General features: G+C 46.4%; 18 non-coding genes and 1 pseudogene across 18 annotated transcripts; 1 reads left to right on the top strand and 18 right to left on the bottom strand.

The window, feature by feature from the left end:
- Nucleotides 1-14,950: 14,950 nt before the first annotated feature.
- trnastop-uca (transfer RNA opal suppressor (anticodon UCA)) lies at nt 14,951-15,037 on the bottom strand. The gene has a single exon. It is a non-coding gene; the product is annotated as a tRNA-Sec (tRNA).
- Nucleotides 15,038-28,832: 13,795 nt separating this feature from the next.
- LOC139230705 (U2 spliceosomal RNA) lies at nt 28,833-29,063 on the top strand (annotated as a pseudogene).
- Nucleotides 29,064-30,003: 940 nt separating this feature from the next.
- On the bottom strand, nt 30,004-30,090 carry trnastop-uca (transfer RNA opal suppressor (anticodon UCA)). The gene has a single exon. It is a non-coding gene; the product is annotated as a tRNA-Sec (tRNA).
- Nucleotides 30,091-35,404: 5,314 nt separating this feature from the next.
- Nucleotides 35,405-35,491, bottom strand: trnastop-uca (transfer RNA opal suppressor (anticodon UCA)). Its single transcript has one exon. It is a non-coding gene; the product is annotated as a tRNA-Sec (tRNA).
- Nucleotides 35,492-45,681: 10,190 nt separating this feature from the next.
- On the bottom strand, nt 45,682-45,768 carry trnastop-uca (transfer RNA opal suppressor (anticodon UCA)). Its single transcript has one exon. It is a non-coding gene; the product is annotated as a tRNA-Sec (tRNA).
- Nucleotides 45,769-53,911: 8,143 nt separating this feature from the next.
- trnastop-uca (transfer RNA opal suppressor (anticodon UCA)) lies at nt 53,912-53,998 on the bottom strand. Its single transcript has one exon. It is a non-coding gene; the product is annotated as a tRNA-Sec (tRNA).
- A 9,951-nt stretch (nt 53,999-63,949) lies between these two features.
- Nucleotides 63,950-64,036, bottom strand: trnastop-uca (transfer RNA opal suppressor (anticodon UCA)). The gene has a single exon. It is a non-coding gene; the product is annotated as a tRNA-Sec (tRNA).
- A 2,918-nt stretch (nt 64,037-66,954) lies between these two features.
- trnastop-uca (transfer RNA opal suppressor (anticodon UCA)) lies at nt 66,955-67,041 on the bottom strand. The gene has a single exon. It is a non-coding gene; the product is annotated as a tRNA-Sec (tRNA).
- Nucleotides 67,042-77,070: 10,029 nt separating this feature from the next.
- trnastop-uca (transfer RNA opal suppressor (anticodon UCA)) lies at nt 77,071-77,157 on the bottom strand. The gene has a single exon. It is a non-coding gene; the product is annotated as a tRNA-Sec (tRNA).
- A 5,724-nt stretch (nt 77,158-82,881) lies between these two features.
- On the bottom strand, nt 82,882-82,968 carry trnastop-uca (transfer RNA opal suppressor (anticodon UCA)). The gene has a single exon. It is a non-coding gene; the product is annotated as a tRNA-Sec (tRNA).
- A 2,696-nt stretch (nt 82,969-85,664) lies between these two features.
- Nucleotides 85,665-85,751, bottom strand: trnastop-uca (transfer RNA opal suppressor (anticodon UCA)). The gene has a single exon. It is a non-coding gene; the product is annotated as a tRNA-Sec (tRNA).
- A 9,915-nt stretch (nt 85,752-95,666) lies between these two features.
- Nucleotides 95,667-95,753, bottom strand: trnastop-uca (transfer RNA opal suppressor (anticodon UCA)). Its single transcript has one exon. It is a non-coding gene; the product is annotated as a tRNA-Sec (tRNA).
- A 5,178-nt stretch (nt 95,754-100,931) lies between these two features.
- trnastop-uca (transfer RNA opal suppressor (anticodon UCA)) lies at nt 100,932-101,018 on the bottom strand. The gene has a single exon. It is a non-coding gene; the product is annotated as a tRNA-Sec (tRNA).
- Nucleotides 101,019-106,196: 5,178 nt separating this feature from the next.
- On the bottom strand, nt 106,197-106,283 carry trnastop-uca (transfer RNA opal suppressor (anticodon UCA)). The gene has a single exon. It is a non-coding gene; the product is annotated as a tRNA-Sec (tRNA).
- Nucleotides 106,284-111,461: 5,178 nt separating this feature from the next.
- Nucleotides 111,462-111,548, bottom strand: trnastop-uca (transfer RNA opal suppressor (anticodon UCA)). Its single transcript has one exon. It is a non-coding gene; the product is annotated as a tRNA-Sec (tRNA).
- A 5,122-nt stretch (nt 111,549-116,670) lies between these two features.
- On the bottom strand, nt 116,671-116,757 carry trnastop-uca (transfer RNA opal suppressor (anticodon UCA)). The gene has a single exon. It is a non-coding gene; the product is annotated as a tRNA-Sec (tRNA).
- A 13,296-nt stretch (nt 116,758-130,053) lies between these two features.
- On the bottom strand, nt 130,054-130,140 carry trnastop-uca (transfer RNA opal suppressor (anticodon UCA)). Its single transcript has one exon. It is a non-coding gene; the product is annotated as a tRNA-Sec (tRNA).
- A 3,592-nt stretch (nt 130,141-133,732) lies between these two features.
- Nucleotides 133,733-133,819, bottom strand: trnastop-uca (transfer RNA opal suppressor (anticodon UCA)). The gene has a single exon. It is a non-coding gene; the product is annotated as a tRNA-Sec (tRNA).
- Nucleotides 133,820-139,033: 5,214 nt separating this feature from the next.
- Nucleotides 139,034-139,120, bottom strand: trnastop-uca (transfer RNA opal suppressor (anticodon UCA)). Its single transcript has one exon. It is a non-coding gene; the product is annotated as a tRNA-Sec (tRNA).
- Between the last annotated feature and the right edge of the window lie 5,059 nt (nt 139,121-144,179).

Raw genomic sequence — 144,179 nt, 5'->3', positions numbered from 1 at the left:
GGCACCTTTTCTCCTGCCAGCTTGCCAATTAACCAGATTAAGCTCCTCATCACTGCACAGTCCACCAGCTGGGGCCTGGGGTGATGTGACCTCTTTGCCATTGCATATACTCTCTTGGCAAGGAGGTCTGGGCATACTACCACCATTGGATAATTTGAACCGCAAACGTCTCTACAATGGGATCGCGATCCATTACAGTGGATCCCAACCCCATTTTACCAATGGTTAGATTTTCGAAGTCACATCCGCCAGACTTGATAATGATGAGCGGAGGTCATACTTCCATCATTACCACATCAATAAAATGGGACATGACTCACGTCCGCATGAAACAGGTGCCCTGAGTTGCTAGTTGCTCACGGCAGAAGGTAACGTCCTGCCATTTAACTGAGTGGTAGGATAAACAAAAGTCATAGACTGCAGCTCTGTGACCGCACGCGCTCCCTTTATCAATACCATCACTACATCAACAGGATAGGAATCAACTCACTCAATGCCCACTTCATTTGTAACCAGTCTCAGGATTAGGGGTCGGCCATCTTGGACTGAGAGCCCGGAGAAATGTCTTCACTCAGAGAGTAGTGGGTCCACGAGGGCAGAGAGGGCAGAGAGTGGGAGTGGTCAGCTGAATTAAAATGGCAGGCGACCAGAAGCTCGGGGTCACATTTGTGGTCTGAATGGTGGTGTTCCGCGATCTGTGTTTGGTCTCCGCAATGTAAAGGAGACCGCATCGTGAGCAGCGAATGGAGGATACTAAGGGTCCGGAGTTGGTGAAGGGCAAGGGTCGCCCAAGTGCCGTACAAAGGACTGCCGATGGGCGCCGAGAGACCTGATGGTACTCTGGGCGGGAGTTTCGGCCAAAAGATCCTTGAACGGGCGGCAGACGGCAAAAGAGGGACCTGCGCTGTCAATCTGGGCGACACGGGCGAGAGCTCCCAATCTCGGCGGCAAAGGTAACTGCCGCCCAAGTGTCAGCGAGGATGGAGTCAGGCCTACGGAAGGTCGGAGACCTGCAAATAAAAAATCCTCAAAACAAAGATCGGAAGGCCTTCAGAGGACCCCATCAAGGTAAGTCACTGTAATGAAAAACATTTAAAAATGTTTATTAACTTTATTTTTCAGCTCTTCAAACTCAGGGTCAGACCAGCCTCCTCGCAGCGGTCCTTCCCAGTCCTGCCGCTGACTCCCGCCCGCATCAATCTGGCATCTTGGCGGACAGGAGTCCACTTACGCCACTCAGCCGGCGGGCAGCACGCCCCTCCCGCCCGCTCCCGGCTACTCCGAAACTGGCACTGGGCACAACTCGAGGATAATGTCGGTGGCAGTGGGTGATAAGTTTGGCCCCCAAATTAAAAATGAATGGCTGCTTCCTGTGGAGATGGAAAGGGAAGTGGGTGCTGGAGTAGTACATCAATGTGCTGTGGAGGGAACAATCCTTCTGGAATACTGAAAGGGGAGGGTATTGAAAGGTGGAATTGAACCACTCTGTCACTAGACAGCTACAGGTTTGAAGCCTGCATCCCAGACCACTGAGACTCATCCAGACAATAAACTAACACCGGGACAGGCTTATATAAAACACAGAAAGATGTAACACATTAAATTCAGGGTGAGTAGATTATCAGTGTCGCTCAACTACTTCCCAGTTTTAGATTCAGATTTACATCACACCGTATCCATACATTCACAACATGGCAAAAATAATGGCATCTATTTTTATTCATGACCTTATAAGATTGACTATGCAGATTAGTTTTCATATTATTAACGCTCTTCGGCCTTTCATTGATTGCTTCAGGACACAGCCCTTGGAGAGCCCAGCATCCTCCGGCATACAGAAATCCTCACTCAGACTGAGCTTCCTGCAATCTGCTGATAATTGGACCCTGAAACTGTCGCATGATCCCATGCCGCCAAGCCGACGATTCTACAGACCGATTGGGCCGAATGGCCTGTTTCTGTGCTGTAAAATGATGGGTCATTGATAGGGTTAACTTCAAACCACCACTCGGAGTCTGTTAGCCTTAAAGTAAATGCAATTTTTATTAATAAAAGATACGAGCTTTTATCAGGGGAGCTATGCTTGAAGGAATGCTCAAAGAAACTGCCAAAGCCATCTTATTTTAAATAGTTTCAGATTATAGCATTATGTAATTACAATTAATACGCGCTGATTGATTAATACATGATTGATTAGTAGGGAGTTTCCTCCAATCTGGCTTCTATATGCCTTAATTGGTAATTCTGGATACATGTTGTTATGATTCTTTTTATTTAACTCTTATCTTGTTATACAATTCAAATTCTATCTTATCTGTGTCTGTGCCCGGATCCCAAGGCCTTTGGTCTATGAATTGGAACATCTGCTCCTCTGTGGAAGGCATCCCAAACAGGCTGTGGAATCCATTTTAAAAACTTGTTAACTCCATTTTAAAGCATCCCAATTATTATTATTAATTATTAATTGTAATTATGATTTGTAATCTGCCCTTTCAGTCCCTCCTGTTGGTCCCTGATTATTTCTAAATAATCAGCTGACCACATATATGTTCGAGCCATCTGCTGGAAATGGTGATATCGAGTCCATATCCTTGGGATCGCTCATAGTTTCATCTTTTGCAGAGTCTGACCATTTCCCTGGAATATTGGCACGCCACTTATATTTGTTTTTGTACATACAGAGCATAAGCTCGGGTGTCTTAGTTGTTTCCCTAACGCGTTACAAAGTCATTCGCCTCCCTATCATGCCTACATTACATAGTTAACAAGGCTGTTTGCTGTTCGGCTAGAACCACGCGGTTGTATATCCCCATGATCTTACACATCAGATATAATTGGATCACGATACATATCCCTACCACTACCATTATTACTACAATTGGATGCCACATCAATTTGAGGACCGCGTAGGCTTTAGGTGACCAGCCCTTAAAAATGTCCCACATGAACAACAATTTTCCTTTCCCTGTCTTTTCCTGTCTTGATTCGTGTGTCTCCCACCTCAATTTCGTTGATCATGCGATAGGATTGGGACGCACATGACTCATATCAGGTATTCATGCCGTCTTTGTGTTTGATTACCCTTTTTTGGATCTAGCAAAGGTTTTATGCGTTCTTGGTTACGGGCCTTGGTCAACTTCTTCGCTCTGCATCTCTTGTATCTGCCTGCACAGTCTCCCAGGAGCATCACCTGTCTTTGCACTTGTTACATAACATCACCAACCAACTCAAGGCTATTCCTATCTGTACTGCCACGAGGGGATGTGAAAGGATCCTTATCCACGGATGTATAATCTCAAGTACCAAGGCGGGTTTTTCAGGTTATCCTTTATTTCACTGTCCAGTTCTTTTAGCTCAAAATATCTTTTAATGTTATTTCTTAATGTCCTTTGAGCTCAGTTAAATCTTCAAGTAACAGGGGAATTGGTGGTGCTTGCTCTTCCATGTAATCATCAATATTTTGCTTAATCTCATCGCTTATATTTCATGTCATTGTCTTCCTGGCGTGTAAATACATCATGCTCACTCTTCCCACTGCCACCGACACTCTGGGAGTAAAGCAAAAGTTAGGCATTGTAATGTTACAAATCAAGCCTCCGTAATCGTAAGTTCCCAGGCTAGTTACCATACAATAGTCTCCTCGCCCTTGAGAGGCGTAATGTGTGGGTTCGGTTCGGGCAGGGCTTATTCCAATGACACATCTTTCCGTAGTATTGTCAAACCCGCAGCTATCCTTGCTCCCGTCTCCCACTGGGTGAGGGCATATAGTTAGGCTTCCTTCTCTCCGGCACCCAGATAAAGATATTCCCCTTATATTTCCATTCTTTTTGATCTCATATTCGTCCATCGCGGATGTACTCTTCCCCTCGTATTATGATTGTTTCCCCTCACATCCTCCTGTCATACACCCTCGTCATTCCTTTCAGGGTGCAGGCATCTAATGGCCCAGTGTGCTGTGCCATTTCTTTCAACTGGGTGCTATTTATTCAATCTGGAACTCGCCCGATTTGTATCTGATCTATAATGTGTCTTACCTGACCGATCATCCATCTCCCATAGGCATGACATGTGTCTCTTTTCCTGTCCTTGGCATCGTCCTCTCATTCCTGCTTATTTAGCTCGTTAATTGTTCGTGCATGGCTTTCCAATACGGATATACCCTCTAGCAGTTTTTTTAGATGTTTTAGATCCTAACTCTGAAGATTCTATCCCTATCCTGGCCTGTTTCCTCATTAGTACCTCCATCGTTCACCTCAAACTATCTACACCTGCCTGGATCGCCTGTGTAAAGTCCTGTCCCCTCAGTACAGATTCACACGAGGCATTTAGTGAAGTCAAGGTCACACTGGACCTGCACCTTTATTTCACAGCTCTGGAATGCTGCACTTGCCTGAGACCTGTCCTTATATACTTGTCTCTTGCAAGTGCACCCCTGGTGGTAAGGTATGCTGGTGGTTACAGGTCATATCTTATTACAGTCATGTATAGCATGTTAAGATGCAGTTATATATAATAATGTAAGATACATGACAGCCTGTATATCTAATGCATCTATTAGAGAGGTCCTTGTACTTACTCCAGTTAATCCGTCATTCCCTATATTTCTCCTCTGTCTTCCTCCTTTGTCTCAGCTGCTTGTGTTACTCCCTTGCTCCTGATGTGTCACTAGCTATTCTCAGGATTGTGTCTAGCAATCGTGTGTACAACGCTTTAGTCTTGGGGCTAAACTTTCCTGGCAGGTATAGGGCTGATAAATTTATGCTCACAGGTAACATTTCATGCTGTACGTTGTCAAATAACAACATTACTTCTGTTCCAGGTTTAATTACCACACGCTTTCCCAAGGTTAATTCCCCTGGTTTACAATATTCAGGTAACATGTTGTTACCCATTTATCTTGAGGCTTCAAGATAAACGCCCCTGACACTCAGATGCCGCCCTCTAGGGGCTGCTTTACGTAGTTGTTGTACCCTCCGGTGTGGGTAAATGTTTCTGGGCCCCCTACGGGCAGCGGTGGTGATCACGTTTATATTCTGTTGATAAAACACATCCTGGATATTCCAGGTTTTTAGTTAGAGTCGTACCATTTCCATTTCAACCGGATTGCTTGCACCATTTCACTGGGCATGTGCCCTTTTCCAGATCCATTTTATTCCAGCTACAACCCCTAATATTGCAAATATCCATCCTAATCCTCTAAAAAGTCCATTTGTCGTACCTTTATATTCTTTCAGCTGGAACCAGTGCTTCCACCGGCCCCTATCTTTCATATTCAAGCAAGCACACGTTTCTCCACTAATTAATACCTCATGTGGTCTGCTCCACCTAGGTGCGAACCCTGGTTTCTCTGCCACCTCCTTAACCACTACCACCACCTCGGGGATTATAGCCGAGGCGGTTATCACACCTCCTTCATCCTCCTCCTTCTGCCTTGCCCAGACCTCCTGTCGCATACCTCTCAACTGCTCACTCAATTCCCTCACATACTTTCTGATACTGTCTCACAGGGGGCCTAAGTTGGCTCCTCCTGTCACTATTCCTTCTGGTAAGCTCACTGCCTCACTCAAGGCAGTTTTAAGGGTCCGATTCATTCTCTCTACCATCCCTGAACTCTAGGGGTGATATAGGATGTGAAACTTCTGCTAATGCCGAATATTCTACAAGTTTCTTTCATCACTTGACCTGTGAAATGAGTCCCTTGATCTGAGTCAGTTAAGGCTTTCGACAAGGTCCCACACAAGAGATTAATGTGCAAAGTTAAAGCACATGGGATTGGGGGTAGTGTGCTGACGTGGATTGAGAACTGGTTGTCAGACAGGAAGCAAAGAGTAGGAGTAAATGGGTACTTTTCAGAATGGCAAGCAGTGACTAGTGGGGTACAGCAAGGTTCTGTGCTGGGGCCCCAGCTGTTTACATTGTACATTAATGATTTAGACGAGGGGATTAAATGTAGTATCTCCAAATTTGTGGATGACACTAAGTTGGGTGGCAGTGTGAGCTGCGAGGAAGATGCTATGAGGCTGCAGAGTGACTTGGATAGGTTAGGTGAGTGGGCAAATGCATGGCAGATGAAGTATAATGTGGATAAATGTGAGGTTATCCACTTTGGTGGTAAAAACAGAGAGACAGACTATTATCTGAATGGTGACAGATTAGGAAAAGGGAAGATGCAACGAGACCTGGGTGTCATGGTACATCAGTCATTGAAGGTTGGCATGCAGGTACAGCAGGCGGTTAAGAAAGCAAATGGCATGTTGGCCTTCATAGCGAGGGGATTTGAGTACAGGGGCAGGGAGGTGTTGCTACAGTTGTACAGGGCCTTGGTGAGGCCACACCTGGAGTATTGTGTACAGTTTTGGTCTCCTAACTTGAGGAAGGACATTCTTGCTATTGAGGGAGTGCAGCGAAGATTCACCAGACTGATTCCCGGGATGGTGGGACTGACCTATCAAGAAAGACTGGATCAACTGGGCTTGTATTCACTGGAGTTCAGAAGAATGAGAGCGGACCTCATAGAAACGTTTATTTTTGGGATATTTCGTGTCCCAGGTACTGTACCACAGCTTATCCGATTTGTGCCTTTTTGGGATTTTCTTTAAATCCTGCTTTCCATTATCTCAAATGTCTTTTTCATAACTAGAACATAGTTTAGCACGTAGGCTTTGAAAGCTGCTTTCCGTTATCTCAAATGTTCCAGTTTCAAAGCCATTACATCTCACTTTCTGTGGTTCTTCAACCACCGTATCTGAAGTCACAAGTTCAACTTATATTGTCCTTTGTTCTAAACTGCTAAAGCCTGCTGTTTTAACATTTTAATTTTTCCAAAGTCCCTTCTACAGTTTCGCAGATAGCTCCCCACTTGCCCGGGTGTTTGACCTGATCCCTGAAGGTATTTCTAGATTGTTTCCAAACCTTTTAGTTTTATTTTTTTAAGAGATCAGATTTAACTTTTTATTTTAAATGTATCTCATTTTGTTGTGCCTTTTCTTAACCAGTGGTACTTGAAACCTTCACAACAAAATTACCTCGTCACTGTTCCCATCCTAATTTCTGCTCCCCTTTTGTAGTATTTGTATTTATTGCTGGATTACAAAATGTCAAATATGGTAATACTGTTTTTTTTTATCGGACTTCTCATTTATGCTTATAGTGATTCACAGATCACAGAATGCAAATACTTGTTTTATAATTGTGTGCACAACTTCTGTTTTAGAAGCTGAACATCAAAAACTCTAATCTTTTGCTCTGTAACTTCAATTTTATGATACAGTATCTCATAAATTACATCTTTTTAAGTTTCAGCTTCTGACGCAGTATGTGTACTTTTATTAAAAGGCTTCTAAACCCAAGATTTTCCAATACAACCAAAATGTTTTATCAAGGAGAATTACCTGAAATATCTCAAAATCCCAATTCAAATATTGTACTGCCAATCTTTTATTTAAAACTCTTTTTACTGAGCCAGAAGCTTTCCCATCAAGGTTTTACACAAAGGAAAATGGGGCCGTACTTCCCCAGCTCGCAGCCTCGAGAGACCCACGCAGGCTTTTTTTTAAGGCATTACAATTTCCCTTCTCCGTTCTTTATCTCATTCCCAGACTAAATTTATTGTCTTTCAACCCAATGTAATCAATGATTACATGTTTTCTTTTGACAAGTGAGCGTGTCGAAATGTTTTAAAAAACTAACGGGACCACGCATTTTTTATCTTTTGTTCAACAAACCTATCCTTTGTGCATTTCCTAGCTCCGTAACTTATCATCCGAATAAATCCACACCTGCGTTTCTAACTTAAAATATAATTCAATTCGAGGTTCACACTTTCTTAAAACTTCCCACATACAGGATAACACTGCAAAGGGTTAAAAAAAACTTTCACTCTGTCTGAAAAAGTGGGTGATGCCAAAACAAACAGACAGCTCCACCACTTTCTCAAACAGGCTTTCAGCCACATGAAAAATTCATTAATTCCCACCTCAAATATTCTGCAGTCAAAAATCACACAAGCACTTTCATTCAAAAACAGACATTCACAAAAGTCTCCCTTCATTCAACACAGTTTATTGTTTAGCCGGCTCTATTTTTGGATCCATACTTCACTTAAGATAGTCACTAACAGGTTTTTTTATGGTCGTCCGAAAAATATCTACTAAGCGAGCCATCTGGCCCCCAATCCAGTGTATCTTTACACGCCATACTCAATTTGATACGTCTATCCTTATATTGGTTTCATTGTATTCTCAGATACTGACCGTCTTCCCACTTGTATCACTTAATCCCAGTGTCTACAGTCCCACCAACTTCTTATTGATTTAAACTGTATCTCTAGATACTGATTATCCCTCGAAAGGGTTTCCCCTACCCCTAGAGCCTGCAATCCCATCGACACTCTTATCAATTTATGGTTCCTCTACCCGGTTCCCCTTTCTTTGTAACCACCAGTTGAGTTTCCAGGGTATCTTTTTTCCTTCATCATATCCTGCCTTTACCATTTTCTTCTTAACCTTTTCAAAGTTATCTCTCAGAAATTCTTCTGGTAGTTTATACTTCACCACTCCAAGGGCCTTGGCAGTTTCCTTTGCCATTTCTTACACCGGAGCTTTTTCCCCAGTTCCCGTTTTCCCACCTTTACTTATGCGGAACTTTTTACACCGGGGCTTTGTCCCCAGTACTGTTTTGTCGTCTTTACTTATGCGGAACCTTTCTTACAGCACGACTTTTTCCCCAATATCCCGTATACGTACTTATTCTCCCGACACACGTATTTATTTACAGTGTCCTCACGCGCACCTCAACTGGATTTACCGGCTGCACGGACTCTGCTTCAGATTCGTTGGATTTCTGGCCGGGACTTTGGGAGGAGAATTTCTCAAGGTAATTCTCTAATCACTCGGTTTTAGGTTGGTTTGGCTTTTTGAGTCGAATCTGCCCGTCCAGTAGATCCTGCCCGACGACGCCAAGTTGTGAGGGTTAACTTCAAATCACCACTCGGAGTCCGTTAGCCTTAAAGTAAATGCAGTTCTTATTAATAAAAGATACAAGCCTGCAGGGGAGCTATCCTTGAAGGAATGCTCAAAGAAACTAACAGAGACATCTTATTTTATACAGTTTCAGATTATAGCATTACGTAATTACGTAATTACAATTAATACGTGCTGATTGATTAATACATAGAAACATAGAAACATAGAAAATAGGTGCAGGAGTAGGCCATTCGGCCCTTCGAACCTGCACTGCCATTCAATGAGTTCATGGTTGAACATGCATCTTCAGTGCCCCATTCCTGCTTTCTCTCCATACCCCTTGATCCCCCTAGTAGTAAGGACTACATCTAACTCCTTTTTGAATATATTTAGTGAATTGGCCTCAACAACTTTCCGTGGTAGAGAATTCCACAGGTTCACCACTCTCTGGGTGAAGAAGTTTCTCCTCATCTCGGTCCTAAATGGCTTACCCCTTATCCTTAGACTGTGACCCCTGGTTCTGGTCTTCCCCAACATTGGGAACATTCTTCCTGCATCTAACCTGTCTAAACCCATCAGAATTTTAAACGTTTCTATGAGATCCCCTCTCATTCTTCTGAACTCCAGTGAATACAAGCCCAGTTGATCCAGTCTTTCTTGATATGTCAGTCCCACCATCCCTCACATTTATCCACATTATACTTCATCTGCCATTATTTGCCCACTCACCTAACCTATCCAAGTCACTCTGCAGCCTCATAGCATCCTCCTCGCAGCTCACACTGCCACACAACTTAGTGCCATCCGCAAATTTGGAGATACTACATTTAATCCCCTCGTCTAAATACATGATTGATTAGTCGGGAGTTTCCTCCAATCTGGCATCTATATGCCTTAATTGGTCATTCTGGATATATGTTGTTATGATTCTTTTTATTTAACTCTTATCTTGTTATACAATTCAAATTCTATCTTATCTGTGTCTGTGCCCGGATCCCAAGGCCTTTGATCTATGAATTGGAACATCTGCTCCTCTGTGGAAGGCATCCCACACATGCTTCCCACAGTCTGAAAAACATGCTGTGGGATCCATTTTAAAAACCTGTTAGCTCTATTTTAAAACATCCCAATTATTATTATTAATTATTAATTGTAATTACGATTTGTAATCTGCCCTTTCATCATTCTATGTCTACTAGGTTGGGTCATAGGTTACCCCTGAACCTTTGGTTGCACCATGAGGCCATGTTGTGTGCCAAGTGTAAATGCCTGTAACAGGTTGCGATGACAACCTTCATATCTCGCCTCTGTCTGATGTGTGGGTGAGACACTGACTGTGGTGCCTGTTGTGATATCTCACCTACTGCTCACGGGTGAAAGTCATTGAATGCAGTCCTTGAAACAGGAACCTTGGATAAACTTTCCACTGGGTGTGCATCGAGGAATGTTGGAGGAAGGGTGGAGATGGGGCAGTAGCTTGCAAGGACAGAAGGGCCGAGGGTTGATTATTTGAGGAAGTGATGATGGTGGTGGTTTTAAAAGGGAGGGGGACAGTACCTGAGGAGAGGTTACAATGTCAGCTAGCATGGTGTCCAGGAAGGGAAGTTGGGTGGTCCACAGTTTAGCGGAAATGAGGTCAGGGGAGCAGGATGTGGGCTGCATGGACAAGATGAACTCAGAGAGAGCCTGAGGGGAGATACGCGGGAAGCTAGAGAATGAAGCAGGTTCAGGGTTAGCGCAGACCCTGAGAGGAATTACTGCTTGGTGGGCAAGGGAAGGGGGGTACAGCAGGTGCAGCTGAATGGATGGTCTCAATCTTAGTGACAAAGAAGTCCACAAGCCCCTCGTACTTGTTATTGGAGGTGATGTTGTATCTTTCAATGTCATATTCTGCCGTTGCAGAAAATGTCTGTCTCTCCGGCTTAGAGTGAGGGGGAGACTTTCATCAAATTATGTTTCAGAACTTTGGCCGGAGTAGTGCGCGATATTCCATCCCAGAACATGCAGAGCCTTCAACTGAACGCTGAACGTCTCCTCAGTGATTGTATCGGTGACCGACTCAGTCGCACACAGTGCGGGCAGGATGTTAATTTATAATGGGCTTTAAAGCCCAGTCACATTCCGTGGTCCTCACTCTTTCAGAATGATAGAACAGGCCAGACAGGGATACCAGGGAGATCCGACTGTACCACAGGCAGATTGCCCACATCCCTCATTACCCACATAAACCTCTTGCAGATCATTGCGAACACTGGTAACTGAACTGCAGATGTTCGCACTGTAAGTGAAAGAGATATTATAACCTTTGTGACTTATTTCTGCAGCCACTATTAGTAACAGCAGTGGGCCATTCAGCCCCTCGGGCCTGTACCACCATCCCATTCGATCATGGCTGCTCTGTACCTCAACTCCATTAACCCACCTTTGGTCCATATCCCTTTGTAACGTTATCTAAATCTAGCAATCTCATACTTGCACAGCACTCTGGAGTTTGGAATAAAGGACCAAGGTCACTGCAGTTCAAATACAACACATTGCTTTGTGGAGTCATTCCTAAGTACACTGTAGACATAACAACTGATGATGAGAATAAGGACTTTCACACGATCATGGCTACCTTTGATACACTAAAAGACTTTGCAGAGGGCGATGATTGGAATGCCTTCATGGAAAGGCTCGAGCAATATTTCATGGCAAGTGACCTGGCAGGGGAGACGGACACATTGGCGGAGAAGCGCAAGGCCATACTGCTGACCAGTTGTGTGCCCGAGGTCTACCGCCCCGTCAGGGACTTGCTGGCACCCACGAAGGCCAAGGATAAGAAATACGATGAGCTGACTGGACTAATTCACGACCAACTTAAATCAAAGGAGAGCAGCCTCACGACCAGGCACAGATTCTACACGCACCGCAGAGCTGAGGGCCAGGAAATTTCAAAATATGCTGCCGACCACAGGAGACTTGCGGCACCGTGTGATTTTGGCCCGCACCTCAACGAAGCATTGCGAGACATCTTTGTTATAGGAATTGTCCACGAGGGCCTCCTTCACAAGCTGCCGACACCAGTCAACCTGCAGAAACCCATCGACATCAGTTAGGCGTTCATGACCTCGACCTGCAACACCAAGCAAATCATTCAGCCTGTGGACTCAAACCCGGCAAGTACTGTACACAGAATGCTGCCTTTCACAAGCAAGACTGTAGAACGTGGCTCTGCCCAGGGCAGAGAGCACAGACCTCAGGGTTCCAGAACACAGAGTCCGCTGAGGGGTGCTAATCGAGTAGCACCATGCTGGCTTTGTGGAGGAAACCATAGAGCCCACCAGTGTCAGTTTGCTGAGTACGTATGCAAAGCCTGTAGCACGAAGGGCCACCTCCAGCGTATGTGTGAAAGAAATACGACTCACCGTCTTTGAATCCAGTGGGGAGTATGATGATTTGGCCAGAGGGGCAGCTCAGCCCCAAGAAGAAGTGTATGGAGTGTATACCTGCACCACCGATTGTCCTCCAGTGAAGATGGAAGTTGAGATAAACGGCGTTCCAGTCTTCATGGAAGTGGACATGGGAGCGAGCCAGTCAGTGATGAGCCAGGATGCCTTCGAGAGGCTGTGGAATGAAAAACGACCCGAGCTGGTTCCAGTGCAGGAAAAGTTGCGCACCTACACCACGGAGCTGATCCCAGTCCTTGGTATTGCGGATGTAAGTGTAATCCATAATGGCGTGGTGCACAAGTTACCTCTGTGGATTGTTGCAGGTGATGGCCCAACGCTATTCGGAAGAAGGTGGATGGGGAAGATCCAGTGGAAATGGAAAGACCTCTTCACTCCAGCAATTGATGTCCCCCGTGCTCAGAGGCAGAGCAAAACCTCACCTTCGCTTGGGCCAGGCACCACAGAACAGACCAGCACAGCACCTGAGGCACAGACCGTCCATCACGACTGCGTGGCAATGATCCGACCAGAACGATCTAAAAATACCTTCCCAGCTCCAGTGGCAGGACTCCTGGGGAGGAAGATCGAATTCACAGGTACCCTTCCAGCACTTGTGGCAGAATCGCAGGAGAGAAGGATCAAGGCAGTCGACCTCGAGGACTGAGGCAAGATGGCGTTCCTGCTGCAGCGAGGAGCAGCGTGGCTGGAAAAAAAGATGGCCACAGCAGCATCACGAGGTGCAACGCTGAGGGACCAACACGTGGGGTCCAACAAAGGATCTGATTGGGGTAAAGCCAGCAGGGTTCTCTTAAAGGAGACCTGCAACCAACTAAACTTAAAGAGACATTGTATGCATGGCAATCAATGTAACGAACCGATTAAGATTGTGAACAGAATGTTGTTGCGAGACGTTGGCACTGTAAAGAACAGAATGCTGTTGCGAGATGTCGGGAATAGACTGTCCACTGGAGCAGCAAGCGAGCGAATTCGAGAGGGTAAAGGCACGGAGCCTGATACCCTGCTCCAGGTCTATCCCACGCTGCAGGCACCCGATGGCACCATTCGCCACGGCCCTGGAAACGGAATCACCGCCAATACGCACAGTCGGCCGCCGTTGCCCACCACCCGGGTGGAGACGGTGCAGCCCCCAGACCCAGGCGCTACCTCGGCCATGTCCGGGAGCGAAAGGTCAGAACCAACGAGTTCCCCAAACGGTACCAACACCGTGATAGAGCAGGCAGAAAACTCTGCAGCCCTCAAAGCAGGACAGGGAGGCCACACACATCTGTGGCTCTGCCCACGACTAGGCAATGGCAAAGGCCCTGCGTCCTGGCTCGGTGAGTGAACCAGCGGGGAGTGCAGCGCCACCATCAGACGACTAGGACCCCATTCAGTTGCTCTGGAACTAGCGTTCACGCATACCTGTACTGCTACCTCACTACTGACCATAACTAAACCATGAATGCAATCTACCCAATCCTGGTGCACGACCGTAAAACGTAACGAATGTAAGTCACAGAACTTAGGTGCCACGATACAAACTGACATTTTTTTTTTTCTTCCTTCCTTTGTACTTGCACTGTGTCTGATCCTGTATGTTAATGTAACGGGCCAGCTGCGTGATCTTGCTGGAGGTGGGGGGGGGGGGGCAGGAAATGGATGTATGTAGTCATGGACACACACATAGATCACACCCAGAACCCACTGCAACCTCCACCGCATCAACGAACCATCCAATCTGATAACCACTACCCAACGTTGTGGCAAAGAGGACAGAAGGGTTAACAAGGAGAGGGCCAAGCCAAAGCACAGCCAAGGTGAAAGGGTTATTGCCACTTAAGTCTGGGGAGAGCTAAGCCAGAGCACATAGTGCAAAGGTAATTGGCACAAAAGACTTGGGGGAGAATGATGTTGTATATGCTGACTATGGATGTACTCTCTGTGTACTCACTGTGAGATTGTATAAGATGGAGACTTATTTACCTGATGTACCATCAATAAGGTTCACACCTTATACATACATGCTGGCACCACTAGAGGGTGCAACTGGTGGAGACCAGAGGTTTTCTGCCCTGTGGCAGGGTCCTGTATAAAAGGCTGCACAGCATGCTTGCGGAGCGATCGGGAGTTTGGAATAAAGGACCAAGGTCACTACCAGTTCAAGTACAACACATTGCCTTGTGGAGTGATTCATAAGTACACTATAGACATAACACATTCGATCATGGCTGATCTGTACCTCAACTCCATTAAACCACCTTTGCTCCATATCCCTTTGTAACTTTACCTAAATCTGTCGATCTCAGTCTTCAAAGCTCCAACTGGCCCAACATTCACAGCCGTTTGGCAGGTGGAGGGGTGTGAATTACAGATTTCCACAAACCATTGTGTTTGATAAATCACTTCCTGATGTCACTCCTGAATAGCCTGGGTCAAATTTTACGATTATGCCCAATGTTATGGAATATTACACCAATACAAATTACTTCACTTCAGTTCGGCAAGTGGATTCTTCAATTTTTTCAAAAAAATTAACCTAAAGATCCATTAATCATCCACCTGAAAGGTGGAATTGAACCACTCTGTCGCTAGATAGCTACAAGTTTGAAGCCTGCATCCCAGACCACTGAGACTCATCCAGATGATAAACTAACACTGGGCCAGGCTTATATAAAACACAGAAAGATGTAACACATTTATTCAGGGTGAGTAGATTATCGGTGTCGCTCAACTACTTCCCAGTTTTAGATTCAGATTTACATCACACCGTATCCATATATTCACAACATGGCAAAAATAACACCAGTATTTTTAATTAAAGCCTGACAAGATTGACTATGCAGATTAGTTTGCATGTTATTAACGATCTTTGACTTTCATTGATTGCTTTAGGACGCAGCCCTTGGAGAGCCCAGCATCTTCCGGGATACAGAAATCCTCACTCAGATTGAGCTTCCTGCAATCTGCTGATAATTGCACCCTGAGGTTAGGACCGAAACTGTCGCATGATCCCATGCTGCCAAACCGACGAATCTATCGACCGATTGGGCCAAATGACCTGTTTCTGTGCTGTAAAATGATGTGTCATTCTATGTCTACTAGGTTGGATCATAGGTTACCCCTGAACCTTTGGTTGGACCATGAGGCCATGTTGTGTGCCAAATGTAAATGCCTGTAACAGGTTGCGATGGTGACCTTCGTATCTTGCCATTGTCTGATGTGTGGGTGAGATACTGACTGTGTGGCAGTTTGATATCTCACCTACTGCTCACGGGTGAACACCATTGAATGCTGTCCTTGAAACATGAACCTTGGATGAACTTTCCACTGGGTGTGCATCGAGGAATGTTGGAGGATGAGTAGAGATGGAGCTTGCAAGGACAGAAGGGCCGAGGGTTGGTTATTTGAGGAGGTGATGATGGTGGTGGTTTTGAAAGGGAGGGGGACAGTACCTGAGGAGAGGGTACAATGTCAGCTAGCATGGTGTCCAGGAAGGGAAGTTGGGTGGTCCGCAGGTTAGCGGGAATGAGGTCAGGGGAGCAAGGGGTGGGTTTCATGGAGAAGCTGAACTCAGAGAGAGCCTGAGGGGAGATACACGGGAAGCTCGAGAATGAAGCAGATTCAGGGTTAGCGCAGAGCCTGAGAGGAATTACTGCTTGGTGGGCAAGGGAAGGGGGGATACAGCAGGGACAGCTGAACGAATGGTCTCAATCTTAGTGACAAAGAAGTCCGCGAACCCCTCGTACTTGTTATTGGAGGTGCTGTTGTATCTTTCCATGTCATTCACTGCCGTTGCAGAAAAAATTATGTCCCTCCGGCTTAGAGTGAGAGGGAGCCTTTCATCAGATCATGTTACAGAACTTTAGGCAAGAGCAGTGCGCAATATTCCATCCCAGAACGTGCAGAGCCTTCAACTGAACGCTGAACGTCTCCTCAGTAATTGTATCCATGACCGACTCAGTTGCACACAGTGTGGGCAGGATGTTAATTTATAATGGCCTTTAAAGGCCAGTCACATTCCGTGGTCCTCACTCTTTCAGAATGATAGAACAGGCCAGACAGGGATACCAGGGAGATCTGACTGTACCACAGGTAGATTGCCCACATCCCCCATTACCCACATAAACCTCTTGCAGATCACTGCGAACACTGGTAACTGAACTGCAGATGTTCACACTGTAAGTGAAACAACAATAACATATTTTATTTATATAGCGCTGTTAACGTTGTAAATATCCCACGGCACTTCACAGCAGGTTTAGAAGACAAAACAGTTAAATTTGACACCAAACCACATAAAAAGAAATTATGGCAGATGACCAAAAGCTTGGTTAAGGAGGGAGTTTTATGGAGCGTCTTATACAAGATAAGAGAGGTAGAGAGGTGGAGAGGTTTAGGGAGGGAGTTCCAGAATGTGGGGCATCGGCAGCAGAATGCATAGCCACCAATGGTTGAGCGATTATAATCAGGGATGCTTAAGAGGCAGAATTTGAGGAGCGCAGATATCTCATGAGGTTGTGAGCCTGAGAGAGGCTACAGAGATAATGAGGGGAGAGGCCGTGGAGGGATTTCTAAACAAGCATGAACATTTTCAAATCGAGCGTTGTTTAACCGGGAGCCAATGTAGGTCAGCGAACACAGGGCTGATGGGTGAGCTGGACTTGGTGCGAATTAGGACACGGCTGCCGAATTTTTGATGACCTGAAGTTTACATATTGTAGAATTTGGGCGGCCAGCCAGGAGTGCATTGGAGTTGTCAAGTCCAGCGTTAATAAAGGCACGGATGAGAGATTCAGCAGCAGAGGAGCTGAGGCTCGGGCAGAGATGGGCGATGTTACGGAGGTGGAAATAGGAAGTAGAAAGAGATATTATAACCTTTGTGGCTTATTTCTGCAACCACAATTAGTAACAGCAGTGGGCCATTCAGCCACTCGAGCCTGTACCACCATTCCATTCGATCATGGCTGACCTGTACCTCAACTCCATTAACTCACTTTTTGCTCCATATCCCTTTGTAACTTTACCTAAATCTATCGATCTCAGTCTTCAAAACTCCAACTGGCCCAACATTCACAGCCATTTGGCAGGTGGAGGGGTGTGAATTCCAAATTTCCACAAACCATTTACTGATGTCACTCCTGAATGGCCTGGGTCAAATTTTAAGATTAGGCCTGATATGTCCTTACTAGACAGTATAAATGCACACGAGGCCCATACTTGAGAGAAGGTCACACACTCAATCCATTTGAATAGGCGTCTACTACAACCAAAAACATTTTTCCCATGAAAGGACCTGCGTAGTCCACATGGATGCGTGACCATGGCTTGGCAGGCCAGGATCAGGGGCTAAGGGGGGCTTCCCTGGTTGTATTGCCCAGCTGAGCACACGTGTTGCACCTGCCAACACAAAGTTCCTGGTCTGAATCTATCCCTGGCCACCAAACGTGTGACCTGGCAATTGCCTTCATCATGACAATGCCCGGGTGCTCATTGTGAAGTTCTCTAATAAACACCTCTCTGCCCATCTGGGGCATGACTACTCGGTTTCCCCAGTAGGCAATCGGCCTGAATCGAGAGTTAATCCTTGTGCCGATGAAACGGTTTAAACTCCTCAGGTCATGTCCCGTACGTGGCTGCCCAGTCCCCATTCAGGACACATTTCTTAACTAAAGACAGTAGCAGGTCTTTATTTGTCCAGATTTTAATCTGACGGGCTGTCACAGGTGAGCCTTTGCTTTCGAAAGCTTCAACAGCCATGACCATCTCAGCATCATGCTTAGTTGCCCGTTCAGAGGTAGCTAGTGGGAGCCTGCTGAGTGCATCGGCGCAGTTTTCAGTGCCCGGTCTGTGCCGAATTGTGTAGTCATAGGCGGCTAATGTAAGTGCCCTCTGTAGGAGGGCTGATTAATTCGCATTTATGGCCTTGTTGTTGGCCAAAAGGGACGTTAGGGGTTTGTGATCTGTCTCCAGCTCAAATATCCTGCCAAACAGGTACTGGCGCATTTATTTTACAGCATATACACATGTTAGCACTTCCTTTTCTACCATCCCGTAGCCGCTTTCTGCTTGGGACAGACTCCTGGAGGCATAAGCTACCGGCTGTAACTGACCATTGGCATTGACATGCTGCAACACACACCCGACACCATAGGGTCATATAATGTTAACAGTTTGTTGGAGCATAACAAATTACGTGCTCTATCAAAAGCCCTTTCCTGGCTGTCCCCCCAGACCCAATCGCGGCCTTTGCGGAGAAGCACGTGTAGCTGCTCTAACAGCGTGCTCAAATTGGGAAGAAATTTAGTTCCAAAATAGTTCAGGAGTCCCAGGAACGAACGCAGCTCCGTCGTGTTACGGGGTCTGAGTGCTCTCTGGATCGCTTCCGTTTTGGACGCAGTCGGTCTGATCCTGTCTGCTCCTACCCTCCTCCCCAGTAATTCTACTCCTGGAGCTAAGAAGACGCACTTCATCTTTTTCAGTCGCAGCCCTACCCGGTCTAGTCTGCGGAGCACCTCCTCCAGGTTGTGGAGTAGTTCTTCAGTATCACGACCCGTGATGAGGATGTCGTCCTGAAAAACCACCATCCCTAGAATCGACTTGAGGAGGCTTTCCATATTTCGCTGAAAGATCGCAGCGGCCGAACGAATCCCGAACGGACATCTATTATACTCAAACAACACCTTGTGTGTCGTGATGGTGGTCAGCTTCTTCGATTCACTCCTGGGTCATGTAAGCTGAGGTCAGGTCCAATTTTGAAAAAGGTTTGCCACCGGATGGCGTTGCAAAGAGGTCCTCCGCTCTCGGTAGTGGGTACTGGTCTTGGAGTGACACTCGATTGATGGTGGCCTTGTAATCGCCACATATCCTGACCGACCCATCCGCCTTGAGCACCGGCACGATCGGGCTCGCCCAGTCACTGAATTCAACTGGCGAGATGATGCCTTCCCTCAGCAGGTGGTCTAATTCACATTCCATCTTTTCCCGCATCACATACGGCACTGCTCTGGCCTTGTGGTGTACTAGCCTGGCTTCCGGGTTTATGTGAATCACTACCTTGGTCCCCACGAAAGTGCCGATGCCGGGTTGAAATAATGAGTCAAATTTGTCCAGGACCTGTGAGCATGATACTCGCTCCACAGAAGCAATTGCATTAACATCGCCCCATTTCCAGTTCATGACAGCAAACCAACTCCTCCCCAGTAGTGCGGGACCGTCCCCTGGGACAATCCAGAGTGGCAATCTTTGTGGGTCACGACTACCGTGGTGCTGCCTAGCACTGGAATGATCTCCTTTGTACATGTCCGTAGCAGTGCGTCATCGGCAATAATTTTGGCCTCCTGACCATGGTCACCCAAAACCTTTCCAACTGTTTGATACTCATCAGGGACTAGCTGGCCCCCGTGTCCAGCTCCATTAATACTGGGATGCCATTGAGGAGCACTTTCATCATTATCGGTGGCGTCCTGGTATATGAACTGTATATCTGCTCCACATGAACTCGCTGAACTTCAGCTTCCAGCGATTTCCCCCAGTGTTCATTTGCCCTTGTAGGGCTTACATCGGGCCTGCCCTCCTCGTACATCAACCTGGCTGCAGGCTTCCTGCCCATATGCGCCAAGTGACCGCTGACGTTGCAGTTTCTGCAGGTATATTGCTGATACCTGCAAGTTCTGGCTGGGTGTTTGCCTCCACACCTGCAGCATGAGCTGGAGGCTCCATTGTTGGAAACAAAAGGTCCATTACCAGTCAATTATCTTTGACTGTCTCTGTAACTGTCCTTAAGCACACGATTAACAGGTGTTGATGGCCCCATTACTGGCCGCATTGTCTATTGCGATGGCATGAATCACCGTTCAGCGAGCCATTGTCTCTGTTGAATTCCCCCTTTGGGTTCGACTACATGCTGGGACATGTCCGATTGCCCTTGTCTGCCTAGAGAACTGTGTGCCGCGTTAACAATGTTGACTCCCTGGTCGTTTGTCGCATTTGAGCCAAGATTTTTGTCATACATCATTCTGGTCTCTTCCTCCCCTGAGATAAATGTCTGGGCTATCAGAGCCGCCGCTTCCAAGGTCAAGTCTTTGGTCTCAATCAGTTTCCTGAAAACCCCAGCGTGCCCGATGCCCTCAATAAAAAAGTGTCGCAGCATCTCCAGTCTGCGTGCATCTGGGAACTTACATAGGCTCGCCAGTCACCGGAGATCTGCCATGAAGTCTGGAACGCTTTGCCCTTCTCGCCGCCGGTGCGTGTAAAACCGGTGTCTCGCCATGTGCATGCTGCTCACCAGTTTCAGGCGTTCCCTGATCAACTTACTGAGCTTGTCCAACGTCTTGTCCGCCGGCTTTTCTGGCACGAGATGGTCCTTCATCAGGGAGTACGTTCTGGATCCACAAACTGTCAGGAGATGAGCCCTGTGTTTGTCGGCTGAATCCTGTCCCAACCATTCATTAGTGACAAAACTTTTCTGTAGTCTCTCAATTAAGTCGTCCCAATCATCACCAACACAGTACCTCTCTTCTGTGCTGCGAGTGGCCATGCTCGCGTGGCTTAAATCCCAGTTTCTCGTCGCCAATGATATGTCCTTACTATACAGTATAAATGCACACGAGGCCCATACTTGAGAGAATGTCACTCTGTGACCAGTTACCTTTATAACCAAGGCCTCAAGAGACGGACAGTGGGTGGGGCATCCCCTTTGATATGGGAAAGTCCAGGTTAGGAGTGCCTCCCACAAGTTCGCCCCCTGTAGTCAGTGTTCTCAAGGTGTAAAACTTAGGTCAGCTTATACATGGGTTACAATGACAGTTGAATACATGACAATGCCCCCATGTTATGGATTATTACACCAATAGAAATTACTTCACGTTATCTAGGCAAGTGGATACTCCAACTATTTAAAAAAAACTGCCAACAGATCCATTAATCAACACTCACACTCTGCCTGAAAGGTGGAATCAAACCACTCTGTCACTCGACAGCTACAAGTTTTTTTATTTCAAAATATACTTTATTCGTATAAAAATTTGTACAGTACATTCAAAAGCAGTTCAGTACATTTAACTGCGGTCAGCAATCCCATACACTACATTTGGGTGCTGACTGCAGTTCTGTTCGATACATTTCCTTGCTTTTCAGTTCAAGTACAATTCAGTACAATACGGGATACATTGAAGTACATTCAACAAATGACATTACATGTGTCACTATACAGTACACGGAATGGGTGACGGTACATTTACATTTTTCTATTCAACGTGCATTACGAAACAGACCTTGCATTGTACATGGCACTACATAGGTATTTACAGATCATGGTGCTCCATGTGCACAAAAAAGAAGTTACAAGTACAGCCCAACAGCTACAAGTTTGAAACCTGCATCCCAGACCACTGAGGCACATTGGGCCGAATGGCCTGTTTCTGAGCTGTAAAATGATGTGTCATTCTATGTCTACTAGGTTGGGTCATAGGTTACCCCTGAACCTTTGGTTGCACCATGAGGCCATGTTGTGTGCCAAATGTAAATGTCTGTAACAGGTTGCCATTGAGATCTTCATATCTTGCCTTTGTCTGATGTGTGGGTGAGACACTGACTGTGGTGCCAATTGTGATATCTCACCTACTGCTCATGGGTATTGAATGCAGTCCTTGAAACAGGAACCTTGGATAAACTTTCCACTCGGTGTGCATCAAGAGGAATGTTGGAGGAAAGGGAGAGATGGGGCAGTAGCTTGCAAGGACAGAAGGGCCGAGGGTTGGTTATTTGAGGAGGTGATGATGGTGGTGGTTTTGAAAGGGAAGGGGACAGTACCTGAGGAGAGGGTACAATGTCAGCTAGCATGGTGTCCAGGAAGGGAAGTTGGGTGGTCCACAGTTTACCGGGAATGAGGTCAGGGGAGTAGGGTGTGGGTTTCATGGACAAGATGAACTCAGCGAGAGCCTGAGAGGAGATACGCGGGAAGCTAGAGAATGAAGCAGGTTCAGGGTTAGCGCAGAGCCTGAGAGGAATTACTGCTTGGTGGACAAGAGAATGGGGGATACAGCAGGGGCAGCTGAATGGGTGGTCTCTGTTATATATGTAAACCTGTAAATACCTTGTTTAAGCACCAGAGGGCTAATCCCCTGGAGTCCCAAGGGATCCCACAATCACTTGGGAGCACCTGTACTTAAGGAGGCCTCACAGGCTGTAGAGGCGCTCTGGGAACCTGCAATAAAAGACTAAGGTCACACTTTACTTTGAGCTCACAGTATCTGGTCAGACTCTTTATGCATACACGAGAACTGGCGATAAGATACAGATGACGAAACCCACCGCAATGATGCAGAGAACAGTGGGCATCCTGGAGAAATCTTCGGAGGGAGATGGGAAACCTTCGTGGAGTGACTCGACCAATACGTCATGGCCAACGAGCTGTAAGGAGAAACGAACGCTGCCAAACGAAGGGCGATTCTCTTCACCGTTTGCGGGGCACCAAAGTATGGCCTCATGAAAAATCTGCTGGCTCCAGCGAAACCCACAGAGAAATCATATGATGATTTGCGCACACTGGTCCAGGAGCATCTTAACCTGAAGGAAAGCGTTCTGATGGCGAGATACCAGTTGTACACATGCAAGAGATCTGAAGGCTAGGAAGTTGTGAGCTATGTCGCCGAGCTAAGACACCTTGCAGGATATTGCGAATTTGAAGGACATTTGGAGCACATGGTCAGGGACTTCTTTGTACTTGGCATTGGCCATGAAGTAATACTTTGCAAATTTTGACTGTAGAGACCCCAACCTTGAGTAAAGCCACAGCGATAGCCCAGGCGTTCACCAGTGACAATACCAAGCAAATCTCTCAGCACACGAGTGCTGCTACAAGTACTGTGAACAAAGTAATGTTGTTTTTGAATCATAACGTACCGGGCAGGCCTCACATGCCTGCAGCTGCACGTCCGCAGATGTCTCAGAGTCCACCATCAAGGGTGATGAATGCTAGGCCATTAATACCTTGTTGGCGCTATAGGGCCGATCATCATTTCCATTCATGCCGCTTCAAAGGATATGTTTACAAGGGCTATGGAATAATGGGACATCGCCAACGTATGTGCAGGCATGCTGCAAACACTGCTAATCCTACAAATCACCATGTTGCAGAGGAGGACAGATCCACGGCGGATCACGACGAACCAGAGCCTCAGACCGAGGAGGCAGAGATATATGGAGTGCACACATTTACCACAAAGTGTCCACCGATAATGCTGAAGGTTGAATTAAATGGACTCCCGTTGTCAATGGAGCTGGACATGGGCGCGAGCCGGTCCATTATGAGCAAAATAACTTTTAATAAATTGTGGTACAGTAAGGCCCCAAGGCCAGTCCTGACTCCCATTCGCACTAAACTGAGAACTTACACCAAGGAATTGATTCCTGTAATCGACAATGCTACTATAAAGGTCTCCTATGATGGAGCGGTGCACAAGTTACCACTCTGAGTGGTACCGGGCGATGGCCCCACGCTGCTCAGCAGGAGCTGGCTGGGGATGATACGCTGGAACTGGGACGACATCCGAGCACTCTCGCCTGTCGACAACACTTCGTGTGCCCAGGTCCTAAACAAGTTCCCCTCACTGTTCGAACCAGGCATCGGGAAGTTCCAAGGAGCAAAAGTGCAGATCCAACTGATTCCAGGGACGCGACCCATCCATCACAAGGTGAGAGCAGTAAGATACATGATGAGAGAGAGGGTGCATAATATAAGAACATAAGAACATAAGAATTAGGACCAGGAGTAGACTATCTAGCCCCTCGAGCCTGTTCCGCCATTCAACAAGATCATGGCTGATCTGGCCGTGGACTCAGCTCCACTTACCCGCCCGCTCCCCGTACCCCATAATTCCCTTATTGATAAAAAATCTATCTATCTGTGATTTGAATACATTCAATGAGCTAGCCTCAACTGCTTCCTTGGGCAGAGAATTCAACAGATTTACAACCCTCTGGGAGAAGAAATTCCTTCTCAACTCGGTTTTAAATAGGTTCCCCTGTATTTTGAGGCTTTGCCCCCTAGTTCTAGTCTCCCCGGCCAGTGGAAACAATCTCTCTGCCTCTACCTTGTCTATCCCTTTCATTATTTTAAATGTTTCTATAAGATCACCCCTCATCCTTCTGAACTCCAACGAGTAACTCGTTGGAGTCTACTCAATCTATCATCATAAGGTAACCCCCTCATCTCCGGAATCAGCCGAGTGAATCGTCTCTGTACCCCCTCCAAAGCTAGTATATCCTTTCTTAAGTAAGGTGACCAAAACTGCATGCAGTACTCCGGGTGCAGCCTCACCAATACCCTGTACAGTTGCAGCAGGACCTCCCTGCTTTTGTACTCCATCCCTCTCACAATGAAGGCCAACATTCCATTCGCCTTCCTGATTACCTGCTGCACCTGCAAACTAACTTTTTGGGATTCATGCACAAGGACCCCCAGGTCCCTCTGCATCGCAGCATGTTGTAATTTCTCCCCATTCAAATAATATTCCCTTTTAGTTTTTTTTTCCAAGGTGGATGACTTCACATTTTTCGACATTGTATTCCATCTGCCAAACCTTAGCCCATTCAATTAACCTATCTAAATCTCTTTGCAGCCTCTATGTGTCCCCTGCACAACCCGCGTTCCCACTAATCTTTGTGTCATCTGCAAATTTTGTTACACGACACTCTGTCCCCTCTTCCAGGTCATCTATGTATATTGTAAACAGTTGTGGTCCCAGCACCGATCCCTGTGGCACACCACTAACCACCGATTTCCAACCCAAAAAGGACCCATTTATCCCGACTCTCTGCTTTCTGTTAGCCAGCCAATTCTCTATCCACGCTAATACATTTCCTCTGACTCCGCGTACCTTTATCTTCTGCAGTAACCTTTTGTGTGGCACTTTATCAAATGCCCTTTGGAAATCTAAATACACCACATCCATCGGTACACCTCTATCCACCATGCTCGTTATATCCTCAAAGATTTGCAGTAAATTAGTTAAACATGATTTCCCCTTCATGAATCCATGCTGCGTCTGCTTGATTGCACTATTCCTATCTAGATGTCCCGCTATTTCTTCCTTAATGATAGCTTCAAGTATTTTCCCCACTACAGATGTAAAACTAACTGGCCTATAGTTACCTGTCTTTTGTCTGCCCCCCTTTTTTAAACAGAGGCGTTACATTAGCTGCTTTCCAATTCGCTGGTACCTCCCCAGAGTCCAGAGAATTTTGGTAGATTATAACGAATGCATCTGCTATAACTTCCGCCATCTCTTTTAATATCTTGGGATGCATTTCATCAGGACCAGGGGACTTGTCTACCTTGAGTCCCATTAGCCTGTCCAGCACTACCCGCCTAGTGATAGTGATTGTCTCAAGGTCTTCCCTTCCAACATTCCTGTGACCAGCAATTTTTGCATGGTTTTTGTGTCTTCCACTGTGAAGAGGGTGGAGATCGAGCTGGACCGGCTGCAACGAGAGGGCATCATTTCGCCGATCGAATTGAATGAGTGGGCAGTCCAATTGTCCCAGTTCTCAAGGGAGATGGCATTGTCAGAATCTGTGGTGATTACAATCGTTTCTCCCTGCAGGATCAATAATCAGTACCAAAGGCAGACGACCTTTTTGCGACGCTGGCAGGAGGAAAGGCGTTCATGATGCTGGACTTGACCTCAGCCTACATGACGCAGGAGCTGGAGGAATCATCGAAAGGCCTCACCTGCATCTGCATGCACAAAGTTCTCTTCATTTACAACAGATGCCCGTTTGGGATTCGATCAGCCGTGGCGATATTCCAGAGAAACATGGAAAGCTGACTGAAGTTGGTCCCATGTACCGTGGTCTTCCAGGACGACATCTTGGTTACAGTTTGGGACACAGTCGAACATCTGCAGAACCTGGAGGAGGTTCTTAGTCGGCATAATCACGTGGGATTCAGGTTAAAACGCTTAAAGTGCATTTTCCTGGCGCCTGATGTGGAGTTCCTGGGGAGAAGAATCGCGGCGGACGGCATCAGGCCCACCGATTCGAAGACGGAGGCAATCGCGAACACACCAAGGCCACAGAACATGACGGATCTGCGGTCATTTCTAGGACTTCTGAACTACTTGGGTAACTTCTTACCAAGTCTCAGCACACTGTTAGAACCACTGCACGCTTTACTGCGTAAAGGAGATGAATGGGTACGGGGTAGAAGCCAATAAAATGCCTTTGTAAAAGCTAGAAAACTGCTATGCTCAAACAAATTTCTTGTGTTGTATGGTCCATGTAAGCATTTGGTACTAGCATGTGATGCGTCATTATACGGTGTCAGGTGTGTATTGCAACAAGCTAATGAATCTGGGCAATTGCAACTGGTTGCTTATACATCCAGGTGTCTGTCTAAGGCTGAGAGAGCCTACAGCATGATTGAAAAAGAAGCGTTAGCGTGTCTTTATGGGGTAAAGAAAATGCATCAATATCTGTTTGGGCTCAAATTTGAATTGGAAACTGAGCATAAGCCACTGATATCCCGCTTTTCTGAAAGTAAGGGGATAAATATGAATGCATCGGCCCACATCCAGAGATGGGCGCTCACATTGTCCGCATACAACTATGCCATCCGCCACAGGCCAGGCACAGAAAACTGTGCCGATGCTCTCAGTCGGGTGGAAATGGCACAGCCCGCAGATTTAGTTATGGTAATGAAAGCATTCGAGAGAGAGCAATCACCTGTTACCGCCCGACAGATTAGAACCTGGACGAGCCAGGAACGCTTACTGTCCTTAGTAAAAAAATTATGCTTCACGGGAGCTGGTCCAGTGCCCCATTTGAAATGCAGGAAAAAATAAAGCCATACCAGCGGCGCAAAGATGAAATGTCGATACCGGCAGACTGCCTTCTGTGGGGTAATCGTGTAGTGGTACCAAAAATGGCAGGGACACTTTCATTAGTGATCTCCACAGTACCCACTCAGGCATTGTAATGATGAAAGTGATAGCCAGATCCCACGTGTGGTGGCCCGGTATCGAAGCGGACTTAGAGTCCTGCGTGCACAAATGTAACACATGTTCACAGTTAAACAATGCACCCAGGGAGGCGCCACTAAGTTTATGGTCTTGGCTCTCCAAACCGTGGTCTAGGATCCATGTCGACTATGCAGGCCCATTCTTGGGAAAAATGTTCGTAGTGGTTGTGATGCATACTCCAAATGGATTGAATGTGAGATAATGTCGGCAAGCACATCCGCTGCCACCACTGAAAGCCTGCGGGCCATATTTGCAATGCACAGCCTCCCTGATGTCCTTGTGAGTGACAACGGGCCGTGTTTCACCAGTGCTGAGTTCAAAGAGTTTGTGGCCGCAATGGGATCAAACATGTCACATCTGCCCCGTTCAAACCAGCATCTAATGGTCAGGCAGAGAGAGCAGTGTAAATAATGAAGCAGAGCTTGAAGAGGGTAACTGAAGACTCACTGCAGACTTGCCTATCCCGAGTCCTGCTTAGTTACCGCACGAGACCCCACTCGCTCACTGGGGTCCCTCCCACTGAACAGCTCATGAAAATGGCACTTAAGACAAGGTGCTCTTAAGTCCACCCTGATCTGCACGAACAGGTAGCGAGCAGGCGGCTTCAACAAAGTACATATCATGATAGCGCAAAAGCGTCACACGAAATTGAGATTAATGATCCTGTATTTATGTTGAACTATGGACAAGGTTCCAAGTGGCTTCCCGGCACTGTCGTGGCCAAAGAGGGGAGTAGGGTGTTTCGGGTCAAACTTTCAAATGGACTCATCTACAGGAAACACTTGGACCAAACCAAACTCAGATTCACGGACTACCCTGAGCAACCCAAATTAGACCCGACCTTTTTTGACCCACCCAACTTACACACCAGTGGCAACCGACACAGCGGTTGACCACGAAGCAGAACACATCACCCACAGCAGCCCAGCAGGACACACCACACCAGGCAGCCCAGCAAGGCCAGCTGCACAGCAGCACAGCAAGGGCCCAACAAATGACTCACCAAAACTAGCATTTGCATCGAGACGATCAACCAGGGAAAGAAAGGCCCCAGATCGACTCACCTTGTAAATAGTTACATTATTGACTTTGCGGGGGAGTGTTGTTATATATGTAAACCTGTAAATACTTTGTTTAACCACCAGAGGGCTAATCCCCTGGAGTCCAAAGGGATCCCACAATCCCTTGGGAGCACCTGTACTTAAGGAGACCACACAGGATGGAGAGGCACTCTGGAGACCTGCAATAAAAGACTATGGTCACACTTCACTTTGACCTTACAGTATCTGGTCAGACTGTTTATTTATACACTACAGTCACCATCTTAGTGACAAAGAAGACCATGAGACCCTCGTACTTGTTATTGGAGGCGCTGTTGTGTCTTTCCAGGTCATATTCTGCCTTTGCAGAAAATATCTGTCGCTTCTCGGCCTTTTGGCTAAGATCTGCATAACTAACCTGACCAGCCACCATGACTTCCGGGTGGTTTCTCCCTGGTCAGGAAGGTATATGCTTACATTTTTGTAAATAGGAGGTGGGTGGGATGGCTTGACCCATCCACCTCTACGGAGGTGTGTGGGGGACCTGACCCATCCACCTCCATGGCACGAACCTGGTATTGCAGTACTTCCAGGAACGGTGCAGTGGCTCTAGGCCTTTTGGCTAAGAGCATTGGTGCAGAGTGATCCTTGACTGGTGCAGGGTGACCTCTGGCGTTTGTGACTTGACAAAGAATTGGAAACGATTGGCTACGAATTTATAAAAAAAAAAAAAAAAAATCTGTCCCTCAGGCTTAGAGTGAGAGGGAGCCATTCATCAAATCATGTTTCAGAACTTTGTGGGGAGCAGTGCGCGATATTCCATCCCAGAACATGCAGAGCCTTCAACTGAACACCGAACCTCTCCTCAGTGATTGTATCGGTGACCGACTCAGTCGCACACAGTGCGGGCAGGATGTTAATTTATAATGGGCTTTAAAGGCCAGTCACATTCCGTGGTCCTCACTCTTTCAGAATGATAGAACAGGCCAGACAGGGATACCAGGGGGATCTGACTGTACCACAGGCAGATTGCCCACATCCCTCATAAACCTCTGCAGATCATTGCGAACACTGGTAACTGAAATGCAGATGTTCGCACTGCAAGTGAAAGAGATATTACAACCTTTGTGACGACTTGCTGCAGCCACAATTAGTAACAGCAGTGGGCCATTCAGCCCCTCGAGCCTGTACCGCCATTCGATTCGATCATGGCTGATCTGTATCTCAACTCCATTAACCCACCTTTGTTCCATATCCCTTTGTAACTTTACCGAAATCTATCGATCTCAGTCTTCAAAGCTCCAAATGGCCCAACATTCACAGCCGTTTGGAAGGTGGAGGGGTGTGAATTCCAGATTTCCACAAACCATTGTGTTTGATAAATCACTTCCTGATGTCAATCCTAAATAGCCTGGGTCAAATTTTAAGATTATGCCCCATGTTATGGATTATTACACCAACAGAAATTACTTCACTTTGTCGAGGCGAGTGGATACTCCAACTATTTAAAAATAACAACCTACAGATCCATTAATCATCACTCACACTGCGCCTGAAAGGTGGAATTGAACCACTCTGTCGCCAGACAGCTACAAGTTTGAAGCCTGCATCCCAGACCACTGAGACTCATCCAGACAACAAACTAATAACGGGACAGGCTTATATAAAACACAGAAAGATGGAACATGTTATATTCAGGCTGAGTAGATTATCAGTGTCATTCAACTACTTCCCAGTTTTATATTCAGATTAACATCACACCGTATCCATACATTGACAACATGGCAAAAATAACCCCATTATTTTTAATCAAAGCCTGACAGGATTGACTATGCAGATTAGTTTGCATATTATTAACGATCTTCGGCCTTTCATTGATTGCTTTAGGACACCGGCCTTGAAGAGCCCAGCATCCTCCAGGATACAGAAATCCTCACTCAGACTGAGCTTCCTGGAATCTGCTGATAATTGGACCCTGAGGTTAGGACCGAAACTGTCGCATGATCCCATGCCGCCAAGCCGACGATTCTACAGACTGATTGGGCCGAATGGCCTGTTTCTGAGCTGTAAAATGATGTGTCATTCTATGTCTACTAGGTTGGGTCATAGGTTACCCCTGAACCTTTGGTTGGACTATGAGGCCATGTTGTGTGCCAAGTGTAAATGCCTGTAACAGGCTGCGATGGCGACCTTCATAGAAACATAGCAAATAGATGCAGGAGTAGGCCATTCGGCCCTTCGAGCCTGGACCACCATTCAATAAGATCATGGCTGATCATTCACCTCAGTACCCCTTTCATGCTTTCTCTCCATACCCCTTGATCCCTTTAGCCGTAAGGGCCATATCTAACTCCCTCTTGAATATATCCAATGAACTGGCATCAACAACTCTCTGCGCTAGAGAATTCCACAGGTTAACAACTCTCTGAGTGAAGAAGTTTCTCCTCATCTCGGTCCTAAATGGCTTACCCCTAATCCTTATCCTTAGAATGTGTTCCCTGGTTCTAGACTTCCCCAACTTCGGTATCATTCTTCTTGCATTTAACAAGTCCAGTCCCGTAGGAATTTTATATGTTTCTAAGAGATCCCCTTTCATCCTTGTAAACTCCAGTGAATACAGGCCCAGTCGCTCAAGTCTCTCCTCATATATCAGTCCTGCCATCCTGGGAATTAGTCTGGAGAACCTTTGCTGCACTCCCCTCAATAGCTAGAATGTCCTTCCTCAGATTAGGAGACCAAAACTGAACACAATATTCCAGTTGAGGCCTCACCAAGGCCCTGTACACCCGCAGTAAGACCTCCCTGCTATTATACTAAAATCCCCTAGCTATGAAAGCCAACATACCATTTGCCTTCTTCACCGCCTGCTGTACCTGCATGCCAACTTTCAATGACTGATGTAGCATGACACACAGGTTTCGTTGCACCTCACCTTTTCCAAATCTGACGCCATTCAGATAATATTCTGCCTTCGTGTTTTTGCCACCAAAGTGGATAATCTCATATTTATCCACATTATACTGCATCTGCCATGCATTTGCCCACTCATCTAATCTGTCCAAGTCACTCTGCAGCCTTTTAGCGTCCTCCTCACAGCTCACACCACCACCTAAATTGGTGTCATCTGTAAACTTGGAGATATTACACTCAATTCCTTCATCTAAATCATTAATATTTATTGAAAATAGCTGGGGTCCCAGCATTGAGCCCTGCGGCACCCCACTAGTTACTGCCTGCCATTCTGAAAAGGACCCGTTTTTCCCAACTCTCTGTTTCCTGACTGCCAACCAGTTCTCTATCCATGTCAGTACATTACCCCCAATTCCATGGGCTTTAATTTTGCACACTAATCTCTTGTGTGGGACCTTGTTAAAAGCCTTTTGAAAGTCCAAATACACCACATCCACTGGTTCGCCCTTGTCCACTCTACTAGGTACATCCTCAAAAAATTCTAGAAGATTTGTCAAGCATGATTTCCCTTTCATAAATCCATGCTGACTTGGACTGATCCTGTCACTGCTTTCCAAATGCGCTGCTATTTTATCTTTACTAATTGATTCCAACATTTTCCCCACTACTGATGTCAGGCTAACTGGTCTATAATTACCCGATTTTTCTCTCCTTGCTTTTTTAAAAAGTGGTTTTACATTAGCTACCCTCCAGTCCATAGGAACTGATCCAAAATCTATAGAATACTGGAAAATGATCACCAATGCATCCACTATTTCCAGGGCCACTTCCTTAAGTACTCTGGGATGCAGACTATCAGGACCCGGAGATTTATCGGCCTTCAATCCCATCAATTTCCCTAACACAATTTCCTGCCTAATAAGGATTTCCTTCAGTTCCTCTGTCTCACTAGACCCTCAGTCCGCTAGTATTTCCGGAAGGTTATTTGTGCCTTCCTTCGTGAAGATAGAACCAAAGTATTTATTCAATTGGTCTGCCATTTCTTTGTTCCCCATTATAAATTCACCTGATTCTGACTGCAAGGGATCTACGTTTGTCTTCACTCATCTTTTTCTCTTCACATATCTATAGAAGCTTATGCAGTCATATTTATGATCCCTGCAACCTTCCTCTCGTACTCGATTTTCGCCCTCCTAATTAAACCCTTTGTCCTCCTCCACTGAATTCTAAATTTCTCCCAGTCCTCAGGTTTGCTGCTTTTTCTGGCCAATTTAAATGCCTCTTCCTTGGATTTAACACTATCCTTAATTTCCCATGTTAGCCACGGTTGAGCCACCTTCCCCGTTTTACTTTTACTCTAGACAGGGATGTACAATTGTTGAAGTTCATCCATGTGATCTTTAAATGTCTGCCATTGCCTATCCACTGTCAATCCTTTAAATATTATTCGCGAGTCTTTTCTAGCCAATTCCCGTCTCATACCATTGAAGTTACCTTTCCTCAAGTTCAGGACCCTAGTCTCTGAATTAACTTTGTCACTCTTCATCTTAATAAAGAATTCTACCATATTATGGTCACTCTTCCCCAAGTGGCCTCGCACAACAAGATTGCTGATTAGTCCTTTCCCATTACACATCACCCAGTCTAGGATGGCGAGCCCTCTAGTTGGTTCCTCAACATATTGGTCGAGAAAATCATCCCTTATTGACTCCAGGAAATCCTCCTCCACTGTATTGCTAACAGTTTGGTTAGCCCAATCTATATGTACATTAAAGTCACCCATGATAACTGCTGTACCTTTATTGCACGCATCCTTAATTTCTTGTTTGATGCTGTCCGCAACCTCACCACGACTGTTTGGTGGGCTGTACACAACTCCGATGGTATTCTTTGGTATTCCGCAGCTCCAACCATACAGATTCCATATCATCCAAGCTAATGTCCTTCGTACTATTGCGCCTCTGTCTGATGTGTGGGTGAGACACTGACTATGTTGCAGTTGTGAAATCTCACCTCCTGCTCACGGGTGAATGTCATTGAATGCAGTCCTTAAAACATGAATCTTGGATAAACATTCCACTGGGTGTGCGTCAAGAGGAATGTTGGAGGAAGGGGGAGATGGGGCAGTAGCTTGCAAGGACAGAAGGGCCGAGGGTTGGTTATTTGAGGAGGTGATGATGGTGGTGGTTTTGAAAGGGAGGGGGACAGTACCCGAGGAGAGGGTACAATGTCAGCTAGCATGGTGTCCAGGAAGGGAAGTTGGGTGGTCCGCAGTTTAGCGGGAATGAGGTCAGGGGAGCAGAATGTGGGCTGCATGGAGAAGATGAACTCAGAGAGAGCCTGAGGGAAGATACGCGGGAAGCTAGAGAATGAAGCAGGTTCAGGGTTAGCGCAGAGCCTGAGAGGAATTACTGCTTGGTGGGCAAGGGAAGGGGGGATACAGCAGGGGCAGCTGAACGGATGGTCTCAATCTTAGTGACAAAGAAGTCCACGAGCCCCTCGGACTTGTTATTGGAAGTGATGTTGTATCTTTCCATGTCATATTCTTCTGTTGCAAAAAAAATTATGTCCCTTCGGCTTAGAGTGAGAGGGAGCCTTTCATCAAATCATGTTTCAGAACTTTGGCCAGAGCAGTGCACGATATTCCATCCCAGAACGTGCAGAGCCTTCAACTGAACGCTGAACATCTCCTCAGTGATTGTATCCGTGACCGACTCAGTCGCACACAGTGCGGGCAGGATGTTAATTTAGAATGGGCTTTAAAGGCCAGTCACATTCCATGGTCCTCACTCTTTCAGAATGATAGAACAGGCCAGACAGGGATACCAGGGAGATCTGACTGCACCACAGGCAGATTGCCCACATCCCTCATTACCCACATAAACCTCTTGCAGATCATTGCGAACACTGGTAACTGAACTGCAGATGTTCACACTGTAAGTGAAGCAACCAAAAATCTTTTATTTAAATAGCGCCGTTAACGTAGTAAAACGTCCCATGTCACTTCACAGCAGGGTTAGAAGACAAAACAGGTGAATTTGATACCAATCCACAAATGAAGAAATTACGGCAGATGACCAAAAGCTTGGTTAAGGAGGTAGTTTTTATTTTAACGTGCGTCTTGAAGAAGGTAAGAGAGGTAGAGAGGCGTAGAGTTTTGGGGAGGCAATTACAGAATTTTGGGCCTCGGCCACCAATGGTTGAGCGATTGTAATCAAGGATGCTCACAAGGGAAGAATTTGAGGAGCGCAGACATCTTGTGGGGTTGTGAGCTTGAGAGAGACGACAGAGATAGCAACAGGCGAGGCCATGGAGGGATTTATAAACAAGGATGAACATTTTGAAATCGAGGTGTTGTTTAACTGGCAGTCAATGAAGGTCAGTGAGCACAGGGCTGATGGGTGAGTGGGACTTGGTGCGAATTAGGGTACGGGCTGCCAAGTTTTGGATGACCTCAAGTTGACATATTGTAGAATGTGGGAGGCCAGCCAGGAGTTGTCAGTCTAGAGGAACAAAGGCATGGATGAGGGTTTCAGCAGCAGAAGAGCTGAGGCAGAGACGGAGGCGGGCAATGTTACGGAGGTGGAAATAGGAGATGGAAACAGGTATTATAACTGTTGTGACTTATTTCTGCAGCCACAATTAGTAACAGCAGTGGGCCATTCAGCCCCTCGAGACTGTACCATTATTCCATTCGATCATGGCTGATCTGTATCTCAACTCCATTAACCCACCTTTATTCCATATCCCTTTGTAACTTTACTAAATCTATTAATCTCAGTCTTCAAAGCTCCAACTGGCCCAACATTCACAGATGTTTGTCAGGTGAAGGGGTGTGAATTCCAGATTTTCACAAACATTGTGTTTGATAAATCACTTTCTGATCTCACTCCTATATTGCCTGCGTGAAATTTTAAGATCATGCCCCCATGTTATGGATTATTACACCAATAGAAATGACTTCACTTTATCGAGGTGAGTGGATACTCCAACTATTTAAAAATAAGTACCTACAGATCCATTAATCATCACTCACACTGCGTCTGAAAGGTGGAATTGAACCACTCTGTCGCTAGACAGCTACAGGTTTGAAGCCTGCATCCCAGACCACTGAGACTCATCCAGACAATAAATTAACACCAGGCCAAGCTTATATAAAACACAGAAAGATGTAACACTTTCTATTCAGGGTGAGTAGATTATCAGTGTCGCTCAATTACTTCCCAGTTTTAGATTCAAATTTACATCACACCGTATCCATACATTTACAACATGGCAAAAATAACACCATTAATTTTAATCAAAGCCTGACACGATTGACTATGCAGATTAGTTTGCATATTATTAACTTTCTTCGGCCTTTCATTGATTGCTTTCGGACACAGCCCTTGGAGAGCCCAGCATCCTCCGGGATACAGAAATCCTCACTCAGACTGAGCTTCCTGCAATCTGCTGATAATTGCACCCTGAGGTTAGGACCGAAACTGTCGCATGATCCCATGCCGTCAAACAGACGATTCTATTGACCCTTTGGGCCGAATGGCGTCTTTCTGTGCTGCAACATGATGTGTCATTCTATGTCTACTCGGTTGGGTCATAGGTTACCCCTGAACCTTTGGTTGGACCATGAGGCCATGTTGTGTGCCAAGTGTAAATGCGTGTAACAGGTTGCGATGGCGACATTCATATCTCGCCTCTGCATGATGTGTGGGTGAGACACTGACTGTGGTGCCAGTTGTGATATCTCACCTACTGCTCACGGGTGAAAGTCATTGAATGCACTCCTTGAAACAGGAACCTTGGATAAACTTTCCACTGGGAGTGCATCAAGGGCAATGTTGGAGGAAAGGGAGAGATGGAGCAGTAGCTTGCAAGGACAGAAGGGCCGAGGGTTAGTTATTTGAGGAGGTGATGATGGTGGTGGTTTTGAAAGAGAAGGGGACAGTACCTGAGGAGAGGGTACAATGTCAGCTAGCATGGTGTCCAGGAAGGGAAGTTGGCTGGTCCGCAGTTTAGCGGGAAAGAGGTCAGGGGAGCAAGGGGGTGGGTTTCATGGACAAGATGAACTCAGAGAGAGCCTGCGGGGAGATACGCGGGAAGCTAGAGAATGAAGCAGGTTCAGGGTTAGCGCAGAGCCTGAGAGGAATTACAGCTTGGTGGGCAAGGGAAGGGGGGAAACAGCAGGGGCAGCTGAACGGGTGGTCTCAATCTCAGTGACAAAGAAATCCACGAGTCTCTTGTACTTGTTACTGGACGTGCTGTTGTATCTTTCCATGTCATATTCTGCCGTTGCAGAAAATATTAAGTCCCTCTGGCTTAGAGTGAGGGGGAGCCTTTCATCAAATCATGTTTCAGAACTTTGGCCAGAGCAGTGCACGATATTCCATCCCAGAACATGCAGAGACTTCAACTGAACGCTGAACGTCTTCTCAGTGATTGTATCGGTGACAGACTCAGTCGCACACAGTACGGGCAGGATGTTAATTTATAATGGGCTTTAAAGGCCAGTCACATTCCGTGGTCCTCACTCTTTCAGAATGATAGAACAGGCCAGACAGGGATACCAGGGGGATCCGACTGTACCACAGGCAGATTGCCCACATCCCCCATTACCCACATAAACCTCTTGCAGATCATTGTGAACACTGGTAACTGAACTGCAGATGTTCACACTGTAAGTGAAACAGATATTATAACCTTTGTGACTAATTTCTGCAGCCATAATTAGTAACAGCAGTGGGCCATTCAGCCCCTCGAGACTGTACCACTATTCCATTCGATCATGGCTGATATGTACCTCAACTCCATTAACCCACCTTTACTCCGTATCCCTTTGTAACTTTGCCTAAACCTATCGATCTCAGTCTTCAAAGCTCCAACTGGCCCAACATTCACAGATGTTTGTCAGGTGAAGGGGTGTGAATTCCAGATTTTCACAAACATTGTGTTTGATAAATCACTTTCTGATGTCACTCCTAAATAGCCTGCGTGAAATTTTAAGATTATGCCCCCATGTTATGGATTATTACACCAATAGAAATGACTTCACTTCTCGGCGAGTGGATACACCAACTATTTTAAAATAACTGCCTACAGATCCATTAATCAGCACTCACACTGCGCCTGAAAGGTGGAATTGAACCACTCTGTCGCTAAGACAGCTACAGGTTTTTTTAAATTTCCAAATATACTTTATTCATATAAAAATTTGCACAGTACATTCAAAAGCAGTTCAGTATATTTAGCTGCAGTCAGCAATCCCATACACCACATTTGGGTGCTGACGGCAGTTCCGTTCGATACATTGCCTTGCTTTTCAGTTCAAGTACAATTCGGTACAATACGAGATACATTGTAGTACATTCAACAAATGACATTACATGCGTCACTATACAGTACATGGAATGGATGACGGTACATTTACATTTTTCTTTTCAATGTGCATTACGAAACAGACCTTGCATTGTACATGGCACTACAAAGGTGTTTACTGATCATGGTGCTCCATGTACACAAAAAAGAAGTTACAAGTACGGCCCGAGGGGAGTTTTGTACTGATTCCTGCCCCCGGGTTTACCATGGCAGAAGGGCTTTAAACTGTGGCCCTTCCCCACCGTGCCTTTGCAGTGACTGCACCAATTTTAAGTTCGTCCCTCAGCACGTAATCCTTGATCTTGGATTGCGCCAGTCTGCAACACGCAGGCGTGGACATCTCAGTATCTGGTCAGACTATTTATTCATACACTACAGTCTTCATCTTAGTGACAAAGAAGTCCACGAGACCCTCGTACTTGTTATTGGAGGTGCTGTTGTGTCTTTCCAGGTCATATTCTGCCTTTGCAGAAAATATCTGTCCCTCAGGCTTAGAGTGAGAGGGAGCCTTTCATCAAATCATGTTTCAGAACTTTGGCCAAAGCAGTGCGCGATATTCCATCCCAGAACGTGCAGAGCCTTCAACTGAGCGCTGAACGTCTCCTCAGTGATTGTATCGGTGACCGACTCAGTCGCACACAGTGCGGGCAGGATGTTAATTTATAATGGGCTTTAAAGGCCAGTCACATTCCGTGGTCCTCACTCTTTCAGAATTTTAGAATAGGCCAGACAGGGATACCAGGGAGATCCGACTATACCACAGGCAGATTGCCCACATCCCCCATTACCCACATAAACTTCTTGCAGATCACTGCGAACACTGGTAACTGAACTCAGCCCCTTTATGTCCTCCTCACACATTACCATTCCTCCCATCATTGTATCATCAGAAAACTCAGGCTGATTAGGCCGAATGGCCTGTTTCTGTGCTGTAAAATGATGTGTCATTCTACGTCTACTAGGTTCGGTCATAGGTTATCCCTGAACCTTTCGTTGGACTATGAGGCCATATTGTGTATCAAGTGTAAATGCCTGTAACAGGTTGCGATGGAGATCTTAACATCTCGCCTCTGTCTGATGTTTGGGTGAGACACTGACTGTGTGGTAGTTGTGATAACTCACCTGCTGCTCACGGGTGAAAGTCATTGAATGCACTCCTTGAAACAGGAACCTTGGATAAACTTTCCACTGGGAGTGCATCAAGGGCAATGTTGGAGGAAAGGGAGAGATGGAGCAGTAGCTTGCAAGGACAGAAGGGCCGAGGGTTGGTTATTTGAGGAGGTGATGATGGTGGTGGTTTTGAAAGAGAAGGGGACAGTACCTGAGGAGAGGGTACAATGTCAGCTAGCATGGTGTCCAGGAAGGGAAGTTGGCTGGTCCGCAGTTTAGCGGGAAAGAGGTCAGGGGAGCAAGGGGGTGGGTTTCATGGACAAGATGAACTCAGAGAGAGCCTGAGGGGAGATACGCGGGAAGCTAGAGAATGAAGCAGGTTCAGGGTTAGCGCAGAGCCTGAGAGGAATTACAGCTTGGTGGGCAAGGGAAGGGGGGATATAGCAGGGGCAGCTGAACGGGTGGTCTCAATCTTAGTGACAAAGAAATCCACGAGTCTCTTGTACTTGTTATTGGAGGTGCTGTTGTATCTTTCCATGTCATATTCTGCCGTTGCAGAAAATATTAAGTCCCTCTGGCTTAGAGTGAGGGGGAGCCTTTCATCAAATCATGTTTCAGAACTTTGGCCAGAGCAGTGCACGATATTCCATCCCAGAACATGCAGAGCCTTCAACTGAACGCTGAACGTCTCCTCAGTGATTGTATCGGTGACAGACTCAGTCGCACACAGTACGGGCAGGATGTTAATTTATAATGGGCTTTAAAGGCCAGTCACATTCCGTGGTCCTCACTCTTTCAGAATGATAGAACAGGCCAGACAGGGATACCAGGGGGATCCGACTGTACCACAGGCAGATTGCCCACATCCCCCATTACCCACATAAACCTCTTGCAGATCATTGTGAACACTGGTAACTGAACTGCAGGTTTTCACACTGTAAGTGAAACAGATATTATAACCTTTGTGACTAATTTCTGCAGCCATAATTAGTAACAACAGTGGGCCATTCAGCCCCTCGAGACTGTACCACCATTCCATTCGATCATGGCTGATATGTACCTCAACTCCATTAACCCACCTTTACTCCGTATCCCTTTGTAACTTTGCCTAAATCTATCGATCTCAGTCTTCAAAGCTCCAACTGGCTCAACATTCACAGATGTTTGTCAGGTGAAGGGGTGTGAATTCCAGATTTTCACAAACATTGTGTTTGATAAATCACTTTCTGATGTCACTCCTAAATAGCCTGTGTGAAATTTTAAGATTATGCCCCCATGTTATGGATTATTACACCAATAGAAATGACTTCACTTCTCGGCGAGTGGATACACCAACTATTTAAAAATAACTGCCTACAGATCCATTAATCAGCACTCACACTGCGCCTGAAAGGTGGAATTGAACCACTCTGTCGCTAAGACAGCTGCAGGTTTTTTTTAATTTCCAAATATACTTTATTCATATAAAAATTTGCACAGTACATTCAAAAGCAGTTCAGTACATTTAGCTGCAGTCAGCAATCCCATACACCACATTTGGGTGCTGACGGCAGTTCCGTTCGATACATTGCCTTGCTTTTCAGTTCAAGTACAATTCGGTACAATACGGGATACATTGTAGTACATTCAACAAATGACATTACATGTGTCACTATACAGTACATGGAATGGATGACGGTACATTTACATTTTTCTTTTCAATGTGCATTACGAAACAGACCTTGCATTGTACATGGCACTACATAGGTATTTACAGATCATGGTGCTCCATGTACACAAAAAAGAAGTTACAAGTACGGCCCGAGGGGAGTTTTGTACTGATTCCTGCCCCCGGGTTTACCATGGCAGAAGGGCTTTAAACTGTGGCCCTTCCCCACCGTGCCTTTGCAGCGACTGCACCAATTTTAAGTTCGTCCCTCAGCACGTAATTCTTGATCTTGGATTGCGCCAGTCTGCAACACGCAGGCGTGGACATCTCAGTATCTGGTCAGACTATTTATTCATACACTACAGTCTCCATCTTAGTGACAAAGAATGCCACGAGACCCTCGTACTTGTTATTGGAGGTGCTGTTGTGTCTTTCCAGGTCATATTCTGCCTTTGCAGAAAATATCTGTCCCTCAGGCTTAGAGTGAGAGGGAGCCTTTCATCAATCATGTTTCAGAACTTTGGCCAAAGCAGTGCGCGATATTCCATCCCAGAACGTGCAGAGCCTTCAACTGAGCGCTGAACGTCTCCTCAGTGATTGTATCGGTGACCGACTCAGTCGCACACAGTGCGGGCAGGATGTTAATTTATAATGGGCTTTAAAGGCCAGTCACATTCCGTGATCCTCACTCTTTCAGAATTTTAGAATAGGCCAGACAGGGATACCAGGGAGATCCGACTATACCACAGGCAGATTGCCCACATCCCCCATTACCCACATAAACTTCTTGCAGATCACTGCGAACACTGGTAACTGAACTCAGCCCCTTTATGTCCTCCTCACACATTACCATTCCTCCCATCATTGTATCATCAGCAAACTCAGGCTGATTAGGCCGAATGGCCTGTTTCTGTGCTGTAAAATGATGTGTCATTCTACGTCTACTAGGTTCGGTCATAGGTTATCCCTGAACCTTTCGTTGGACTATGAGGCCATAATGTGTATCAAGTGTAAATGCCTGTAACAGGTTGCGATGGAGATCTTAACATCTCGCCTCTGTCTGATGTTTGGGTGAGACACTGACTGTGTGGTAGTTGTGATAACTCCCCTGCTGCTCACGGGTGAAAGTCATTGAATGCAGTCCTTGAAACATGAAACTTCGATAAACTTTCCATTGGGAGTGCATCAAGAGGAATGTTGGAGGAAGGGTGGAGATGGGGCAGTAGCTTGCAAGGACAGAAGGGCCAAGAGTTGGTTAGTTGAGGAGGTGATGATGGTGGTGGTTTTGAAAGGGAGAGTGACAGTACCTGAGGAGAGGGTACAATGTCAGCTAGCATGGTGTCCAGGAAGGGAAGTTGGGTGGTCCGCAGTTTAGCGGGAATGAGGTCAGGGGAGCAGGGGGTGGGTTCCATGGAGAAGATGAACTCAGAGAGAGCCTGAGGGGAGATACGCGGGAAGCTAGAGAATGAAGCAGGTTCAGGGTTAGCGCAGAGCCTGAGAGGAATTACTGCTTGGTGGGCAAGGGAAGGGGGGATACAGCAGGGGCAGCTGAACGGGTGGTCTCAATCTCAGTGACAAAGAAGTTCACGAGTCTCTCGTACTTGTTATTGGAGGTGCTGTTGTATCTTTCCAGGTCATATTCTGCCGTTGCAGAAAAAATTAAGTCCCTCCGGCTTAGAGTGAGAGGGAGCCTTTCATTAAATCATGTTTCAGAACTTTGGCCAGAGCAGTGCGCGATATTCCATCCCAGAACGTGCAGAGCCTTCAACTGAACGCTGAACGTCTCCTCAGTGATTGTATCGGTGACAGACTCAGTCGCACACAGTACGGGCAGGATGTTAATTTATAATGGGCTTTAAAGGCCAGTCACATTCCGTGGTCCTCATTCTTTCAGAATGATAGAACAGGCCAGACAGGGATACCAGGGGGATCCGACTGTACCACAGGCAGATTGCCCACATCCCCCATTACCCACATAAACCTCTTGCAGATCATTGCAAACACTGGTAACTGAACTGCAGATGTTCGCACTGTAAGTGAAACAGATATTATAACCTTTGTGACTAATTTCTGCAGCCAAAATTAGTAACAGCAGTGGGCCATTCAGCCCCTCGAGACTGTACCACCATTCCATTCGATCATGGCTGATCTGTATCTCAACTCCATTAACCTACCTTTACTCCGTATCCCTTTGTCACTTTGCCTAAATCTATCGATTTCAGTCTTCAAAGCTCCAACTGGCCCAACATTCAGATGTTTGTCAGGTGAAGGGGTGTGAATTCCAGATTTTCACAAACATTGTGTTTGATAAATCACTTCCTGATGTCACTCCTAAATAGCCTGTGTGAAATTTTAAGATTATGCCCCCATGTTATGAATTATTACACCAATAGAAATTACTTCACTTCTCGGCGAGTGGATACACCAACTATTTAAAAATAACTGCCTGCAGATCCATTAATCAGCACTCACACTGCGCCTGAAAGGTGGAATTGAACTACTCTGTCGCTAAGACAGCTACAGGTTTTTTTTAATTTCAAAATATACTTTATTCATGTAAAAATTTGCACAGTACATTCAAAAGCAGTTCAGTACATTTAGTTGCAGTCAGCAATCCCATACATCACATTTGGGTGCTGACAGCAGTTCCGTTCGATACATTGCCTTGCTTTTCAGTTCAAGTACAATTCGGTACAATACGGGATACATTGTAGTACATTCAACAAATGACATTACATGTGTCACTATACAGTACATGGAATGGATGACGGTACATTTACATTTTTCTTTTCAATGTGCATTACGAAACAGACCTTGCATTGTACATGGCACTGCATAGGTATTTACAGATCATGGTGCTCCATGTACACAAAAAAGAAGTTACAAGTACGGCCCGAGGGGAGTTTTGTACTGATTCCTGCCCCCGGGTTTACCATGGCAGAAGGGCTTTAAACTGTGGCCCTTCCCCACCGTGCCTTTGCAGCGACTGCACCAATTTTAAGTTCGTCCCTCAACACGTAATCCTTGATCTTGGATTGCGCCAGTCTGCAACACGCAGGCGTGGACATCTCAGTATCTGGTCAGACTATTTATTCATACACTACAGTCTCCATCTTAGTGACAAAGAAGTCCACGAGACCCTCGTACTTGTTATTGGAGGTGCTGTTGTGTCTTTCCAGGTCATATTCTGCCTTTGCAGAAAATATCTGTCCCTCAGGCTTAGAGTGAGAGGGAGCCTTTCATCAATCATGTTTCAGAACTTTGGCCAAAGCAGTGCGCGATATTCCATCCCAGAACGTGCAGAGCCTTCAACTGAGCGCTGAACGTCTCCTCAGTGATTGTATCCGTGACCGACTCAGTCGCACACAGTGCGGGCAGGATGTTAATTTATAATGGGCTTTAAAGGCCAGTCACATTCCGTGATCCTCACTCTTTCAGAATTTTAGAATAGGCCAGACAGGGATACCAGGGAGATCCGACTGTACCACAGGCAGATTGCCCACATCCCCCATTACCCACATAAACCTCTTGCAGATCACTGCGAACACTGGTAACTGAACTCAGCCCCTTTATGTCCTCCTCACACATTACCATTCATCCCATCATTGTATCATCAGCAAACTCAGGCTGATTGGGCCGAAAGGCCTCTTTCTGTGCTGTAAAATGATGTGTCATTCTACGTCTACTAGGTTCGGTCATAGGTTATCCCTGAACCTTTCGTTGGACTATGAGGCCATATTGTGTATCAAGTGTAACAGGTTGCGAGGGAGATCTTAACATCTCGCCTCTGTCTGATGTGTGGGTGAGACACTGACTGTGTGGTAGTTGTGATAACTCACCTGCTGCTCACGGGTGAAAGTCATTGAATGCAGTCCTTGAAACATGAAACTTCGATAAACTTTCCATTGGGAGTGCATCAAGAGGAATGTTGGAGGAAGGGTGGAGATGGGGCAGTAGCTTGCAAGGACAGAAGGGCCGAGGGTTGGTTATTTGAGGAGGTGATGATGGTGGTGGTTTTGAAAGGGAGGGGGACAGTACCTGAGGAGAGGGTACAATGTCAGCTAGCATGGTGTCCAGGAAGGGAAGTTGGGTGGTCCACAGTTCAGACAAAATGAGGTCAGGGGAGCAGGGGGTGGGTTCCATGAAGAAGATGAACTCAGACAGAGCCTGAGGGGAGATACACGGGAAGCCAGAGAATGAAGCAGGTTCAGGGTTAGCGTAGAGCCTGAGAGGAATTACTGCTTGGTGGGCAAGGGAAGGGGGGATACAGCAGGGGCAGCTGAACGGGTGGTCTCAATCTTAGTGACAAAGAAATCCACGAGCCCCTCGTACTTGTTATTGGACGTGCTGTTGTTTCTTTCCATGTCATATTCTGCCATTGCAGAAAAAATGAAGTCACTGAAGCTTAGAGTGAGAGGGAGCCTTTCATCAAATCATGTTTCAGAACTTTGGCCAGAGCAGTGCGCGATATTCCATCCCAGAACGTGCAGAGCCTTCAACTGAACGCTGAACGTCTCCTTAGTGATTGTATCGGTGACAGACTCAGTCGCACACAGTGTGGGCAGGATGTTAATTTATAATGGGCTTTAAAGGCCAGTCACATTCCGTGGTCCTCACTCTTTCAGAATGATAGAACAGGCCAGACAGGGATACCAGGGGGATCCGACAACACCACAGGCCGATTGCCCACATCCCCCATTACCCACATGAACCTCTTGCAGATCATTGCGAACACTGGTAACTGAACTGCAGATGTTCGCACTGTCAGTGAAACAGATATTATAACCTTTGTGACTTATTTCTGCAGCCACAATTAGTAACAGCAGTGGGCCATTCAGCCCCTCGAGTCTGTACCGCGATTCCATTCGATCATGGCTGATCTGTACCTCAATTCCATTAACCCACCTTTGGTCCATGTGCCTTTGTAACTTTACCAAAATCTATCGATCTCAGTCTTTAAAGCTCCAATTGGGCCAACATTCACAGCCTTTGGCAGGTGGAAGGGTGTGAATTCCAGATTTCCACAATCCCTTGCGTTTGATAAATCACTTCCTGATGTCATTCCTAAATAGCGTGGGACAAATTTTAAGCTTGTGCCCCAACTTTACTTCACTTTATCGAGGTGAGTGGATACTCGAACTATTTTAAAATAACTACCTGCAGAACCATTAATCATCACACACACTCCGCCTGAAAGGTGGAATTGAATCACTCTGTCGCTAGACAACTCCAAGTTTGAAGCCTGCATCCCAGACCACTGAGACTCATCCAGACAATAAACTATCACCGGGACAGGCTTATATAAAACACAGCAAGATGTAACACATTAGATTCAGGGTGAGTAGATTATCAGTGTCGCTCAACTACTTCCCAGTTTTAGATTCAGATTTACATCACACCGTATCCAGACATTGAGAACATAGCAAAAATAAAACCATCTATTTTTTATCAAAGCCTGACAGGAGTGACTATGCAGATTAGTTTGCATATTATTAACGTTCGTCGGCCTTTCATTGATTGATTGAGGACGCAGCCCTTGGAGAGCCCAGCATCCTCCGGGATACAGAAATCCTCATCAGACTGAACTTCCTGCAATCTGCTGATAATTGCACCCTGAGGTTAGGACCGAAACTGTCGCATGATCCCATACCGCCAGGCCGACGATTCTACAGGCCGATTGGGCCGAATGGACTGTTTCTGTGCTTAAAATGATGTGTCATTCTATGTCTACTCGGTTGGGTCATAGGTTTCCCCCGAACCTTTGGTTGGACCATGAGGCCATGTTCTGTGCCAAGTGTAAATGCCTGTAACAGATTGCGATGGCGACATTCATAGAAACTGTCATGTTTGTAACCTTCACATAACTGTAACCTTTATGTAACAACACTGTACACTGTATACACCTGAGAAATACACACCTTGACCACAGGGGGTGAACTTGTAGGAGACACTCCTCACCTGGTCATCCAGGTATATAAAGGGAGGTCCCACGCAGGGTCAGCACTTCTTGGTCCTGGGAATAAAGGTTCAGGTCATGTAGTGACCTTTTCTGCAATACTTGCCTCGTGTGATTCTATAGTAAGGTGTGAGGACACTATATTTCGCGACGAGAAACGGGAATCAACGACTCATGAAGATGGCCACCGGTAGCACAGAGGAACTGTACTGTGTTGGTGAGGACTGGGACGATTTTGTTGAGAGGCTCCAGCAGAGCTTTGTCACGAAGGACTGGCTGGGAGAGGAAGCGACTGACAAGCGGAGGGCGCATCTACTGGCCAGCTGTGGATCCAAGATGTATGCGCTGATGAAAGACCTGCTCGCACCCGAGAAGCCGCCGGGCAAGTCCTTTGAAGAGCTCAGCACACTGATCGGTGAGCACCTCAAACCAGCGAGCAGTATACACATGGCCCGGCACCGGTTCTATACACAATGGCGTCGGGATGGACAAAGCATATCGGACTTCGTTGCAGACCTTTGGCGTTTGGCCAGACTCTGTAAGTTCACAGAAGCCTGCAGCGGGGGAATGTTAAGGGATTTCTTCATTTAAGTCATTGGTTATGCCGGGATAGCAAGCTTATCGAGACCAAGGACTTGACTTTGGATAGGACAGCGTTGATAACTCAGACCTTCATGGCAGGGGAAGAGGAGACCAAGATAATTTACATGCACAGCCCTGGTTCCAACGTGGCGATGGAACAGGGAGTTAACATTGTAAACCTGACTCAGAACCCCACAGGCAGGCAAGGGCAATTCGACACCGCCCAGGTAGGAACAGACTCTAGGGTGGGCCAGCAACAGAGATAATGGCAGGGGGATCGGCAATTCACGCCATCAAAAGGGACAATGTCTCCCAGGATGGGACCATTGATACTCCCCAACAGAGTGCTCAGGAGTAATCAAAGAAACGATCAGAGAGGAATACCTGGTAACAGTTCCTTTGTTCAAAACAATCTCAGCTCATGCTGCAGGTGCGGTGGCAGACATGCTGCGAAAACTTGTAGGTTTCAACAATTTATCTGTAGAAACTGTAACTTCAGTGGACATTTGGCCAGAATGTGCAGAAAGCCAGTAGCAAGGCTAGTTTATGAGGCAGAGGAACCAGACGAGGGATCTGCAAGGCAGGTTGATGCTTGGGGCAAAGCTATGGACGCTGAAGTCCAGCGGGTTCATGTGGTAGACATCCACAACACGTAACCAAAACATCACCTATGATAATGAAAATCCGATTAAATGACATCCCGGTATGCATGGAGCTGGACACAGGAGCCAGCCAGTCACTTATGAGTGCCCAACAATTTGAAAAACTATGGCCACTCAAAGCTAACAGGCCCAAACTGAAACGCATTGACACGCAGTTACGGACGTACACCAGAGAGATCATCCAAGTGCGAGGCAGTACAAACTTGGTGATCACACACAATGGATCGGAGAACCGGCTGCCACTCTGGATTGTCCCGGGGAATGGTCCTGCGCTCTTGGGGAGGAGCTGGTTGCCCGATATGAACTGGAAATGGGGGGATGTGCATGCCATTTCATCTGTGGAGCGAAGTTCATGCTCACAGGTCCTACAGAAATTCGAGTCACTTTTTCAACCAGGTGTCGGGACTTTTAAGGACACCAAAGTAGTGATACGCATCATCCCGAACGCCAGACCAGTGCACCACAAAGCCAGAGACATGCCGTATGTGATGCGTGAGAGAATTGGACAGGCTGCTAAGAGAGGGCATAATGTCGCCTGTTGAATTCAGTGATTGGGCAAGCCCCATCGTTCCTGTCCTTAAAGCGGATGGCTCGGTCAGGATTTGTGGTGACGACAAGGCCACCATCAACCGAGTGTCACTACAGGACCAATACCCGCTTCCAGGAGCGGACGATCTTTTTGTCACACTGGCAGGTGGCAAGCTGTTCACTAAGTTGGATCTCACTTCAGCCGACATGACTCAGGAACTGGCTGAAGAATCCAAGCTTCTGACCACCATCACTATGCACAAGGGGCTATTTGTTACAACAGGTGTCCATTTGGCATTCATTCAGCGGCCGCTATCTTCCAGAGGAACATAGAAAGCTTGCTCAAATCCATTCCTGGAACAATTGTACTCCAAGATGACACCCTAATCACAGGTCGAGACATCGAGGAACACCTCCACAACCTGGAGGAGGTGCTTCGCCAACTGGACCGGGTAGGCTTGCGACTAAAGAAGTCCAAGTGTGTGTTTTTGGCCCAAGCGGTCTAGTTTTTGGGCAGGAGCGTTGCCGCAGACGGGATCCGGCCGACCGAATCCAAAACGGAGGCGATCCGTCGTGCGCCCAGGCCTGGCAACACATCGGAGTTGCGGTCATTCCTGGGACTCTTGAACTACTTCGGGAACTTTCTGCCGAACTTAAGCACATTGTTGGAGCTGCTACACGTGCTCCTGCGTAAGGGTTATGAATGGTTTTGGGGGGACGGTCAAGAACGGGCTTTCAATCGGGCGCGGAACCTGCTTTGTTCTAACAAGCTGTTGACCTTGTACAACCCCTGTAAGAAACTGGTTTTATGTGTGATGCATCATCCTATGGGGTTGGGTGCGTGTTGCAGCAGAGTAATGATGAGGGCCAACTCCAACCTGTTGCTCTCCCAGGCAGAACGGGGATACGGGATGGTTGAAAAGGAAGCACTCACATGTGTCTATGGGGTGAAAAAGATGCACCAGTACCTTTTCGGCAGAAGGTTCGAGTTAGAAACGGACCACAAGCCGTTAACATCCCTGTTTTCGACAACAAGGCTGTCAATGCCAATGCGTCAGCTCGCATACAGCGGTGGGCTCTCACGCTGGCTGCGTATGACTACACCATACGGCACCGGCCAGGCACCGAAAATTGCGCTGACGCGCTCAGCAGGCTCCCACTGGTGACCACTGAGGGGGAGTCAGAGCAAAGCGCGCCGATGGTCATGGCTGTTGATGCTTTCGACACCACAGGTTCCCCCATCACAGCCCGTCAGATCAAAATCTGGACCAACAGAGATCCCCTCCTATCCCTGATAAAGAAATGTGTCCTGACTGGGGATTGGGCGCCCGCACACGGAGCGTGCCCCGATGAGGTCAGACCGTTTCAGAGACGGATAGACGAGCTCTCCATCCAAGCCGACTGCCTGCTATGGGGCAGCCGGGTAGTTATGCCCCAGAAAGGAAGGGAAGTATTCATCAGGGAACTCCACAGCGAGCACCCAGGCATCGTGCTAATGAAGGCCATTGCCCGGTCACATGTATGGTGGCCGGGAATTGACTCAGACCTGGAACACTGGGTTTGCAGGGGCACGACGTGTGCTCAGCTGGGAAATGCCCCCAGGGAGGCCCCACTCAGCCCGTGGCCCTGGCCCACCAGGCCATGGTCACGTATTCACGTAGACGACGCGGGCCGTTCATGGGAAAAATGTTCCTGATTGTTGTCGATGCATGCTCGAAATGGATCGAGTGCATCATATTGAATTCGTGCACGACATCCACCACTGTGGAGAGTCTGCATACGGTCTTTGCAACTCACGGATTGCCGAACATCCTGGTTAGCGACAATGGCCCGTGTTTCACAAGCTATGAATTCCAGGAGTTTATGTTGGGTAATGGTATCAAACACGTCAGGACAGCACCGTTCAAGCCGGCTTCCAATAGCCAGGCGGAACATGCGGTTCAAATCATAAAACAGGGCATGCTCCGGATTCAAGGACCCTCCCTTCAGTACCACCTATCGCGCCTCCTGCTGGCCTATAGGTCCCGTCCGCATTCGCTCACGGGATTGCCGCCCGCGGAACTATTCATGAAATGCACACTTAAAACCCGGCTGTCCCTCATTCATCCTGTCCTGTCAGATATTGTTGAGGGCAAGCGCCAGTCCCAAATCGAGTGCCATGATTGCAACTCAGTGGGGAGATACATAGAAATCATGCTGTATTCGTTCTCAATCATGCTTTGGGACCCAAGTGGCTTGAGGGTACTGTAATTGACAAAGAGGGGAATAGAGTCATAGTGGTTAGACTTAACAATGGGCAGATATGCCGCAAACATCTGGACCAAGTAAAGAAAAGGTTCAGCATGGACACTGAGGAACCTGAGGAAGATCATGAGGTGTTACCCACACCACTGCCAGTGAACAAGCAACAAGGACATTCACCAGCATGCACAGTCCCTGCGGCCAGCCCGGACAGGCCGGAATTACCTCAGGAAAAAGAGACACATGCCAAGGCTTAACCACCAGAGCCCCAACTGCGGCGCTCTACAAGAGAATGTTGACCGCCTGAAAGACTCAATCTTTGACCCAAAGACGTTGGGGAGAGGTGATGTCATGTTTGTAGCCTTCACATAACTGTAACCTTTATGTAACAACACTGTACACTGTATGCACCTGAGAAATGCACACTTGACCATAGGGGGTGAACTTGTGGGAGGCACTCCTCACCTGGTCATCCAGGTATAAAAGGGAGGTCCCACGCAGGGTCAGTACTTCTGGGAATAAAGGATCAGGCCACGTAGTGACCTTGTCTGCAGTACATGCCAAATGTGATTCTATAGTAAGGTGTAAGGACACTACAGAAACATAGAAAATAGGTGCAGGATTAGGCCATTCGGCCCTTCGAACCTGCACCACCATTCAATAAGATCATGGCTGATCATTCACCTCAGTACCACTTTCCTGCTTTCTCTCCATACCCCTTGATCCCTTTAGCCGTAAGAGTCATATCTAATTCCCTCTTGAATATATCCAATGAACTGGCATCAACAACTCACTGCGGTAGAAAATTCCACAGGTTAACAACTCTCTGAGTGAAGAAGTTTCTCCTCAGCTCAGTCCTAAATGGCTTACCCCTTATCCTTAGACTGTGTTCCCTGGTTCTGGACTTCCCAACATCGGTAACATTCTTCCTGTATCTGACGTGTCCAGTCCCGTCAGGATGTTATATGTTTCTATGAGATCCCCTCTCATCCTTCTAAACTCCAGTGAATACAGGCCCAGACAAAGAAGTCCACGAGCCCCTCGTACTTGTTATTGGAGCTGATGTTGTATCTTTCCATGTCATATTCTTCTGTTGCAAAAAAAATTATGTCCCTTCGGCTTAGAGTGAGAGGGAGCCTTTCATCAAATCATGTTTCAGAACTTTGGCCAGAGCAGTGCGCGATATTCCATCCCAGAACGTGCAGAGCCTTCAACTGAACGATGAACGTCTCCTCAGTGATTGTATCGGTGACAGACTCAGTCGCACACAGTACGGGCAGGATGTTAATTTATAATGGGCTTTAAAGGCCAGTCACATTCCGTGGTCCTCATTCTTTCAGAATGATAGAACAGGCCAGACAGGGATACCAGTGGGATCCGACTGTATCACAGGCAGATTGCCCACATCCCCCATTACCCACATAAACCTCTTGCAGATCATTGCAAACACTGGTAACTGAACTGCAGATGTTCGCACTGTCAGTGAAACAGATATTATAACCTTTGTGACTAATTTCTGCAGCCACAATTAGTAACAGCAGTGGGCCATTCAGCCCCTCGAGACTGTACCACCATTCCATTCGATCATGGCTGATCTGTATCTCAACTCCATTAATCTACCTTTATTCCGTATCCCTTTGTCACTTTGCCTAAATCTATCGATTTCAGTCTTCAAAGCTCCAACTGGCCCAACATTCAGATGTTTGTCAGGTGAAGGGGTGTGAATTCCAGATTTTCACAAACATTGTGTTTGATAAATCACTTCCTGATGTCACTCCTAAATAGCCTGTGTGAAATTTTAAGATTATGCCCCCATGTTATGAATTATTACACCAATAGAAATGACTTCACTTCTCGGCGAGTGGATACACCAACTATTTAAAAATAACTGCCTGCAGATCCATTAATCAGCACTCACACTGCGCCTGAAAGGTGGAATTGAACCACTCTGTCGCTAAGACAGCTACAGGTTTTTTTTAATTTCAAAATATACTTTATTCATGTAAAAATTTGCACAGTACATTCAAAAGCAGTTCAGTACATTTAGCTGCGGTCAGCAATCCCATACATCACATTTGGGTGCTGACAGCAGTTCCGTTCGATACATTGCCTTGCTTTTCAGTTCAAGTACAATTCGGTACAATACGGGATACATTGTAGTACATTCTACAAATGACATTACATGTGTCACTATACAGTACACGGAATGGATGACGGTACATTTACATTTTTCTTTTCAATGTGCATTACGAAACAGACCTTGCATTGTACATGGCACTACATAGGTATTTACAGATCATGGTGCTCCATGTACACAAAAAAGAAGTTACAAGTACGGCCCGAGGGGAGTTTTGTACTGATTCCTGCCCCCGGGTTTACCATGGCAGAAGGGCTTTAAACTGTGGCCCTTCCCCACCGTGCCTTTGCAGTGACTGCACCAATTTTAAGTTCGTCCCTCAGCACGTAATCCTTGATCTTGGATTGCGCCAGTCTGCAACACGCAGGCGTGGACATCTCAGTATCTGGTCAGACTATTTATTCATACATTACAGTCTCCATCTTAGTGACAAAGAAATCCACGAGCCCCTCGTACTTGTTATTGGAGGTGATGTTGTTTCTATCCATGTCATATTCTGCCATTGCAGAAAAAATGAAGTCCCTGAAGCTTAGAGTGAGAGGGAGCCTTTCATCAAATCATGTTTCAGAACTTTGGCCAGAGCAGTGCGCGATATTCCATCCCAGAACGTGCAGAGCCTTCAACTGAACGCTGAACGTCTCCTCAGTGATTGTATCGGTGACAGACTCAGTCGCACACAGTGTGGGCAGGATGTTAATTTATAATGGGCTTTAAAGGCCAGTCACATTCCATGGTCCTCACTCTTTCAGAATGATAGAACAGGCCAGACAGGGATACCAGGGGGATCCGACTGTACCACAGGCAGATTGCCCACATCCCCCATTACCCACATAAACCTCTTGCAGATCATTGCGAACACTGGTAACTGAACTGCAGATGTTCGCACTGTCAGTGAAACAGATATTATAACCTTTGTGACTTATTTCTGCAGCCACAATTAGTAACAGCAGTGGGCCATTCAGCCCCTCGAGCCTGTACCGCGATTCCGTTCGATCATGGCTGATCTGTACCTCAATTCCATTAACCCACCTTTGGTCCATGTGCCTTTGTAACTTTACCAAAATCTATCGATCTCAGTCTTTAAAGCTCCAATTGGCCCAACATTCACAGCCTTTGGCAGGTGGAAGGGTGTGAATTCCAGATTTCCACAAACACTTGCGTTTGATAAATCACTTCCTGATGTCATTCCTAAATAGCGTGGGACAAATTTTAAGATTGTGCCCCAACTTTACTTCACTTTATCGAGGTGAGTGGATACTCAAACTATTTTAAAATAACTACCTGCAGAACCATTAATCATCACACACACTCCGCCTGAAAGGTGGAATTGAACCACTCTGTCGCGAGACAGCTCCAAGTTTGAAGCCTGCATCCCAGACCACTGAGACTCATCCAGACAATAAACTATCACCGGGGCAGGCTTATATAAAACACAGAAAGATGTAACACATTAGATTCAGGGTGAGTAGATTATCAGTGTCGCTCAACTACTTCCCAGTTTTAGATTCAGATTTACATCACACCGTATCCATACATGGAGAACATAGCAAAAATAAAACCATCTATTTTTTATCAAAGCCTGACAGGAGTGACTATGCAGATTAGTTTGCATATTATTAACGTTCTTCGGCCTTTCATTGATTGATTGAGGACGCAGCCCTTGAAGAGCCCAGCATCCTCCGGGATACAGAAATCCTCACTCAGACTGAGCTTCCTGCAATCTGCTGATAATTGCACCCTGAGGTTAGGACCGAAACTGTCACATGATCCCATACCGCCAGGCCGACGATTCTACAGGCCGATTGGGCCGAATGGACTGTTTCTGTGCTGTAAAATGATGTGTCATTCTATGTCTACTCGGCTGGGTCATAGGTTTCCCCCGAACCTTTGGTTGGACCATGAGGCCATGTTCTGTGCCAAGTGTAAATGCCTGTAACATTCATAGAAACTATGATGTTTGTAACCTTCACATAACTGTAACCTTTATGTAACAACACTGTACACTGTATACACCTGAGAAATGCACACCTTGACCACAGGGGGTGAACTTGTAGGAGACACTCCTCACCTGGTCATCCAGGTATATAAAGGGAGGTCCCACGCAGGGTCAGCACTTCTTGGTCCTGCGAATAAAGGTTCAGGTCATGTAGTGACCTTGTCTGCAATACTTGCCTCGTGTGATTCTATAGTAAGGTGTGAGGACACTACATTTCGCGACGAGAAACGGGAATCAACGACTCATGAAGATGGCCACCGGTAGCACGGAGGAACTGTACTGTGTTGGTGAGGACTGGGACGATTTTGTTGAGAGGCTCCAGCAGAGCTTTGTCACGAAGGACTGGCTGGGAGAGGAAGCGACTGACAAGCGGAGGGCGCATCTACTGGCCAGCTGTGGAGCCAAGACGTATACGCTAATGAAAGACCTGCTCGCACCCGAGAAGCCGGCGGGCAAGTCCTTTGAAGAGCTCAGCACACTGATTGGTGAGCACTTCAAACCAGCGAGCAGTATACACATGGCCTGGCACCGGTTCTATACGCAATGGCGTCGGGATGGACAAAGCATATCGGACTTCATTGCGAACCTTTGGCGTTTGGCCAGACTCTGTAAGTTCACAGAAGCCTGCAGCGGGGGGATGTTAAGGGATTTCTTCATTTAAGTCATTGGTTATGCCGGGATAGCAAGCTTATCGAGACCAAGGACTTGACTTTGGATAGGGCAGCGTTGATAGCTCAGACCTTCATGGCAGGGGAAGAGGAGACCAAGATAATTTACATGCACAGCCCTGGTTCCAACGTGGTGATGGACAAGGGAGTTAACATTGTAAACCTGACTCAGAACCCCACAGGCAGGCAAGGGCAATTCGACACCGCCCAGGTAGCAGCAGACTCTAGGGTGGGCCAGCAACAGAGACAATGGCAGGGGGATCGGCAATTCACGCCATCACAAGGGACAATGCGTCCCGGGATGGGACCATTGACACTCACCAACAGAGTGCTCAGGAGTAATCAAAGAAATAATCAGAGAGGAATACCTGGTAACAGTTCCTTTGTTCAAAACAATCTCAGCTCATGCTGCAGGTGCGGTGGCAGACATGCTGCGAAAACCTGTAGGTTTCAACAATTTATCTGTAGAAACTGTAACTTCAGTGGACATTTGGCCAGAATGTGCAGAAAGCCAGTAGCAAGGCTAGTTTATGAGGCAGAGGAACAAGACGAGGGATCTGCAAGGCAGGTTGATGCTTGGGGCAAAGCTATGGACGCTGAAGTCCAGCGGGTTCATGTGGTAGACATCCACAACACGTAACCAAAACATCACCTATGATAATGAAAATCCGATTAAATGACATCCCGGTATGCATGGAGCTGGACACAATTTGAAAATCTATGGCCACTCAAAGCTAACAGGCCCAAACTGAAACGCATTGACACGCAGTTACGGACGTACACCAGAGAGATCATCCCAGTGCTAGGCAGTGCAAACTTGGTGATCACACACAATGGATCGGAGAACTGGCTGCCACTCTGGATTGTCCCGGGGAATGGTCCTGCGCTCTTGGGGAGGAGCTGGCTACCCGAAATGAACTGGAAATGGGGGGATGTGCATGCCATTTCATCTGTGGAGCGAAGTTCATGCTCACAGGTCCTACAGAAATTCAAGTCACTTTTCAACCAGGTGTCGGGACTTTTAAGGACACCAAAGTAGTGATACGCATCACCCCGAACGCCAGACCAGTGCACCACAAAGCCAGAGACGTGCCGTATGTGATGCGTGAGAGAATTGGACAGGCTGCTAAGAGAGGGCATAATGTCGCCTGTTGAATTCAGTGATTGGGCAAGCCCCATCGTTCCTGTCCTGAAAGCGGATGGCTCGGTCAGGAATTGTGGTGACTACAAGGCCACCATCAACCGAGTGTCACTACAACACCAATACCCGCTTCCAGGAGCGGAGGATCTTTTTGTCACGCTGGCAGGTGGCAAGCTGTTCACTAAGTTGGACCTCACTTCAGCCGACATGACTCAGGAACTGGCTGAAGAATCCAAGCTTCTGACCACCATCACTACGCACAAGGGGCTATTTGTTTACAACAGGTGTCCATTTGGCATTCATTCAGCGGCCGCTATCTTCCAGAGGAACATAGAAAGCTTGCTCAAATCCATTCCTGGAACAATTGTACTCCAAGATGACACCCTAATCACAGGTCGAGACACCGAGGAACACCTCCACAACCTGGAGGAGGTGCTTCGCCGACTGGACCGGGTAGGCTTGCGACTAAAGAAGTCCAAGTGTGTGTTTTTGGCCCAAGCGGTCTAGTTTTTGGGCAGGAGGGTTGCCGCAGACGGGATCCGGCCGACCGAATCCAAAACGGAGGCGATCCGTCGTGCGCCCAGGCCTGGCAACACATCGGAGTTGCGGTCATTCCTGGGACTCTTGAACTACTTCGGGAACTTTCTGTCGAACTTAAGCACATTGTTGGAGCTGCTACACGTGCTCCTGCGTAAGGGTTATGAATGGTTTTGGGGGGATTGTCAAGAACAGGCTTTCAATCGGGCGCAGAACCTGCTTTGTTCTAACAAGCTGTTGACCTTGTACAACCCCTGTAAGAAACTGGTTTTACGTGTGATGCATCATCCTATGGGGTTGGGTGCGTGTTGCAGCAGATTAATGATGAGGGCCAACTCCAACCTGTGGCTTATGCCTCCAGGTCGCTCTCCCAGGCAGAACGGGGATACGGGATGGTTGAAAAGGAAGCACTTGCATGTGTCTATGGGGTGAAAAAGATGCACCAGTACCTTTTCGGCAGAAGGTTCGAGTTAGAAATGGACCACAAGCCGTTAACATCCCTGTTTTCGACAACAAGGCTGTCAATGCCAATGCGTCAGCTCGCATACAGCGGTGGGCTCGCACGCTGGCTGCGTATGACTACACCATACGGCACCGGCCAGGCACCGAGAATTGCGCTGATGCGCTCAGCAGGCTCCCACTGGTGACCACTGACGGGGAGTCAGAGCAAAGCGCGCCGATGGTCATGGCCGTGGAGGCTTTCGACACCACAGGTTCCCCCATCACAGCCCGTCATATCAAAATCTGGACCAACAGAGATCCCCTCCTATCCCTGATAAAGAAATGTGTCCTGACTGGGGATTGGGCGCCCGCACACGGAGCGTGACCCGAGGAGGTCAGACCGTTTCAGAGACGGATAGACGAGCTCTCCATCCAAGCCGACTGCCTGCTATTGGGCAGCCGGGTAGTTATGCCCCAGAAAGGAAGGGAAGTATTCATCAGGGAACTCCACAGCGAGCACCCAGGCATCGTGCTAATGAAGGCCATTGCCCGGTCACATGTATGGTGGCCGGGAATTGACTCAGACCTGGAACACTGGGTTCGCAGGGGCACGACGTGTGCTCAGCTGGGAAGTGCCCCCAGGGAGGCCCCACTCAGCCCGTGGCCCTGGCCCACCAGGCCATGGTCACGTATTCACGTAGACGACGTGGGCCGTTCATGGGAAAAATGTTCCTGATTGTTGTCGATGCATACTCGAAATGGATCGAATGCATCATATTGAATTCGTGCACGACATTCACCACTGTGGAGAGTCTGCATACGGTCTTTGCGACCCACGGATTGCCGGACATCCTGGTTAGCGACAATGGCCCGTGTTTCACAAGCTATGAATTCCAGGAGTTTATGTTGGGTAATGGTATCAAACACGTCAGGACAGCACCGTTCAAGCCGGCTTCCAATAGCCAGGCGGCACATGCAGTTCAAATCATAAAACAGGGCATGCTCCGGATTCAAGGACCCTCCCTTCAGTACCACCTATCGCGCCTCCTGCTGGCCTATAGGTCCCGTCCGCATACGCTCACGGGATTCCCGCCCGCGGAACTATTCATGAAATGCACGCTTAAAACCCGGCTATCCCTCATTCATCCTGTCCTGTCAGATATTGTTGAGGGCAAGCGCCAGTCACAAATCGAGTGCCATGATTGCAACTCAGTGGGGAGATACATAGAAATCAATGACCCTGTATTCGTTCTCAATCATGCTTTGGGACCCAAGTGGCTTGAGGGTACTGTAATTGACAAAGAGGGGAATAGTGTCATAGTGGTTGGACTTAACAATGGGCAGATATGCCGCAAACATCTGGACCAAGTCAAGAAAAGGTTCAGCATGGACACTGAGGAACCTGAGGAAGATCATGAGGTGTTACCCACACCACTGCCAGTGAACAAGCAACAAGGACATTCACCAGCATGCACAGTCCCTGCGGCCAGCCCGGACAGGCCGGAATTACCTCAGGAAAAAGAGACACATGCCAAGGCTTAACCACCAGAGCCCCAACTGCGGTGCTCTACAAGAGAATGTTGACCGCCTGAAAGACTCAATCTTTGACCCAAAGAGGTTGGGGAGAGGTGATGTCATGTTTGTAGCCTTCACATAACTGTAACCTTTATGTAACAACACTGTACACTGTATGCACCTGAGAAATGCACACTTGACCATAGGGGGTGAACTTGTGGGAGGCACTCCTCACCTGGTCATCCAGGTATAAAAGGGAGGTCCCACGCAGGGTCAGTACTTCTGGGAATAAAGGATCAGGCCACGTAGTGACCTTGTCTGCAGTACATGCCAAATGTGATTCTATAGTAAGGTGTAAGGACACTACAGAAACATAGAAAATAGGTGCAGGATTAGGCCATTCGGCCCTTCGAACCTGCACCACCATTCAATAAGATCATGGCTGATCATTCACCTCAGTACCACTTTCCTGCTTTCTCTCCATACCCCTTGATCCCTTTAGCCGTAAGAGTCATATCTAATTCCCTCTTGAATATATCCAATGAACTGGCATCAACAACTCACTGCGGTAGAAAATTCCACAGGTTAACAACTCTCTGAGTGAAGAAGTTTCTCCTCAGCTCAGTCCTAAATGGCTTACCCCTTATCCTTAGACTGTGTTCCCTGGTTCTGGACTTCCCAACATCGGTAACATTCTTCCTGTATCTGACGTGTCCAGTCCCGTCAGGATGTTATATGTTTCTATGAGATCCCCTCTCATCCTTCTAAACTCCAGTGAATACAGGCCCAGTCGATCCAGTACCACCTCATATGTCAATCTTGACATCCCGGGAATTAGTCTGGAGAACCTTCGCTGCACTCGCTTAATAGCAACAACGTCCTTCCTCAGATTAGGTAACCAAACCTGAACACAATATTCCAGGTGTGGCCTCACCAAGGTCCTGTACAACTGCAGTAAGACCTCCCTGCTCCTACACTCAAATCCCATAGCTATGAAGGCCAACATTCCATTTGCCTTCTTCAACACCTGCTGTACCTGCATGCCAACTTTCAATGACTGATGTACCATGACACCCAGGTCTCGCTGCACCTCCCCTTTTCCGAATTTGCCGCCATTCAGATAATATTCTGCCTTCTTGTTTTTACCATCAAAGTGGATGACCTCACATTTATCCACATTATACTGCATCTGCCATGCATTTGCCCACTCACCTAACCTCTACAAGTGAGCCTGCAGCCGCTTAGTGTCCCCCTCACAGCTCAAACCGCCACCCAGCTTATTGTCATCTGCAAACTTGGAGATATTACACTCAATTCCTTCATCTAAATCATTAATGTATGTTGTAAATAGCTGGGGTCCAGCACTGAGCCCTGCGGTACCCCACTAGTCACTGCCTGCCATTCTGAAAAGGACCCGTTTATCCTGACTCTCTGCTTCCTGTCTGCCAACCAGTTCTCTATCCACGTCAGTACATTACCCCCAATACTATGTGCTTTAATTTTGCACACTAATCTCTTGTGTGGGACCTTGTCAAAAGCCTTTTGAAAGTCCAAATACACCACATCCATTGGTTCTATCTTGTCCACTCTACGAGTTACATCCCCACAAAATTCCAGAAGATTTGTCAAGCATAATTTCCCTTTCGTAAATCCATGCTGACTTGGACCGATCCTGTCACTGCTTTACAAATGCGCTGTTATTTCATCTTTCATAATTGATTACAACATTTTCCCCACGACTCATGTCAGGCTAAACGGTCTATAATTTCACGTTTTCTCTTTCCCTCCTTTTTTAAAAAGTAGTGTTACATTGGCTACCCTTCAGTCCATAGGAACTGATCCAGAGTCGATAGACTGTTAGAAAATGATCACCAATGCATCCAATATTTCGAGGGCCACTTCCTTAAGTACTCTGGGATGCAGACTATCAGGCCCTGGGGATTTATCGACCTTCAATCCCATCAATTTCCCTGACACAATTTCCCGCCCAATAAGGATTTCCTTCAGTTCATCCTTCTTACTAGACCCTCGGTCCCCTAATATTTCCCGAAGGTTATTTGTGCCTTCCTTCATGAAGACAGAACCAAAGTATTTGTTCAACTGGTCTGCCATTTCTTTGTTCCCCATTATAAATTCACCTGAATCTGACTGCAAGGGACCTACATTTGCCTTCATTAACCTTTTTCTCTTCACATATCTATAGAAGCTTTTGCAGTCAGTTTTTATGTTCCCAGCAAGCTTCCTCTCATACTCTATTTTCCCCCTCCTAATTGAACCCTTTGTCCCCCTCTGCTGAATTCTAAATTTTTCCCAGTCCTCAGGTTTGCTGCTTTTTCTGGACAATTTATCTGCCTCTTCCTTGGATTTAACACTGTCCTTAATTTCCCTTGTTAACCACGGTTGGGCCACCTTCACCATTTTATTTTTACTCCAGACAAGGATGTACAATTGTTGAAGTTCATCCATGTGATCTTTAAATGTCTGCCATTGCCTATCCACTGTCAACCCTTTAAGTATTATTCGCCAGTCTATTCTAGCCAATTCCCGTCTCATACCATCAAATTCTACCATATTATGGTCACTCTTCCCCAAGCAGCCTCGCACAACAAGATTGCTGATTAGTCCTTTCCCATTACACATCATCCAGTCTAGGATGGCGAGCCCTCTAGTTCGTTCATCAACATTTTGGTCTAGAAAACCATCCCTAATACACTCCAGGAAATCCTCCTCCACCGTATTACTACACGTTTGGTTAGCCCAATCTATATGTACATTAAAGTCACCCATGATAACTGCTGTACCTTTATTGCACGCATCCCTAATTTCTTGTTTGATGCTGTCCGCAACCTCACCACGACTGTTTGGTGGGCTGTACACAACTCCTGTGGTATTCTTTGTTATTCCGCAACTCCAACCATACAGATTCCATATCATCCAAGCTAATGTCCTTCCGTACTATTGCGCCTCTGTCTGATGTGTGGGTGAGACACTGACTGTGTTGCAGTTGTGAAATCTCACCTCCTGCTCACGGGTGAATGTCATTGAATGCAGTCCTTAAAACATGAATCTTGGATAAACATTCCACTGGGTGTGCGTCAAAAGGAATGTTGGAGGAAGGGGGAGATGGGGCAGTAGCTTGCAAGGACAGAAGGGCCGAGGGTTGGTTATTTGAAGAGGTGATGACGGTGTTGGTTTTGAAAGGGAGGGGGGCAGTACCTGAGGAGAGGGTACAATGTCAGCTAGCATGGTGTCCAGTAAGGGAAGTTGGGTGGTCTGCAGTTTAGCGGGAATGAGGTCGGGGAGCAGAATGTGGGCTGCATGGAGAAGATGAACTCAGAGAGAGCCTGAGGGAAGATACGCAGGAAGCTAGAGAATGAAGCAGGTTCAGGGTTAGCGCAGAGCCTGAGAGGAATGACTGCTTGGTGGGCAAGGGAAGGGGGGATACAGCAGGGGCAGCTGAACGGATGGTCTCAATCTTAGTGACAAAGAAGTCCACGAGCCCCTCGGACTTGTTATTGGAAGTGATGTTGTATCTTTCCATGTCATATTCTTCTGTTGCAAAAAAACTTATGTCCCTTCGGCTTAGAGTGAGAGGGAGCCTTTCATCAAATCATGTTTCAGAACTTTGGCAAGAGCAGTGCGCGATATTCCATCCCAGAACGTGCAGAGCCTTCAACTGAACGCTGAACATCTCCTCATTGATTGTATCCGTGACCGACTCAGTCGCACACAGTGCGGGCAGGATGTTAATTTATAATACTTTAAAGGCCAGTCACATTCCGTGCTCCTCACTCTTTCAGAATGATAGAACAGGCCAGACAGGGATACCAGGGAGATCTGACTGCACCACAGGCAGACTGCCCACATCCCCCATTACCCACATAAACCTCTTGCAGATCACTGCGAACACTGGTAACTGAACTGTAGATGTTCGCACTTTAAGTGAAGCAACCAAAAATCTTTTATTTAAATGGCGCCGTTAACGTAGTAAAACGTCCCATGTCACTTCACAGCAGGGTTAGAAGACAAAACAGGTGAATTTGATACCAAGCCAAATAAGAAGAAATTACGCCAGATGACCAAAAGCTTGGTTCAGGAGGTAGTTTTTATTTTAAAGTGCGTCTTGAAGAAGGTAAGAGAGGTAGAGAGGCGTAGAGCTTTGGGGAGGCAATTACAGAATTTTGGGCCTCGGCAACAGAAGGCACGGCCACCAATGGTTGAGCGATTGTAATCAAGGATGCTCACGAGGGAAGAATTTGAGGAGCGCATGGGGTTGTGAGCTTGAGAGAGACGACAGAGATAGCAACAGGAGAGGGCATGGAGGGATTTATAAACAAGGATGAACATTTTGAAATCGAGGTGTTGTTTAACCAGGAGTCAATGAAGGTCAGCGAGCACAGGGCTGATGGGTGAGTGGGACTTGGTGCGAAATAGGGCACAGGCTGCCAATTTTTGGATGACCTCAAGTTGACAAATTGTAGAATGTGGGAGGCCATCCAGGAGTTGTAAGTCTAGAGGTAACAAAGGCATGGATGAGGGTTTCAGCAGCAGAAGAGCTGAGGCAGAGACGGAGGCTGGCAATGTTACGGAGGTGGAAATAGGAGATGGAAACAGATATTATAACTGTTGTGACTTATTTCTGCAGCCACAATTAGTAACAGCAGTGGGCCATTCAGCCCCTCGAGTCTGTACCGCCATTCCATTCGATCATGGCTGATCTGTACCTCAACTCCATTAACCCACCTTTATTCCATATTCCTTTGTAGCTTTACCTGAATCTATCGATCTCAGTCTTCAAAGCTCCAACTGGCCCAACATTCACAGCCATTTGGCAGGTGGAGGGGTGTGAAATCCAGATTTCCACAAACCATTGTATTTGATAAATCACTTCCTGATGTCACTCCTATATAGCCTGCGTGAAATTTTAAGATCATGCCCCCATGTTATGGATTATTACACCAATAGAAATAACTTCACTTTATCGAGGCGAGTGGATACTCCAACTATTTAAAAATAACTACCTACAGATCCATTAATCATCACTCACACTGCGTCTGAAAGGTGGAATTGAACCACTCTGTCGCTAGACAGCTACAGGTTTGAAGCCTGCATCCCAGACCACTGAGACTGATCCAGACAATAAACTAAGAGTGAAACAGGCTTATATAAAACACAGAAAGATGTAACACGTTATATTCAGGGTGAGTAGATTATCAGTGTCGCTCAACTACTTCCCAGTTTTAGATTCAGATTTACATCACACCGTATCCATACATTCACAACATGGCAAAAATAACACCATTATTTTTCATCAAAGCCTGACAAGATTGACTATGCAGATTATTTGCATATTATTAACCTTCTTCAGCCTTTCATTAATTGTTTTAGGACGCAGCCCTTGGAGAGCTCAGCATCCTCCGGGATACAGAAATCCTCACTCAGACTGAGCTTCCTGCAATCTGCTGATAATTGGACCCTGAGGTTAGGACCGAAACTGTCGCATGATCCCATGCCACCAAGCCGACGATCGATAAGAACATAAGAACAGAAGAAATAGAAGCAGGAGTCGGCCATAAGGCCCCTCGACTCTGCTCCGCCATTCACTAAGATCATGGCTGAACTGATCATGGACTCAGCTCCACTTCCCCGCCCGCTCCCCATAACTTCTTAAGTCCCTTATCGTTTAAGAAACTGTCTATTTCTGTCTTAAATTTATTTCATGTCCCAGTTTCCACAGCTCTCTGAGGCAGTGAATTCCACAGATTTACAATCCTCGAAGAGAAGAAATTTCTCCTCATCTCAGTTTTAAATGGGCGGCCCCTTATTCTAAGATCGTGCCCTCTAGTTCTAGTCTCCCCATCAGTGGAAACATCCTCTCTGCATCCACCTTGTAAAGCCCCCTCCTAATCTTATACATTTCTTTCAGATCACTTCTCATTCTTCTGAATTCCAATGAATAGGGGCCCAACCTAATTCTTCAATTAGACTTATGACTTTTCTTCATAAGTCAAATCCCTCATCCCCGGGATCAACCGAGTGAACCTTCTCCGAACTGCCTCCACAGCAAGTATATCCTTTCGTAAATATGGAAACCAAAACTGCATGCAGTACTCCAGGTGTGGCCTCACCAATACCCTATACAGCTGTAACAAGACTTCCCTGCTTTTATACTCCATCCCCTTTGCAATAAAGGCCAATGTTCCTTTGCCCTTCCTGATCACTTGCTGTACCTGCATGCTATCCTTTTGTGTTTCATGCACAAGTACCCCAGGTCCCATTGTACTGCAGCACTTTGCAATCTATCTCCATTTAAATAGTAACTTGCTTTTTGATTTTTTCTGCCAAAGTGCATAACCTCACACTTTCCAACATTATACTCCATCTGCCAAATTTTTGCCCATTCACTGTCTATGTCCTCCTGCAGCCCCTTTATGTCCTCCTCACACATTACCCTTCCTCCCATCATTGTATCGTCAGCAAACTCAGGCTGATTGGGCCGAATGGCCTGTTTCTGTGCTGTAAAATGATGTGTCATTCTACGTCTACTAGGTTCGGTCATAGGTTATCCCTGAACCTTTCGTTGGACTATGAGGCCATATTGTGTGCCAAGTGTAAATGCCTATAACAGGTTGCGATGGAGATCTTAACATCTCGCCTCTGTCTGATGTGTGGGTGAGACACTGACTGTGTGGTAGTTGTGATAACTCACCTGCTGCTCACGGGTGAAAGTCATTGAATGCAGTCCTTGAAACATGAAACTTTGATAAACTTTCCATTGGGAGTGCATCAAGAGGAATGTTGGAGGAAGGGTGGAGATGGGGCAGTAGCTTGCAAGGGCAGAAGGGCCGAGGGTTGGTTAGTTGAGGAGGTGATGATGTTGCTGGTTTTGAAAGGGAGAGGGACAGTACCTGAGGAGAGGGTACAATGTTAGCTAGCATGGTGTCCAGGAAGGGAAGTTGGGTGGTCCACAGTTCAACCAAAATGAGGTCAGGGGAGCAGGGGGTGAGTTCCATGGAGAAGATGAACTCAGACAGGGCCTGAGGGGAGATACACGGGAAGCCAGAGAATGAAGCAGGTTCAGGGTTAGCACAGAGCCTGAGAGGAATTACTGCTTGGTGGGCAAGGGAAGGGGGGATACAGCAGGGGCAGCTGAACGGGTGGTCTCAATCTTAGTGACAAAGAAATCCACGAGCCCCTCGTACTTGTTATTGGAGGTGATGTTGTATCTTTCCATGTCATATTCTGCCATTGCAGAAAAAATGAAGTCCCTCCGGCTTAGAGTGAGAGGGAGCCTTTCATCAAATTATGTTTCAGAACTTTGGCAAGAGCAGTGCGCGATATTCCATCCCAGAACGTGCAGAGCCTTCAACTGAACGCTGAACGTCTCCTCAGTATTTGTATCGGTGACAGACTCAGTCGCACACAGTGTGGGCAGGATGTTAATTTATAATGGGCTTTAAAGGCCAGTCACATTCCGTGGTCCTCACTCTTTCAGAATGATAGAACAGGCTAGACAGGGATACCAGGGGGCTCCGACTACACCACAGGCCGATTGCCCACATCCCCCATTACCCAATAAACCTCTTGCAGATCATTGCGAACACTGGTAACTGAACTGCAGATGTTCGCACTGTAAGTGAAAGAGATATTATAACCTTTGTGACTTATTTCTGCAGCCACAATTAGTAACAGCAGTGGACCATTCAGCCCCTCGAGCCTGTACCACCATTCCATTCGATGATGGATGATCTGTACCTCAACTCCATTAACCCACCTTTGGTCCATGTGCCTTTGTAACTTTACCTCAATATATCGATCTCAGTCTTTAAAACTCCAACTGGCCCAACATTCACAGCCTTTGGCAGGTGGAAGGGTGTGAATTACAGATTTCCACAAACCATTGTGTTTGATAAATCACTTTCAGATGTCATTCCGAAATAGCTTGGGACAAATTTTAAGATTGTGCCCCCACATTACTTGACTTTATCGAGGTGAGTGGATATTAGGACTATTTTAAAATAACTACCTACAGATCCATTAATCATCACACACACTCCGCCTGAAATGTGGAATTAAACCACTCGGTCACTAGACAGCTACAGGTTTGAAGCCTGCATCCTAGACCACTGAGACTCATCCAGACAATCAACTATCACCGGGACAGGCTTATATAAAACACAGAAAGATGTAACACATTAGATTCAGGGTGAGTAGATTATCAGTGTCGCTCAACTACTTCCCAGTTTTAGATTCAGATTTACATCACAGCGTATCCATACAGTGAGAACATAGCAAAAATAAAACCATCTATTTTTTATCAAAGCCTGACAGGAGTGACTATGCAGATTAGGTTGCATATTATTAATGTTCTTCGGTCTTTCATTGATTGATTGAGGACGCAGCCCTTGGAGAGCCCAGCATCCTCCGGGATACAGAAATCCTCACTCAGACTGAGCTTCCTGCAATCTGCTGATAATTGCACCCTGAGGTTAGGACCGAAACTGTCGCATGATCCCATACCGCCAAGCCGACGATTCTATAGACCGATTGGGCCGAATGGCCTGTTTCTGTGCTGTAAAATGATGTGTCATTCTATGTCTACTCGGTTGGGTCATAGGTTACCCCCGAACCTTTGGTTGGACCATGAGGCCATGTTGTGTGCCAAGTGTAAATGCCTGTAACAGATTGCGATGGCGACATTCATAGAAACTGTCATGTTTGTAACCTTCACATAACTGTAACCTTTATGTAACAACACTGTACACTGTATACACCTGAGAAATGCACACCTTGACCACAGGGGGTGAACTTGTAGGAGACACTCCTCACCTGGTCATCCAGGTATATAAAGGGAGGTCCCACGCAGGGTCAGCACTTCTTGGTCCTGGGAATAAAGGTTCAGGTCACGTAGTGAACTTGTCTGCAATACATGCCTTGTGTGATTCTATAGTAAGGTGTGAGGACACTATATTTCGCGACGAGAAACGGGAATCAACGACTCATGAAGATGGCCACCGGTAGCACAGAGGAACTGTACTGTGTTGGTGAGGACTGGGACGATTTCGTTGAGAGGTTCCAGCAGAGCTTTGTCACGAAGGACTGGCTGGGAGAGGAAGCGACTGACAAGCAGAGGGCGCATCTACTGGCCAGCTGTGGAGCCAAGACATATGCACTAATGAAAGACCTGCTCGCACCCAAGAAGCCGGCGGGCAAGTCCTTTGAAGAGCTCAGCACACTGATCGGTGAGCACCTCAAACCAGCGAGCAGTATACACATGGCACGGCACCGGTTCTATACACAATGGCGTCGGGATGGACAAAGCATATCGGACTTCGTTGCAGACCTTTGGCGTTTGGCCAGACTCTGTAAGTTCACAGAAGCCTGCAGCGGGGAGACATTAGGGATTTCTTCATTGAGGGCATTGGTCATGCCGGGATAGCAAGCTTATCGAGACCAAGGACTTGACTTTGGATAGGGCAGCGTTGATAGCTCAGACCTTCATAGCAGGGGAAGAGGAGACCAAGATAATTTACATGCACAGCCGTGGTTCCAACGCGGCGATGGAACAGGGAGTTAACATTGTAAACGTGACTCAGAACCCCACAGGCAGGCAAGGGCAATTTGACACCGCCCAGGTAGCAGCAGACTCTCGGGTGGGCCAGCAACAGAGATAATGGCAGGGGGATCGGCAATTCACGCCATCACAAGGGACAATGCCTCCCGGGATGGGACCATTGATACTCCCCAACATATTGCTCAGGAGTAATCAAAGAAACGATCAGAGAGGAATACCTGGTAACAGTTCCTTTGTTCAAAACAATCTCAGCTCATGCTGCAGGTGCGGTGGCAGACATGCTGCGAAAACCTGTAGGTTTCAACAATTTATCTGTAGAAACTGTAACTTCAGTGGACATTTGGCCAGAATGTGCAGAAATCCAGTAGCAAGGCTAGTTTATGAGGCAGAGGAACCAGACGAGGGATCAGCAAGGCAGGTTGATGCTTGGGGCAAAGCTATGGACGCTGAAGTCCAGCGGGTTCATGTGGTAGACATCCACAACACGTATACCAAAACGCCACCTATGATAATGAAAGTCCTATTAAATGACATCCCGGTACGCATGGAGCTGGACACAGGAGCCAGCCAGTCACTTATGAGTGTCCAACAATTTGAAAAACTATGGCCACTCAAAGCTAACAGGCCCAAACTGGAACGCATTGACACGCAGTTACGGATGTACACCAGAGAGATCATCCCAGTGCTAGGCAGTGCAAACTTGGTGATCACACACAATGGATCGGAGAACCGGCTGCCACTCTGGATTGTCCCGGGGAATGGTCCTGCGCTCTTGGGGAGGAGCTGGTTAGCCGAGATGAACTGGAAATGGGGGGATGTGCATGCCATTTCATCTGTGGAGCGAAGTTCATGCTCACAGGTCCTACAGAAATTCGAGTCACTTTTTCAACCAGGTGTCGGGACTTTTAAGGACACCAAAGTAGTGATACGCATCACCCCAAACGCCAGACCAGTGCACCACAAAGCCAGAGACATGCCGTATGTGATGAGTGAGAGAATTGGACAGGCTGCTAAGAGAGGGCATAATGTCGCCTGTTGAATTCAGTGATTGGGCAAGCCCCATCGTTCCTGTCCTTAAATCGGATGGCTCGGTCAGGAATTGTGGTGACTACAAGGCCACCATCAACCGAGTGTCACTACAGGACCAATACCCGCTTCCAAGAGCGGAGGATCTTTTTGTCACACTGGCAGGTGGCAAGCTGTTCACTAAGTTGGACCTCACTTCAGCCGACATGACTCAGGAACTGGCTGAAGAATCCAAGCTTCTGACCACCATCACTACGCACAAGGGGCTATTTGTTTACAACAGGTGTCCATTTGGCATTCATTCAGCGGCCGCTATCTTCCAGAGGAACATAGAAAGCTTGCTCAAATCCATTCCTGGAACAATTGTACTCCAAGATGACACCCTAATCACAGGTCGAGACATCGAGGAACACCTCCACAACCTGGAGGAGGTGCTTCGCCAACTGGACCGGGTAGGCTTGCGACTAAAGAAGTCCAAGTGTGTGTTTTTGGCCCAAGCGGTCGAGTTTTTGGGCAGGAGGGTTGCCGCAGACGGGATCCGGCCGACCGAATCCAAAACGGAGGCGATCCGTCGTGCGCCCAGGCCTGGCAACACATCGGAGTTGCGGTCATTCCTGGGACTCTTGAACGACTTCGGGAACTTTCTGCCGAACTTAAGCACATTGTTGGAGCTGCTACACGTGCTCCTGCGTAAGGGTTATGAATGGTTTTGGGGGGACGGTCAAGAACGGGCTTTCAATTGGGCGCGGAACCTGCTTTGTTCTAACAAGCTGTTGACCTTGTACAACCCCTGTAAGAAACTGGTTTTATGTGTAATGCATCATCCTATGGGGTTGGGTGCGTGTTGCAGCAGAGTAATGATGAGGGCCAATTCCAACCTGTGGCTTATGCCTCCAGGTCGCTCTCCCAGGCAGAACGGGGATACGGGATGGTTGAAAAGGAAGCACTTGCATGTGTCTATGGGGTGAAAAAGATGCACCAGTACCTTTTTGGCAGAAGGTTCGAGTTAGAAACGGACCACAAGCAGTTAACATCCCTGTTTTCGACAACAAGGCTATCAATGCCAATGCGTCAGCTCGCATACAGCGGAGGGCTCTCACGCTGGCTGCGTATGACTACACCATAAAGCACCGGCCAGGCACCGAAAATTGCGCTGACGCGCTCAGCAGGCTCCCACTGGCGACCACTGACGGGGAGTCAGAGCAAAGCGCGGCGATGGTCATGGCCGTTGATGCTTTCGACACCACAGGCTCCCCCTCACAGCCCGTCAGATCCAAATCTGGACCAACAGAGATCCCCTCCTATCCCTGATAAAGAAATGTGTCCTGACTGGGGATTGGGCGCCCGCACACGGAGCGTGCCCTGATGAGGTCAGACCGCTTCAGAGACGGATAGACGAGCTCTCCATCCAAGCCGACTGCCTGCTATGGGGCAGCCGGGTAGTGATGCCCCAGAAAGGAAGAGAAGTATTCATCAGGGAACTCCACAGCGAGCACCCAGGCATCGTGCTAATGAAGGCCATTGCCCGGTCACATGTATGGTGGCCGGGAATTGACTCAGACCTGGAACACTGGGTTCGCAGGGGCACGACGTGTGCTCAGCTGGGAAATGCCCCCAGGGAGGCCCCACTCAGCCCGTGGCCCTGGCCCACCAGGCCATGGTCACGTATTCACGTAGACGACGCGGGCCCGTTCATGGGAAAAATGTTCCTGATTGTTGTCGATGCATGCTCGAAATGGACCGAGTGCATCATTTTGAATTTGTGCACAACATCCACCACTGTGGAGAGTCTGCGTACAGTCTTTGCGACTCACGGATTGCCGGACATCCTGGTTAGCGACAGTGGCCCGTGTTTCACTGGCTATGATTTCCAGGAGTTTATGTTGGGTAATGGTATCAAATACGTCAGGACAGTACCGTTCAAGCAAGCTTCCAATAGCCAGGCAGAACATGCGGTTCAAATCATAAAACAGGGCATGCTCCGGATTCAAGGATCCTCCCTTCAGTACCACCTATCGCGCCTCCTGCTGGCCTATAGGTCCCGTCCGCATTCGCTCACGGGATTGCCGCCCGCGGAACTATTCATGAAATGCACGCTTAAAACCCGGCTGTCCCTCATTCATCCAGCCCTGTCAGACATTGTTGAGGGCAAGCGCCAGTCCCAAATCGAGTGCCATGATTGCAACTCAGTGGGGAGAAGCATAGAAATCGATGACCTTGTATTCGTTCTCAATCATGCTTTGGGAACCAAGTGGCTTGAGGGTACTGTAATTGGCAAAAAGGGGAATAGGGTCATAGTGGTTAGACTTAACAATGGGCAGATATGCCGCAAACATCTGGACCAAGTAAAGAAAAGGTTCAGCATGGACACTGAGGTACCTGAGGAAGACCATGAGATGTTACCCACACCACTGCCAGTGAACGAGCAACAAGGACATTCACCAGCATGCACAGTCCCTGCGGCCAGCCCGGACAGGCCGGAATCACCTCAGGAAAAAGAGACACATGCCAAGGCTTAACCACCAGAGCCCCAACTGCGGCGCTCTACGAGAGAATGTTGACCGCCTGAAAGACTCAATCTTTGACCCAAAGACGTTGGGGGGAGGTGATGTCATGTTTGTAACCTTCACATAACTGTAACCTTTATGTAACAACACTGTACACTGTATACACCTGAGAAATGCACACCTTGACCACAGGTGGTGAACTTGTGGGAGACACTCCTCACCTGGTCATCCAGGTATATAAGGGAGGTCCCACGCAGGGTCAGTACTTCTGGGAATAAAGGATCAGGCCACGTCGTGACCTTGTCTGCAGTACATGCCTGATGTGATTCTATAGTAAGGTGTAAGGACACGACAGAAACATAGAAAATAGGTGCAGGATTAGGCCATTCGGCCCTTCGAACCTGCATCACCATTCAATAAGATCATGGCTGATCATTCACCTCAGTACCACTTTCATGCTTTCTCTCCATACCCCTTGATCCCTTTAGCCGTAAGAGTCATCTCTAATTCCCTCTTGAATATATCCAATGAACTGGCATCAACAACTCACTGCGGTAGAAAATTCCACAGGTGAAGAAGTTTCTCCTCAGCTCAGTCCTAAATGGCTTACCCCTTATCCTTAGACTGTGTTCCCTGGTTCTGGACTTCCCAACTACGGTAACATTCTTCCTGTATCTGACGTGTCCAGTCCCGTCAGGATTTTATATGTTTCTATGAGATCCCCTCTCATCCTTCTAAACTCCAGTGAATACAGACCACCTCATATGTCAATCCTGACATCCCGGGAATTAGTCTGGAGAACCTTCACTGCACTCGCTCAATAGCAAAAACGTCCTTCCTCAGATTAGGTAACCAAACCTGAACACAATATTCCAGGTGTGGCCTCACCAAGGTCCTGTACAACTGCAGTAAGACCTCCCTGCTCCTACACTCAAATCCCATAGCTATGAAGGCCAACATTCCATTTGCCTTCTTCAACACCTGCTGTACCTGCATGGCAACTTTCAATGACTGATGTACCATGACACCCAGGTCTCGTTGCACCTCCCCTTTTCCGAATTTGCCGCCATTCAGATAATATTCTGCCTTCTTGTTTTTACCATCAAAGTGGATGACCTCACATTTATCCACATTATACTGCATCTGCCATGCATTTGCCCACTCACCTAACCTCTACAAGTGAGCCTGCAGCCTCTTAGTGTCCTCCTCACAGCTCGAACCGCCACCCAGCTTATTGTCATCTGCAAACTTGGAGATATTACACTCAATTCCTTCATCTAAATCATTAATGTATGTTGTAAATAGCTGGGGTCCAGCACTGAGCCCTGCGGTACCCCACTAGTCACTGCCTGCAATTCTGAAAAGGACCCGTTTATCCTGACTCTCTGCTTCCTGTTTGCTAACCAGTTCTCTATCCACGTCAGTACATTACCCCCAATACTATGTGCTTTAATTTTGCACACTAATCTCTTGTGTGGGACCTTGTCAAAAGCCTTTTGAAAGTCCAAATACACCACATCCATTGGCTCTATCTTGTCCACTCTACGAGTTACATCCCCACAAAATTCCAGAAGATTTGTCAAGCATAATTTCCCTTTCGTAAATCCATGCTGACTTGGACCGATCCTGTCACTGCTTTACAAATGCGCTGTTATTTCATCTTTCATAATTGATTACAACATTTTCCCCACGACTGATGTCAGGCTAAACGGTCTATAATTTCACGTTTTCTCTTTCCCTCCTTTTTTAAAAAGTAGTGTTACATTGGCTACGCTTCAGTCCATAGGAACTGATCCAGAGTCGATAGACTGTTAGAAAATGATCACCAATGCATCCACTATTTCTAGGGCCACTTCCTTAAGTACTCTGGGATGCAGACTATCAGGCCCTGGGGATTTATCGACCTTCAATCCCATCAATTTCCCTGACACAATTTCCCGCCTAATAAGGATTTCCTTCAGTTCATCCTTCTTACTAGACCCTCGGTCCCCTAATATTTCCCGAAGGTTATTTGTGCCTTTCTTCATGAAGACAGAACCAAAGTATTTGTTCAACTGGTCTGCCATTTCTTCATTCCCCATTATAAATTCACCTGAATCTGACTGCAAGGGACCTACGTTTGCCTTCATTAACCTTTTTCTCTTCACATATCTATAGAAGCTTTTGCAGTCAGTTTTTATGTTCCCAGCAAGCTTCCTCTCATACTCTATTTTCCCCCTCCTAATTAAACCCTTTGTCCCCCTCTGCTGAATTCTAAATTTCTCCCAGTCCTCAGGTTTGCTGCTTTTTCTGGCCAATTTATCTGCCTCTTCCTTGGATTTAACACTATCCTTAATTTCCCTTGTTAACCACGGTTGAGCCACCTTCACCATTTTATTTTTACTCCAGACAGGGATGTACAATTGTTAAAGTTCATGCATGTTATCTTTAAATGTTTGCCATTGCCTATCCACCGTCAACACTTTAAGTATCACTCGCCAGTCTATTCTAGCCAATTCACGTCTCATACCATCAAAGTTACCTTTCCTTAAGTTCAGGACCCTAGTCTCTGAATTAACTGTGTCACTCTGCATCTTAATAAAGAATTCTACCATATTATGGTCACTCCTCCCCAAGGGGCCTCGCACAACAAGATTGCTAATTAGTCCTTTCTCATTACACATTACCCAGTGTAGGATGGCCAGCCCTCTAGTTGGTTCCTTGATATATTGGTCAAGAAAACCATCCCTAATACACTCCAGGAAATCCTCCTCCACCGTATTACTACAAGTTTGGTGAGCCCAATCTATATGCAGATTAAAGTCGCCCATGATAACTGCTGTATCTTTATTGCATGCATCCCTAATTTCTTGTTTGAAGCTGTCCCCAACCTCACTACTACTATTTGGTGGTCTGTACACAACTCCCACTAGCGTTTTCAGCCATTTGGTATTCAGCAGCTCCACCTTACAGACTCCATATCATCCAAGCTAATGTCCTTCTTCTGTCTGATGTGTGGGTGAGACACTGACTGTGGTGCCAGTTGTGATATCTCACCTACTGCTCACGGGTGAAAGCCATTGAATGCAGACCTTGAAACAGGAACCTTGGACAAACTTTCCACTGGGTGTGCATCAACAGGAATTTTGGAGGAAAGGTGGAGATGGGGCAGTAGCTTGCAAGGACAGAAGGGCCGAGGGTTGTTTATTTGAGGAGTGATGACGGTGGTGCTTTTGAAAGGGAGGGGGACAGTACCTGAGGAGAGGGTACAATGTCAGCTAGCATGGTGTCCAGGAAGGGAAGTTGGGTGGTCCGCAGTTTAGCGGGAAAGAGGTCAGGGGAGTAGTGGGTGGCTTCCATGGACAAGATGAACTCAGTGAGAGCCTGAGGGGAGATATGCGGTAAGCCAGAGTATGAAGCAGGTTCAGGGTTAGCACCGAGCCTGAGAGGAATTACTGCTTGTTGGGGCAGCTGAACGGATGGTCTCAATCTCAGCGACAAAGAAGTCCACGAGACCCTCGTACTTGTTATTGGAGGTGCTGTTGTATCTTTCAATGTCAAATGCTGCCATTGCAGAAAAAATGAAATCCCTCCGGCTTAGAGTGAGAGGGAGCATTTCATCAAATCATGTTTCAGAACTTTGGAAAAAGCAATGCGCGATATTCCATCCCAGAACGTGCAGAGCCTTCAACTGAACGCTGAACGTCTCCTCAGTGATTGTATCGGTGACCGACTCAGTCGCACACAGTGTGGGCAGGATGTTAATTTATAATGGGCTTCAAAGGCCAGTCACATTCCGTGGTCCTCACTCTTTCAGAATGATAGAACAGGCCAGACAGGGATACCAGGAAGATCCGACTGTACCACAGGCAGATTGCCCACATCCCACATTACCCACATAAACCTCTTGCAGATCATTGCGAACACTGGTAGCTGAACTGCAGATGTTTGCATTGTAAGTGAAACAACAACAACAGCTTTTATTTATATAGTGCCTTTAACGCAGTAAAACGTCCCACGGCACGTCACAACAGTGTTAGAAGATCAAATAGATAAATTTGACACCAAGCCACGCAAGAAGAAATTACAGCAGATGACCAAAAGCTTGGTTAAATGAGGTAATTTTTAGGGTGTGTCTTAAAGAAGATAAGAGAGGTAGAGAGGTGGAGAGTTTTAGGGACGGAGTTCCAGAACTTTGGGCCTAGACAGTAGAAGGATACCGATGGTTGAGTGATTATAATCAGGGATGCTCAACAGGGAAGAATTTGAGGAGCGCAGACATCTCGTGGTGTTCTGGGCCTGAGAGAGACTACAGAGATAGGGAGGGAGAGGCCATGGAGGGATTTATAAACAAGGATGAACATTTTGAAATCGAGGCATTGTTTAACCGGGTACCAATGAAGGTCAGTGAGCACAGGGGTGATGTGTGAGCGGGACTTGGTGTGATATAGGAATCGGGCTGCCAAGCTTTGCACAACCTTAAGTTTATGTCTGGTAGAATGTGCGAAGCCAGCCAGGCATGCATTGGAGTTGTCAAGTCTTGGATGAGGTAATAAAAGCAAGGAGAGGGTTTCAGCAGCAGAAGAGCTGAGGCGGGGCGGAGGCGGGCAAAGTTACGGAGGTGGAAATAGGAGATGGAAACAGGCATTATAACCTTTGTGACGTATTTCTGCAGCCACAATTAGTAACAGCAGTGGGCCATTCAGCCCCTCGAGCCTGTACTGCCATTCAAATAGATCATGTCTGATCTGTACTTCAACTCCATTAACCCACCTTTGTTTCATATCCCTTTGTACCGTTACCTAACAAAATTCTAGCGATCTCAGTCTTCAAAGCTCCAACTGGCCCAACATTCACACCCGTTTGGCAGGTGGAAGGATGTGAATTCCAGATTTCCACAAACCATTGTGTTTGATAAATCACTTCCTGATCTCACTCTGGAATTGCCTGCGTGAAATTTTAAGATTATGCCCCCATGTTATGGATTATTACACCAATAGAAATGACTTCACTTTATCGAGGCAAGTGGATACACCAACTATTTAAAAATAACTGCCTACAGATCCATTAATCATCACTCACACTGCACCTGAAAGGTGGAATTGAATCACTCTGTCGTTAGACAGTTACAGGTTTGAAACCTGCATCCCAGACCACTGAGACTCATCCAGACAATAAACTAACACCGGGACAGGCCTGTATAAAACACAGAAAGATGTAACATGTTATATTCAGGCTGAGTAGATTATCAGTGTCGTTCAACTACTTCGCAGTTTTATATTCAGATTAACATCACACCGTATCCATACATTGACAACATGGCAAAAATAACCCCATTAATTTTAATCAAAGCCTGACAAGATTGACTATGCAGATTAGTTTGCATATTATTAATGATCTTCGGCCTTTCATTGATTGCTTTAGGACACCGCCCTTGGAGAGCCCAGCATCCTCCAGGATACAGAAATCCTCACTCAGACTGAGCTTCCTGGAATCTGCTGATAATTGCACCCTGAGGTTAGGACCGAAACTGTCGCATGATCCCATGCCGCCAAGCCGACGATTCTACAGACCGATTGGGCCGAATGGCCTGTTTCTGAGCTGTAAAATGATGTGTCATTCTATGTCTACTAGGTTGGGTCATAGGTTACCCCTGGACCTTTGGTTGGACTATGAGGCCATGTTGTGTGCCAAGTGTAAATGCCTGTAACAGGCTGCGATGGCGACCTTCATAGCAACATAGCAAATAGATGCAGGAGTAGGCCATTCGGCCCTTCGAGCCTGGACCACCATTCAATAAGATCATGGCTGATCATTCACCTCAGTACCCCTTTCATGCTTTAACTCCACACCCCTTGATCCCTTTAGCCGTAAGGGCCATATCTAATTCACTCTTGAATATATCCAATGAACTGGCATCAACAACTCTCTGCGCTAGAGAATTCCACAGGTTAACAACTCTCTGAGTGAAGAAGTTTCTCCTCATCTCAGTCCTAAATGGCTTACCCCTTATCCTTAGAATGGGTTCCCTGGTTCTGGACTTCCCCAACTTAGGTATCATTCTTCTTGCATTTAACGAGTCCAGTCCCGTAGGAATTTTATATGTTTCTAAGAGATCCCCTTTCATCCTTCTAAACTCCAGTGAATACAGGCCCAGTCGCTTAAGTCTCTCCTCATATGTCAGTCCTGCCATCCTGGGAATTAGTCTGGAGAACCTTCGCTGCACTCCCCTCAATAGCTAGAACTTCCTTCCTCAGATTCGGAGACCAAAACTGAACACAATATTCCAGTTGAGGCCTCACCAAGGCCCTGTACAACTGCAGTAAGACCTCCCTGCTATTATACTAAAATCCCCTAGCTATGAAAGCCAAAATAGCATTTGCCTTCTTCACCACCTGCTGTACCTGTATGCCAACTTTCAATGACTGATGTACCATGACACACAGGTTTCGTTGCACCTCGCCTTTTCCAAATCTGACGCCATTCAGATAATATTCTGCCTTCGTGTTTTTGCCACCAAAGTGGATAATCTCACATTTATCCACATTACACTGCATCTGCCATGCATTTGCCCACTCACCTAACCTATCCAAGTCACTCTGCAGCCTTTTAGCGTCCTCCTCACAGCTCACACTAAATTAGTGTCATCTGCAAACTTGGAGATATTACAATCAATTCCTTCATCTAAATCGTGAATATTTATTGAAAATAGCTCGGGTCCCAGCATTGAGCCCTGCGGCACTCCACTAGTCACTGCCTGCCATTCTGAAAAGGACGTGTTTTTCCCAACTCTCTGCTTCCTGACTGCCAACCAGTTCTCTATCCATGTCAGTACATTACCCCCAATATCATAGGCTTAATTTTGCACACCAATCTCTTGTGTGGGACCTTGTTAAAAGCCTTTTGAAAGTCCAAATACACCACATCCACTGGTTCGCCCTTGTCCACTCTACTAGGTACATCCTCAAAAAATTCTAGAAGATTTGTCAAGCATGATTTCCCTTTCATAAATCCATGCTGACTTGGACTGATCCTGTCACTGCTTTCCAAATGCACTGCTATTTTATCTTTACTAATTGATTCCAACATTTTCCCCACTACTGATGTCAGGCTAACTGGTCTATAATTACCCGATTTTTCTCTCCTTGCTTTTTTAAAAAGAGGTTTTACATTAGCTGCCCTCCAGTCCATAGGAACTGATCCAGAATCTATAGAATGCTGGAAAATGATCACCAATGCATCCACTATTTCCAGGGCCAATTCCTGAAGTACTCTGGGATGCAGACTATCAGGACCCGGAGATTTATCGGCCTTCAATCCCATCAATTTCCCTAACACACTTTCCTGCCGAATAAGGATTTCCTTCAGTTCCTCTGTCTCACTAGACCCTCAGTCCGCTAGTATTTCCGGAAGGCTATTTGTGCCTTCCTTCATGAAGACAGAACCAAAGTATTTGTTCAATTGGTCTGCCATTTCTTTGTTCCCCATTATAAATTCACCTGATTCTGACTGCAAGGGATAGACGTTTGTCTTCACTCATCTTTTTCTCTTCACCTATCTATAGAAGCTTATGCAGTCATATTTATGATCCCTGCAACTTTCCTCTCGTACTCTATTTTCCCCCTCCTAATTAAACCCTTTGTTCTCCTCCACTGAATTCTAAATTTCTCCCAGTCCTCAGGTTTGCTGCTTTTTCTGGCCAATTTAAATGCCTCTTCCTTGGATTTAACACTATCCTTAATTTCCCATGTTAGCCACGGTTGAGCCACCTTCCCCGTTTTATTTTTACTCTAGACAGGGATGTACAATTGTTGAAGTTCATCCATGTGATCTTTAAATGTCTGCCATTGCCTATCCACTGTCAATCCTTTAAATATTATTCGCGAGTCTTTTCTAACCAATTCCCATCTCATACCATTGAAGTTACCTTTCCTCAAGTTCAGGACCCGAGTCTCTGAATTAACTTTGTCACTCTTCATCTTAATAAAGAATTCTACCATATTATGGTCACTCTTCCCCAAGTGGCCTCGCACAACAAGATTGCTGATTAGTCCTTTCCCATTACACATCACCCAGTCTAGGATGGCGAGCCCTCGAGTTGGTTCCTCAACATATTGGTCGAGAAAATCATCCCTTATTGACTCCAGGAAATCCTCCTCCACTGTATTGCTAACAGTTTGGTTAGCCCAATCTATATGTACATTAAAGTCACCCATGATAACTGCTGTACCTTTATTGAACGCATCCCTCATTTCTTGTTTGATGCTGTCCGCAACCTCACCACGACTGTTTGGTGGGCTGTACACAACTCCGATGGTATTCTTTGGTATTCCGCATCTCCAACCATACAGATTCCATATCATCCAAGCTAATGTCCTTCGTACTATTGCGCCTCTGTCTGATGTGTGGGTGAGACACTGACTATGTTGCAATTGTGAAATATCACCTCCTGCTCACGGGTGAATGTCATTGAATGCAGTCCTTAAAACATGAATCTTGGATAAACATTCCACTGGGTGTGCGTCAAGAGGAATGTTGAAGGAAGGGGAAGATGGGGCAGTAGCTTGCAAGGACAGAAGGGCCGAGGGTTGGTTATTTGAAGAGGTGATGATGGTGGTGGTTTTGAAAGGGAGGGGGACAGTACCTGAGGAGAGGGTACAATGTCAGCTTGCATGGTGTCCAGGAAGGGAAGTTGGGTGGTCCACAGTTCAGCCAAAATAAGGTCAGGGGAGCAGGGGGTGGGCTGCATGGAGAAGATGAACTGAAGATGAACTCAGAGAGAGCCTGAGGGAAGATACACGGGAAGCCAGAGAATGAAGCAGGTTCAGGGTTAGCGCAGAGCCTGAGAGGAATTACTGCTTGGTGGGCAAGGGAAGGGGGGATACAGCAGGGGCAGCTGAACGGGTGGTCTCAATCTCAGTGACAAAGAAGTCCATGAGCCCCTCGTACTTGTTATAGAAACATCGAAACATAGAAAATAGGTGCAGTAGAAGGCCATTCGGCCATTCGAGCCTGCACCACCATTCAATGAGTTCATGGCTGAACATGCATCTTCAGTACCCCATTCCTGCTTTCTCGCCATACCCCTTGATCCCCCGAGTAGTAAGGACTACATCTAACTCCTTTTTGAATATATTTAGTGAATTGGCCTCAACAACTTTCTGTGGTAGAGAATTCCACAGGTTCACCACTCTCTGGGTGAAGAAGTTTCTCCTCATCTCGGTCCTAAATGGCTTACCCCTTATCCTTAGACTGTGACCCCTGCTTCTGGACTTCCCCAACATTGGGAACATTCTTCCTGCATCTAACCTGTCTAAACCAGTCAGAATTTTAAACGTTTCTATGAGATCCTGTCTTGGAGGTGCTGTTGTATCTTTCCATGTCATATTCTGCTGTTGCAGAAAATGTCTATCCCTCTTAGAGTGAGAGGGAGCCTTTCATCAAATCATGTTTCAGAACTTTGGCAAGAGCAATGCGCGATATTCCATCCCAGAACGTGCAGAGCCTTCAACTGAACGCTGAACGTCTCCTCAGTGATTGTATCCGTGACCGACTCAGTCGCACACAGTGCGGGCAGGATGTTAATTTATAATGGGCTTTAAAGGCCAGTCACATTCCGTGGTCCTCACTCTTTCAGAATGATAGAACAGGCCAGACAGGGATACCAGGGAGATCTGACTGCACCACAGGCAGATTGCCCACATCCCCCATTACCCACATAAACCTCTTGCAGATCATTGCGAACACTGGTAACTGAACTGTAGATGTTCACACTGTAAGTGAAACAACCAAAAATCTTTGATTTAAATAGCGCCGTTAACGTAGTAAAATGTTCCATGTCACTTCACAGCAGGGTTGGAAGACAAAACAGGTGAATTTGATACCAAGCCACATAAGAAGAAATTACGGCAGATGACCAAAAACTTGGTTAAGGAGGTAGTTTTTATTTTAAAGTGCGTCTTGAAGAAGGTAAGAGAGGTAGAGAGGTGTAGAGTTTTGGGGAGGCAATTACAGAATTTTGGGCCTCGGCAACAGAAGGCACGGCCACCAATGGTTGAGCGATTGTAATCAAAGATGCTCACGAGGGAAGAATTTGAGGAGCGCAGACATCTCGTGGGGTTGTGAGCTTGAGAGAGACGACAGAGATAGCAACAGGAGAGGCCATGGAGGGATTTATAAACAAGGATGAACATTTTGAAATCGAGGTGTTGTTTAACCGGGAGTCAATGAATGTCAGTGAGCACAGGGCTGATGGGTGAGTGGGACTTGGTGCGAATAAGGGTACGGGCTGCCAAGTTTTGGATGACCTCAAGTTGACATATTGTAGAATGTGGGAGGCCAGCCAGGAGTTGTCAGTCTAGAGGCAACAAAGGCATGGATGAGGGTTTCAGCAGCAGAAGAGCTGAGGCAGAGACGGAGGCAGGCAATGTTACGGAGGTGGAAATAGGAGATGGAAACAGGTATTATAACTGTTGTGACTTATTTCTGCAGCCACAATTAGTAACAGCAGTGGGCCATTCAGCCCCTCGAGCCTGTACTGCCATTCCATTCGATCATGGCTGATCTGTACCTCAACTCCATTAACCCACCTTTATTCCATATCCCTTTGTAACTTTATCTAAATCTATCGATATCAGTCTTCAAAGCTCCAACTGGCCCAACATTCACAGCCATTTGGCAGGTGGAGGGGTGTGAAATCCAGATTTCCACAAACCATTGTGTTTGATAAATCACTTCCTGATGTCACTCCTATATAGCCTGGGTCAAATTTTAAGATCATGCCCGCATGTTATGGATTATTACACCAATAGAAATGACTTCACTTTATCGAGGCGAGTGGATACTCCAACTATTTAAAAACAACAACCTACAGATCCATTAATCATCACTCACACTGCGTCTAAAAGGTGGAATTGAACCACTCTGTCGCTGGACAGCTACAGGTTTGAAGCCTGCATCCCAGACCACTGAGACTCATCCAGACAATAAACTAACAGCGAAACAGGCTTATATAAAACACAGAAAGATGTAACACATTTAATTCAGGGTGAGTAGATTATCAGTGTCGCTCAACTACTTCCCAGTTTTAGATTCAGATTTACATCACACCGTATCCATACATTCACAACATGGCAAAAATAACACCATTATTTTTCATCAAAGCCTGACAAGATTGACTATGCAGATTATTTGCATATTATTAACCTTCTTCAGCCTTTCATTGATTGTTTTAGGACGCAGCCCTTGGAGAGCTCAGCATCCTCCGGGATACAGAAATCCTCACTCAGACTGAGCTTCCTGCAATCTGCTGATAATTGGACCCTGAGGTTAGGACCGAAACTGTCGCATGATCCCATGCCACCAAGCCGACGATCGATAAGAACATAAGAACAGAAGAAATAGAAGCAGGAGTCGGCCATAAGGCCCCTCGAGTCTGCTCCGCCATTCACTAAGATCATGGCTGATCTGATCATGGACTCAGCTCCACTTCCCCGCCTGCTCCCCATAACTTCTTAAGTCCCTTATCGTTGAAGAAACTGTCTATTTCTGTCATAAATTTATTTCATGTCCCAGTTTCCACAGCTCTCTGAGGCAGTTTTAAATGGACGGCCCCTTATTCTAAGATCGTGCCCTCTAGTTCTAGTCTCCCCATCAGTGGAAACATCCTCTCTGCATCCACCTTGTCAAGCCCCCTCATAATCTTATACATTTCTATAAGATCACTTCTCATTCTTCTGAATTCCAATGAATAGGGGCCCAACCTAATTGTTCAATTAGACTTATGACTTTTCTTCATAAGTCAAATCCCTCATCCCCGGGATCAACCTAATGAACCTTTTCTGAACTGCCTCCACAGCAAGTATATCCTTTCGTAAATATGGAAACCAAAACTGCACGCAGTACTCCAGGTGTGGCCTCACCAATACCCTGTACAGCTGTAACAAGACTTCCCTGCTTTTATACTCCATCCCCTTTGCAATAAAGGCCAAGATTCCTTTGCCCTTCCTGATCACTTGCTGTACCTGCATACTATCCTTTTGTGTTTCATGCACAAGTACCCCAGGTCCCATTGTACTGCAGCACTTTGCAATCTATCTCCATTTAAATAGTAACTTGCTCTTTGATTTTTTCTGCCAAAGTGCATAACCTCACACTTTCCAACATTATACTCCATCTGCCAAATTTTTGCCCATTCACTGTCTATGTCCTTCTGCAGCCCCTTTATGTCCTCTTCACACATTACCCTTCCTCCCATCATTGTATCATCAGCAAACTCAGGCTGATTGGGCCGAATGGCCTGTTTCTGTGCTGTAAAATGATGTGTCATTCTAAGTCTACTAGGTTCGGTCATAGGTTATCCCTGAACCTTTCGGTGGACTATGAGGCCATATTGTGTGCCAAGTGTAAATGCCTCTAACAGGTTGCGATGGAGATCTTAACATCTCGCCTCTGTCTGATGTGTGGGTGATACACTGACTGTGTGGTAGTTGTGATAACTCACCTGCTGCTCACGGGTGAAAGTCATTGAATGCAGTCCTTGAAACATGAAACTTCGATAAACTTTCCATTGGGAGTGCATCAAGAGGAATGTTGGAGGAAGGGTGGAGATGGGGCAGTAGCTTGCAAGGGCAGAAGGGCCGAGGGTTGGTTAGTTGAGGAGGTGATGATGTTGCTGGTTTTGAAAGGGAGAGGGACAGTACCTGAGGAGAGGGTACAATGTCAGCTAGCATGGTGTCCAGGAAGGGAAGTTGGGTGGTCCACAGTTCAACCAAAATGAGGTCAGGGGAGCAGGGGGTGGGTTCCATGGAGAAGATGAACTCAGACAGAGCCTGAGGGGAGATACACGGGAAACCAAAGAATGAAGCAAGTTCAGGGTTAGCACAGAGCCTGAGAGGAATTACTGCTTGGTGGTCAAGGGAAGGGGAGATACAGCAGGGGCAGCTGAATGGCTGGTCTCAATCTTAGTGACAAAGAAATCCACGAGCCCCTCGTACTTGTTATTGGAGGTGCTGTTGTATCTTTCCATGTCATATTCTGCCATTGCAGAAAAAATGAAGTCCCTCAGGCTTAGAGTGAGAGGGAGCCTTTCATCAAATTATGTTTCAGAACTTTGGCAAGAGCAGTGCGCGATATTCCATCCCAGACACAGGGGCCTCCGACTACACCACAGGCCGATTGCCCACATCCCCCATTACCCAATAAACCTCTTGCAGATCATTGCGAACACTGGTAACTGAACTGCAGATGTTCGCACTGTAAGTGAAAGTGATATTATAACCTTTGTGACTAATTTCTGCAGCCACAATTAGTAACAGCAGTGGGCCATTCAGCCCCTCGAGCCTGTACCACCATTCCATTCGATGATGGATGAGCTGTACCTCAACTCCATTAACCCACCTTTGGTCCATGTGCCTTTGTAACTTTACCTCAATATATTGATCTCAGTCTTTGAAACTCCAACTGGCACAACATTCACAGCCTTTGGCAGGTGGAAGGGTGTGAATTACAGATTTCCACAAACCATCGTGTTTGATAAATCACTTTCAGATGTCATTCTGAAATAGCTTGGGACAAATTTTAAGATTGTGCCCCCACATTACTTCACTTTATCGAGGTGAGTGGATATTAGGACTATTTTAAAATAACTACCTACAGATCCATTAATCATCACACACACTCCACCTGAAAGGTGGAATTGAACCACTCTGTCACTAGACAGCTACAGGTTTGAAGCCTGCATCCCAGACCACTGAGAATCATCCAGACAATAAACTAACACCGGGGCAGGCTTATATAAAACACAGAAAGATGTAACACATTAGATTCAGGGTGAGTAGATTATCAGTGTCGCTCAACTACTTCCCAGTTTTAGATTCAGATTTACATTGAGAACATAGCAAAAATAACACCATCTATTTTTTATCAAAGTCTGACAGGATTGACTATGCAGATTAGGTTGCATATTATTAACGTTCTTCGGCCTTTCATTGATTGATTGAGGACGCAGCCCTTGAAGAGCCCAGCATCCTCCGAGATACAGAAATCCTCACTCAGACTGAGCTTCCTGCAATCTGCTGATAATTGGACCCTGAGGTTAGGACCGAAACTGTCGCATGATCCCATACCGCCAGGCTGACGATTCTATAGACCGATTGGGCCGAATGGACTGCTTCTGTGCTGTTAAATGATGTGTCATTCTATGTCGACTCGGTTGGGTCATAGATTACCCCCGAACCTTTGGTTGGACCATGAGGCCATGTTCTGTGCCAAGTGTAAATACCTGTAACAGGTTGCGATGGCGAGATTCATAGAAACTGTCATGTTTGTAACCGTCACATAACTGTAACCTTTATGTAACAACACTGTACACTGTATACACCTGAGAAATGCACACCTTGACCACAGGGGGTGAACTTGTAGGAGACACTCCTCACCTGGTCATCCAGGTATATAAAGGGAGGTCCCACGCAGGGTCAGCACTTCTTGGCCCTGACAATAAAGGTTCAGGTCACGTAGTGACCTTGTCTGCAATACATGCCTCGTGTGATTCTATAGCAAGGTGTGAGGACACTATATTTCGCGACGAGAAACGGGAATCAACGACTCATGAAGATGGCCACCGGCAGCACAGAGGAACTGTATTGTGTTGGTGAGGACTGGGACGATTTTGTTGAGAGGCTCCAGCAGAGCTTTGTCACAAAGGACTGGCTGGGAGAGGAAGCGACTGACAAGCGGAGGGCGCATCTACTGGCCAGCTGTGGAGCCAAGACGTATACGCTGATGAAAGACCTGCTCGCACCCAAGAAGCCGGCGGGCAAGTCCTTTGAAGAGCTCAGCACACTGATTGGTGAGCACCTCAAACCAGCGAGCAGTATACACATGGCCCGGCACCGGTTCTATACACAATGGCGTCGGGATGGACAAAGCATATCGGACTTCGTTGCAGACCTTTGGCGTTTGGCCAGACTCTGTAAGTTCACAGAAGCCTGCAGTGGGGAGACGTTAGGGATTTCTTCATTGAGGGCATTGGTCATGCCGGGATAGCAAGCTTATCGAGACCAAGGACTTGTCTTTGGATAGGGCAGCGTTGATAGCTCAGACCTTCATGGCAGGGGAAGAGGAGACCAAGAAAATTTACATGCACAGCCGTGGTTCCAACGTAGCGATGGAACAGGGAGTTAACATTGTAAACGTGACTCAGAACCCCACAGGCAGGCAAGGGCAATTCCACACCGCCCAGGTAGCAGCAGACTCTAGGGTGGGCCAGCAACAGAGACAATGGCAAGGGGATCGGCAATTCACGCCATCACAAGGGACAATGCCTCCCGGGATGGGACCATTGATACTCCCCAACAGAGTGCTCAGGAGTAATCAAAGAAACGATCAGAGAGGAATACCTGGTAACAGTTTCATTGTTCACAACAATCTCAGCTCATGCTGCAGGTGCAGTGGCAGACACGCTGCGAAAACCTGTAGGTTTCAACAATTTATCTGTAGAAACTGTAACTTCAGTGGACATTTGGCCAGAATGTGCAGAAAGCCAGTAGCAAGGCTAGTTTATGAGGCAGAGGAACCAAACGAGGGATCTGCAAGGCAGGTTGATGCTTGGGTCAAAGTTATGGCTGCTGAAGTCCAGCGGGTTCATGTGGCAAACATCCACAGCACATATACCAAAACGCCACCTATGATGATGAAAGTCCTATTAAATGACATCCCGGTACGCATGGAGCTGGACACAGGAGGCAACCAGTCACTTATGAGTGCCCAACAATTTGAAAAACTACGGCCACACAAAGCTAACAGGCCCAAACTGAAACGCATTGAAACACGGCTACGGACGTACACCAGAGAGATCATCCCAGTGCTAGGCAGTGCAAACTTGGTGATCACACACAATGGATCGGAGAACCGGCTGCCACTCTGGATTGTCCCGGGGAATGGTCCTGCGCTCTTGGGGAGGAGCTGGTTAGCCGAGATGAACTGGAAATGGGGGGATGTGCATGCCATTTCATCTGTGGAGCGAAGTTCATGCTCACAGGTTCTACAGAAATTTGAGTCACTTTTTCAACCAGGTGTCGGGACTTTTAAGGACACCAAAGTAGTGATACGCATCACCCCGAACGCCAGACCAGTGCACCACAAAGCCAGAGACGTGCCGTATGTGATGCGTGAGAGAATTGAGAGTGAGTTGGACAGGCTGCAAAGAGAGGGCATAATTTCGCCTGTTGAATTCAGTGACTGGGCAAGCCCCATCGTTCCTGTCCTTAAAGCGGATGGCTCGGTCAGGATTTGTGGTGACAACAAGGCCACCATCAACCGAGTGTCACTACAGGACCAATACCCGCTTCCGAGAACGGAGGATCTTTTTGTCACACTGGCAGGTGGCAAGCTGTTCACTAAGTTGGACCTCACTTCAGCCGACATGACTCAGGAACTGGCTGAAGAATCCAAGCTTCTGACCACCATCACTACGCACAAGGGGCTATTTGTTTACAACAGCTGTCCATTTGGCATTCATTCAGCGGCCGCTATCTTCCAGAGGAACATAGAAAGCTTGCTCAAATCCATTCCTGGAACAATTGTACTCCAAGATGACACCCTAATCACAGGTCAAGACATCGAGGAACACCTCCACAACCTGGAGCAGGTGCTTCGCCAACTGGACTGGGTAGGCTTGCGACTAAAGAAGTCCAAGTGTGTGTTTTTGGCCCAAGCGATCTAGTTTTTGGGCAGGAGGGTTGCCGCAGACGGGATCCGGCCGACCGGATCCAAAACGGAGGCGATCCGTCGTGCGCCCAGGCCTGGCAACACATCGGAGTTGCGGTCATTCCTGGGACTCTTGAACTACTTCTGGAACTTTCTGCCGAACTTAAGCACATTGTTGGAGCTGCTACACGTGCTCCTGCGTAAGGGTTACGAATGGTTTTGTGGGGACGGTCAAGAACGGGCTTTCAATCGGGTGCGGAACCTGCTTTGTTCGAACAAGCTGTTGACCTTGTACAACCCCTGTAAGAAACTGGTTTTACGTGTGATGCATCCTCCGATGGGGTTGGGTGCGTGTAGCAGCAGAGTAATGATGAGGGCCAACTCCAACCTGTGGCTTATGCCTCCAGGTCGCTCTCCCAGGCAGAACGGGGATACGGGATGGTTGAAAAGGAAGCACTTGCATGTGTCTATGGGGTGAAAAAGATGCACCAGTACCTTTTCGGCAGAAGGTTCGAGTTGGAAACGGACCACAAGCCGTTAACATCCCTGTTTTCGACAACAAGGCTGTCAATGCCAATGCGTCAGCTCGCATACAGCGGTGGGCTCTCATGCTGGCTGCGTTTGACGACACCATACGGCACCGACCAGGCACCGAAAATTGCGCTGATGCGCTCAGCAGGCTCCCACTGGCGACCACTGAGGGGGCGTCAGAGCAAAGCGCGGAGATGGTCATGGTCGTTGATGCTTTCGACACCACAGGTTCCCCCATCACAGCCCGTCATATCAAAATCTGGACCAACAGAGATCCCCTTCTATCTTTGATTAAGAAATGTGTCCTGATTGGGGATTGGTCGCCCGCACACGGAGCGTGCCCCGACGAGGTCAGACCGTTTCATAGATGGATAGACGAGCTCTCCATCCAAGCCGACTACCTGCTATGGGGCAGCCGGGTAGTTATGCCCCAGAAAGGAAGGGAAGCATTCATCAGGGAACTCCACAGCGAGCACCCAGGCATCGTGCTAATGAAGCCCATTGCCCGGTCACATGTATGGTGGCCGGGAATTGACTCAGACCTGGAACACTGGGTTCGCAGGGGCACGACGTGTGCTCAGCTGGGAAATGCCCCCAGGGAGGCCCCACTCAGCCCGTGGCCCTGGCCCACCAGGCCATGGTCACGTATTCACGTAGACGACGTGGGCCGTTCATGGGAAAAATGTTCCTGATTGTTGTCGATGCATACTCGAAATGGACCGAGTGCATCATATTGAATTTGTGCACAACATCCACCACTGTGGAGAGTCTGCGTACGGTCTTTGCGAGTCACGGATTGCCGGACATCCTGGTTAGCGACAATGGCCCGTGTTTCACTAGCTATGAATTCCAGGAGTTTATGTCGGGTAATGGTATCAAACACGTCAGGACAGCACCGTTCAAGCCAGCGTCCAATGGCCAGGCGGAACGTGCAGTCCAAATCATAAAACAGGGCATGCTCCGGATTCAAGGACCCTCCCTTCAGTACCGCCTATCGCGCCTCCTGCTGGCCTATAGGTCCCGTCCGCATTCGCTCACGGGATTCCTGCCCGCGGAACTACTCATGAAATGCATGCTTAAAACCCGGCTGTCCCTCATTCATCCAGCCCTGTCAGACATTGTTGAGGGCAAGCGCCAGTCACAAATCGAGTGCCATGATTGCAACTCACTGGGGAGATGCATAGAAATCAATGACCCTGTAGTCGTTCTCAATCATGCTTTGGGACCCAAGTGGCTTGAGGGTACTGTAATTGGCAAAGAGGGGAATAGAGTCATAGTGGTTAGACTTAACAATGGGCAGATATGCCGCAAACATCTGGACCAAGTAAAGAAAAGGTTCAGCTTGGACACTGAGGAACCTGAGGAAGATCATGAGGTGTTACCCACACCACTGCCAGTGAATGAGCAACAAGGACATTCACCAGCATGCACAATCCCTTCGGCCAGCCCGGACAGGCCGGAATCACCTCAGGAAACACATGCCAAGGCTTAACCACCAGAGCCCCAACTGCGGCGCTCTACGAGAGAATGTTGACCGCCTGAAAGACTCAATCTTTGACCCAAAGACGTTGGGGGGAGGTGATGTCATGTTTGTAACCTTCACATAACTGTAACCTTTATGTAACAACACTGTACACTGTATACACCTGAGAAATGTACACCTTGACGACAGGGGGTGAACTTGTGGGAGGCACTCCTCACCTGGTCATCCAGCTATATAAGGGAGGTCCCACGCAGGGTCAGTACTTCTGGGATTAAAGGATCAGGCCACGTAGTGACCTTGTCTGCAATACATGCCAGATGTGATTCTATAGTAAGGTGTAAGGACACTACAGAAACATAGAAAATAGGTGCAGGATTAGGCCATTCGGCCCTTCGAACCTGCACCACCATTCAATAAGATCATGGCTGATCATTCACCTCAGTACCCCTTTCATGCTTTCTCTCCATACCCCTTGATCCCTTTAGCCGTAAGAGCCATATCTAATTCCCTCTAGAATATATCCAATGAACTGGCATCAACAACTCAGTGCGGTAGAAAATTCCACAGGTTAACAACTCTCTGAGTGAAAAAGTTTCTCCTCAGCTCAGTCCTAAATGGCTTACCCCTTATCCTTAGACTGTGTTCCCTGGTTCTGGACTTCCCAACATCGATAACATTCTTCTACATCTAACGTTTCCAGTCCCGTCAGGATTTTATATATTTCTATGAGATCCCCTCTCATCCTTCTAAACTCCAGCGAAGACAAGCCCAGTCTATCCAGTCTCTCCTCATATGTCAATCCTGCCATCCGGGAATTAGTCTGGAGAACCTTTGCTGCACTCCCTCAATAGCAAGAACGTCCTTCCTCAGATTAGGAGAACAAAACTGAACACAATATTCCAGGCCTCACCAGGGTCCTGTACAACTGCAGTAAGACGTCCCTGCTCCTACACCCTAATCCCATAGCTATGAAGGCCAACATTTGATTTTCGTTCTTCAACACCTGCTGTACCTGCATGCCAACTTTCAATGACTGATGTACCATGACACCCAGATCTCGTTGCACCTCCCCTTTTCTGAATTTGCCGCCATTCAGATAATATTCTGCCTTCCTGTTTTTGCCATCAAAGTGGATGACCTCACATTTATCCACATTATACTGCATCTGCCATGCATTTTCCCACTCACCTAACCTCTACAAGTGAGCCTGCAGCCTCTTAGCATCCTCCTCACAGCTCACACCGCCACCCAGCTTAGTGTCATCTGCAAACTTGGAGATATTACACTCAATTCCTTCATCTAAATCATTAATGTATGTTGTAAATAGCTGGGGTCCCAGCACTGAGCCCTGCGGCACCCCACTAGTCACTGCCTGCCATTCTGAAAAGGACCCGTTTATCCCGACTCTCTGCTTTCTGTCTGCCAACCAGTTCTCTATCCACGTCAGTACATTATCCCCAATACTATGTGCTTTAATTTTGCATACTAATCTCTTGTGTGGGATCTTGTCAAAAGCCTTTTGAAAGTCCAAATACACCACATCCATTGGTTCTCCCTTGTCCACTCTACTAGTTACATCCTCAAAAAATTCCAGAAGAATGTCAAGCATAATTTCCCTTTCGTAAATCTATGCTGACTTGGACAGATCCTGTCACTGCTTTCCAAATGCGCTGTTTCTTTCATCTTTAATAATTGATTACAAAATTTTCCCCACGACTGATGTCAGGCTAAATGGTGTATAATTTCCAGTTTTCTCTTTTCCTCCTTTTTTAAAAAGAAGTGTTACATTAGCTACCCTCCAGTCCATTGGAACTGATCCAGAGTCGATAGACTGTTAGAAAATGATCACCAATGCATCCACTATTTCGAGGGCCACTTCCTTAAGTACTCTGGGATGCAGACTATCAGGCCCCAGGGATTTATCGACCTTCAATCCCATCAATTTCCCTAACACAATTTCCTGCCGAATAAGGATTTTCTTGAGTTCCTCCTTCTCACTAGACCCTCGGTCCCCGAGTATTTCCGGAAGGTTATTTGTACCTTCCTTCATGAAGACAGAACCAAAGTATTTATTCAACTGGCCTGGCAGTTCTTTGTTCCCCATTATAAATTCACTTGAATCTGACTGCAAGGGACTTACGTTTGTCTTCATTAATCTTTTTCTCTTCACATATCTATAGAAGCTTTTGCAGTCAGTTTTTATGTTCCCAGCAAGCTTCCTCTCATATTCTATTTTCCCCCTCCTAATTAAACCCTTTGTCCTCCTCTGCTGAATTCTAAATTTCTCCCAGTCCTCAGGTTTGCTGCTTTTTCTGGCCAATTTATATGCCTCTTCCTTGGATTTAACACTATCCTTAATTTCCCTTGTTAGCCACGGTTGAGCCACCTTCACCATTTTATTTTTACTCCAGACAGGGATGTACAATTGTTAAAGTTCATCCATTTGATCTTTAATGTTTGCCATTGCCTATCCACCGTCAACACTTTAAGTATCACTCGCCAGTCGATTCTAGCCAATTCATCTCTCATACCATCAAAGTTACCTTTCCTTAAGTTCAGGACCCTAGTCTCTGAATTAACTGTGTCACTCTGCATCTTCATAAAGAATTCTACCATATTATGGTCACTCTTCCCCAAGGGGCCTCGCACAACAAGATTGCTAATTAGTCCTTTCTCATTACACATTACCCAGTGTAGGATGGCCAGTCCTCTAGTTGGTCCCGTGATATATTGATCTGGAAAACCATCCCTAATACACTCCAGGAAATCCTCCTCCACCGTATTACTACCAGTTTGGTTAGCCCAATCTATATGCAGATTAAAGTCGCCCATGATAACTGCTGTACCTTTATTGCATGCATCCCTAATTTCTTGTTTGAAGCTGTCCCCAACCTCACTACCACTGTTTGTTGGTCTGTACACAACTCCCACTAACGTTTTCTGCCCTTTGGTATTCCGCAGCTCCAACCATACAGATTCCATATCATCCAAGCTAATGTCCCTCCTCTGTCTGATGTGTGGGTGAGACACTGACTGTGGTGCCAGTTGTGATATCTCACCTACTGCTCACGGGTGAAAGCCATTGAATGCAGTCCTTGAAACATGAACCTTGGATAAACTTTCCACTGGATGTGCATCAACAGGAATTTTGGAGGAAGGGTGGAAATGGGGCAGTAGCTTGCAAGGACAGAAGGGCCGAGAGTTGGTTATTTGAGGAGGTAATGATGGTGGTGGTTTTGAAAGGGAGGGGGACAGTACCTGAGGAGAGGGTACAATGTCAGCTAGCATGGTGTCCAGGAAGAGAAGTTGGGTGGTCCGCAGTTTCGCAGGAATGAGGTCAGGGGAGTAGGGGGTGGCTTCTATGGACAAGATGAACTCAGAGAGAGCCTGAGGGGAGATATGCAGTAAGCCAGAGTATGAAGCAGGTTCAGGATTAACACAGAGCCTGAGAGGAATTACTGCTTGGTGGGCAAGGGAAGTGAGGATACAGCAGGGGCAGATGAACGGATGGTCTCAATCTCAGTGACAAAGAAGTCCACGAGACCCTCGTACTTGTTATTGGAGGTGCTGTTGTATCTTTCAATGTCAAATGCTGCTCATGCAGAAAAAATGAAATCCCTCAGGCTGAGAGTGAGAGGGAGCATTTCATCAAATCATGTTTCAGAACTTTGGCAAGAGTAGTGCGCGATATTCCATCCCAGAACGTGCAGAGCCTTCAGCTGAATGCTGAACGTCTCCTCAGTGATTGTATCCGTGACCGACTCAGTCGCACACAGTGCGGGCAGGATGTTAATTTATAATGGGCTTTCAAGGCCAGTCACATTCCGGGGTCCTCACTCTTTCAGAATGATAGAACAGGCCAGACAGAGATACCAGGGAGATCCGACTGTGCCACAGGCAGATTGCCCACATCCCCCATTACCCACATAAACCTCTTTCAGATCATTGCGAACACTGGTAACTGAACTGCAGATGTTTGCACTGTAAGTGAAACAGCAACAACAGCTTTTATTTATATAGCGCCTTTAACGTAGTAAAACGAGTGTTTTAGGGAGGGAGTTCCAGAACTTTGGGCCTAGACAGCAGAAGGCCACCGATGGTTGAGCGATTATAATCAGGGATGCTCAACAGGGAAGAATTTGAGGAGCGCAGACATCTCGTGGTGTTCTGGGCCTGTGAGAGACTACAGAGATAGGGAGGGGAGAGGCCATGGAGGGATTTATAAATAAGGATGAACATTTTGAAATCGAGGCATTGTTTAACCGGGAACCAATGAAGGTCAGTGAGCACAGGGGTGATGTGTGAGTGGGACTTGGTGTGATATAGGACACGGGCTGCCAAGCTTTGCACAACCTCAAGTTTTTGTCTTGTAGAATGTGCGAAGCCAGCCAGGCATGCATTGGAGTTGTCAAGTCTTGGATGAGGTAATAAAAGCAAGGAGAGGGATTCAGCAGCAGAAGAGCTGAGGCGGGGTGGAGGCGGGCAAAGTTACGGAGGTGGAAATAGGAGATGGAAACAGGTATTATAACCTTTGTGACGTATTTCTGCAGCCACAATTAGTAACAGCAATGGGCCATTCAGCCTCTCGAGCCTGTACCGCCATTCAAATAGATCATGTCTGATCTGTACTTCAACTCCATTAACCCACCTTTGTTTCATATCCCTTTGTACCGTTACCTAACAAAATTCTAGCGATCTCAGTCTTCAAAGCTCCAACTGGCCCAACATTCACACCCGTTTGGCAGGTGGAGGGATGTGAATTCCAGATTTCCACAAACCATTGTGTTTGATAAATCACTTCCTGATCTCACTCCTGTATAGCCTGCGTGAAATTTTTCGATCATGCCCCCATGTTATGGATTATTACACCAATAGAAATGACTTCACTTTATCGAGGCGAGTGGATACTCCAACTATTTAAAAATAACCACCTACAGATCCATTAATCATCACTCACACTGCGTCTGAAAGGTGGAATTGAACCATTCTGTTGCTAGACAGCTACAGGTTTGAAGCCTGCATCCCAGACCACTGAGACTCATCCAGACAACAAACTAACACCGGGACAGGCTTATATAAAACACAGAAAGATGTAACACATTAGATTCAGGGTGAGTAGATTATCAGTGTCGCTCAACTACTTCCCAGTTTTAGATTCAGATTTACATCACACCGTATCCATACATTGACAACATGGCAAAAATAACCCCATTATTTTTCATTAAAGCCTGACAAGATTGACTATGCAGATTAGTTTGCATATTATTAACGATCTTCGGCCTTTCATTGATTGCTTTAGGACACCGCCCTTGAAGAGCCCAGCATCCTCCAGGATACAGAAATCCTCACTCAGACTGAGCTTCCTGGAATCTGCTGATAGTTGCACCCTGAGGTTAGGACCGAAACTGTCGCATGATCTCATGCCGCCAAGCCGACGATTCTACAGACCGATTGGGGCGAATGGCCTGTTTCTGAGCTGTAACATGATGTGTCATTCTATGTCTACTAGGTTGGGTCATAGGTTACCACTGAACCTTTGGTTGGACTATGAGGCCATGTTGTGTGCCAAGTGTAAATGCCTGTAACAGGCTGCGATGGCAACATTCATAGAAACAGAGCAAATAGATGCAGGAGTAGGCCATTCGGCCCTTCGAGCCTGGACCACCATTCAATAAGATCATGGCTGATCATTCACCTCAGTACCCCTTTCATGCTTTCTCTCCATACCCCTTGATCCCTTTAGCCGTAAGGACCATATCTAACTCCCTCTTGAATATATCCAATGAACTGGCATCAACAACTCTCTGTGCTAGAGAATTCCACAGGTTAACAACTCTCTGAGTGAAGAAGTTTCTCCTAATCTCAGTCCTAAATGGCTTACCCCTTATCTTTAGAATGTGTTCCCTGGTTCTGGACTTCCCCAACTTCGGTATCATTCGTCTTGCATTTAACGAGTCCAGTCCCATAGGAATTTTATATGTTTCTAAGAGATCCCCTTTCATCCTTCTAAACTCCAGTGCATAGAGGCCCAGTCGCTCAAGTCTCTCCTCATATATCAGTCCTGCCATCCTGGGAATTAGTCTGGAGAACCTTCACTGCACTCCCCTCAATAGCTAGAACGTCCTTCCTCAGATTAGGAGACCAAAACTGAACACAATATTCCAGTTGAGGCATCACCAAGGCCCTGTACAACTGCAGTAAGACCTCCCTGCTATTATACTAAAATCCCCTAGCTATGAAGGCCAACATACCATTTGCCTGCTTCACCGCCTGCTGTACCTGTATGCCAACTTTCAATGACTGATGTACCATGACACACAGGTCTTGTTGCACCTCGCCTTTTCCAAATCTGATGCCATTCAGATAATATTCTGCCTTCGTGTTTTTGCCACCAAAGTGGATAATCTCACATTTATCCACATTATACTGCATCTGCCATGCATTTGCCCACTCACCTAACCTATCCAAGTCACTCTGCAGCCTTTAGCGTCCTCCTCACAGCTCACACCACCACCTAAATTAGTGTCATCTGCAAATTTGGAGATATTACACTCAATTCCTTCATCTAAATCATTAATATTTATTGAAAATAGCTGGGGTCCCAGCACTGAGCCCTGCGCACCCCACTGGTAACTGCCTGCCATTCTGAAAAGGATCTGTTTTTCCCAACTCTCTGCTTCCTGTCTGCCAACCAGTTCTCTATCCATGTCAGTACATTACCCCCAATATCATGGGCTTTAATTTTGCACACTAATCTCTTGTGTGGGACCTTGTTCAAAGCCTTTTGAAAGTCCAAATACACCACATCCACTGGTTTGCCTTTGTCCACTCGACTCGTACCATCCTCAAAAAATTCCAGAAGATTTGTCAAGCATGATTACCCTTTCATAAATCCATGCTGACTTGGACTGATCCTGTCACTGCTTTCCAAATGCGCTGCTATTTTATCTTTACTAATTGATTCCAACATTTTCCCCACTACTGATGTCAGGCTAACTGGTCTATAATTACCCGATTTTTCTCTCCTTGCTTTTTTAAAAAGTGGTTTTACATTAGCTACCCTCTAGTCCATAGGAACTGATCCAGAATCTATAGAATGCTGGAAAATGATCACCAATGCATCCACTATTTCCAGGGCCACTTCCTTAAGTACTCTGGAATGCAGACTATCAGAACCCGCGGATTTATCGACCTTCAATCCCATCAATTTCCCTAACACAATTTCCTGCCGAATAAGGATTTTCTTGAGTTCCTCCTTCTCACTAGACCCTCGGTCCCCGAGTATTTCCGGAAGGTTATTTGTACCTTCCTTCATGAAGACAGAACCAAAGTATTTATTCAACTGGCCTGGCAGTTCTTTGTTCCCCATTATAAATTCACTTGAATCTGACTGCAAGGGACTTACGTTTGTCTTCATTAATCTTTTTCTCTTCACATATCTATAGAAGCTTTTGCAGTCAGTTTTTATGTTCCCAGCAAGCTTCCTCTCATATTCTATTTTCCCCCTCCTAATTAAACCCTTTGTCCTCCTCTGCTGAATTCTAAATTTCTCCCAGTCCTCAGGTTTGCTGCTTTTTCTGGCCAATTTATATGCCTCTTCCTTGGATTTAACACTATCCTTAATTTCCCTTGTTAGCCACGGTTGAGCCACCTTCACCATTTTATTTTTACTCCAGACAGGGATGTACAATTGTTAAAGTTCATCCATTTGATCTTTAATGTTTGCCATTGCCTATCCACCGTCAACACTTTAAGTATCACTCGCCAGTCGATTCTAGCCAATTCATCTCTCATACCATCAAAGTTACCTTTCCTTAAGTTCAGGACCCTAGTCTCTGAATTAACTGTGTCACTCTGCATCTTCATAAAGAATTCTACCATATTATGGTCACTCTTCCCCAAGGGGCCTCGCACAACAAGATTGCTAATTAGTCCTTTCTCATTACACATTACCCAGTGTAGGATGGCCAGTCCTCTAGTTGGTCCCGTGATATATTGGTCTGGAAAACCATCCCTAATACACTCCAGGAAATCCTCCTCCACCGTATTACTACCAGTTTGGTTAGCCCAATCTATATGCAGATTAAAGTCGCCCATGATAACTGCTGTACCTTTATTGCATGCATCCCTAATTTCTTGTTTGAAGCTGTCCCCAACCTCACTACCACTGTTTGTTGGTCTGTACACAACTCCCACTAACGTTTTCTGCCCTTTGGTATTCCGCAGCTCCAACCATACAGATTCCATATCATCCAAGCTAATGTCCCTCCTCTGTCTGATGTGTGGGTGAGACACTGACTGTGGTGCCAGTTGTGATATCTCACCTACTGCTCACGGGTGAAAGCCATTGAATGCAGTCCTTGAAACATGAACCTTGGATAAACTTTCCACTGGATGTGCATCAACAGGAATTTTGGAGGAAGGGTGGAAATGGGGCAGTAGCTTGCAAGGACAGAAGGGCCGAGAGTTGGTTATTTGAGGAGGTAATGATGGTGGTGGTTTTGAAAGGGAGGGGGACAGTACCTGAGGAGAGGGTACAATGTCAGCTAGCATGGTGTCCAGGAAGAGAAGTTGGGTGGTCCGCAGTTTCACAGGAATGAGGTCAGGGGAGTAGGGGGTGGCTTCTATGGACAAGATGAACTCAGAGAGAGCCTGAGGGGAGATATGCAGTAAGCCAGAGTATGAAGCAGGTTCAGGGTTAACACAGAGCCTGAGAGGAATTACTGCTTGGTGGGCAAGGGAAGTGAGGATACAGCAGGGGCAGATGAACGGATGGTCTCAATCTCAGTGACAAAGAAGTCCACGAGACCCTCGTACTTGTTATTGGAGGTGCTGTTGTATCTTTCAATGTCAAATGCTGCTCATGCAGAAAAAATGAAATCCCTCAGGCTGAGAGTGAGAGGGAGCATTTCATCAAATCATGTTTCAGAACTTTGGCAAGAGTAGTGCGCGATATTCCATCCCAGAACGTGCAGAGCCTTCAGCTGAATGCTGAACGTCTCCTCAGTGATTGTATCCGTGACCGACTCAGTCGCACACAGTGCGGGCAGGATGTTAATTTATAATGGACTTTCAAGGCCAGTCACATTCCGGGGTCCTCACTCTTTCAGAATGATAGAACAGGCCAGACAGAGATACCAGGGAGATCCGACTGTACCACAGGCAGATTGCCCACATCCCCCATTACCCACATAAACCTCTTTCAGATCATTGCGAACACTGGTAACTGAACTGCAGATGTTTGCACTGTAAGTGAAACAGCAACAACAGCTTTTATTTATATAGCGCCTTTAACGTAGTAAAACGAGTGTTTTAGGGAGGGAGTTCCAGAACTTTGGGCCTAGACAGCAGAAGGCCACCGATGGTTGAGCGATTATAATCAGGGATGCTCAACAGGGAAGAATTTGAGGAGCGCAGACATCTCGTGGTGTTCTGGGCCTGTGAGAGACTACAGAGATAGGGAGGGGAGAGGCCATGGAGGGATTTATAAATAAGGATGAACATTTTGAAATCGAGGCATTGTTTAACCGGGAACCAATGAAGGTCAGTGAGCACAGGGGTGATGTGTGAGTGGGACTTGGTGTGATATAGGACACGGGCTGCCAAGCTTTGCACAACCTCAAGTTTTTGTCTTGTAGAATGTGCGAAGCCAGCCAGGCATGCATTGGAGTTGTCAAGTCTTGGATGAGGTAATAAAAGCAAGGAGAGGGATTCAGCAGCAGAAGAGCTGAGGCGGGGCGGAGGCGGGCAAAGTTACGGAGGTGGAAATAGGAGATGGAAACAGGTATTATAACCTTTGTGACGTATTTCTGCAGCCACAATTAGTAACAGCAGTGGGCCATTCAGCCTCTCGAGCCTGTACCGCCATTCAAATAGATCATGTCTGATCTGTACTTCAACTCCATTAACCCATCTTTGTTTCATATCCCTTTGTACCGTTACCTAACAAAATTCTAGCGATCTCAGTCTTCAAAGCTCCAACTGGCCCAATATTCACACCCGTTTGGCAGGTGGAGGGATGTGAATTCCAGATTTCCACAAACCATTGTGTTTGATAAATCACTTCCTGATCTCACTCCTATATAGCCTGCGTGAAATTTTAAGATCATGCCCCCATGTTATGGATTATTACACCAATAGAAATGACTTCACTTTATCGAGGCGAGTGGATACTCCAACTATTTAAAAATAACGACCTACAGATCCATTAATCATCACTCACACTGCGTCTGAAAGGTGGAATTGAACCACTCTGTTGCTAGACAGCTACAGGTTTGAAGCCTGCATCCCAGACCACTGAGACTCATCCAGACAACAAACTAACACCGGGACAGGCTTATATAAAACACAGAAAGATGTAACACATTAGATTCAGGGTGAGTAGATTATCAGTGTCGCTCAACTACTTCCCAGTTTTAGATTCAGATTTACATCACACCGTATCCATACATTGACAACATGGCAAAAATAACCCCATTATTTTTCATTAAAGCCTGACAAGATTGACTATGCAGATTAGTTTGCATATTATTAACGATCTTCGGCGTTTCATTGATTGCTTTAGGACACCGCCCTTGAAGAGCCCAGCATCCTCCAGGATACAGAAATCCTCACTCAGACTGAGCTTCCTGGAATCTGCTGATAGTTGCACCCTGAGGTTAGGACCGAAACTGTCGCATGATCTCATGCCGCCAAGCCGACGATTCTACAGACCGATTGGGGCGAATGGCCTGTTTCTGAGCTGTAACATGATGTGTCATTCTATGTCTACTAGGTTGGGTCATAGGTTACCACTGAACCTTTGGTTGGACTATGAGGCCATGTTGTGTGCCAAGTGTAAATGCCTGTAACAGGCTGCAATGGCAACATTCATAGAAACAGAGCAAATAGATGCAGGAGTAGGCCATTCGGCCCTTCGAGCCTGGACCACCATTCAATAAGATCATGGCTGATCATTCACCTCAGTACCCCTTTCATGCTTTCTCTCCATACCCCTTGATCCCTTTAGCCATAAGGACCATATCTAACTCCCTCTTGAATATATCCAATGAACTGGCATCAACAACTCTCTGTGCTAGAGAATTCCACAGGTTAACAACTCTCTGAGTGAAGAAGTTTCTCCTAATCTCAGTCCTAAATGGCTTACCCCTTATCTTTAGAATGTGTTCCCTGGTTCTGGACTTCCCCAACGTCGGTATCATTCGTCTTGCATTTAACGAGTCCAGTCCCATAGGAATTTTATATGTTTCTAAGAGATCCCCTTTCATCCTTCTAAACATCCTTCTATACAGGCCCAGTCGCTCAAGTCTCTCCTCATATATCAGTCCTGCCATCCTGGGAATTAGTCTGGAGAACCTTCACTGCACTCCCCTCAATAGCTAGAACGTCCTTCCTCAGATTAGGAGACCAAAACTGAACACAATATTCCAGTTGAGGCATCACCAAGGCCCTGTACAACTGCAGTAAGACCTCCCTGCTATTATACTAAAATCCCCTAGCTATGAAGGCCAACATACCATTTGCCTGCTTCACCGCCTGCTGTACCTGTATGCCAACTTTCAATGACTGATGTACCATGACACACAGGTCTTGTTGCACCTCGCCTTTTCCAAATCTGATGCCATTCAGATAATATTCTGCCTTCGTGTTTTTGCCACCAAAGTGGATAATCTCACATTTATCCACATTATACTGCATCTGCCATGCATTTGCCCACTCACCTAACCTATCCAAGTCACTCTGCAGCCTTTAGCGTCCTCCTCACAGCTCACACCACCACCTAAATTAGTGTCATCTGCAAATTTGGAGATATTACACTCAATTCCTTCATCTAAATCATTAATATTTATTGAAAATAGCTGGGGTCCCAGCACTGAGCCCTGCGCACCCCACTAGTAACTGCCTGCCATTCTGAAAAGGACCTGTTTTTTCCAACTCTCTGCTTCCTGTCTGCCAACCAGTTCTCTATCCATGTCAGTACATTACCCCCAATATCATGGGCTTTAATTTTGCACACTAATCTCTTGTGTGGGACCTTGTTCAAAGCCTTTTGAAAGTCCAAATACACCACATCCACTGGTTTGCCTTTGTCCACTCGACTCGTACCATCCTCAAAAAATTCCAGAAGATTTGTCAAGCATGATTTCCCTTTCATAAATCCATGCTGACTTGGACTGATCCTGTCACTGCTTTCCAAATGCGCTGCTATTTTATCTTTACTAATTGATTCCAACATTTTCCCCACTACTGATGTCAGGCTAACTGGTCTATAATTACCCGATTTTTCTCTCCTTGCTTTTTTAAAAAGTGGTTTTACATTAGCTACCCTCTAGTCCATAGGAACTGATCCAGAATCTATAGAATGCTGGAAAATGATCACCAATGCATCCACTATTTCCAGGGCCACTTCCTTAAGTACTCTGGAATGCAGACTATCAGAACCCGCAGATTTATCGACCTTCAATCCCATCAATTTCCCTAACACAATTTCCTGCCGAATAAGGATTTTCTTGAGTTCCTCCTTCTCACTAGACCCTCGGTCCCCGAGTATTTCCGGAAGGTTATTTGTACCTTCCTTCATGAAGACAGAACCAAAGTATTTATTCAACTGGCCTGGCAGTTCTTTGTTCCCCATTATAAATTCACTTGAATCTGACTGCAAGGGACTTACGTTTGTCTTCATTAATCTTTTTCTCTTCACATATCTATAGAAGCTTTTGCAGTCAGTTTTTATGTTCCCAGCAAGCTTCCTCTCATATTCTATTTTCCCCCTCCTAATTAAACCCTTTGTCCTCCTCTGCTGAATTCTAAATTTCTCCCAGTCCTCAGGTTTGCTGCTTTTTCTGGCCAATTTATATGCCTCTTCCTTGGATTTAACACTATCCTTAATTTCCCTTGTTAGCCACGGTTGAGCCACCTTCACCATTTTATTTTTACTCCAGACAGGGATGTACAATTGTTAAAGTTCATCCATTTGATCTTTAATGTTTGCCATTGCCTATCCACTGTCAACACTTTAAGTATCACTCGCCAGTCGATTCTAGCCAATTCATCTCTCATACCATCAAAGTTACCTTTCCTTAAGTTCAGGACCCTAGTCTCTGAATTAACTGTGTCACTCTGCATCTTCATAAAGAATTCTACCATATTATGGTCACTCTTCCCCAAGGGGCCTCGCACAACAAGATTGCTAATTAGTCCTTTCTCATTACACATTACCCAGTGTAGGATGGCCAGTCCTCTAGTTGGTCCCGTGATATATTGATCTGGAAAACCATCCCTAATACACTCCAGAAAATCCTCCTCCACCGTATTACTACCAGTTTGGTTAGCCCAATCTATATGCAGATTAAAGTCGCCCATGATAACTGCTGTACCTTTATTGCATGCATCCCTAATTTCTTGTTTGAAGCTGTCCCCAACCTCACTACCACTGTTTGTTGGTCTGTACACAACTCCCACTAACGTTTTCTGCCCTTTGGTATTCCGCAGCTCCAACCATACAGATTCCATATCATCCAAGCTAATGTCCCTCCTCTGTCTGATGTGTGGGTGAGACACTGACTGTGGTGCCAGTTGTGATATCTCACCTACTGCTCACGGGTGAAAGCCATTGAATGCAGTCCTTGAAACATGAACCTTGGATAAACTTTCCACTGGATGTGCATCAACAGGAATTTTGGAGGAAGGGTGGAAATGGGGCAGTAGCTTGCAAGGACAGAAGGGCCGAGAGTTGGTTATTTGAGGAGGTAATGATGGTGGTGGTTTTGAAAGGGAGGGGGACAGTACCTGAGGAGAGGGTACAATGTCAGCTAGCATGGTGTCCAGGAAGAGAAGTTGGGTGGTCCGCAGTTTCGCAGGAATGAGGTCAGGGGAGTAGGGGGTGGCTTCTATGGACAAGATGAACTCAGAGAGAGCCTGAGGGGAGATATGCAGTAAGCCAGAGTATGAAGCAGGTTCAGGATTAACACAGAGCCTGAGAGGAATTACTGCTTGGTGGGCAAGGGAAGTGAGGATACAGCAGGGGCAGATGAACGGATGGTCTCAATCTCAGTGACAAAGAAGTCCACGAGACCCTCGTACTTGTTATTGGAGGTGCTGTTGTATCTTTCAATGTCAAATGCTGCTCATGCAGAAAAAATGAAATCCCTCAGGCTGAGAGTGAGAGGGAGCATTTCATCAAATCATGTTTCAGAACTTTGGCAAGAGTAGTGCGCGATATTCCATCCCAGAACGTGCAGAGCCTTCAGCTGAATGCTGAACGTCTCCTCAGTGATTGTATCCGTGACCGACTCAGTCGCACACAGTGCGGGCAGGATGTTAATTTATAATGGGCTTTCAAGGCCAGTCACATTCCGGGGTCCTCACTCTTTCAGAATGATAGAACAGGCCAGACAGAGATACCAGGGAGATCCGACTGTGCCACAGGCAGATTGCCCACATCCCCCATTACCCACATAAACCTCTTTCAGATCATTGCGAACACTGGTAACTGAACTGCAGATGTTTGCACTGTAAGTGAAACAGCAACAACAGCTTTTATTTATATAGCGCCTTTAACGTAGTAAAACGAGTGTTTTAGGGAGGGAGTTCCAGAACTTTGGGCCTAGACAGCAGAAGGCCACCGATGGTTGAGCGATTATAATCAGGGATGCTCAACAGGGAAGAATTTGAGGAGCGCAGACATCTCGTGGTGTTCTGGGCCTGTGAGAGACTACAGAGATAGGGAGGGGAGAGGCCATGGAGGGATTTATAAATAAGGATGAACATTTTGAAATCGAGGCATTGTTTAACCGGGAACCAATGAAGGTCAGTGAGCACAGGGGTGATGTGTGAGTGGGACTTGGTGTGATATAGGACACGGGCTGCCAAGCTTTGCACAACCTCAAGTTTTTGTCTTGTAGAATGTGCGAAGCCAGCCAGGCATGCATTGGAGTTGTCAAGTCTTGGATGAGGTAATAAAAGCAAGGAGAGGGATTCAGCAGCAGAAGAGCTGAGGCGGGGTGGAGGCGGGCAAAGTTACAGAGGTGGAAATAGGAGATGGAAACAGGTATTATAACCTTTGTGATGTATTTCTGCAGCCACAATTAGTAACAGCTGTGGGCCATTCAGCCTCTCGAGCCTGTACCGCCATTCAAATAGATCATGTCTGATCTGTACTTCAACTCCATTAACCCATCTTTGTTTCATATCCCTTTGTACCGTTACCTAACAAAATTCTAGCGATCTCAGTCTTCAAAGCTCCAACTGGCCCAACATTCACACCCGTTTGGCAGGTGGAGGGATGTGAATTCCAGATTTCCACAAACCATTGTGTTTGATAAATCACTTCCTGATCTCACTCCTATATAGCCTGCGTGAAATTTTAAGATCATGCCCCCATGTTATGGATTATTACACCAATAGAAATGACTTCACTTTATCGAGGCGAGTGGATACTCCAACTATTTAAAAATAACGACCTACAGATCCATTAATCATCACTCACACTGCGTCTGAAAGGTGGAATTGAACCACTCTGTTGCTAGACAGCTACAGGTTTGAAGCCTGCATCCCAGACCACTGAGACTCATCCAGACAACAAACTAACACCGGGACAGGCTTATATAAAACACAGAAAGATGTAACACATTAGATTCAGGGTGAGTAGATTATCAGTGTCGCTCAACTACTTCCCAGTTTTAGATTCAGATTTACATCACACCGTAGCCATACATTGACAACATGGCAAAAATAACCCCATTATTTTTCATTAAAGCCTGACAAGATTGACTATGCAGATTAGTTTGCATATTATTAACGATCTTCGGCGTTTCATTGATTGCTTTAGGACACCGCCCTTGAAGAGCCCAGCATCCTCCAGGATACAGAAATCCTCACTCAGACTGAGCTTCCTGGAATCTGCTGATAGTTGCACCCTGAGGTTAGGACCGAAACTGTCGCATGATCTCATGCCGCCAAGCCGACGATTCTACAGACCGATTGGGGCGAATGGCCTGTTTCTGAGCTGTAACATGATGTGTCATTCTATGTCTACTAGGTTGGGTCATAGGTTACCACTGAACCTTTGGTTGGACTATGAGGCCATGTTGTGTGCCAAGTGTAAATGCCTGTAACAGGCTGCAATGGCAACATTCATAGAAACAGAGCAAATAGATGCAGGAGTAGGCCATTCGGCCCTTCGAGCCTGGACCACCATTCAATAAGATCATGGCTGATCATTCACCTCAGTACCCCTTTCATGCTTTCTCTCCATACCCCTTGATCCCTTTAGCCATAAGGACCATATCTAACTCCCTCTTGAATATATCCAATGAACTGGCATCAACAACTCTCTGTGCTAGAGAATTCCACAGGTTAACAACTCTCTGAGTGAAGAAGTTTCTCCTAATCTCAGTCCTAAATGGCTTACCCCTTATCTTTAGAATGTGTTCCCTGGTTCTGGACTTCCCCAACGTCGGTATCATTCGTCTTGCATTTAACGAGTCCAGTCCCATAGGAATTTTATATGTTTCTAAGAGATCCCCTTTCATCCTTCTAAACATCCTTCTATACAGGCCCAGTCGCTCAAGTCTCTCCTCATATATCAGTCCTGCCATCCTGGGAATTAGTCTGGAGAACCTTCACTGCACTCCCCTCAATAGCTAGAACGTCCTTCCTCAGATTAGGAGACCAAAACTGAACACAATATTCCAGTTGAGGCATCACCAAGGCCCTGTACAACTGCAGTAAGACCTCCCTGCTATTATACTAAAATCCCCTAGCTATGAAGGCCAACATACCATTTGCCTGCTTCACCGCCTGCTGTACCTGTATGCCAACTTTCAATGACTGATGTACCATGACACACAGGTCTTGTTGCACCTCGCCTTTTCCAAATCTGATGCCATTCAGATAATATTCTGCCTTCGTGTTTTTGCCACCAAAGTGGATAATCTCACATTTATCCACATTATACTGCATCTGCCATGCATTTGCCCACTCACCTAACCTATCCAAGTCACTCTGCAGCCTTTAGCGTCCTCCTCACAGCTCACACCACCACCTAAATTAGTGTCATCTGCAAATTTGGAGATATTACACTCAATTCCTTCATCTAAATCATTAATATTTATTGAAAATAGCTGGGGTCCCAGCACTGAGCCCTGCGCACCCCACTAGTAACTGCCTGCCATTCTGAAAAGGACCTGTTTTTTCCAACTCTCTGCTTCCTGTCTGCCAACCAGTTCTCTATCCATGTCAGTACATTACCCCCAATATCATGGGCTTTAATTTTGCACACTAATCTCTTGTGTGGGACCTTGTTCAAAGCCTTTTGAAAGTCCAAATACACCACATCCACTGGTTTGCCTTTGTCCACTCGACTCGTACCATCCTCAAAAAATTCCAGAAGATTTGTCAAGCATGATTACCCTTTCATAAATCCATGCTGACTTGGACTGATCCTGTCACTGCTTTCCAAATGCGCTGCTATTTTATCTTTACTAATTGATTCCAACATTTTCCCCACTACTGATGTCAGGCTAACTGGTCTATAATTACCCGATTTTTCTCTCCTTGCTTTTTTAAAAAGTGGTTTTACATTAGCTACCCTCTAGTCCATAGGAACTGATCCAGAATCTATAGAATGCTGGAAAATGATCACCAATGCATCCACTATTTCCAGGGCCACTTCCTTAAGTACTCTGGAATGCAGACTATCAGAACCCGCAGATTTATCGACCTTCAATCCCATCAATTTCCCTAACACAATTTCCTGCCGAATAAGGATTTTCTTGAGTTCCTCCTTCTCACTAGACCCTCGGTCCCCGAGTATTTCCGGAAGGTTATTTGTACCTTCCTTCATGAAGACAGAACCAAAGTATTTATTCAACTGGCCTGGCAGTTCTTTGTTCCCCATTATAAATTCACTTGAATCTGACTGCAAGGGACTTACGTTTGTCTTCATTAATCTTTTTCTCTTCACATATCTATAGAAGCTTTTGCAGTCAGTTTTTATGTTCCCAGCAAGCTTCCTCTCATATTCTATTTTCCCCCTCCTAATTAAACCCTTTGTCCTCCTCTGCTGAATTCTAAATTTCTCCCAGTCCTCAGGTTTGCTGCTTTTTCTGGCCAATTTATATGCCTCTTCCTTGGATTTAACACTATCCTTAATTTCCCTTGTTAGCCACGGTTGAGCCACCTTCACCATTTTATTTTTACTCCAGACAGGGATGTACAATTGTTAAAGTTCATCCATTTGATCTTTAATGTTTGCCATTGCCTATCCACTGTCAACACTTTAAGTATCACTCGCCAGTCGATTCTAGCCAATTCATCTCTCATACCATCAAAGTTACCTTTCCTTAAGTTCAGGACCCTAGTCTCTGAATTAACTGTGTCACTCTGCATCTTCATAAAGAATTCTACCATATTATGGTCACTCTTCCCCAAGGGGCCTCGCACAACAAGATTGCTAATTAGTCCTTTCTCATTACACATTACCCAGTGTAGGATGGCCAGTCCTCTAGTTGGTCCCGTGATATATTGATCTGGAAAACCATCCCTAATACACTCCAGAAAATCCTCCTCCACCGTATTACTACCAGTTTGGTTAGCCCAATCTATATGCAGATTAAAGTCGCCCATGATAACTGCTGTACCTTTATTGCATGCATCCCTAATTTCTTGTTTGAAGCTGTCCCCAACCTCACTACCACTGTTTGTTGGTCTGTACACAACTCCCACTAACGTTTTCTGCCCTTTGGTATTCCGCAGCTCCAACCATACAGATTCCATATCATCCAAGCTAATGTCCCTCCTCTGTCTGATGTGTGGGTGAGACACTGACTGTGGTGCCAGTTGTGATATCTCACCTACTGCTCACGGGTGAAAGCCATTGAATGCAGTCCTTGAAACATGAACCTTGGATAAACTTTCCACTGGATGTGCATCAACAGGAATTTTGGAGGAAGGGTGGAAATGGGGCAGTAGCTTGCAAGGACAGAAGGGCCGAGAGTTGGTTATTTGAGGAGGTAATGATGGTGGTGGTTTTGAAAGGGAGGGGGACAGTACCTGAGGAGAGGGTACAATGTCAGCTAGCATGGTGTCCAGGAAGAGAAGTTGGGTGGTCCGCAGTTTCGCAGGAATGAGGTCAGGGGAGTAGGGGGTGGCTTCTATGGACAAGATGAACTCAGAGAGAGCCTGAGGGGAGATATGCAGTAAGCCAGAGTATGAAGCAGGTTCAGGATTAACACAGAGCCTGAGAGGAATTACTGCTTGGTGGGCAAGGGAAGTGAGGATACAGCAGGGGCAGATGAACGGATGGTCTCAATCTCAGTGACAAAGAAGTCCACGAGACCCTCGTACTTGTTATTGGAGGTGCTGTTGTATCTTTCAATGTCAAATGCTGCTCATGCAGAAAAAATGAAATCCCTCAGGCTGAGAGTGAGAGGGAGCATTTCATCAAATCATGTTTCAGAACTTTGGCAAGAGTAGTGCGCGATATTCCATCCCAGAACGTGCAGAGCCTTCAGCTGAATGCTGAACGTCTCCTCAGTGATTGTATCCGTGACCGACTCAGTCGCACACAGTGCGGGCAGGATGTTAATTTATAATGGGCTTTCAAGGCCAGTCACATTCCGGGGTCCTCACTCTTTCAGAATGATAGAACAGGCCAGACAGAGATACCAGGGAGATCCGACTGTGCCACAGGCAGATTGCCCACATCCCCCATTACCCACATAAACCTCTTTCAGATCATTGCGAACACTGGTAACTGAACTGCAGATGTTTGCACTGTAAGTGAAACAGCAACAACAGCTTTTATTTATATAGCGCCTTTAACGTAGTAAAACGAGTGTTTTAGGGAGGGAGTTCCAGAACTTTGGGCCTAGACAGCAGAAGGCCACCGATGGTTGAGCGATTATAATCAGGGATGCTCAACAGGGAAGAATTTGAGGAGCGCAGACATCTCGTGGTGTTCTGGGCCTGTGAGAGACTACAGAGATAGGGAGGGGAGAGGCCATGGAGGGATTTATAAATAAGGATGAACATTTTGAAATCGAGGCATTGTTTAACCGGGAACCAATGAAGGTCAGTGAGCACAGGGGTGATGTGTGAGTGGGACTTGGTGTGATATAGGACACGGGCTGCCAAGCTTTGCACAACCTCAAGTTTTTGTCTTGTAGAATGTGCGAAGCCAGCCAGGCATGCATTGGAGTTGTCAAGTCTTGGATGAGGTAATAAAAGCAAGGAGAGGGATTCAGCAGCAGAAGAGCTGAGGCGGGGTGGAGGCGGGCAAAGTTACAGAGGTGGAAATAGGAGATGGAAACAGGTATTATAACCTTTGTGATGTATTTCTGCAGCCACAATTAGTAACAGCAGTGGGCCATTCAGCCTCTCGAGCCTGTACCGCCATTCAAATAGATCATGTCTGATCTGTACTTCAACTCCATTAACCCACCTTTGTTTCATATCCCTTTGTACCGTTACCTAACAAAATTCTAGCGATCTCAGTCTTCAAAGCTCCAACTGGCCCAACATTCACACCCGTTTGGCAGGTGGAGGGATGTGAATTCCAGATTTCCACAAACCATTGTGTTTGATAAATTACTTCCTGATCTCACTCTGTAATTACCTGCATGAAATTTTAAGATTATGCCCCCATGTTATGGATTATTACACCAATAGAAATGACTTCACTTTATCGAGGCAAGTGGATTCACCAACTATTTAAAAATAACTGCCTACAGATCCATTAATCATCACTCACACTGCGCCTGAAAGGTGGAATTGAATCACTCTGTCGTTAGACAGTTACAGGTTTGAAACCTGCATCCCATACAACTCAAACTCATCCAGACATAAACTAACACCGGGACAGGCCTGTATAAAACACAGAAAGATGTAACATGTTATATTCAGGCTGAGTAGATTATCAGTGTCGTTCAACCACTTCGCAGTTTTATATTCAGATTAACATCACACCGTATCCACACATTGACGACATGGTAAAAATAACACCATTATTTTTAATCAAAGCCTGACAGGATTGACTATGCAGATTAGTTTGCATATTATTAATGATCTTCGGCCTTTCATTGATTGCTTTAGGACACCGGCCTTGGAGAGCCCAGCATCCTCCAGGATACAGAAATCCTCACTCAGACTGAGCTTCCTGGAATCTGCTGATAATTGCACCCTGAGGTTAGGACCGAAACTGTCGCATGATCCCATGCCGCCAAGCCGACGATTCTATAGACCGATTGGGCCGAATGGCCTGTTTCTGAGCTGTAAAATGATGTGTCATTCTATGTCTACTAGGTTGGGTCATAGGTTACCCCTGAACCTTTGGTTGGACTATGAGGCCGTGTTGTGTGCCAAGTGTAAATGCCTGTAACAGGCTGCGATGGCGACCTTCATAGAAACATAGCAAATAGATGCAGGAGTAGGCCATTCGGCCCTTCGAGCCTGGACCACCATTCAATAAGATCATGGCTGATCATTCACCTCAGTACCCCTTTCATGCTTTAACTCCATACCCCTTGATCCCTTTAGCCCTAAGGGCCATATCTAACTCCCTCTTGAATATATCCAATGAACTGGAATCAACAACTCTCTGCGCTAGAGAATTCCACAGGTTAACAACTCTCTGAGTGAAGAAGTTTCTCCTCATCTCAGTCCTAAATGGCTTACCCCTTATCCTTAGAATGTGTTCCCTGGTTCTGGACTTCCCCAACTTGGGTATCATTCTTCTTGCATTTAACGAGTCCAGTCCCGTAGGAATTTTATATGTTTCTAAGAGATCCCCTTTCATCCTTCTAAACTCCAGTGAATACAGGCCCAGTCGCTTAAGTCTCTCCTCATATGTCAGTCCTGCCATCCTGGGAATTAGTCTGGAGAACCTTCGCTGCACTCCCCTCAATAGCTAGAACTTCCTTCCTCAGATTCGGAGACCAAAACTGAACACAATATTCCAGTTGAGGCCTCACCAAGGCCCTGTACAACTGCAGTAAGACCTCCCTGCTATTATACTAAAATCTCCTAGCTATGAAAGCCAACATAGCATTTGCCTTCTTCACCACCTGCTGTACCTGTATGCCAACTTTCAATGACTGATGTACCATGACACACAGGTCTCGTTCCACCTTGCCTTTTCCAAATCTGACGCCATTCAGATAATATTCTGCCTTCGTGTTTTTGCCACCAAAGTGGATAATCTCACATTTATCCACATTACACTGCATCTGCCATGCATTTGCCCACTCACCAAATCTGTCCAAGTCACTCTGCAGCCTTTTAGCGTCCTCCTCACAGCTCACACTAAATTAGTGTCATCTGCAAACTTGGAGATATTACAATCAATTCCTTCATCTAAATCGTGAATAGTTATTGAAAATAGCTAGGGTCCCAGCATTGAGCCCTGCGGCACTCCACTAGTCACTGCCTGCCATTCTGAAAAGGACCTGTTTTTCCCAACTCTCTGCTTCCTGACTGCCAACCAGTTCTCTATCCATGTCAGTACATTACCCCCAATATCATGGGCTTTAATTTTGCGCACCAATCTCTTGTGTGGGACCTTGTTAAAAGCCTTTTGAAAGTCCAAATACACCACATCCACTGGTTCGCCCTTGTCCACTCTACTAGGTACATCCTCAAAAAATTCTAGAAGATTTGTCAAGCATGATTTCCCTTTCATAAATCCATGCTGACTTGGACTGATCCTGTCACTGCTTTCCAAATGCGCTGCTATTTTATCTTTACTAATTGATTCCAACATTTTCCCCACTACTGATGTCAGGCTAACTGGTCTATAATTACCTGATTTTTCTCTCCTTGCTTTTTTAAAAAGTGGTTTTACATTAGCTACCCTCCAGTCCATAGGAACTGATCCAGAATCTATAGAATGCTGGAAAATGATCACCAATGCATCCACTATTTCCAGGGCCACTTCCTGAAGTACTCTGGGATGCAGACTATCAGGACCCGGAAATTTATCGGCCTTCAATCCCATCAATTTCCCTAACACACTTTCCTGCCGAATAAGGATTTCCTTCAGTTCCTCTGTCTCACTAGACCCTCAGTCCGCTAGTATTTCCGGATTATGGTCACTCTTCCCCAAGTGGCCTCGCACAACAAGATTGCTGATTAGTCCTTTCCCATTACACATCACCCAGTCTAGGATGGCGAGCCCTCGAGTTGGTTCCTCAACATATTGGTCTAGAAAACCATCCCTTATAGACTCCAGGAAATCCTCCTCCACTGTATTGCTAACAGTTTGGTTAGCCCAATCTATATGTACATTAAAGTCACCCATGATAACTGCTGTACCTTTATTGCACGCATCCCTAATTTCTTGTTTGATGCTGTCCGCAACCTCACCACGACTGTTTGGTGGGCTGTACACAACTCCTATGCTATTCTTTGGTATTCCGCAGCTCCAACCATACAGATTCCATATCATCCAAGCTAATGTCCTTCGTACTATTGCGCCTCTGTCTGATGTGTGGGTGAGACACTGACTGTGTTGCAGTTGTGAAATCTCACCTCCTGCTCACGGGTGAATATCATTGAATGCAGTCCTTAAAACATGAATCTTGGATAAACATTCCACTGGGTGTGCGTCAAGAGGAATGTTGAAGGAAGGGGAAGATGGGGCAGTAGCTTGCAAGGACAGAAGGGCCGAGGGTTGGTTATTTGAAGAGGTGATGATGGTGGTGGTTTTGAAAGGGAGGGGAACAGTACCTGAGGAGAGGGTACAATGTCAGCTAGCATGGTGTCCAGGAAGGGAAGTTGGGTGGTCCGCAGTTTAGCGGGAATGAGGTCAGGGGAGCAGGGGGTGGGCTGCATGGAGAAGATGAACTCAGAGAGAGCCTGAGGGAAGATACACGGGAAGCCAGAGAATGAAGCAGGTTCAGGGTTAGCGCAGAGCCTGAGAGGAATTACTGCTTGGTGGGCAAGGGAAGGGGGGATACAGCAGGGGCAGCTGAACGGGCGGTCTCAATCTTAGTGACAAAGAAGTCCACGTGCCCCTCGTACTTGTTATAGAAACATCGAAACATAGAAAATAGGTGCAGTAGAAGGCCATTCGGCCATTCGAGCCTGCACCACCATTCAATGAGTTCATGGCTGAACATGCATCTTCAGTACCCCATTCCTGCTTTCTCGCCATACCCCTTGATCCCCCTAGTAGTAAGGACTACATCTAACTCCTTTTTGAATATATTTAGTGAATTGGCCTCAACAACTTTCTGTGGTAGAGAATTCCACAGGTTCACCACTCTCTGGGTGAAGAAGTTTCTCCTCATCTCGGTCCTAAATGGCTTACCCCTTATCCTTAGACTGTGACCCCTGCTTCTGGACTTCCCCAACATTGGGAACATTCTTCCTGCATCTAACCTGTCTAAACCAGTCAGAATTTTAAACGTTTCTATGAGATCCTGTCTTGGAGGTGCTGTTGTATCTTTCCATGTCATATTCTGCTGTTGCAGAAAATGTCTATCCCTCTTAGAGTGAGAGGGAGCCTTTCATCAAATCATGTTTCAGAACTTTGGCAAGAGCAATGCGCGATATTCCATCCCAGAACGTGCAGAGTCTTCAACTGAAGGCTGAACGTCTCCTCAGTGATTGTATCGGTGACAGACTCAGTCGCACACAGTGCGGGCAGGATGTTAATTTATAATGGGCTTTAAAGGCCAGTCACATTCCGTGGTCCTCACTCTTTCAGAATGATAGAACAGGCCAGACTGGATACCAGGGAGATCCGACTGTACCACAGGCAGATTGCCCACATCCCCCATTACCCACATAAACCTCTTGCAGATCATTGCGAACACTGGTAACTGAACTGTAGATGTTCACACTGTAAGTGAAACAACCAAAAATCTTTGATTTAAATAGCGCCGTTAACGTAGTAAAACGTCCCATGTCACTTCACAGCAGGGTTGGAAGACAAAACAGGTGAATTTGATACCAAGCCACATAAGAAGAAATTACGGCAGATGACCAAAAACTTGGTTAAGGAGGTAGTTTTTATTTTAAAGTGCGTCTTGAAGAAAGTAAGAGAGGTAGAGAGGTGTAGAGTTTTGGGGAGGCAATTACAGAATTTTGGGCCTCGGCAACAGAAGGCACGGCCACCAATGGTTGAGCGATTGTAATCAAAGATGCTCACGAGGGAAGAATTTGAGGAGCGCAGACATCTCGTGGGGTTGTGAGCTTGAGAGAGACGACAGAGATAGCAACAGGAGAGGCCATGGAGGGATTTATAAACAAGGATGAACATTTTGAAATCGAGGTGTTGTTTAACCGGGAGTCAATTAATGTCAGTGAGCACAGGGCTGATGGGTGAGTGGGACTTGGTGCGAATCAGGGTACGGGCTGCCAAGTTTTGGATGACCTCAAGTTGACATATTGTAGAATGTGGGAGGCCAGCCAGGAGTTGTCAGTCTAGAGGTAACAAAGGCATGGATGAGGGTTTCAGCAGCAGAAGAGCTGAGGCAGAGACGGAGGCAGGCAATGTTACGGAGGTGGAAATAGGAGATGGAAACAGGTATTATAACTGTTGTGACTTATTTCTGCAGCCACAATTAGTAACAGCAGTGGGCCATTCAGCCCATCGAGCCTGTACTGCCATTCCATTCGATCATGGCTGATCTGTACCTCAACTCCATTAACCCACCTTTATTCCATATCCCTTTGTAACTTTATCTAAATCTATCGATATCAGTCTTCAAAGCTCCAACTGGCCCAACATTCACAGCCATTTGGCAGGTGGAGGGGTGTGAATTCCAGATTTCCACAAACCATTGTGTTTGATAAATCACTTCCTGATGTCACTCCTATATTGCCTGGGTGAAATTTTAAGATCATGCCCGCATGTTATGGATTATTACACCAATAGAAATGACTTCACTTTATCGAGGCGAGTGGATACTCCAACTATTTAAAAACAACAACCTTCAGATCCATTAATCATCACTCACACTGCGTCTGAAAGGTGGAATTGAACCACTCTGTCGCTAGACAGCTACAGGTTTGAAGCCTGCATCCCAGACCACTGAGACTCATCCAGACAATAAACTAACAGTGAAACAGGCTTATATAAAACACAGAAAGATGTAACACATTTAATTCAGGGTGAGTAGATTATCAGTGTCGCTCAACTACTTCCCAGTTTTAGATCCAGATTTACATCACACCGTATCCATACATTGACAACATGGCAAAAATAACACCATTATTTTTCATCAAAGCCTGACAAGATTGACTATGCAGATTATTTGCATATTATTAACCTTCTTCAGCCTTTCATTGATTGTTTTAGGACGCAGCCCTTGGAGAGCCCAGCATCCTCCGGGATACAGAAATCCTCACTCAGGCTGAGCTTCCTGCAATCTGCTGATAATTGGACCCTGAGGTTAGGACCGAAACTGTCGCATGATCCCATGCCGCCAAGCCGACGATCGATAAGAACATAAGAACAGAAGAAATAGAAGCAGGAGTCGGCCATAAGGCCCCTCGAGTCTGCTCCGCCATTCACTAAGATCATGGCTGATCTGATCATGGACTCAGCTCCACTTCCCCGCCCGCTCCCCATAACTTCTTAAGTCCCTTATCGTTGAAGAAACTGTCTATTTCTGTCATAAATTTATTTCATGTCCCAGTTTCCACAGCTCTCTGAGGCAGTGAATTCCACAGATTTACAATCCTCGAAGAAAAGAAATTTCTCCTCATCTCAGTTTTAAATGGACGGCCCCTTATTCTAAGATCGTGCCCTCTAGTTCTAGTCTCCCCATCAGTGGAAACATCCTCTCTGCATCCACCTTGTCAAGCCCCATCATAATCTTATACATTTCTATAAGATCACTTCTCATTCTTCTGAATTCCAATGAATAGGGGCCCAACCTAATTCTTCAATTAGACTTATGACTTTTCTTCATAAGTCAAATCCCTCATCCCCGGGATCAACCTAATGAACCTTTTCTGAACTGCCTCCACAGCAAGTATATCCTTTCGTAAATATGGAAACCAAAACTGCACGCAGTACTCCAGGTGTGGCCTCACCAATACCCTGTACAGCTGTAACAAGACTTCCCTGCTTTTATACTCCATCCCCTTTGCAATAAAGGCCAAGATTCCTTTGCCCTTCCTGATCACTTGCTGTACCTGCATACTATCCTTTTGTGTTTCATGCACAAGTACCCCAGGTCCCATTGTACTGCAGCACTTTGCAATCTATCTCCATTTAAATAGTAACTTGCTCTTTGATTTTTTCTGCCAAAGTGCATAACCTCACACTTTCCAACATTATACTCCATCTGCCAAATTTTTGCCCATTCACTGTCTATGTCCTTCTGCAGCCCCTTTATGTCCTCTTCACACATTACCCTTCCTCCCATCATTGTATCATCAGCAAACTCAGGCTGATTGGGCCGAATGGCCTGTTTCTGTGCTGTAAAATGATGTGTCATTCTAAGTCTACTAGGTTCGGTCATAGGTTATCCCTGAACCTTTCGGTGGACTATGAGGCCATATTGTGTGCCAAGTGTAAATGCCTCTAACAGGTTGCGATGGAGATCTTAACATCTCGCCTCTGTCTGATGTGTGGGTGATACACTGACTGTGTGCTCGTTGTGATAACTCACCTGCTGCTCACGGGTGAAAGTCATTGAATGCAGTCCTTGAAACATGAAACTTCGATAAACTTTCCATTGGGAGTGCATCAAGAGGAATGTTGGAGGAAGGGTGGAGATGGGGCAGTAGCTTGCAAGGGCAGAAGGGCCGAGGGTTGGTTAGTTGAGGAGGTGATGATGTTGGTGGTTTTGAAAGGGAGGGGGACAGTACCTGAGGAGAGGGTACAATGTCAGCTAGCATGGTGTCCAGGAAGGGAAGTTGGGTGGTCCACAGTTCAACCAAAATGAGGCCAGGGGAGCAGGAGGTGGGTTCCATGGAGAAGATGAACTTAGACAGGGCCTGAGGAGAGATACACGGGAAGCCAGAGAATGAAGCAGGTTCAGGGTTAGCGCAGAGCCTGAGAGGAATTACTGCTTGGTGGGCAAGGGAAGGGGGGATACAGCAGGGGCAGCTGAATGGCTGGTCTCAATCTTAGTGACAAAGAAATCCACGAGCCCCTCGTACTTGTTATTGGAGGTGCTGTTGTATCTTTCCATGTCATATTCTGCCATTGCAGAAAAAATGAAGTCCCTCACACTTAGAGTGAGAGGGAGCCTTTCATCAAATTATGTTTCAGAACTTTGGCAAGAGCAGTGCGTGATATTCCGTCCCAGAATGTGCAGAGCCTTCAACTGAACGCTGAACGTCTCCTCAGTATTTGTATCGGTGACCGACTCAGTCGCACACAGTGCGGGCAGGATGTTAATTTATAATGGGCTTTAAAGGCCAGTCACATTCCGTGGTCCTCACTCTTTCAGAATGATAGAACAGGCCAGACAGGGATACCAGGAGGCTCCGACTACACCACAGGCCGATTGCCCACATCCCTCATTACCCAATAAACCTCTTGCAGATCATTGCGAACACTGGTAACTGAACTGCAGATGTTCGCACTGTAAGTGAAAGAGATATTATAACCTTTGTGACTTATTTCTGCAGCCACAATTCGAAACAGCAGTGGGCCATTCAGCCCCTCGAGCCTGTACCACCATTCGATTCGATGATGGATGATCTGTACCTCAACTCCATTAACCCACCTTTGGTCCATGTGCCTTTGTAACTTTACCTCAATATATCGATCTCAGTCTTTAAAACTCCAACTGGCCCAACATTCACAGCCTTTGGCAGGTGGAAGGGTGTGAATTGCAGATTTCCACAAACCATTGTGTTTGATAAATCACTTTCAGATGTCATTCCGAAATAGCTTGGGACAAATTTTAAGATTGTGCCCCCACATTACTTCACTTTATCGAGGTGAGTGGACTATTTTAAAATAACTACCTACAGATCCATCAATCATTACACACACTCTTGAACCACTCTGTCACTAGACAACTACAAGTTTGAAGCCTGCATCCCAGACCACTGAGACTCATCCAGACAATAAACTAACACCGGGACAGGCTTATATAAAACACAGAAAGATGTAACACATTAGATTCAGGGTGAGTAGATTATCAGTGTCGCTCAATTACTTCCCAGTTTTAGATTCAGATTTACATCACACCGTATCCATACAGTGAGAACATAGCAAAAATAAAACCATCTATTTTTTATCAAAGCCTGACAGGAGTGACTATGCAGATTAGTTTGCATATTATTAACGTTCTTCGGTCTTTCATTGATTGATTGAGGACGCAGCCCTTGGAGAGCCCAGCATCCTCCGGGATACAGAAATCCTCACTCAGACTGAGCTTCCTGCAATCTGCTGATAATTGCACCCTGAGGTTAGGACCGAAACTGTCGCATGATCCCATACCGCCAGGCCGACGATTCTACAGACCGATTGGGCTGAATGGACTGTTTCTGAGCTGTAAAATGATGTGTCATTCTATGTCTACTAGGTTGGGTCATAGGTTACCCCCGAACCTTTGGTTGGACCATGAGGCCATGTTGTGTGCCAAGTGTAAATGCCTGTAACAGATTGCGATGGCGACATTCATAGAAACTGTCATGTTTGTAACCTTCACATAACTGTAACCTTTATGTAACAACACTGTACACTGTATACACCTGAGAAATGCACACCTTGACCACAGGGGGTGAACTTGTAGGAGACACTCCTCACCTGGTCATCCAGGTATATAAAGGGAGGTCCCACGCAGGGTCAGCCCTTCTTGGCCCTGACAATAAAGGTTCAGGTCACGTAGTGACCTTGTCTGCAATACATGCCTCGTGTGATTCTATAGCAAGGTGTGAGGACACTATATTTCGCGACGAGAAACGGGAATCAACGACTCATGAAGATGGCCACCGGTAGCACAGAGGAACTGTACTGTGTTGGTGAGGACTGGGACGATTTCGTTGAGAGGTTCCAGCAGAGCTTTGTCACGAAGGACTGGCTGGGAGAGGAAGCGACTGACAAGCGGAGGGCGCATCTACTGGCCAGCTGTGGATCCAAGACGTATGCGCTGATGAAAGATCTGCTCGCACCCGAGAAGCCGGCGGGCAAGTCCTTTGAAGAGCTCAGCACACTGATCGGTGAGCACCTCAAACCAGCGAGCAGTATACACATGGCCCGGCACCGGTTCTATACACAATGGCGTCGGGATGGACAAAGCATATCGGACTTCGTTGCAGACCTTTGGCGTTTGGCCAGACTCTGTAAGTTCACAGAAGCCTGCAGCGGGGAGACGTTAGGGATTTCTTCATTGAGGGCATTGGTCATGCCGGGATAGCAAGCTTATCGAGACCAAGGACTTGACTTTGGATAGGACAGCGTTGATAGCTCAGACCTTCATGGCAGGGGAAGAGGAGACCAAGATAATTTACATGCACAGCCGTGGTTCCAACGTGGCGATGGAACAGGGAGTTAACATTGTAAACGTGACTCAGAACCCCATAGGCAGGCAAGGGCAATTCGACACCGCCCAGGTAGCAGCAGACTCTAGGGTGGGCCAGCAACAGAGACAATGGCAGGGGGATCGGCAATTCACGCCATCACAAGGGACAATGCCTCCCGGGATGGGACCATTGATACTCCCCAACAGAGTGCTCAGGAGTAATCAAAGAAACGATCAGAGAGGAATACCTGGTAACAGTTCCTTTGTTCAAAACAATCTCAGCTCATGCTGCAGGTGCGGTGGCAGACATGCTGCGAAAACCTGTAGGTTTCAACAATTTATCTGTAGAAACTGTAACTTCAGTGGACATTTGGCCAGAATGTGCAGAAAGCCAGTAGCAAGGCTAGTTTATGAGGCAGAGGAACCAGACGAGGGATCTGCAAGGCAGGTTGATGCTTGGGGCAAAGCTATGGACGCTGAAGTCCAGCGGGTTCATGTGGTAGACATCCACAACACGTATACCAAAACGCCACCTATGATAATGAAAGTCCTATTAAATGACATCCCGGTATGCATGGAGCTGGACACAGGAGCCAGCCAGTCACTTATGAGTGTCCAACAATTTGAAAAACTATGGCCACTCAAAGCTAACAGGCCCAAACTGGAACGCATTGACACGCAGTTACGGATGTACACCAGAGAGATCATCCCAGTGCTAGGCAGTGCAAACTTGGTGATCACACACAATGGATCGGAGAACCGGCTGCCACTCTGGATTGTCCCGGGGAATGGTCCTGCGCTCTTGGGGAGGAGCTGGTTAGCCGAGGTGAACTGTAAATGGGGGGATGTGCATGCCATTTCATCTGTGGAGCGAAGTTCATGCTCACAGGTTCTACAGAAATTCGAGTCACTTTTTCAACCAGGTGTCGGGACTTTTAAGGGCACCAAAGTAGTGATACGCATCACCCCAAACGCCAGACCAGTGCACCACAAAGCCAGAGACATGCCGTATGTGATGCGTGAGAGAATTGGACAGGCTGCTAAGAGAGGGCATAATGTCGCCTGTTGAATTCAGTGATTGGGCAAGCCCCATCGTTCCTGTCCTTAAATCGGATGGCTCGGTCAGGAATTGTGGTGACTACAAGGCCACCATCAACCGAGTGTCACTACAGGACCAATACCCGCTTCCAAGAGCGGAGGATCTTTTTGTCACACTGGCAGGTGGCAAGCTGTTCACTAAGTTGGACCTCACTTCAGCCGACATGACTCAGGAACTGGCTGAAGAATCCAAGCTTCTGACCACCATCACTACGCACAAGGGGCTATTTGTTTACAACAGGTGTCCATTTGGCATTCATTCAGCGGCCGCTATCTTCCAGAGAAACATAGAAAGCTTGCTCAAATCCATTCCTGGAACAATTGTACTCCAAGATGACACCCTAATCACAGGTCGAGACATCGAGGAACACCTCCACAACCTGGAGCAGGTGCTTCGCCGACTGGACCGGGTAGGCTTGCGACTAAAGAAGTCCAAGTGTGTGTTTTTGGCCCAAGCGGTCTAGTTTTTGGACAGGAAGGTTGCCGCAGACGGGATCCGGCCGACCGAATCCAAAACGGAGGAAATCCGTCGTGCGCCCAGGCCTGGCAACACATCGGAGTTGCGGTCATTCCTGGCACTCTTGAACTACTTCGGGAACTTTCTGCCGCACTTAAGCACATTGTTGGAGCTGCTACACGGGTTATGAATGGTTTTGGGGGGACGATCAAGAACGGGCTTTCAATCGGGTGTGCAACCTGCTTTGTTCTAACAAGCTGTTGACCTTGTACAACCCCTGTAAGAAACTGGTTTTACATGTGATGCATCATCCTATGGGATTGGGTGTGTGTTGCAGCAGAGTAATGATGAGGGCCAACTCCAACCTGTGGCTTATGCCTCCAGGTCCTCTCCCAGGCAGAACGGGGATACAGGACTACAAGCCATTAACATCCCTGTTTTCGACAACAAAGCTGTCAATGCCAATGCGTCAGCTCGCATACAGCGGTGGGCTCTCACGCTGGCTGCGTATGACTACACCATACGGCACCGGCCAGGCACCGAAAATTGCGCTGACGCGCTCAGCAGGCTCCCACTGGTGACCACTGAGGGGGAGTCAGAGCAAAGCGCGCCGATGGTCATGGCCGTTGATGCTTTCGACACCACAGGCTCCCCCATCACAGCCCGTCAGATCCAAATCTGGACCAACAGAGATCCCCTCCTATCCCTGATAAAGAAATGTGTCCTGACTGGGGATTGGGCGCCTGCACACGGAGCGTGCCCTGATGAGGTCAGACCGTTTCAGAGACGGATGGATGAGCTCTCCATCCAAGCCGACTGCCTGCTATGGGGCAGCCGGGTAGTTATGCCCCAGAAAGGAAGGGAAGCATTCATCAGGGAACTCCACAGCGAGCACCCAGGCATCGTGCTAATGAAGGCCATTGCCCGGTCACATGTATGGTGGCCGGGAATTGACTCAGACCTGGAAGACTGAGTTCGCAGGAGCACGACGTGTGCTCAGCTGGGAAATGCCCCCAGGGAGGCCCCACTCAGCCCGTGGCCCTGGCCCACCAGACCATGGTCACGTATTCACGTAGACTACGCCGGCCTGTTCATGGGAAAAATGGTCCTGATTGTTGTCGATGCATACTCGAAATGGATCGAGTGCATCATATTGAATTCGTGCACAACATTCACCACCGTGGAAAGTCTGTGTACGATCTTTGCGACCCACGGATTGCCGGACATCCTGGTTAGCGATAATGGCCCGTGTTTCACTAGCTATGAATTCCAGGAGTTTATGTCGGGTAATGGTATCAAACACGTCAGGACAGCACCGTTCAAGCAAGCTTCCAATGGCCAGGCGGCACATGCGGTTCAAATCATAAAACAGGGCATGCTCCGGATTCAAGGACCCTCCCTTCAGTACCACCTATCGCGCCTTCTGCTGGCCTATAGGTCCCGTCCGCATTCGCTCACGGGATTCCCGCCCGCGGAACTATTCATGAAATGCACGCTTAAAACCCGGCTGTCCCTTGTTCATCCAGCCCTGTCAGACATTGTTGAGGGCAAGCGCCAGTCCCAAATCGAGTGCCATGATCGCAACTCAGTGGGGAGACGCATAGAAATCGATGACCCTGTATTCGTTCTCAATCATGCTTTGGGACCCAAGTGGCTTGAGGGTATTGTAATTGGCAAAAAGGGTAATAGGGTCATAGTGGTTCGACTTAACAATGGGCAGATATGCCGCAAACATCTGGACCAAGTAAAGAAAAGATTCAGCATGGACACTGAGGAACCTGAGGAAGATCATGAGATGTTACCCACACCACTGCCAGTGAACGAGCAACAAGCACATTCACCAGCATGCACAGTCCCTGCGGCCAGCCCGGACAGGCCGGAATCACCTCAGGAAAAAGAGACACTTGCCAAGGCTTAACCACCAGAGCCCCAACTGCGGCGCTCTACGATAGAATGTTGACCGCCTGAAAGACTCAATCTTTGACCCAAAGACGTTGGGGGGAGGTGATGTCATGTTTGTAACCTTCACATAACTGTAACCTTTATGTAACAACACTGTACACTGTATACACCTGAGAAATGGACACCTTGACCACAGGGGGTGAACTTGTGGGAGGCACTCCTCACCTGGTCATCCAGGTATATAAGGGAGGTCCCACGCAGGGTCAGTACTTCTGGGAATAAAGGATCAGGCCACATAGTGACCTTGTCTGCAGTACATAGAAACATAGAAACATAGAAACATAGAAAATAGATGCAGGAGTAGGCCATTCGGCCCTTCTAGCCTGCACCGCCATTCAATGAGTTCATGGCTGAACGTTCAACTTCAGTACCCCATTCCTGCTTTCTCGCCATACCCCTTGATTCCCCCTAGTAGTAAGGACCTCATCTAACTCCTTTTTGAATATATTTAGTGAATTGGCCTCAACAACTTTCTGTGGTAGAGAATTCCACAGGTTCACCACTCTCTGGGTGAAGAAGTTCCTCCGCATCTCGGTCCTAAATGGCTTACCCCTTATCCTTAGACTGTGACCTCTGGTTCTGGACTTCCCCAACATTGGGAACATTCTTCCTGCATCTAACCTGTCTAACCCCGTCAGAATACATGCCTGATGTGATTCTATAGTAAGGTGTAAGGACACGACAGAAACATAGAAAATAGGTGCAGGATTAGGCCATTCAGCCCTTCGAACCTGCACCACCATTCAATAAGATCATGGCTGATCATTCACCTCAGTACCCCTTTCATGCTTTCTCTCCATACCCCTTGATCCCTTTAGCCGTAAGAGTCATATCTAATTCCCTCTTGAATATATCCAATGAACTGGCATCAACAACTCACTGCGGTAGAAAATTCCACAGGTTAACAACTCTCTGAGTGAAGAAGTTTCTCCTCAGCTCAGTCCTAAATGGCTTACCCCTTATCCTTAGACTGTGTTCCCTGGTTCTGGACTTCCCAACATCGGTGTCCAGTCCCGTCAGGATTTTATATGTTTCTATGAGATCCCCTCTCATCCTTCTAAACTCCAGTGAATACAGGCCCAGTCGATCCAGTACCACCTCATATGTCAATCCTGACATCCCGGGAATTAGTCTGGAGAACCTTCGCTGCGCTCGCTCAATAGCAAGAATGTCCTTCCTCAGATTAGGAGACCAAATCTGAACACAATATTCCAGGTGTGGCCTCACCAAGGTCCTGTACAACTGCAGTAAGACCTCCCTGCTCCTACACTCAAATCCCATAGCTATGAAGGCCAACATTCCATTTGCCATCTTCAACACTGTACCTGCATGGCAACTTTCAATGACTGATGTACCATGACACCCAGGTCTCGTTGCACCTCCCCTTTTCCGAATTTTCCGCCATTCAGATAATATTCTGCCTTCTTGTTTTTAACATCAAAGTGGATGACCTCACATTTATCCACATTATACTGCATCTGCCATGCATTTGCCCACTCACCTAACCTGTCCAAGTCACTCTGCAGCCTTTTACCGTCCTCCTCGCAGCTCACACCACCACCTAAATTGGTGTCATCTGCAAACTTGGAGATATTACACTCAATTCCTTCATCTAAATCATTAATATTTATTGAAAATAGCTGGGGTCCCAGCATTGAGCCCTGCGGCACCCCACTAGTCACTGCCTGCCATTCTGAAAAGGACCCGTTTTTCCCAACTCTCTGCTTCCTGACTGCCAACCAGTTCTCTATCCATGTCAGTACATGACCCCCAATACCATGGGCTTTAATTTTGCACACTAATCTCTTGTGTGGGACTTTGTTAAAAGCCTTTTGAAAGTCCAAATACACCACATCCACTGGTTCGCCCTTGTCCACTCTACTCGGTACATCCTCAAAAAATTCTAGAAGATTTGTCAAGCATGATTTCCCTTTCATAAATGCATGCTGACTTAGACTGATCCTGTCACTGCTTTCCAAATGCGCTGCTATTTTATCTTTACTAATTGATTCCAACATTTTCCCCACTACTGATGTCAGGCTAACTGGTCTATAATTACCCGATTTTTTTCTCCTTGCTTTTTTTAAAAATTGGTTTTACATTAGCTACCCTCCAGTCCATTGGAACTGATCCAGAATCTATAGAATGCTGGAAAATGATCACCAATGCATCCACTATTTCCAGGGCCACTTCCTGAAGTACTCTGGGATGCAGACTATCAGGACCCGGAAATTTATCGGCCTTCAATCCCATCAATTTCCCTAACACACTTTCCTGCCGAATAAGGATTTCCTTCAGTTCCTCTGTCTCACTAGACCCTCAGTCCGCTAGTATTTCCGGAAGGTTATTTGTGCCTTCCTTCGTGAAGACAGAACCAAAGTATTTGCTCAATTGGTCTGCCATTTCTTTGTTCCCCATTATAAATTCACCTGATTCTGACTGCAAGGGATCTACATTTGTCTTCACTCATCTTTTTCTCTTCACATATCTATAGAAGCTTATGCAGTCATATTTATGATCCCTGCAACCTTCCTCTCATACTCTATTTCCCCCCTCCTAATTAAACCCTTTGTCCTCCTCCATTGAATTCTAAATTTCTCCCAGTCCTCAGGTTTGCTGCTTTTTCTGGCCAATTTAAATTCCTCTTCCTTGGATTTAACACTATCCTTAATTTCCCATGTTAGCCACGGTTGAGCCGCCTTTCCCGTTTTATTTTTACTCTAGACAGGGATGTACAATTGTTGAAGTTCATCCATGTGATCTTTAAATGTCTGCCATTGCCTATCCACTGTCAACCCTTTAAGTATTATTCGCCAGTCTATTCTAGCCAATTCCCGTCTCATACCATTGAAGTTATCTTTCCTTAAGTTCAGGACCCTAGTCTCTGAATTAACTTTGTCACTCTTCATCTTAATAAAGAATTCTACCATATTATGGTCACGCTTCCCCAAGCGGCCTCGCACAACAAGATTGCTGATTAGTCCTTTCCCATACACATCACCTAGTCGAGGATGGCGAGCCCTCTAGTTGGTTCCTCAACATATTGGTCGAGAAAACCATCCTTTATTGACGCCAGGAAATCCTCCTCCACTGTATTGCTAACAGTTTGGTTAGCCCAATCTATATGTACATTAAAGTCACCCATGATAACTGCTGTACCTTTATTGCACGCATCCCTAATTTCTTGTTTGATGCTGTCCGCAACCTCACCACGACTGTTTGGTGGGCTGTACACAACTCCTGTGGTATTCTTTGTTATTCCGCAACTCCAACCATACAGATTCCATATCATCCAAGCTAATGTCCTTCCGTACTATTGCGCCTCTGTCTGATGTGTGGGTGAGACACTGACTATGTTGCAGTTGTGAAATCTCACCTCCTGCTCACGGGTGAATGTCATTGAATGCAGTCCTTAAAACATGAATCTTGGATAAACATTCCACTGGGTGTGCGTCAAGACGAATGTTGGAGGAAGGGGGCGATGGGGGAGTAGCTTGCAAGGACAGAAGGGCCGAGAGTTGGTTATTTGAGGAGGTGTTGATGGTGTTGGTTTTGAAAGGGAGGGGGACGGTACCTGAGGAGAGGATACAATGTCAGCTAGCATGGTGTCCAGGAAGGGAAGTTGGGTGGTCCGCAGTTTAGCGGGAATGAGGTCAGGGGAGCAGAATGTGGGCTGCATGGAGAAGATGAACTCAGAGAGAGCCTGAGGGAAGATACGTGGGACGCTAGAGAATGAAGCAGGTTCAGGGTTAGCGCAGAGCCTGAGAGGAATTGCTGTTTGGTGGGCAAGGGAAGGGGGGATACAGCAGGGGCAGCTGAACGGGTGGTCTCAATCTCAGTGACAAAGAAGTTCACGAGCCCCTCGTACTTGTTATTGGACGTGCTGTTGTATCTTTCCATGTCATATTATGCTGTTGCAGAAAAAATTATGTCCCTCTGGCTGAGAGTGAGAGGGAGCCTTTCATCAAATCAAGAGCAGTGCGCGCTATTCCAGCCCAGAACGTGCAGAGCCTTCAACTGAATGCTGAACGTCTCCTCAGTGATTGTATCGGTGACCGACTCAGTCGCACACAGTGCGGGCAGGATGTTAATTTATAATGGGCTTTAAAGGCCAGTCAAATTCCGTGGTCCTCACTCATTTAGAATGATAGAACAGGCCAGACAGGGATACCAGCGAGATCTGACTGCACCACAGGCAGACTGCCCACATCCCCCATTACCCACATAAACCTCTTGCAGATCATTGCAAACACTGGTAACTGAACTGTAGATGTTCACACTGTAAGTGAAGCAAACAAAAATCTTTTATTTAATTATCGCCGTTAATGTCGTAAAACGTCCCATGTCACTTCACAGCAGGGTTAGATGACAAAACAGGTGAATTTGATACCAAACCACATAAGAAGAAATTACGCCAGATGACCAAAAACTTGGGTAAGGAGGTAGTTTTTAAAGTGCATCTTGAAGAAGGTAAGAGAGGTAGAGAGGCGTAGAGTTTTGAGGAGGCAATTACAGAATTTTGGGCCTCGGCAACAGAAGGCACGGCCACCAATGGTTGAGCGATTGTAATCAAGGATGCTCACGAGGGAAGAATTTGAGGAGCGCAGTCATCTCGTGGGGTTGTGAGCTTGAGAGAGACGACAGAGATAGCAACAGGAGAGGCCATGGAGGGATTTATAAACAAGGATGAACATTTTGAAATCGAGGTGTTGTTTAACCGGGAGCCAATGAAGGTCAGTGAGCACAGGGCTGATGGGTGAGTGGGACTTGGTGCGAATAAGGGTACGGGCTGCCAAGTTTTGGATGACCTCAAGTTGACATATTGTAGAATGTGGGAGGCCAGCCAGGAGTTGTAAGTCTAGAGGTAACAAAGGCATGGATGAGGGTTTCAGCAGCAGAAGAGCTGAGGCAGAGACGGAGGCGGGCAATGTTACGGAGGTGGAAATAGGAGATGGAAACAGGTATTATAACTGTTGTGACTTATTTCTGCAGCCACAATTAGTAACAGCAGTGGGCCATTCAGCCCATCGAGCCTGTACCGCCATTCCATTCGATCATGGCTGATCGATACCTCAACTCCATTAACCCACCTTTATTCCATATCCCTTTGTAACTTTACCGAAATCTATCGATATCAGTCTTCAAAGCTCCAACTAGCCCAACATTCACAGCCGTTTGGCAGGTGGAGGGATGTGAATTCCAGATTTCCACAAACCATTGTGTTTGATAAATCACTTCCTGATGTCACTCCTACATACCCGGGTCAAATTTTAAGATCATGCCCGCATGTTATGGATTATTACACCAATCGAAATTACTTCACTTTGTCAAGGCGAGTGGATACTCCAACTATTTAAAAATAACTAGCTACAGATCCATTAATCATCACTCACACTGCGTCTGAAAGGTGGAATTGAACCACTCTGTCACTAGACAGCTACAAGTTTGAAGCCTGCATCCCAGACCACTGAGACTCATCCAGACAATAAACTAACAGCGAAACAGGCTTATATAAAACACAGAAAGATGTAACACATTTAATTCAGGGTGAGTAGATTATCAGTGTCGCTCAACTACTTCCCAGTTTTAGATTCAGATTTACATCACACTGTATCCATACATTGATAACATGGCAAAAATAACACCATTATTTTTCATCAAAGCCTGACAAGATTGACTATGCAGATTATTTGCATATTATTAACCTTCTTCAGCCTTTCATTCAATGCTTCAGGATGCAGCCCTTGAAGAGCCCAGCATCCTCCGGGATACAGAAATCCTCACTCAGACTGAGCTTCCTGCAATCTGCTGATAATTGCACCCTGAGGTTCGGACCGAAACTGTTGCATGATCCCATGCCACCAAACCGACGATTCTGTAGATTGATAAGAACATAAGAGCAGAAGAAATAGAAGCAGGAGTAGGCCATAAGGCCCCTCGAGTCTGCTCCGCCATTCAATAAGATCATGGCTGATATGATCATGGACTCAGCTCCACTTCCCCGCCCGCTCCCCATAACTTCTTAAGTCCCTTATCGTTTAAGAAACTGTCTATTTCTGTCTTAAATTTATTTCATGTCCCAGCTTCCACAGCTCTCTGAGGCAGCGAATTCCACAGATTTACAATCCTCTGAGAGAATAAATTTCTCCTCATCTCAGTTTTAAATGGGCGGTCCCTTATTCTAAGATCGTGCCCTCTAGTTCTAGTCTCCCCATCAGTGGAAACATCCTCTCTGCATCCACCTTGTCAAGCCCCCTCCTAATCTTATACATTTCTTTCAGATCACTTCTCATTCTTCTGAATTCCAATGAATAGGGGCCCAACCTACTCAAGCTTTCTTCATATGTCAAATCCCTCAGCCCCGGGATCAACCTAGTGAACCTTCTCCGAACTGCCTCCACAGCAAGTATATCCTTTCGTAAATATGGAAACCAAAACTGCACGCAGTATACCAGGTGTGGCCTCACCAATACCCTGTACAGCTGTAACAAGACTTCCCTGCTTTTATACTCCATCCCCTTTGCAATAAAGGCCAAGATTCCTTTGCCCTTCCTGATCACTTGCTGTACCTGCATGCTATCCTTTTGTGTTTCATGCAGAAGTCCCCCAGGTCCCATTGTACTGCAGCACTTTGCAATCTATCTCCATTTGAATAGTAACTTGCTCTTTGATTTTTTCTGCCAAAGTGCATAACCTCACACTTTCCAACATTATACTCCATCTGCCAAATTCTTGCCCATTCACTGTCTATGTCCTCCTGCAGCCCCTTTATGTCCTGCTCACACATTACCATTCCTCCATCATTGTATCGTCAGCAAACTCAGGCTGATTGGGCCGAATGGCCTGTTTCTGTGCTGTAAAATGATGTGTCATTCTACGGCTACTAGGTTCGGTCATAGGTCATCCCTGAACCTTTCGTTGGACTATGAGGCCATATTGTGTATCAAGTGTAAATGCCTGTAACAGGTTGCGATGGAGATCTTAACATCTCGGCTCTGTCTGATGTGTGGGTGAGACACTGACTGTGTGGTAGTTGTGATAACTCACCTGCTGCTCACGGGTGAACGTCATTGAATGCAATCCTTGAAACATGAAAGTTCGATAAACTTTCCATTGGGAGTGCATCAAGAGGAATGTTGGAGGAAGGGTGGAGATGGGGCAGTAGCTTGCAAGGACAGAAGGGCCGAGGGTTGGTTAGTTGAGGAGGTGATGATGTTGGTGGTTTTGAAAGGGAGGGGGACAGTACCTGAGGAGAGGGTACAATGTCAGCTAGCATGGTGTCCAGGAAGAGAAATTGGGTGGTCCACAGTTCAGACAAAATGAGGTCAGGGGAGCAGGGGGTGGGTTCCACGGAGAAGATGAACTCAGACAGAGCCTGAGGGGAGATACACGGGAAGCCAGAGAATGAAGCAGGTTCAGGGTTAGCGCAGAGCCTGAGAGGAATTACTGCTTGGTGGGCAAGGGAAGGGGGGATACAGCAGGGGCAGCTGAATGGATGGTCTCAATCTTAGTGACAAAGAAATCCACGAGCCCCTCATACTTGTTATTGGAGGTGATGTTGTATCTTTCCATGTCATATTCTGCCGTTGCAGAAAAAATGAAGTCCCTCCGGCTTAGAGTGAGAGGGAGCCTTTCATCAAATAATGTTTCAGAACTTTGGCAAGAGCAGTGCGCGATATTCCATCCCAGAACGTGCAGAGCCTTCAACTGAACGCTGAACGTCTCCTCAGTGATTGTATCGGTGACCGACTCAGTCGCACACAGTGCGGGCAGGATGTTAATTTATAATGGGCTTTAAAGGCCAGTCACATTCCGTGGTCCTCACTCATTTAGAATGATAGAACAGGCCAGACAGGGATACCAGGGAGATCTGACTGCGCCACAGGCAGATTGCCCACATCCCCCATTACCCACATAAACCTCTTGCAGATCATTGCAAACACTGGTAACTGAACTGCAGATGTTCACACTGTAAGTGAAGCAACCAAAAATATTTTATTTAATTAGCGCCGTTAATGTAGTAAAACGTCCCATGTCACTTCACAGCAGGGTTAGATGACAAAACAGGTGAATTTGATACCAAGCCACATAAGAAGAAATTACGGCAGATGACCAAAAACTTGGGTAAGGAGGTAGTTTTTAAAGTGCGTCTTGAAGAAGGTAAGAGAGGTAGAGAGGCGTAGAGTTTTGGGGAGGCAATTACAGAATTTTGGGCCTCGGCAACAGAAGGCACGGCCACCAATGGTTGAGCGATTGTAATCAAGGATGCTCAAGAGGGAAGAATTTGAGGAGCGCAGACATCTCGTGGGGTTGTGAGCTTGAGAGAGACGACAGAGATAGCAACAGGCGAGGCCATGGAGGGATTTATAAGCAAGGATGAACATTTTGAAATCGAGGTGTTGTTTAACCGGGAGCCAATGAAGGTCAGTGAGCACAGGGCTGATGGGTGAGTGGGACTTGGTGCGAATAAGGGTACGGGCTGCCAAGTTTTGGATGACCTCAAGTTGACATATTGTAGAATGTGGGAGGCCAGCCAGGAGTTGTAAGTCTAGAGGTAACAAAGGCATGGATGAGGGTTTCAGCAGCAGAAGAGCTGAGGCAGGCAATGTTACGGAGGTGGAAATAGGAGATGGAAACAGGTATTATAACTGTTGTGACTTATTTCTGCAGCCACAATTAGTAACAGCAGTGGGCCATTCAGCCCATCGAGCCTGTACTGCCATTCCATTCGATCATGGCTGATCTGTACCTCAACTCCATTAACCCACCTTTATTCCATATCCCTTTGTAACTTTACCGAAATCTATCGATATCAGTCTTCAAAGCTCCAACTAGCCCAACATTCACAGCCATTTGGCAGGTGGAGGGGTGTGAAATCCAGATTTCCACAAACCATTGTGTTTGATAAATCACTTCCTGATGTCACTCCTATATAGCCTGGGTCAAATTTTAAGATCATGCCCGCATGTTATGGATTATTACACCAATAGAAATGACTTCACTTTATCGAGGCGAGTGGATACTCCAACTATTTAAAAACAACTACCTACAGATCCATTAATCATCACTCACACTGCGTCTGAAAGGTGGAATTGAACCACTCTGTCGTTAGACAGCTACAGGTTTGAAGCCTGCATCCCAGACCACTGAGACTCATCCAGACAATAAACTAACAGCGAAACAGGCTTATATAAAACACAGAAAGATGTAACACATTCTATTCAGGGTGCGTAGATTATCAGTGTCGCTCAACTACTTCCCAGTTTTAGATTCAGATTAACATCACACCGTATCCATACATTGACAACATGGCAAAAATAACACCATTATTTTTAATCAAAGCCTGACACGATTGACTATGCAGATTAGTTTGCATATTATTAACGATCTTCGGCCTTTCATTGATTGCTTTAGGACACCGGCCTTGAAGAGCCCAGCATCCTCAAGCATACAGAAATCCTCACTCAGACTGAGCTTCCTGGAATCTGCTGATAATTGGACCCTGAGGTTAGGACCGAAACTGTCGCATGATCCCATGCCGCCAAGCCGACGATTCTACAGACCGATTGGGCCGAATGGCCTGTTTCTGAGCTGTAAAATGATGTGTCATTCTATGTCTACTAGGTTGGGTCATAGGTTACCCCTGAACCTTTGGTTGGACTATGAGGCCATGTTGTGTGCCAAGTGTAAATGCCTGTAACAGGCTGCGATGGCGACCTTCATAGAAACATAGCAAATAGATGCAGGAGTAGGCCATTCGGCCCTTCGAGCCTGGACCACCATTCAATAAGATCATGGCTGAACATTCACCTCGGTACCCCTTTCATGCTTTCTCTCCATACCCCTTGATCCCTTTAGCCGTAAGGACAATATTTAACTCCCTCTTGAATATATCCAATGAACTGGCATCAACAACTCTCTGTGCTCGAGAATTCCACAGGTTAACAACTCTCTGAGTGAAGAAGTTTCTCCTAATCTCAGTCCTAAATGGCTTACCCCTTATCCTTAGAATGGGTTCCCTGGTTCTGGACTTCCCCAACTTCGTTATCATTCGTCTTGCATTTAACGAGTCCAGTCCCATAGGAATTTTATATGTTTCTAAGAGATCCCCTTTCATCCTTCTAAACTCCAGTGCATAGAGGCCCAGTCGCTCAAGTCTCTCCTCATATGTCAGTCCTGCCATCCTGGGAATTAGTCTGGAGAACCTTCGCTGCACTCCCCTCAATAGCTAGAATGTCCTTCCTCAGATTAGGAGACCAAAACTGAACACAATATTCCAGTTGAGGCTTCACCAAGGCCCTGTACAACTGCAGTAAGACTTCCCTGCTATTATACTAAAATCCCCTAGCTATGAAAGCCAACATACCATTTGCCTGCTTCACCGCCTACTGTACCTGCATGCCAACTTTCAATGACTGATGTACCATGACACCCAGGTCTCGTTGCACCTCGCCTTTTCCAAATCTGACGCCATTCAGATAATATTCTGCCTTCGTGTTTTTGCCACCAAAGTGGATAATCTCACATTTATCCACATTATACTGCATCTGCCATGCATTTGCCCACTCACCTAACCTGTCCAAGTCACTCTGCAGCCTTTTACCGTCCTCCTCACAGCTCACACCACCACCTAAATTGGTGTCATCTGCAAACTTGGAGATATTACACTCAATTCCTTCATCTAAATCATTAATATTTATTGAAAATAGCTGGGGTCCCAGCATTGAGCCCTGCGGCACCCCACTAGTCACTGCCTGCCATTCTGAAAAGGATCCGTTTTTCCCAACTCTCTGCTTCCTGACTGCCAACCAGTTCTCTATCCATGTCAGTACATGACCCCCAATACCATGGGCTTTAATTTTGCACACTAATCTCTTGTGTGGGACTTTGTTAAAAGCCTTTTGAAAGTCCAAATACACCACATCCACTGGTTCGCCCTTGTCCACTCTACTAGGTACATCCTCAAAAAATTCTAGAAGATTTGTCAAGCATGATTTCCAGGCTAACTGGTCTATAATTACCCGATTTTTTTCTCCTTGCTTTTTTAAAAAGTGGTTTTACATTCGCTACCCTCCAGTCCATAGGAACTGATCCAGAATCTATAGAATGCTGGAAAATGATCACCAATGCATCCACTATTTCCAGGGCAACTTCCTTAAGTACTCTGAGATGCAGACTATCAGGACCCGGAGATTTATCGGCCTTCAATCCCATCAATTTCCCTAACATAATTTCCTGCCTAATAAGGATTTCCTTCAGTTCCTCTGCCTCACTAGACCCTCAGTCCGCTAGTATTTCCGGAAGGTTATTTGTGCCTTCCTTCGTGAAGACAGAACCAAAGTATTTGTTCAATTGGTCTGCCATTTCTTTGTTCCCCATTATAAATTCACCTGATTCTGACTGCAAGGGATAGACGTTTGTCTTCACTCATCTTTTTCTCTTCACATTTCTATAGAAGCTTATGCAGTCATATTTATGATCCCTGCAACCTTCCTCTCATACTCTATTTCCCCCCTCCTAATTAAACCCTTTGTCCTCCTCCATTGAATTCTAAATTTCTCCCAGTCCTCAGGTTTGCTGCTTTATCTGGCCAATTTAAATGCCTCTTCCTTGGATTTAACACTATCCTTAATTTCCCATGTTAGCCACGGTTGAGCCGCCTTTCCCGTTTTATTTTTACTCTAGACAGGGATGTACAATTGTTGAAGTTCATCCATGTGATCTTTAAATGTCTGCCATTGCCTATCCAATGTCAACCCTTTAAGTATTATTCGCCAGTCTATTCTAGCCAATTCCCGTCTCATACCATTGAAGTTATCTTTCCTTAAGTTCAGGACCCTAGTCTCTGAATTAACTTTGTCACTCTTCATCTTAATAAAGAATTCTACCATATTATGGTCACGCTTCCCCAAGCGGCCTCGCACAACAAGATTGCTGATTAGTCCTTTCCCATACACATCACTCAATCTAGGATGGCGAGCCCTCTAGTTGGTTCCTCAACATATTGGTCGAGAAAACCATCGCTTATTGACGCCAGGAAATCCTCCTCCACTGTATTGCTAACAGTTTGGTTAGCCCAATCTATATGTAGATTAAAGTCACGCATGATAACTGCTGTACCTTTATTGCACGCATCCCTAATTTCTTGTTTGATGCTGTCCGCAACCTCACCACGACTGTTTGGTAGTCTGTACACAACTCCGATGGTATTCTTTGTTATTCCGCAGCTCCAACCATACAGATTCCATATCATCCAAGCTAATGTCCTTCCGTACGATTGCACCTCTGTCTGATATGTGGGTGAGACATTGACTGTGTTACAGTTGTGAAATCTCACCTCCTGCTCACGGGTGAATGTCATTGAATGCAGTCCTTAAAACATGAATCTTGGATAAACATTCCACTGGGTGTGCGTCAAGACGAATGTTGGAGGAAGGGGGAGATTGGGGAGTAGCTTGCAAGGACAGAAGGGCTGAGAGTTGTTTATTTGAGGAGGTGATGATGGTGTTGGTTTTGAAAGGGAGGGGGACGGTACCTGAGGAGAGGGTACAATGTCAGCTAGCATGGTGTCCAGGAAGGGAAGTTGGGTGGTCCGCAGTTTAGCGGGAATGAGGTCAGGGGAGCAGGATGTGGGCTGCATGGAGAAGATGAACTCAGAGAGAGCCTGAGGGAAGATACGCGGGAAGCTAGAGAATGAAGCAGGTTCAGGGTTAGCGCAGAGCCTGAGAGGAATTACTGCTTGGTGGGCAAGGGAAGGGGGGATACAGCAGGGGCAGCTGAACGGATGGTCTCAATCTCAGTGGCAAAGAAGTCCACGAGCAACTCGTACTTGTTATTGGAGGTGCTGTTGTATCTTTCCATGTCATATTCTGCTGTTGCAGAAAAAATTATGTCCCTCTGGCTGAGAGTGAGAGGGAGCCTTTCATCAAATCATGTTTCAGAACTTTGGCAAGAGCAGTGCGCGCTATTCCAGCCCAGAACATGCAGAGCCTTCAACTGAACGCTGAACGTCTCCTCAGTGATTGTATCGGTGACCGACTCAGTCGCACACAGTGTGGACAGGATGTAAATTTATAATGGGCTTTAAAGGCCAGTCACATTCCGTGGTCCTCACTCATTTAGAATGATAGAACAGGCCAGACAGGGATACCAGCGAGATCTGACTGCACCACAAGCAGACTGCCCACATCCCCCATTACCCACATAAACCACTTGCAGATCATTGCAAACACTGGTAACTGAACTGTAGATGTTCACACTGTAAGTGAAGCAACCAAAAATCTTTTATTTAATTAGCGCCGTTAATGTAGTAAAACGTCCCATGTCACTTCACAGCAGGGTTAGATGACAAAACAGGTGAATTTGATACCAAGCCACATAAGAAGAAATTACGGCAGATGACCAAAAACTTAGGTAAGGAGGTAGTTTTTAAAGTGCGTCTTGAAGAAGGTAAGAGAGGTAGAGAGGCGTAGAGTTTTGAGGAGGCAATTACAGAATTTTGGGCCTCGGCAACAGAAGGCACGGCCACCAATGGTTGAGCGATTGTAATCAAGGATGCTCAAGAGGGAAGAATTTGAGGAGCGCAGACATCTCGTGGGGTTGTGAGCTTGAGAGAGACGACAGAGATAGCAACAGGCGAGGCCATGGAGGGATTTATAAACAAGGATGAACATTTTGAAATCGAGGTGTTGTTTAACCGGGAGCCAATGAAGGTCAGTGAGCACAGGGCTGATGGGTGAGTGGGACTTGGTGCGAATAAGGGTACGGGCTGCCAAGTTTTGGATGACCTCAAGTTGACATATTGTAGAATGTGGGAGGCCAGCCAGGAGTTGTAAGTCTAGAGGTAACAAAGGCATGGATGAGGGTTTCAGCAGCAGAAGAGCTGAGGCAGAGACGGAGGTGGGCAATGTTACAGAGGTGGAAATAGGAGATGGAAACAGGTATTATAACTGTTGTGACTTATTTCTGCAGCCACAATTAGTAACAGCAGTGGGCCATTCAGCCCATCGAGCCTGTACTGCCATTCCATTCGATCATGGCTGATCTGTACCTCAACTCCATTAACCCACCTTTATTCCATATCCCTTTGTAACTTTACCGAAATCTATCGATATCAGTCTTCAAAGCTCCAACTAGCCCAACATTCACAGCCATTTGGCAGGTGGAGGGGTGTGAAATCCAGATTTCCACAAACCATTGTGTTTGATAAATCACTTCCTGATGTCACTCCTATATAGCCTGGGTCAAATTTTAAGATCATGCCCCCATGTTATGGATTATTACACCAATAGAAATGACTTCACTTTATCGAGGCGAGTGGATACACCAACTATTTAAAAATAACCACCTACAGATCCATTAATTATCACTCACACTGCGTCTGAAAGGTGAAATTGAATCACTCTGTCGTTAGACAGCTGCAGGTTTGAAGCCTGCATCCCAGACCACTGAGACTCATCCAGACAATAAACTAACAGCGAATCAGGCTTATATAAAACACAGAAAGATGTAACACATTATATTCAGGGTGAGTAGATTATCAGTGTCGCTCAACTACTTCCCAGTTTTAGATTCAGATTAACATCACAACGTATCCATACATTCACAACATGGCAAAAATAACACCATTATTTTTTATCAAAGCCTGACACGATTGACTATGCAGATTAGTTTGCATATTATTAACGATCTTCGGCCTTTCATTGATTGCTTTAGGACACCGGCCTTGAAGAGCCCAGCATCCTCCAGGATACAGAAATCCTCACTCAGACTGAGCTTCCTGGAATCTGCTGATAATTGGACCCTGAGGTTAGGACCGAAACTGTCGCATGATCCCATGCCGCCAAGCCGACGATTCTACAGACCGATTGGGCCGAATGGCCTGTTTCTGAGCTGTAAAATGATGTGTCATTCTATGTCGACTAGGTTGGGTCATAGGTTACCCCTGAACCTTTGGTTGGACTATGAGGCCATGTTGTGTGCCAAGTGTAAATGCCTGTAACAGGCTGCGATGGCGACCTTCATAGAAACATAGCAAATAGATGCAGGAGTAGGCCATTCGGCCCTTCGAGCCTGGACCACCATTCAATAAGATCATGGCTGAACATTCGCCTCGGTACCCCTTTCATGCTTTCTCTCCATACCCCTTGATCCCTTTAGCCGTAAGGACCATATCTAACTCCCTCTTGAATATATCCAATGAACTGGCATCAACAACTCTCTGTGCTAGAGAATTCCACAGGTTAACAACTCTCTGAGTGAAGAAGTTTCTCCTAACCTCAGTCCTAAATGGCTTACCCCTTATCCTTAGAATGGGTTCCCTGGTTCTGGACTTCCCCAACTTCGTTATCATTCGTCTTGCATTTAACGAGTCCAGGCCCATAGGAATTTTATATGTTTCTGAGAGATCCCCTTTCATCCTTCTAAACTCCAGTGCATAGAGGCCCAGTCGCTCAAGTCTCTCCTCATATGTCAGTCCTGCCATCCTGGGAATTAGTCTGGAGAACCTTCGCTGCACTCCCCTAAATAACTAGAATGTCCTTCCTCAGATTAGGAGACCAAAACTGAACACAATATTCCAGTTGAGGCTTCACCAAGGCCCTGTACAACTGCAGTAAGACTTCCCTGCTATTATACTAAAATCCCCGAGCTATGAAAGCCAACATACCATTTGCCTGCTTCACCGCCTACTGTACCTGCATGCCAACTTTCAATGACACCCAGGTCTCGTTGCACCTCGCCTTTTCCAAATCTGACGCCATTCAGATAATATTCTGCCTTCGTGTTTTTGCCACCAAAGTGGATAATCTCACATTTATCCACATTATACTGCATCTGCCATGCATTTGCCCACTCACCTAACCTGTCCAAGTCACTCTGCAGCCTTTTACCGTCCTCCTCACAGCTCACACCACCACCTAAATTGGTGTCATCTGCAAACTTGGAGATATTACACTCAATTCCTTCATCTAAATCATTAATATTTATTGAAAATAGCTGGGGTCCCAGCATTGAGCCCTGCGGCACCCCACTAGTCACTGCCTGCCATTCTGAAAAGGACCCGTTTTTCCCAACTCTCTGCTTCCTGACTGCCAACCAGTTCTCTATCCATGTCAGTACATGACCCCCAATACCATGGGCTTTAATTTTGCACACTAATCTCTTGTGTGGGACTTTGTTAAAAGCCTTTTGAAAGTCCAAATACACCACATCCACTGGTTCGCCCTTGTCCACTCTACTAGGTACATCCTCAAAAAATTCTAGAAGATTTGTCAAGCATGATTTCCCTTTCATAAATGCATGCAGACTTAGACTGATCCTGTCACTGCTTTCCAAATGCGCTGCTATTTTATCTTTACTAATTGATTCCAACATTTTCCCCACGACTGATGTCAGGCTAACTGGTCTATAATTACCCGATTTTTTTCTCCTTGCTTTTTTAAAAAGTGGTTTTACATTAGCTACCCTCCAGTCCATAGGAACTGATCCAGAATCTATAGAATGCTGGAAAATGATCACCAATGCATCCACTATTTCCAGGGCCACTTCCTTAAGTACTCTGAGATGCAGACTATCAGGACCCGGAGATTTATCGGCCTTCAATCCCATCAATTTCCCTAACATAATTTCCTGCCTAATAAGGATTTCATTCAGTTCCTCTGCCTCACTCGACCCTCAGTCCGCTAGTATTTCCGGAAGGTTATTTGTGCCTTCCTTCGTGAAGACAGAACCAAAGTATTTGTTCAATTGGTCTGCCATTTCTTTGTTCCCCATTATAAATTCACCTGATTCTGACTGCAAGGGATCTACGTTTGTCTTCACTCATCTTTTTCTCTTCACATATCTATAGAAGCTTATGCAGTCATATTTATGATCCCTGCAACCTTCCTCTCATACTCTATTTCCCCCCTCCTAATTAAACCCTTTGTCCTCCTCCATTGAATTCTAAATTTCTCCCAGTCCTCAGGTTTGCTGCTTTTTCTGGCCAATTTAAATGCCTCTTCCTTGGATTTAACACTATCCTTAATTTCCCATGTTAGCCACGGTTGAGCCGCCTTTCCCGTTTTATTTTTACTCTAGACAGGGATGTACAATTGTTGAAGTTCATCCATGTGATCTTTAAATGTCTGCCATTGCCTATCCAATGTCAACCCTTTAAGTATTATTCGCCAGTCTATGCTAGCCAATTCCCGTCTCATACCATTGAAGTTATCTTTCCTTAAGTTCAGGACCCTAGTCTCTGAATTAACTTTGTCACTCTTCATCTTAATAAAGAATTCTACCATATTATGGTCACGCTTCTCCAAGCGGCCTCGCACAACAAGATTGCTGATTAGTCCTTTCCCATTGCACATCACTCAATCTAGGATGGCGAGCCCTCTAGTTGGTTCCTCAACATATTGGTCGAGAAAACCATCCCTTATAGACTCCAGGAAATCCTCTTCCACTGTATTGCTAACAGTTTGGTTAGCCCAATCTATATGTACATTAAAGTCACCCATGATAACTGCTGTACCTTTATTGCACGCATCCCTAATTTCTTGTTTGATGCTGTCCGCAACCTCACCACGACTGTTTGGTGGGCTGTACACAACTCCTGTGGTATTCTTTGTTATTCCGCAACTCCAACCATACAGATTCCATATCATCCAAGCTAATGTCCTTCCGTACTATTGCGCCTCTGTCTGATGTGTGGGTGAGACACTGACTGTGTTGCAGTTGTGAAATCTCACCTCCTGCTCACGGGTGAATGTCATTGAATGCAGTCCTTAAAACATGAATCTTGGATAAACATTCCACTGGGTGTGCGTCAAGACGAATGTTGGAGGAAGGGGGTGATGGGGGAGTAGCTTGCAAGGACAGAAGGGCCGAGAGTTGTTTATTTGAGGAGGTGATGATGGTGTTGGTTTTGAAAGGGAGGGGGACGGTACCTGAGGAGAGGGTACAATGTCAGCTAGCATGGTGTCCAGGAAGGGAAGTTGGGTGGTCCGCAGTTTAGCGGGAATGAGGTCAGGGGAGCAGGATGTGGGCTGCATGGAGAAGATGAACTCAGAGAGAGCCTGAGGGAAGATACGCGGGAAGCTAGAGAATGAAGCAGGTTCAGGTTTAGCGCAGAGCCTGAGAGGAATTACTGCTTGGTGGACAAGGGAAGGGGGGATACAGCAGGGGCAGCTGAACGGATGGTCTCAATCTCAGTGACAAAGAAGTCCACGAGCCCCTCGTAATTGTTATTGGAGGTGCTGTTGTATCTTTCCATGTCATATTCTGCTGTTGCAGAAAAAATTATATCCCTCTGGCTGAGAGTGAGAGGGAGCCTTTCATCAAATCATGTTTCAGAACTGTGCGCACTATTCCAGCCCAGAACATGCAGAGCCTTCAACTGAACGCTGAACGTCTCCTCAGTGATTGTATCGGTGACCGACTCAGTCGCACACAGTGCGGGCAGGATGTTAATTTATAATGGGCTTTAAAGGCCAGTCACATTCCGTGGTCCTCACTCATTTAGAATGATAGAACAGGCCAGACAGGGATACCAGCGAGATCTGACTGCACCACAGGCAGACTGCCCACATCCCCCATTACCCACATAAACCTCTTGCAGATCATTGCAAACACTGGTAACTGAACTGTAGATGTTCACACTGTAAGTGAAGCAACCAAAAATCTTTTATTTAATTAGCGCCGTTAACGTAGTAAAACGTCCCATGTCACTTCACAGCAGGGTTAGATGACAAATCAGGTGAATTTGATACCAAGCCACATAAGAAGAAATTACGGCAGATGACCAAAAACTTGGGTAAGGAGGTAGTTTTTAAAGTGCGTCTTGAAGAAGGTAAGAGAGGTAGAGAGGCGTAGAGTTTTGAGGAGGCAATTACAGAATTTTGGGCCTCGGCAACAGAAGGCACGGCCACCAATGGTTGAGCGATTGTAATCAAGGATGCTCACGAGGGAAGAATTTGAGGAGCGCAGTCATCTCGTGGGGTTGTGAGCTTGAGAGAGACGACAGAGATAGCAACAGGCGAGGCCATGGAGGGATTTATAAAAAGGATGAACATTTTGAAATCGAGGTGTTGTTTTACCGGGAGCCAATGAAGGTCAGTGAGCACAGGGCTGATGGGTGAGTGGGACTTGGTGCGAATAAGGGTACGGGCTGGCAAGTTTTGGATGACCTCATGTTGACATATTGTAGAATGTGGGAGGCCAGCCAGGAGTTGTAAGTCTAGAGGTAACAAAGGTATGGATGAGGGTTTCAGCAGCAGAAGAGCTGAGGCAGAGACGGAGGCGGGCAATGTTACGGAGGTGGAAATAGGAGATGGAAACAGGTATTATAACTGTTGTGACTTATTTCTGCAGCCACAATTAGTAACAGCAGTGAGCCATTCAGCCCATCGAGCCTGTACTGCCATTCCATTCGATCATGGCTGATCTATACCTCAACTCCATTAACCCACCTTTATTCCATATCCCTTTGTAACTTTACCGAAATCTATCGATATCAGTCTTCAAAGCTCCAACTAGCCCAA

The sequence above is a fragment of the Pristiophorus japonicus genome, chromosome 19 (assembly GCF_044704955.1).
Source record: "Pristiophorus japonicus isolate sPriJap1 chromosome 19, sPriJap1.hap1, whole genome shotgun sequence".
Lineage (NCBI taxonomy): Eukaryota > Metazoa > Chordata > Chondrichthyes > Pristiophoridae > Pristiophorus > Pristiophorus japonicus.
This window is presented reverse-complemented; position numbering and strand designations above follow the sequence as displayed.